Source organism: Musa acuminata, chromosome BXJ2-5, assembly GCF_036884655.1.
Source record: "Musa acuminata AAA Group cultivar baxijiao chromosome BXJ2-5, Cavendish_Baxijiao_AAA, whole genome shotgun sequence".
NCBI lineage: Eukaryota > Viridiplantae > Streptophyta > Magnoliopsida > Zingiberales > Musaceae > Musa > Musa acuminata.
The window spans coordinates 43,489,876-43,612,747 of record NC_088342.1 but is presented as its reverse complement, the minus strand read 5'-3'; the positions used below and the strand labels follow the sequence as shown (position 1 = coordinate 43,612,747).

At 38.7% G+C, this 122,872-nt stretch overlaps 13 protein-coding genes and 2 pseudogenes across 24 annotated transcripts; 7 read left to right on the top strand and 8 right to left on the bottom strand.

Annotated features, from left to right (window-relative positions):
- Nucleotides 1-1,506: 1,506 nt before the first annotated feature.
- On the bottom strand, nt 1,507-14,049 carry LOC103985492 (protein TONSOKU). Of its 2 annotated transcripts, none has more exons than XM_018825880.2 (20): nt 13,738-14,049; nt 12,175-12,975; nt 11,463-11,639; nt 11,136-11,227; nt 10,879-10,977; nt 10,316-10,797; nt 10,133-10,173; nt 9,708-9,974; nt 8,371-8,515; nt 7,372-7,491; nt 5,843-5,943; nt 5,587-5,710; nt 5,309-5,421; nt 4,958-5,069; nt 3,640-3,744; nt 3,481-3,547; nt 3,276-3,396; nt 3,029-3,202; nt 2,239-2,356; nt 1,507-2,170 (listed from the first exon to the last, which is right to left on the bottom strand). In XM_018825880.2, the coding sequence occupies exons 1-20, from the start codon at nt 14,011-14,013 to the stop codon at nt 1,743-1,745; spliced, it is 3,963 nt and encodes a 1,320-aa protein (XP_018681425.2). In that variant the 5' UTR covers nt 14,014-14,049; the 3' UTR covers nt 1,507-1,742. The 2 variants fall into 2 exon arrangements, with proteins under 2 accessions (XP_018681425.2, XP_018681426.2); XM_018825881.2 differs by having other exon boundaries at nt 3,279-3,396.
- A 693-nt stretch (nt 14,050-14,742) lies between these two features.
- Nucleotides 14,743-17,755, top strand: LOC135612887 (small ribosomal subunit protein uS2-like; annotated as a pseudogene).
- Nucleotides 17,756-18,326: 571 nt separating this feature from the next.
- On the bottom strand, nt 18,327-23,505 carry LOC103985494 (3-oxoacyl-[acyl-carrier-protein] synthase I, chloroplastic). Its single transcript, XM_009403208.3, has 7 exons — nt 22,979-23,505; nt 21,784-22,215; nt 20,932-21,105; nt 19,475-19,588; nt 19,299-19,400; nt 18,747-18,813; nt 18,327-18,654 (listed from the first exon to the last, which is right to left on the bottom strand). Exons 1-7 carry the CDS (start codon nt 23,411-23,413, stop codon nt 18,587-18,589), a joined length of 1,392 nt encoding a protein of 463 aa, XP_009401483.2. The 5' UTR covers nt 23,414-23,505; the 3' UTR covers nt 18,327-18,586.
- Nucleotides 23,506-25,111: 1,606 nt separating this feature from the next.
- On the bottom strand, nt 25,112-33,350 carry LOC135584883 (uncharacterized). Its single transcript, XM_065109673.1, has 8 exons — nt 33,002-33,350; nt 32,319-32,647; nt 30,915-31,112; nt 30,500-30,772; nt 29,247-29,349; nt 28,659-28,777; nt 26,787-26,963; nt 25,112-26,237 (listed from the first exon to the last, which is right to left on the bottom strand). Exons 2-8 carry the CDS (start codon nt 32,619-32,621, stop codon nt 25,395-25,397), a joined length of 2,016 nt encoding a protein of 671 aa, XP_064965745.1. The 5' UTR covers nt 32,622-32,647; nt 33,002-33,350; the 3' UTR covers nt 25,112-25,394.
- A 615-nt stretch (nt 33,351-33,965) lies between these two features.
- On the bottom strand, nt 33,966-38,846 carry LOC103985497 (uncharacterized). The gene is made up of 6 exons (XM_009403213.3): nt 38,647-38,846; nt 36,435-36,470; nt 36,136-36,337; nt 34,649-34,727; nt 34,351-34,533; nt 33,966-34,257 (listed from the first exon to the last, which is right to left on the bottom strand). The coding sequence occupies exons 1-5, from the start codon at nt 38,814-38,816 to the stop codon at nt 34,397-34,399; spliced, it is 624 nt and encodes a 207-aa protein (XP_009401488.2). The 5' UTR covers nt 38,817-38,846; the 3' UTR covers nt 33,966-34,257; nt 34,351-34,396.
- Nucleotides 38,847-44,273: 5,427 nt separating this feature from the next.
- Nucleotides 44,274-50,615, top strand: LOC135612886 (small nuclear ribonucleoprotein SmD1a-like; annotated as a pseudogene).
- A 322-nt stretch (nt 50,616-50,937) lies between these two features.
- Nucleotides 50,938-54,385, bottom strand: LOC135612885 (ATP-dependent 6-phosphofructokinase 2-like). The gene is made up of 2 exons (XM_065109672.1): nt 53,723-54,385; nt 50,938-51,962 (listed from the first exon to the last, which is right to left on the bottom strand). Exons 1-2 carry the CDS (start codon nt 54,314-54,316, stop codon nt 51,141-51,143), a joined length of 1,416 nt encoding a protein of 471 aa, XP_064965744.1. The 5' UTR covers nt 54,317-54,385; the 3' UTR covers nt 50,938-51,140.
- An 878-nt stretch (nt 54,386-55,263) lies between these two features.
- COL1 (zinc finger protein CONSTANS-LIKE 9) lies at nt 55,264-61,723 on the top strand. Of its 6 annotated transcripts, none has more exons than XR_010487133.1 (5): nt 55,264-55,422; nt 56,586-57,171; nt 57,879-58,103; nt 58,554-59,091; nt 59,911-60,046. XR_010487133.1 is itself a non-coding variant. In XM_009403217.3 (5 exons), exons 2-5 carry the CDS (start codon nt 56,596-56,598, stop codon nt 61,192-61,194), a joined length of 1,251 nt encoding a protein of 416 aa, XP_009401492.1. In that variant the 5' UTR covers nt 55,264-55,422; nt 56,586-56,595; the 3' UTR covers nt 61,195-61,723. The 6 variants fall into 6 exon arrangements, 5 of the variants coding, with proteins under 5 accessions (XP_009401492.1, XP_064965743.1, XP_009401491.1 ...); XM_009403217.3 differs by lacking the exon at nt 58,554-59,091 and adding an exon at nt 61,068-61,723 and having other exon boundaries at nt 59,911-60,233; XM_009403216.3 differs by lacking the exon at nt 58,554-59,091 and adding an exon at nt 61,068-61,723 and having other exon boundaries at nt 55,308-55,458; nt 59,911-60,233.
- A 2,470-nt stretch (nt 61,724-64,193) lies between these two features.
- On the top strand, nt 64,194-70,435 carry LOC103985500 (serine/threonine-protein kinase D6PKL1). Of its 3 annotated transcripts, XM_018826744.2 has the most exons (5): nt 64,217-64,707; nt 65,017-65,119; nt 65,247-65,432; nt 65,764-66,910; nt 69,340-70,435. In XM_018826744.2, the coding sequence occupies exons 4-5, from the start codon at nt 65,901-65,903 to the stop codon at nt 70,211-70,213; spliced, it is 1,884 nt and encodes a 627-aa protein (XP_018682289.2). In that variant the 5' UTR covers nt 64,217-64,707; nt 65,017-65,119; nt 65,247-65,432; nt 65,764-65,900; the 3' UTR covers nt 70,214-70,435. The 3 variants fall into 3 exon arrangements, with proteins under 3 accessions (XP_009401495.2, XP_009401494.2, XP_018682289.2); XM_009403220.3 differs by lacking the exon at nt 65,017-65,119 and having other exon boundaries at nt 64,194-64,707; XM_009403219.3 differs by lacking the exons at nt 65,017-65,119; nt 65,247-65,432 and having other exon boundaries at nt 64,194-64,707.
- A 1,621-nt stretch (nt 70,436-72,056) lies between these two features.
- LOC135612884 (calcium/calmodulin-regulated receptor-like kinase 2) lies at nt 72,057-81,810 on the bottom strand. Of its 2 annotated transcripts, XM_065109668.1 has the most exons (8): nt 81,661-81,810; nt 80,528-80,881; nt 79,569-79,722; nt 77,042-77,168; nt 75,771-75,856; nt 75,617-75,688; nt 73,193-73,396; nt 72,057-72,646 (listed from the first exon to the last, which is right to left on the bottom strand). In XM_065109668.1, exons 2-8 carry the CDS (start codon nt 80,833-80,835, stop codon nt 72,326-72,328), a joined length of 1,272 nt encoding a protein of 423 aa, XP_064965740.1. In that variant the 5' UTR covers nt 80,836-80,881; nt 81,661-81,810; the 3' UTR covers nt 72,057-72,325. The 2 variants fall into 2 exon arrangements, with proteins under 2 accessions (XP_064965740.1, XP_064965741.1); XM_065109669.1 differs by lacking the exon at nt 75,617-75,688.
- A 7,683-nt stretch (nt 81,811-89,493) lies between these two features.
- Nucleotides 89,494-90,614, bottom strand: LOC103985900 (transcription factor MYB80). Its single transcript, XM_009403755.2, has 3 exons — nt 90,482-90,614; nt 90,280-90,409; nt 89,494-90,202 (listed from the first exon to the last, which is right to left on the bottom strand). Exons 1-3 carry the CDS (start codon nt 90,612-90,614, stop codon nt 89,494-89,496), a joined length of 972 nt encoding a protein of 323 aa, XP_009402030.2.
- A 458-nt stretch (nt 90,615-91,072) lies between these two features.
- On the top strand, nt 91,073-96,042 carry LOC135584853 (ubiquitin-conjugating enzyme E2-17 kDa-like). 3 transcript variants are annotated; one of them, XM_065109667.1, is made up of 5 exons: nt 91,073-91,237; nt 91,529-91,625; nt 92,264-92,391; nt 93,733-93,837; nt 95,599-96,042. In XM_065109667.1, exons 2-5 carry the CDS (start codon nt 91,556-91,558, stop codon nt 95,740-95,742), a joined length of 447 nt encoding a protein of 148 aa, XP_064965739.1. In that variant the 5' UTR covers nt 91,073-91,237; nt 91,529-91,555; the 3' UTR covers nt 95,743-96,042. The 3 variants fall into 3 exon arrangements, with proteins under 3 accessions (XP_064965739.1, XP_064965737.1, XP_064965738.1); XM_065109665.1 differs by having other exon boundaries at nt 91,157-91,306; XM_065109666.1 differs by having other exon boundaries at nt 91,216-91,280.
- An 853-nt stretch (nt 96,043-96,895) lies between these two features.
- LOC135611846 (uncharacterized) lies at nt 96,896-98,282 on the top strand. Its single transcript, XM_065107493.1, has 2 exons — nt 96,896-97,326; nt 97,400-98,282. Exon 2 carries the CDS (start codon nt 97,435-97,437, stop codon nt 98,098-98,100), a length of 666 nt encoding a protein of 221 aa, XP_064963565.1. The 5' UTR covers nt 96,896-97,326; nt 97,400-97,434; the 3' UTR covers nt 98,101-98,282.
- Nucleotides 98,283-109,185: 10,903 nt separating this feature from the next.
- LOC135611597 (zinc finger protein ZAT1-like) lies at nt 109,186-111,048 on the top strand. Its single transcript, XM_065107234.1, has one exon. The coding sequence runs from the start codon at nt 109,825-109,827 to the stop codon at nt 111,046-111,048; it is 1,224 nt and encodes a 407-aa protein (XP_064963306.1). The 5' UTR covers nt 109,186-109,824.
- Nucleotides 111,049-119,265: 8,217 nt separating this feature from the next.
- On the bottom strand, nt 119,266-120,983 carry LOC135612883 (aspartyl protease family protein At5g10770-like). The gene is made up of 2 exons (XM_065109664.1): nt 120,725-120,983; nt 119,266-120,645 (listed from the first exon to the last, which is right to left on the bottom strand). The coding sequence occupies exons 1-2, from the start codon at nt 120,822-120,824 to the stop codon at nt 119,384-119,386; spliced, it is 1,362 nt and encodes a 453-aa protein (XP_064965736.1). The 5' UTR covers nt 120,825-120,983; the 3' UTR covers nt 119,266-119,383.
- Nucleotides 120,984-122,872: the final 1,889 nt, after the last annotated feature.

The following is a 122,872-nucleotide window of genomic DNA, read 5'->3' as shown; positions in this document are numbered from 1 at the left end:
AACATATCACCTCTCTCTCTCTCTCTCTCTCTCTTTCTATATTGGTATTATATTGTGTATCATCTATCTCGATGTTCTACTAGTGGCTTCTATGAAATTGTTGCTTCTAATCTTGACTACAAGACTAATAGAAGTGTTCTTCTATGATGGTGTGACTTTGTATAATATGTTTATGCAGGGGAGATCAAGGATTTTGTAGCAAAGAGTGTCGATCTCGCCAAATTCTTCTTGATGAGAGGAGAGAGGGTGAGAGGACAACGGGAGAGCGATCAAAGATATCTCATCGTCGACGAGCCATTACTAGGATTCATGGATCAGATCGAAATGGGAGGATTCTAGCATTGACCTGAAGACTTGTTTCTGATGTGAACCCTACAGAAGATGAGATGTCATTGGATCAGGAAAGATCACTTTTTTTTTTGTTTTTTGAGAAAGAAAAGGTTATATGTGATATAATCTTTCATCAGCTTATGGTTTAGTTGGACAAATAATTCTAATATGAAAAAGAGTCCATTTGAAATAAAAAATCCTAAAAATCAAGATTTGGTTTCTCTATTAATAATAATATCCTTTATGTTATGTCTAGATTTTGGTGGTATGAGATTGATAAGAAAAGTAAGATATAAAAAATACTTTCTAAGTTTTTCTTTATACTATACTCTGCAGAGAAGTTGATATATATGATTTCTTTCTAAAAGGGAATTTTTTTGAATTTATATGAGAGAATGTATAAGGGATTGTGAGATAAATCTAAGATCTTATAATTATTATTTTTAATATATATAACTAAAAATTATTGAATGATAGTAAATCTTATATCAAATTATATATATATATATATATATATATATATATATATTCTGCTTTTCCACTTATGTATTCTTTTTCTTCTTCTTTTATGCTCTTTTATTTTATTTTCAATATCTTTTTCTTTCAATAAATTTTAAAACTATAATTCTTACTCAAAATCTTTTTACATCTACAACACTATTCTTAACATCCTTATCAACAATAATCTCTTTAGATTTTTCTGCTACCAATCTAATCTCTTGTAAGCAAATAATATTTATTCTTCTTTTTATCTTAGTGTTTATGAATTCTACCATCTTAACATCCTTATCAATAATAATCTCTTTAGATTTTTCTGCTACCCACCTAATCTCTTGTAAGCAAATAATATTTATTCTTTTTTTTATCTTAATGTTTATGAATTCTACCATTGTAATTTAAGATACTTAGGTGGCAAAAATATCACGTTACTTTTGATACAGTTTTATGTTAATTATCAATAACCTAATACAATTTTACATTAATTATCAATAACCTAATATAGTTTTAGGTTAATTATCAATAACCTGACATAACCTTCCATATTTTTTCTTCGAGCTTGGGACTAACATTAGCAATGTTAATAATATCTATACATATGGTAAACTTAAATTTAAAATTAAAAAAATAAAATAACAATGATTCAACTCTTTATTATCATCACTTACCCTTTGCAAATACAAACATAAAATAACTCTTTATTATCATAACCATTTGAAATTACATAGTTATCTATTAGAATTTCCATGAAGGTTAAAATGACTTTGACACTTGAGAGGAATATACAAAGAGGTATAGAGAGAGAGAGAGAGAGAGAGAGAGAGAGAGAGAGGGGGGGGCTAAATATCGTATAGTCATGCCTAAGATGTGTAAGATGAACAAAGTCAAACAGAACATTCAAAGAAGGAAGCCTATCAATCTCTTGTGCAGCAGGGTCTCATACCACAACACTTCTTTCCATTGACGGAGAAATGTACTATATCCGCGTTAACGTGCTTACGGCTCTTTCCATCATTGCATCTTGGTGGTGATGACCAAGCCGCATATAGCGAGTCAATAGCTTCTTGTGAGAACTTGTTTCGACTCAGATTTAGCATCTGTAGATTTCTTGCAGAAGTGATTGCCTCTGACAGCTCCTGAATCGGTTGGCCACACGCGGACGACCTCCTCCGGCATGAGCTTGCGCAGCTTGCATCAGGGCCGCACAAGAGGGGTTGCTCCTCCATGATTGCTTCATCTTCACTGTCAGCAACTTCAAGTCCACCAACATCAGACTTCAGCGGAATTATTTCCTGGGCATCTGCGTTCTCAGCTAGATGGAGCTCTTCCAACGATTCATTCTCTGACAATGTGATGAAGAGAGATGCATCAGAAAGCAGTGAAAAGGACATGAGTGAAGGTTTTATTTACCTGCTAATGCCTGAATTATCTGAACCATTCCCACCAGTCCTAGTTGGCAGTTACTCAGGACAAGAGATCTGAGGCTGCATTTGGGGTCCATAAGCACTGATGCCAAAGCATCACGGACCTGTTACAATGGTGGCACAGTTGACAAATGAAGAGGTCTAACAAATCCAAATTAGCACCTAAGTCCTAGCAAATTTTAAGATCAAGAACTCCCCATTACACAGCACCATAACAGGGATCGGTACCCGACTTGGAAATTGATAACTTGTAACCACACATGCCAAGAATCAAATAACTACAGATAACCAACCAATTATACATTATAACATGTAGGTGAAATTAAAGAAAATATAGGAAGCTCCAATTCCTCGTTTATTCTGCATATGGCAATAGTCATTGATTATAACATTACCACTGATTACGACATTATAATAAAAGAATGCTTCATATTTAGATGTGGGTAAACTAACAATAGCATAATGCAGTTACATATTTTACCTAAACTGACTTGCGATTGTTGATTGTGTTTCTGTTCAAAGTTAAAATGTCATCTGCCCAACTATATATCAGAAGAAGCAGCAAAGACTACAAGGTTCTCCATGACCATTTTAAGTCAAAGGAAAATTTATATAATCTTGTAAACTTATTATGAAGTGTTCACATATTGTATATATTCAGAAATGAAGACAGATCTCAACTTTTTTCCTTTTGATTTACAACTGCCACTGCACTTCCAGAAGGGAAGAATGTAACAATCGGTAATTTAACAGATGCTTTGATTTCAAAGACTAACCTCTTGGTTAATGGAGTTTCCTGTGATGTTCATCTCCAGAATGCCACCGAGTAGAACGAAGCCTTGGCATGCTTCGGCAAAAGCATGAGATGTCAGTCCACAATATGACAGATCCAACCTCACCAACTCTTGAGGTCCAGTGCATACTGCCTCGATTACCCTTATTGCTCCATCCTGTGTCACAACCAAGTATAATAAGAAGCTAACAAATTATTGGGTTCCTAGATTAGACACAAAAACTACACACAACTCTAATATAAGTTCCGCCAAGCTTCAATGCAGTGAGACTTGATGATTGAGCGACTAGGCAGAGATGATCAATCACAGCCTTGTTTAATCTTATACCAGTCAGGCTCAGTTCTGAAAATCTACAAACAAGAAGGTCTATGAAATCTGATAATAGAACTGTTGGAAGAAAATCAATCAGTTAATATCAGTATGAGGAAGCATACCTTTTCAAGGATTGAAGTTTGGTTAACAAATTTACAATTGCATTTCCAGATATTGGGTTATTCCTACCTGTCAGGAATACATATTTTTAATGATGATAACAATGATGAGATAAACAAATTGGTTTAATCTCAAGTATGTAAAAGAGTCACTGAAATCACCTATTGAAAGATGTGATAGCACAGATCCAACGTTTATTGCATCAGCAACTTTCTCAACTGTTCTAGTTGTGATGGAGCATTGTTCTATGTTCAAACTATAAAGTGCTACAAAGAAAAGATAGTTCACAAGTAAAAGAGTTATTTCAAAAGGACAGATAGGTCAGATGAGAAAAACTTTAATTGACATTTATTATGACCAGTACTTAACATAAATAGGTTCAGTGAGGCATTAAAAATACCAAATAATTGTTGGTGAATATGTAAAAGTAACTGGAATTTACCAATTAGAAAACAGATCATTTAGTCACACCATGCTCTATTCCATTCCTTTAATATGTTCCACCATAAATAAGTCTATTATATTCCCTTTAATAAATATATATGGTGAATTCATCTTTAATAAGGAACTTTGTTTGACAATATCTATATTCCCCTAAATTGCAAAATGCAACACTTACACAACCTTGCAAATCCAATTTCGTACTGTACCGGAGTTTCGACGTTCGCTCGGTACGATACGAAACTGTATACCGAGCGATATACCGCTCGGTATATATATATATATATATATATATATATATATATATATATATATATATATATATATATATATATATATATATATATATATATATATATATATATATATATATATATATATATATATATATATATATATTTATAAAAGGCGACGTCGCCTTTTCCTTCTCCCATATATATATATATATATATATATATATATATATATAAGGTGACGTCACGTCGCCTCGATGACGTCGTCGAAAAAGGCGACACGACGCCGTCTTTTATAAAATATTTATATATATATATATATGTATGTATGTATGTATGTATGTATGTATGTATGTATGTATGTATATATGTATATATATATATATATATATATATATATATATATATATATATATATATATATAAGGTGATGTCGCCGAAAAAGGCGACACGACGCCATCTTTTATAAAATATTTATATATAAATATTTATATATATTAATGTATATATATATATATATATATATATATATATATATATATATATATATATATATATATATATATATATATATATATATATATATATATATATATATATATATATATATATATATATATATATATATATATATATATATATATCGTTCCATCCGATAACGGGCGGTCCGTGTACCGGTAAGCTGACGGACCGGTACGTACCGCCCGTACTGGATGGTATTATTCGAAATTGCATACCTTGAAACAAACAATAATAATAAAGCAACCAATAATAGTATAAACAAAAGCATAAGGTAGAAATGCACCTTTGCAATTCTCTAATATAGTAGAGAGATAAGAACTGCATGCATCTGTTAGCCGATTTTCAGACAGATTAAGCACTTCTAAACGAGCAGAGAGGACGGAGCATTCACATATCTGCAAATAGCAGACCATGTTACAGGAAAGGAAATTTTTCACTAGAAAAAAAGGAAGCAAAGAAAGATCATTTAAAAAATCTTTAACTGAGAAGCATCACTTCAGGAAACTTAAATGGTATGTGCAGATATTTTTCTCATAGTACTGGATCGGAGACAACATAGATAATTCTAAAACACAGAAACCTAGGAGCCTTTGCAGCATTAACATGTGAAAGAAAATAATATTTGCACATGAACCTGGAATAATGCAGTTGGACCAAACCGATTACAATGCAAGTCCAGAGTCAAACCACCATACTTTTGGGTTGATGAATTGAATATTTGTTGAATCTTCTCCATAGTCTCATTACCTATTAGCATATCAAACCACGTTTCAAGAAAAGATCAAGTCAAGCAATCTTGGAACACAAAAGTACCAGATTTCTGGAACAGTACATGCATATGAGGTGAGTATAAAAATGGAAAACCAAGTTAAAACCCAACTACAATATTGTTTGATTATAAGATTTCAGTACCTAACAGATTATGGGAAATATCCAGCACAGCAAGTGTTTTATGTGCTTGAAGAGCTTTTAGGAAAGGTGATACAGATACATCTTGCAATTCACAATCAGATACTACAACTTCGTCCTCTGAGACCTATTTGCACAGAAACAACCCAAGCTTATAGACTCATTCTGTCATGTGAGACATTAACATGATGTTATCCAACTACTACTAAAAAAAATAAGAGCCAAATAAAGTCATGGTCATATTTACTGAAATGATTACCTCCAGGTTATACAATTTCTTTAGCAACTTCATATTGGTTGATTCAGATAATTTCTCACAAGAATCAATGTACAGCTTCATAAGGCGTTTTGGGACCCATCCTTCCAGAAGAAGAAAAAAGGAAAGATAAGAAAGGAGGAAAAGAAGAAAAGATCAGAAACATCATAGCAAATGCAACTACAATATATAAATAAGTAGTCCGCGATGAACTTGACCAGAATAAACTTAAAGATGGTAGTCCAAGTGAGCTTCATCAGCAGTAATCGGTGAGACCTTTATCAAGAAATGTGAAGTGCAAAAAAACAAAGATTACTTACACAACAGAAATACTGTTCTATGATATACTAACAGATATTTTCATGTTTTCTTGTAATGTCATTAAAGTCAAGCTATAAAATCATTCCTAAGTCCTAACATAAGTAAATAGTCGAGGTTTCAAAAAGTTGAAGAAAAATGTAAGCATTTAGGTTACCACAAAGTGCATGTGCACTATGCAGGTGCATATGTGGACAATATGGACTCTATTTTTCAAAAAAAAATTTAAAAACACAAGGAATCTTGAGGTAATTCACCATTCATTGGTAGGCTCCAAATTCTAAATTAGCATTTCATTCTTCCTAATTCATAATATTCTTGTCATTTCAAATCATCATGAATTATGATTCATGTATACCTTACCACAACAACAAATAAGAATCAAACACATTGGCCATTGCGACTAAAGTTGTGAATCATGTAAGAAAAATTGTTAATATTTGTAAGTAGATGATGACATATTTAGTATTATCAACTGCTAGTATTGGATGCACCCTGATCTGCTTTTACAGTATACCTTAAAAATGGTCATAGATAATCTATTGATGGGCAGTCCAGTAGATCAAGCTGGCTCGAGAAAATAAGCTATAAGGTGGTTGCATATGTGAAATATGCATCCACATGAAGCACATACCGTCGACATATGTGGGCACATGCCATATTGGCATCACATAAAGAAATGTATAAGATCTATGGGCTGCATCTGCAAATGCAGGTGCATAAGTGGGTATGTAAGCTGCTTTTCAAAACTATTGAAATGCAAGAATGTCAAAGAGAAAATAAAACAAAAAGGTTATCATGTACTAAGCATTTGATCATGTAAATGGGGAGACTTTCTTGTCACAACCATATAACCAAACCTCAAGTTAAGCACAACTACAAAGGCATGAACCAGTGACACATTACACTCTTTTTACATTTATGTCTTGGATTTATGCAAGCGCTTATTATCCAAACTGTTACCAGGAAAATGTATCACTTATTATCTTATACTCTTTAAATTGGTTTAGTTTATCAACATACGCACACATACTGTGCACCATTAGTATAGACAAATGCATAAACAAACACAAAAGGCTAGAAAATTGAAAATAATCCATGGTAGTAATAAATGAAAATGTAGTTGTATACTTCAATGATAACATAAGAACCATAAGAATGGACAGCAAAAACACATCACAAATTCTTCTACAGGAAATCACAAAGATTCTCACCATCAATAACCACATCAATCCACATACTTTCATGGGGTTGGTGCTCAATGTCTTCAATCACTTCTGAGGAACCTAATGCTTTACCAGAGCTCATCAAACATCCAACTACTGGAAGCAAACCTAGAGAAACTAGCCTATTAGCAACATGGCATAGTGATCTGGAGAATGTTTAGCACAAACATAAATGGAACCTCACAGAAACAACATTAACAAAATATTAGAGATGTTTAACTGATCCATGAATACAAGTGACACATAAAAAAACTAGATACTAATTGGGTCAGTGTTGTATATGCTTGACTTTAAGAGAACATTACATGGAAATGCATTAACCTGGATTTAAAAATGCAGAGTTCATTAAACATTCTGACCAAATTCAGAGGACAAAATGGGGGCCATGGTAGGATAAATATTGAAGTTTAGGATAGTAAAAACTACAGGTCATCAGACACATTCTTGGCTAAAATGTTTTGTCCTAAATGCAGAGAAATTCCAACAATTTCTGGAATTTCTCCAGAGCTAGATGAGATTGGGTAATGCTACAAGTATGACTATACTGTTTTGAAGTTACAAACCTCAACATAAATTATTGACTTGTAAAGCTAATTTATTTGTCTGCTAAAGCAACAACAGTTATAGAACATTTTCAATTTTAAGCTTTAACATCTTGTATTTAACTTCTAATTTAAATAGTTTACTGAATAATGAAACAAGGTTTCAAATATCAATAAGGCTGGTATATACCAATCTACATTTACTAGTCCAACCAAGGATCATACTGTACCGGACCATATAGGTCAATATAAATCAGTGTTTAATTTTCTATTATTTTTCCTATGACACCAAGCAATACAAGTCCATACAGCACCTAGTATGCCAGTACCATAACAAACTGATTTTAATCCTTGCAGTGATAAATGGAATGCATTTGCCAGTCAAATTTTAAGCCATTGTTGAGAATGATGTGCCATTAATTAACCTCAGAATCATGATACACACCTTTGGACCTTTTCTGCTCAGGAAGCTGAAGGAAATATGTACAAGCAACTTCAACTTTCAGGCATTCAATGTCCAGATTGCCATCTTCCAGGCAGGAACTTAGATCAACATGGATTAGATCATGACCAACTTTAACTTTGACAAACTGCAGCATGAGAACAATGATGTCACATTTTGACGCAGAGCAAAAATTTGACAGACAAATAAGTTAAAAGTTGACATTGATTTGCAAATTAGATTTTTTCAGTTCATTAATAACGTATTGGCCTTTTAACAAAAAACTGAAGCTGTTTGCTATTCTTTTAATATTTTGGTGGTAAACAACTGTGAGAATATTCCGTAAGTATATTTAGTTTCAATCAGAATCCTTCTTTTGTAAAGATATTTTATAGAGAATTTGCCTGTGGAGACTAGAGACAATTGGGAAGGAGGATAGAGATGCTTGGTATTCAATTTGCTTCTTTGCTATGGGCCACTTGAAAGGAAAAGAACTACAGAAATTTTCAGAACTTGTCTAAAGCAATGACTATTTGGCAGGAAACAGTTAAGTTGACCAATATATTGATGCCGTAATTAAGAAAAAGTAAATGTTGGTGATGCTGTAGTTAATTGTATTTTGAAACTTAATAATTAGAAGTGGCATGTCATGAATCCTCTAATTGCATGGAGTTTTGGATGATAGTTTTTGGCTTTGCTTTTTTATTATTATGTTTTTGTAGGTAGGCATTTTGGAACCTCAGGCTGTACTTAACTAGGACCAACTCCTTTTCCCATCTTTCATTTCCTTTTCTCTTGCTCATTTTGTATAAGCCTTATGCTCCCCTTTTACATCTTATAGATGAAAACAGGCATATAATCAACTCTTTCTTTCAACCGAAGAAAAGACAGAAGATACTAAACCAATATATAAGTAATTGATTGTTTAAAAGAAGATACAAGCTAAGAACACCTGCGACTTAGCATACACTATGAGCCTAAATATGAACTAATAAGAAATAGAGGATTTCTGAAGTCAAATTTAATCATCTGTAACCAGTATTGCTAAGAGATTTGTACATCAGCTTGCCAATGCAAATGTTCAAAAAACCTACTATTTACCAGTCATGCAATCAATATTATCAATTATTTTATAGAATGTTCACCTGCTTCAGTGAATACTAGTACAAGGAAAACTATGCATTAGACTTTATTGCAGTGAGTTAAAATATTCCAACCAAGAAAATTGTTGATTCAACATAATATAAACCTTTACAATACAACCTCTGGTGTGAGACATTTGTTCGCTGTATCTGTCTATCCATTGGATTCAAGATAGTGATGGAAATGATAAAACTTACATGACGGTTATTTACCAATTGGTCAACACCTGCACCATTCTGGCTCTGCTGAAGTCTATCAGCAACTTCAACGTTGCTCAATTTGGACCAACTAGCTGCAGATTTTGACGCAATTGCTATTCCAGCATCATTTGAAGATCCAAAATCTGCTTCATTATCGACAGTGAAATTGGGGCTTTTGCATTTGAAAGAGCAAGTACTTTCTTCAATATAAATAGGCGCAGAGGCACTAAGTTCATCTTTGGAATCAGAGCTATGCGGAGCATCCTGGCAAATGAGAACTACTATTTACAATCAAAAAAATCCTGGCAAACTTATAACTTGGTTCGATGTCAGTATATATAGAACAAGCAACAATGCAAGAATGTTTATAGCAGACAGCTGGAATCTATTACAAGGAAAGAAAAACTCAAATGCTTAGATACCTGGATTTCTTTGTTAGCAGTTGTTCCACAAAATAAGTTTTCTGTAAGACATATTAAAGAAGCACTTTAAACTTCATGAAGAAAATTAACAGTAAAACAGCAAATTTTGAGAGTCAGCATCTTTCTTTCCACTAGGTCCATAAGAAATCTTGTGTCAAAGATATCAAGTTGCTTTATACCAACCTCTGTCAGGAGCAGTTACGTACTCACTGGATCTATGAAGTTTTTGCCTTGACCCATTCATCTCATCAGGATCATCAGCTTCATCATCAGAAAGAACAACACGAACACGCTTACGATCAACGTGCTGTTGATCATCACGAGACTTACTTAAATCTCTGGAGGAAGCTTGAGCATGATTAGATGATGCAGTAGTCCTCACACCAAGAGAATCTAACTGAGACATCTTGATTTTTGCTGAACTCTTACTCAAACGGCCAAGTGATGCCAGAGGAACATCATCATCAAGATCCTCAACACAAGCAAGAAGGCTAGGCCTGCTTTTAGCAGAATCATCTGAATCTTGTGATGCAGACAAACCAAGAATATCAGTAGATAAATTGCCACCTTCTGTTTCAGTTTCAGAGCAATAATCACTTTGCTGGTCCTTTAAGGCATCTTCTTTTAGTAAAGACTTCAACATCTGAATGTCCTGCTGCAATTTCCTAAAGCAGACATGCTTATATAAAATATTTGAGTAACGAAGATTCTCCTACTTATTTAGCTAGCATGGACACTAAAAGTACCTGGCTTCATCAACATTGTCAAATCTAATCATGTGACTGTAGTGCATGTTGTCAAGTGCAGTCATCTGTACGGTTAGCAGATTACCTTGAACTGCAATTCTACAAGGGAATAAAGCATTTAGAAGCTTGCTTAATCCAGAAAGCACCCATAAAATTGTATTTCTTATTATTTAATCTATAGATCACAACAACTTCATGTCTCGGATATTGGACATAATCATACAAATTTAGTGTTGTAAAGTTCAAGACATAAAAACCTGTAACCCTCCTCAAATGCCTCCAATGCACCAGCCCAGTCACCAGAGGCATCCAATATCTGCCCAATATTTATCTTGACCAGTGCTTGTCCCTGAAAATTTAATATTCCACAATGAGTATTTATTGGAAATACTAAGATGCTGAATCACCCTCTCCAATTAATTCAGGTGCCATGCAATATATGATGCCAGGTAGTGGATCTGGCTGGTGATATTATTTATCCATGTTCATTGATTGACCAATGTAGCTAGCATTCCCGAAGAAAAAAATCTCTTTTGTATATGTGAAATTGAAATATTACAACAAAGAACCTAAAACCAACTTGCCTCCAAGTTCCCAATTGACCTGTACACATTCCAACTTTTCATGTACCACTTGCGGGCTTTGCTGAAGTTCCTAAGCTTCAGGTAAGACTCCCCAATAGCCAGAAGAGAATCACTTAGTTTTTCCTTGTCACAAAGTTCACTTGCCACCCTTTTCTTCCTTTTAGCAAACTCTAGATGCTAGACAACACAAACATTTAGGAAGAGAAAAAGGACCATTAGACATCTTGGAATAAAGTGAATCACTGTGAAACAAACTTGCATGCTGCTAATTAAAAAATAACTGAACTACAAACTAAATGTACAGGTTGCCCATGTGAATCCACATTGAGACTAACCACATCAAAGGAAAAAAGCAAATTGCAGTTCTTTTAGTTGGATATAAGTTAGTTGCATTGTCAAATATGATTCAATTTCAAGGTGATCTTAGAATGAAATAAACACCGCAGCTAAGCCACTCGAATTATGCAATTATCAATATAAAGGAATAGCACATTGTCCTTTGCTGTCCCTATCTTAGTATGAATAAAATCCTACAACAAGACAACTGACAAAGTAGTCCTCATTATAAGCCAATAACCTCACAAAATAATATATAACATTATTATCAAGTTCATGAAAGGAAATTGGTTGTTTGGGACCCATATTTCCAAATGATAGAAGCAACAAAGGCATAGAAACATGTATTATAAGTATAACTATGATATCCACTTACTTTTGGCCATGCAAATATGATGCGAGCCTTTTCAATCAGACCATCGAGGCAAGTATTCTGCTCTAAGAGGCATTTTCTCTCATTTGAAGTTCCACGAGCATCAGATGTGGCCCTCATCAACTTTTTAAGTTTCTGTTCATCTTTATTCAACTGCTCCAACACCTTAGCTGCTTCCTTGACAGTTTTGATATTCTGATTGATCTGATTAACTAATGCATCTTCATCTTCCAAGCATTTTGCCAAATCCAGTGCCTTCTGATAACAACGGATTGCATCATCATATTTCTGAACTCGATGATGCAGCTCTGCAAGATTGATAAAGCCCTTAGCTTCACCTTGCAGGTGGCAAATTTTTTTACAAATTAAGATGTCTCTCTCAATGTGCTCCCTGGCAGTACTCCACTTCCGCAGTTCAGTATATAGATATCCAAGATTATGATGAAGCCTGCTGCGGGCATCATCATGTTGACTAACCTCTTCATCATCACATATCTTTAAACCTTGGAGAAGAATCTTTTCAGCTTCCTCATAATTATCAAGGTCCATCTCAAGCATACCGATATTGTTATGTGCATCTATGAATTCCTTGAGAAAGAAGCCAGATTTCATAGATGGAGGAGTCTCTTTCAGAGTAAATGCAATTTTCATGGCTAATTTGAAATATTTTTTTGCATTTCGCAATGCATGATGATCACTTTCAGTTTCTGTAAATATTTGATGATAAGTTCGACCAAGTTGTGTGCTTGCTCTTTGCTGCTCAATAAGGTCATCAGAATCCTTGGCAAGTTGTAAATGCTTCTTCTGCAAGATAACAGAAACAAAAGTAAGCCATGTGTCAGATCACAAGTAATCAGATCATTGGCACAGTTTAAGCATAAACAAGAAGCTGTATTCGGAGGAGATGCTATAATATTAATAAAGCAAACATGGACGATGTGAAAGGAAAGCATCTGAAAAATCAGTTCCAAAAGTACGTGTGGAGAGAACAACATAAACAAGTTAGAATCCGACTGAGATGAAAAAGGAGGGTAGTTGTAGCAGCATTTGAGTGCATGCCATAAATTATTTAATCCTAGTGGCCACAATCACCTGGTCAAGTGAATAAAAATCTTGCATGGTTTCAATAGTTATTGAGATTAGCCATTCTACAACGGCACTTCTGCAAGACAATGCCCGTTCGGAAAAAAATTCACTATCAAAGCTCAACAATTAGAACCTAGGGCATAAGAAATTTATAAGGAAATGACACTGTGAAATTAAATGCAGATAGTGTAAGATGAACTCAAACCGGTACCTTCAGTAAATCACTCAGTTGGCATTATATTCTCACCCGTTTGGAGCATAAAGACTAAATTTTGGAACAACTGATAAGAATTGCACCTACACAGGTCTCGTACCAAACCAAAGAAGCGAAACCCATTCAAGAAACATTAGGGCACTAAATTAAAAGACAAAGTTCAAAAGAAAAGCAAAATAATCTAACACCTAAATATGGGCTAAATGCTACGATAAGAAAGGATATGCGAAAAATGGTTTGGGGGATCGAATGGCACCGGGAGAAACCTGGTAGACGAGGGCTTCTTTCAAGCGGTTGAGGCGGAGGTAGACCTCGCCGATGGATTGACAGGTAGGAAGGAGCTGCTTCTGTGGGAGGTGCTTGGACGAGATATCGTAGTCGACACGGAGCCAGCGGAGGGCCTCGACGTACTCCCCGCGCCGCTTATGGATATCGCCGAGCTCGTTCGCCCACCGCGCCTTCTCCTCGTGGTTCCCCACCCTCGCCGCCTCCTTGTACCCCCGCCTCGCCGCCCGCAACTCCTCCTCCTCCCCTCTCCCCATTCCTCAGACCCGTGCTAGGGTTTCCAGGTCGATCGATCGCCGGTCCAGAGTGACAGACACCCAAAGCGTTCCCGCCAACATTTGGGATATCTTCGCAATTTATCGAACGAAGACGGGTTTGGGCCGTTTTAAATTCTTCTAATGGAGATCTCAATTGGGCCTTCCTTTTAGACATATTAGCCCATCTTCTAAGCCCATATAAGGAGAAAGGGTCAGCCTATCATTCAAGTTTTGGAATAGCATATTTACCCCCCTCTGGATTTTAATATTTATATTATATATATATATATATATATATATGTATGTATATATGTATATATATATATATATGTCATAATACTCTTCATCATATATTAATTAACCCGAACAAATGATACTCAACATGTGAAATTAAATCATTGCATGGTATAAAAAAATATGAATATAAATTATTGATAGCCTTCCACTTTAATACCATTTTGAATTATTGATTATTGCTACTCCATATAAAAAAAGATAAATGATTTGAATTAAATTGTTATATGACACAGTGAGGCATTTCTTGAAATGGGCCTTTTACGGCCCAATAAGCTGTGACCGGATCATATGGGCTCTATACAAGCCTAGATTTGTTGGTGATTTGCTACAAGTTTTATGGGTGTTGTAGTCATTTCATATAATTTGACTTAACCGCTGTGGGTCATTTATATATGAACGTTAGGGTTTCAGGTGTGCAACCAAAATCTAAGCTTTGGCCGGCTCGCGGCTCTCCTCTGCATCAATTGAGATCAATCGCCGACGAGAAACTCTAAGTTTGGCTCTCGTTCTTCGTCCTATGGTGTGCGGTCATGGCGGCGACGAGGGTTCTCTCACCGAATGAGCAGGACATCCAGATGATGCTCGCGGCCAACGTGCACATCGGCGCCAGGAACTGCAACTTCCAGATGGAGCGATACGTCTATAGGAGAAGACCCGACGGTCAGTCGAGGCTCCACCTTTGATTCGTCGTAGTCGCTTCCGTTTTCTGATTGAACGCAATTGCGGGTGTATGCAATGCTGCTGTGTGTTGTGATATAGGTTTATGTGATTTGTGTGGACCTTGTTGGACTGGCTGTGTACTGGCAAACGCTTTTGTGTGGATCAGTGGAATCACCCACCTTGCATAGATTCTGCTTGGCTTATGTTACATGGCAAAAAGTCGTGAAGGGACCTTGGGTGGGATCAAAAACCAAAGAAGGGATCTTTGTGGGAATACATTATGGCAAAAAGTGTGTGAAGGGACCTTGGGTGGGATCAAAAACCAAAGAAGGGATCTTTGTGGGATACATATTGTTATGTTATTAACATATTGTTATATAATTTTCATATTTTTTATTTCTTTAATCAATAGAGCACGAATTGACTGATGACATTATAACAAGGAACGTAGCTATTGAAGTACTCTCTCTATCAAAAAGTTTAATTTTCTTGTGCAGGTGTTTTTTTAATCAATCTTGGTAAAACATGGGAAAACCTTCAGCTTGTGTTGCCATTGAAAACCCACAAGATATCATTGTTCGGCCTGCCAGACGTTATGATCAAAGAGCTGTACTGAAATTTGCACAGTATACTGGAGCTCATCCAATGCTGGGAGGCACACCCCTGGAACCTTCACTAATCAACTTCAAACTTCTTTCAGTGAACCTCGTCTCCTCTTTCTAACTGACCCTAGAACAGATTACCAGGTGAGTCATTATTGATCTTGGAAGGACTTTGTGACTACCAAAGCAAATCGGTAACTGATCTCCGCTTTCAACATTTTCTGCAGCCAATCAAGGAATCTGCTCTTGGTAATATTCCCACCATTGCTTTCTGCAACACAGATTCACTGATGAGATATGTTGACATTGGAATTCCTGCCAATAATAAGGGTAAACCACATATTGGTTGCCTCTTCTGGTTGTTAACCAGGTGGGTTTGCAAATGCGTCGGACTATTGCCCCTGGACGCAAGTGGGAAGTAATGGTAAGATCTGCTGACTTCTCTTATTTTTGCTCCTTCATGTGTTAGTACTTGTATTTAAAAAAAAAGAAAATTCAACTTTCAATTAGGAATCAGGACAGTAGCAGTCCACAAAATTACCCTCCGAGATTGGAGGGGGACAAAAAATCCTTGCCTGATTGGCAAGGTTGTGAGCTACAGAATTGTTCAACTTGTTGACGTCTCAAAAAATAAGACATCCATAGAACCTGCCAGCATAATTATATCTTTACATATATTTCACAAATACAAAGGGCAGATTTATCTCTATTACAAATTAACACAGCCTCTAAAGAATCAGATTTGACAATGATATTCAGATAATTCATTTGAGAAGCTTTGGTGAAAGCGTCCCAAATAGCCCAGCATTCCACTTGGAGTGGGGTGGAGGCCTAATGTGTGCTGCTTCCTTGAGTGACGATAGTGCCATTCCCATCCACAAAGCAGTTAGCATTTGTATTGTGTGGATTGCATTAACTTTGTTTTTGTCGACCATCTTAGCTTCAAGTTTAATTCTCCTTGTAATGTGAAATAGCTTTCTTTGTCAACCTGTCCATTTTATGGTCTTAGGGATGACTCTGTATTTGTAATTCCATGTTAGTCGTTGCCCTTTTCTTTAAACTTGGGTCATGTACTTGTATTAACTAAAGAGTGAATTGTGGCATATGCAGGTTAATCTATTTTTCTAGGGGGACCCTGAAGAGGCCAAAGAGCAGGAAGAGGCTGAAACTCCTGTGGCACCTGAATATGCTGCTGTTGCTGGGTACACTAGGATGGTGCCAACTGATCAGTGACGGCTGAGTAATGGGCACCTGATATGGGAGCTGTGCCTGCTGTTCCTGCAGCACGTGGTGCTGACTGGACCGCTAATCAAGGTCAAAGACATCCCATTTTCTTTATCTTACCAGCATGGACAAGTATCCCTTTCACCATGTCAATGCATGCTAAACACAGTTCAATTGTTTCATCCAGCATACTTAATTTTCAATCCATCTCTGTTGGAATTTGTCGATGCATTTTACCAATCATGTTGAATGTCATGTTATCTTGTTTGAAATTTTGCCATTGCTATCATTCCCATCATGATCCTTAACTCACTAGTCTTCTCTTTCACAGCAGTTCACAATCAACTTCAAGTTACTAGTATTCTTATCTCCCATGCAATGCACTTTCTGAGACACATTTATTTACTATATTGGTTTGCAATAATCAAGGATAGACTACCTGAAGATTGTGTCACTTCGATGTGACATTGTTTCATTATGTCAAGAGTGATCTTAAGAGATTCTCCCCTGGCTGTTGTGCTGATGAAGACACTTTCCCTTTTGTCTTGCATCACAGCAGGCATTGTGGCTGCTGACGGTTGGGATGCAGCAGCTGCTCCGGTTGCGGCTGTACCTTCAGGCATACAGGCAGGATCCAAGCTGGCTTCCTAGGTGGAGCCAGATCATGTTGGACCCTCAGGGAGTGAAGAAAGTAAATGGAGGCCTTCCTTTAATCCTCATGATGGAAATTATTCTTTTTCAAACAAAAAAGAAACTTCTGGACTTGTAGCTCAGTTTTCCTTGGGTCATCATTGAACTGTGAGATTATGGTAGACATCACATTAGGGTTAGTTTTGATCTGATTCGAATTTTGCTCTGTGACTTATTTTTTTGTAGCAACATAAGAAACATGTTCTTGATTAAATATTCGCTCAATTGGAAAGTGGATGTTCTCAATGCTTATCATCCATGCCTTAATACATTTGGATTCAGGCTGATTGAAAGTTATGTGCATGATCAACTTTCTGAACCATTTTCTCGAGAATTTTACTCTCTGTTGTAGATCTAATGTTATAAAATCCAGGTTAGTGACATTTTAGTTTGGTATACATAATTTCGATATTTATGTATGATGGAGGAGGAAGCATATCATAGAGGAAGAGGGCTCGCGAGGACTTTTATTCATTTTCTAATGAGTCAAACCGAAACATTTGAAATGGGGCAGTCTGGCACATATCTGCAAGCACAAATATAATGTTTGTCATTTCAACTCTCCAAATATTAACATTTCTGGACATACCTTTTTTTAGTTAATATCAATCTAGAAATTCCAGTTTAATCATAATTGATCAAACAAATTGCATGCTCATAGTTAATAGATATCAACTATATGTTCGTAAAATTATTACACACGCAGCACGCGAACATATATACATAAACAATATTTTAAAAAAATCAAATATGAAAACTAATATATATATATATATAACATATTTTATAGGGCAGGAGTTTTTTTTTTTCTCTCCTTGAGACCATAACACTATTAAGACACAGTCATAAGAAACTATTTGGTAATACCACAATACAGTGTCATCCAAAAGTGTCAATAAAATGACTTATTAGGAAAAAAAATAGGTGCAAAGGCTTTATTGAAAGAATAGAAATGTTTTTCTCATATGAAGAAAGACTGTTCTCATAGCAAAATTTGCCTCCTTTAGCAGAAAATTTGGCAGCTTGAAACAACTCTACTTTTCCTGGCCTCACTAGAGAAAGGTAACCATCAGATACCCCAAAAATTATGTTTGAACTGATCATGGCTTGAAAGGTGCAAACACCACAACCGAGTTGTGTCCTCCAAAACCAAATGAGTTTGAAATAGCTACATGAGGAAAACAAATTTATGAGAGAGAGAGAGCGAGAGAGAGAGAGAGAGAGGAAGATGAGGAGGAAATGAGAATATTTCCAACTTACCAACATTAACTTCATGCTGCTGCTTTTCGTTTGCCACGGTGTCAAACTCAACTGCTGGCTCTAAATTCTACAGTTATTGCACATGCAGAAAGATTTTTATCATCAAAATATGTGGGTTACCTAACAGCTAGTTACAGCCTTCAAATGGAGAAAGCATATGCAATAATAATATTTGAACATCAATTCAAATTTATTAAACAGAATGATGATGGTAAGACCGAAGCTACTAAACAATTTTCAGAAAATTACACAACAAAAGGTCCATTAAAGTAATAATTTGGTTATAGTTTATTAGTCTGGAATACTCATATAATGTATATTCATATACCATAGGAATATCCAGCATATTTTAGACATAATGTACGCTCTTAGACGCTGTTATTTGTTTATGTGATCAATTTGATCATTGAGCTCTCATGGGAAGCAACATGAATCTTGCTACAAATAAGAGTCGAATTCATATGCAAACAAAAATCTAAAATGATAATTTAATGGTTTAATACAATATGGTATCCTTTTGTTTATTACCATAAGAGACAGATTTTCACTTACGAATTGGTTTATAGTTGGATGCAGCCATCCTGTAGTTATGGCTTTCACAGTTGCAATAGCCTCTAAACCCCCTGCTGCACCAAGGCAGTGCCCTATCATAGACTGAATATATAGGACCATGTCAGAAATGCATAAAGCAGCAATAGAACATTGCAAAATCAGGATAAGTTCTTTGCCTTTGTTGCATTCATCTTAACCGCAGATGGATCCTTGAAAACCTGTTTAATGGCGTTCACCTCTGCCAGATCGCCCGCAAGTGTGGAAGTTGCATGAGCATTTATGTAATTGACCTGGAAACAAAAATCAGACTGAGGTTTAGCTGACATTTCAGTATTTACAAGTCCAGTACTTATTGGAACTCCATGATGCAAAAAAACGGTGATTGCCTCATCACTTTTGAAACAGTATTTTATAGGCAAGAATTACTTCATAATGCCATAGGATTTCTTCTCAAAAAAAGAAAAAAATATATAAACATTAAATTTAAAAAGACAAATTCAGTATCGACTGATCAAAACTGATATGTATCAGCCATAAAGACCATAGTTCATGGTGTAAGATATACCAAGTCTAAACTGATTTATTGACCTCATAACTAGAAATTGTTGAAATAAGTCAGAATTAATTAAAATTTAAGGGAAGCTGCCAATTTTTGACAATTCAAGCCAATCCAATAGCCTCAAAAGAATAAGTGAGGAGGAAGGAAAAGAAGAGTGAAGCCAAGAATGAGGAAAGATAAAAAAAGAAACTTGTAATTATGATTCTAAAGCAGAGATGTTACCACTGATGCATTTGTTACTCATGGCACATTCACATTAATCATATGTCATCCTCAATCGTCCACCATTGCATAAAGACAGTAAAAGATGTAATGAAAGGAAAGTGGAGATAGACCTTATTATTGAAATAGGGATGCATAACAAGAAGATAGTTGCTGTGGAATTCAAGATTTATCATCTCTGCAAATGAAGTTCCCTTTATTTACATTTGCATGAACCAATAATTCATTCTTCATGGTGACTAGAGAGAATCATCAGACCTTCCAAATGAAGTTTCAAGTGGACTAGTTTTAAGTCTTCCCATATAAAAAGGACAACCTAATGAACAAGGCTTCAGCTGATATTGTCTAAAAAGGATGGCTCACCCCATACAAGCAAATAGACTATTTTCGTTATTAAAACCTTGGTAATCAAAATCACAAAGGAACAACTTTCACCCTCAAACTTCTTCACATGACATATATAATAATCATATACTGAAATATTATATACTTAATATAAATTGTTATTTTTAACAAATTATTTCTTTTTTGTTTTTTGCTATCATCTTAAATATAATTTCTTAGGTTGACATAAATATAAAATGCCTAGAGAAGCTTTTCAATGAGTAGAAAATAGAAATATATACATAAAATAATATCCAACACCAATGCAATGATATGTGCATATGTATACTACATTCGAGTATCTTTTAACCAGTAGTAGTAGAATAGGATGTTCATTTGACTATTTTATGAAGAATTTAAGCCTTTTAACTTCAACGCATCACAGAAGAAAATACCAAGATGATAAAAGAACTGAAGAAAAGAAACAATATATATGCTTGACACTGGTAGAAAGCAACTCTGGATTACCTCTTCTGGTGCCACTCCAGCATCTTCAAGACTTTTCTGGACACAAGATGAAACCCCAAGTCCATCAGCTCTAGGATCTGTCATATGATAGGCATCACAGTTGACAGCACCTCCAAGGTACTCAGCAATTATTGGTGCATCACGTTTCATTGCATGTTCAAGGCTCTCCATGACCTTCACCGATTGATGTTAAACAAAAAGAAGCAGCAAAAGTTAGTAACTATAAAAATCTCCGCTGAAAGTGTGATTTGCATGATTAACCAATTTATCTATTTCTATCGCATGCACAATCATGTCATTGGGATTAACACAAGCTAAAATTTCCATACCAATTTCCAAGTAATTTAGCAAATGTTTGAGGTATTCATACTCATGTATGGCAACAAAGCTTAATCATTGTTCATATTTTGTCACCATAACCACTGACTATTGATTTTACCAAACAATGTATGACTACGGCCAAAGAATCATTTCAGACATGTCAAACACCCATAAATGCACCCATTAATCAAAAGTCCTCATTCCCAAACTCACTTCTTTCACTTCTCAAACTGAAATGCAAATTAATCTTCCTGCCACTGATAAAATATTAGAGAAGTGTAATTAATTCATACAGCTGGTAATACTAATGCACCAGACAGTATGCTGATCAATACATTACTCATACTGGTCTGAGGGAGCATCATTACATTGTCCTGTGTCGACATATGGAATTTTGATGGATAATGCTTTTAGATATCAACTTTAGCCAAGTTCGATGAAAATCATCATGAATTGATAGAACCTACAACCTCTCTCTACACTGTATAACAAAAGATGTGGAGGAAAAAATAAAGATATGTTAGCGCATACCAGTACTCCAGCACCTTCCCCCATGACAAAGCCATCTCGATCCTTGTCCCATGGTCTTGATGCAGTTTTAGGATCATCATTTCTTTGAGATAATGCTCTACATGCAACAAAACCCCCAACACCAATTGGAATGATGGCAGCTTCAGTACCACCAGCAATCATTATATCAGCCTCACCACGACGAATATGATTAGCAGCAGCATAAAAACAATAGTTTGATGTTGCACATGCAGTAGAAATTGAATAGTTAGGACCCATGAAACCAATATCCATTGCAAGTAGCGCAGAACCCATGTTTGTTATGGCATAAGGAATGAAAAATGGAGTTATTTTCCTGTGGCCTTTCTCTATTAAAGCCTGAACCCCATCAGAAAAGATTGAAAGACCACCCATGCCTGTACCAACAAGAACACCAGCTCGAACCTTGTCAATCTGATGACAACAAATAGTTAGTCAAAAAGTACATAGGCAGGAAAGTAATGAGAGCTTCTCTAGCCATCAAATAACAACAACTATGAAACAAGTGTGACGTATAAATAAGCAGTCGTATTAATGCTTCACATCAATGAAATGGGAAAAAGAACTAAAACAATTTAATAAGTTGAAGCAAGGGAAACCAGAAAAAAAAAAAAAAATCTATTTTGATGAGGCACAAACTTAATTTCATGTTCTAGATAATATCTCAGTAACTAAATTTTCTGTTGGTGATGCAATAATGATGGTTGGCATAAGCTGCAGCATGCATCGCATACATTAAGGTAGCCATGAAAAAGAATTAATAGACAGCAACAAAGGGGCAGACACATGATCAAGTGAGATCCAGCTGAAGAACGTTACCAAACAGCCGATCAAGCAATAGATCTTTAAATTAACATAGTTAATGAACGTTAATAAACCCAAAACTTTAGAGGAAGGTTCCAAGTATCAGTTTTGATTCAAATACAATAAAGTCCTATCCGAGATTGCAACAATTCTTGATTGGATTCAGGTAAAGGCATGGTCCAACTCGATCCTCCATAACCAAATAACCAGAAACAAGCTACATTTCAGCTACAAGTTAAATTTTCATCAAGAAAAAAGCAACAAAATTTCATCTGGTCTTTAATTAAAACGAAAAGTCATCTTTTTAATCACACGACGCATTTCAGTTCCAAGAAGATGAGAATTCATTTAGTCAGATGAGAGCACATCGAACCTTGTTAAGGGTTTGGCTCCCAACACCAAGGCCGGCGCTCTCGAGGGCCTTCTTGCCACTAACCAGGCAATACCTCAAACAGCCGTCGAGCCGCCGGTCGTTCTTCCCATCGATGTACCCCTCCGACGAAAACCCCCTGATCTGGCCGGCGAACCTTGTGGGGAACTTGGACGCGTCGAACCGGTCAATCAGCCCGATCCCGCTCTCCCCTTGCAGGAGCTTGTCGTAGTACGCATCGACGTCGTTTCCGAACACGGAGACCAGCCCCATGCCGGTGATCACGACCCGCTTCTTCGGATCCGTCTCCCTGCGGGGCGGCGCGGCAGAGGCGCGGACGGCGGTGAGCGGGCGGGGGGAGCGTCGACGGAGCGTGGGGGGAGGTTCGGGGGAGGAGAGGCGGAGACCGTCCACGGCGGGGAGGAGGAGGGTCTGCATGGTGGCGGGCGGCGGAGCCTCGGAGTTCTCGAGAGATCAGAGGAAGCGTGTGCGAATTGTCCTTTTTAGTTGATGGCTCGTTCTTGGGCCGGAAGAAGGTGGATCCGGTGTTTGTCTCGGCGCAGCATACGTTGTCTTTTGTGGTTACCGATTGCCACGTGGAGATAAAGCGTATTCGACGTGACCTATAAATCTCCTTAATCTTTAGATTTAAAAATTTTATATTAAAATTTTTTATAATTATAAAAATAAAATATTTTAGTTTTATTTTCACGAAAATTCAAAGAGAAAGATAATAATGTCTCAAACCTAATTATTTAGATCACGAAAAATCAACAATAATAATAACAGACTTTCAATAATCAAGAAAATAATTATTTTTTGAGATACAATAATATCTAACTCATAAATATTTATATATTAAAAATAATATTATAATAATAACAATAATAAAATCTTAAATCTTAAATATTTAAAATAAAAAATAACAATAATAATCTAAATTTAAAATAAAAAAAGAAAAAAACCTCTAAACTTATGGTGTTTAAATTCCAATGAATAGATTAGTCAATGGCTAATGATGATACTACCTTCACTTGAAGGAATGGCAGATCAACAACTCCCAAATCTAATCTTTTGTTACACGTCCTACCTAAATCTTCTATTCTGAGACCTTCAGTGACCTCTCCATCGTCCTCTCCAAATCTCAGCTGGTGTGAGCCACTTCTGACCCTCTCGAGATCTTTGGATTGCGTGCTAAGTGATCGTCTCTTACATGCTCATGGCCATGGCTTGGAGACACAGTGCATGTTCTTGCTGATTATAAACACAGTGCAAGATTTTTCTTCTTCTTGTCAACTCAACTGGCAGTGTTAACGATGGGCAATAAATCAGGAGGCGTTAATATGGCTACTATCTACATTTTTAGCTTTTAATCTGTTGTCCTCTGAATATGTGTTCTTGAAGCCTATCACCCAAGCAGATCTTTTCACAGAAACATTCAGAACTTTTGCATGTTGCTGTTGATGATATGTTGTTGTTCTCCTGCTTTCCTTCGTTCCAGCATTGTGTTGTTATCTTGCTCCCCTTGCAGAACCATTTCTCATGTACCTTGTCCTCCCCAGCAAAGTGATCTCTTATCCTGGTGGATTGGATTGACTACTTCTGTTGCTATCAAAATCCAATTGATGGTTTTAGCTGAGTGAACCATGGTCATAAGAGATCACTTTGGTTTTTAGTGATACACAGCTGAAAAATTACAGTCGAGAGAGGAATAGAGACATGGGATGGAATTTGGCTTATTGTTTCTTATCTTCTTGGATTGTACATCAGGTTTCTATCTGTCATCAAGCAATCTTTATGTGAGCAGTCCTCTGTTATCTTGTATACACCAAACCAAGAAAATCTTGCAACTGTTCATTCTTCTTACAAGTGGTGGGTTCAAGAACCCCTTAATCTTTTGGCATATGAGAAATGGTGAAGAGGAGATTTGATCCAGGATTTTGATATTAATAATTGAAGCCTTTAACAACAAAGTTAAGTGATCTTTGTTCTATCTATTCTTTAGCTTCAGCCTCGAGGGGTGCGGGTTGCTTCACATCTCTATTTTTGCGCCTTCACAGTGAATTGTTCCTTGCGATCAAGAAATGATGCAACTCGATGTGACATGACAGACAATATCTCATAGAGAACAATAACTTGCGGGCATACAATGGTTACACTTTGTTTGTGATAAATGTGTATTCAGGTTTTTACTTGATTCTCTGATGAGTATTATCCTTGGATGATGAACACTCACCAAATGATACAGATTATAAAAGATGGCTAAACAAAAAACTTATATATAACAGGGAAAAACGCAAATTTTTCTCTACTAATTTACAGAATTTTCAGAACCTTCAGCCTCTACTTCGATCCTATTCAGCCTAGCAAGGGATGGCACCTTGCCTGGGGCCACTTGAGGACACAGAGAAATCATATACTATAAAATGGTTTCATCTCCAGAGATGTCTGAGGAAATATCTTTCTCGAGCTCACTGATTACTTGCTCAATGTTTCTTCTGTAAATCGGCATGTAATGATCATTTATCATCGTCTGTGAGAGCCTCAATTTACCATAGAGTGACCTTGGTGTCAAGAAAATCCCAAATTTAGGCTCAACCGGCAGGCTTCCATCGTCATGGCCGTCGTTCGGAGCTTCTTGGTTGGTTGTCCCATCCGGAAGAATGGGCACAACGTGCATGATTTTTCCAGGGGGGTAAAATCTATGAACTTCCTTTGTTTCGGTCAGCATGCCTTCGGTTGTCCCCCTGCTCTCCTCAGCAGCAGTGGTGTTCTGCTCCTCCCTTATTTCATTTTCCAAATCGGCATCTTCATTCTCATTTGCCAAGTCACCATCTTTATTCTGCCTAGTTCGGTATAACTCATTCTCCAGTTGCTGCCACAACTCAACCTCGGTCATACTGTCCTCGATCCTACCATGGCCCATGAGATCCTCACTATCACTGTCGTCCTCATTGTCATCCACCTCAGTAGCATGAGATATTTCACTGATTTGTGAACACTCATATTCTGTGGTCCACCCTACACCCTGAGAAGTAATGATTTCTATGTTCTCCAAAGTGGTTGTTTCAGTTGAACTGGCAAGAGCCTCGGAATTTTCTTTTGCTGAGGTCGAGGATCCTGAAATGCTTTCTTCTAGTCTTGAGTTTGGAACAGTTGACTTGCTTCGATGACGAGGCCCAATACAGGACCACGAAGATAGCCTCAGTGGAGGTTGAGCCCATGCAGCCTGAGCCACACTGCGGGCTGTCTTCACCACAACCTAAGGTAAAAGCGATCATCATGTAAGAAGACAACGAAATAAAACATAGACATAACTTTCTTCTCTTTCTTTTTCTAGGGAAGAAAGACCTTCATTCACTAATTAAACTGTAGGTGATGGAGATCATGGATCACGAATTACAAAAAATCAGCATCCCAATCTTGAGATAAGCCATTTCTGATGACTGGATTTGCCAAACTATGTGACAATTTGTCAGTATCCCTATGAACATGGCTAAACTTTTAAAACAAATATTTCACTAGCTAAAGCATGTTTGTTAGCGATAAATGGAACATAGATCCAAGAAATGGCACTGGACACTCAGCTACTTGGTTACAACCAAATTGCTGGGAAAAAAAAGTGTTCCAGTTTTGGTAAAAGTATTTTTCTTTTAGATGACCATGATGGGTAAATTATAATTGGCATAAAAACCCAGAATATAACAATTACTTCAGTTCATTTTCAAGGATAAGTGCATGCATCTCCTTACAGGTAAATTTGCAAGGTACAGGACAGTCTAAACCACGAAGGATGAGAGATGAAACAAACCTGTGTTTTATTAGATATTGGACGTAGGATCGCACCAGCACCGGCTACTCTAGCTCTAGCCGTGGCAATTGATGGAAGACGAGACCCTAGTGCAGATGCTGAACGATAAACAGTGCTCAATATTCTAGTGTGCTCAATTTGATTTCGCAAGTCATTCAGCCATGCTGATGCTGTCACCTGTCCACAATAAAAAAGAACGGACAAGTTATCATACAAGTATCGAAAGATATGCTTACAAACCAAAAAATTAAAATGGTTCACAAAAATAAGTTGATCTGAGAAATTGAGAGAAGACCAGGATTGACAGTTCTTCACGTAGTGTTACTTTATTACATTTCCGCATTCTGATGTTTTAGAAGCCATTATATCAATGAAGCAGTTTATTCGTAACATATTTAAAACTGCAAATACTTTTTGACACTCTGAATCCTTCTTTTTCTATTTTCTGACAAGATAAACTAATATATACCTCTGTCAGATAAAGATTCATTCTAGTATGACCATGATACCAGCTTGTATCAACTATCACTATGATAATTCTGATTAAGTTTTATGTACATACTCAAAACACCCTTGACTCTACACTTCCCCTATCCCTCTTCATTCTTCTACCGCACATCCAACATTTCTACTGCGTATATCCCCTACCATTGTTCATCTACATTGTGACCAAGAAAAAAATGAGAGAGGAGACAAGGTGAGAAGAAAAAAGAAACAGAAAGGGAAAGAGAAAGAAGGTAATGGGAAAAGGTGTCCTCAGTTACTAAAGTGCTACAGTAAAATTATAGAATGACGTTAAGAGAATTTATGAAAGTGAATGAAGTTTATATAAGTACAAATGATATATGCAGCTTTGCAGGAATATAAATATAATTGGAATCATTCAGGAGATGGACGTGCAAGTTTCCTTGATTATTGTTTACTCCCACTCGGTTAAGTTACTAGCAAAGAACTGATATCCGTTGATGTCAATATGAAAGAGCTGCTAATCACTGGGGTTTCAATAGAATGAACCAAAAGTGTGTGCAAGTGAAACGATCTTGGAGAAGTAATAGGCCTCAAGGAATATAAAATCTCTTTGCTGAAAAGAGATAATTAAGAAGTCAAAATTCCTCGTACAGACATATTTCGCATCGTTCATGCAGTTCAATTGACCATGCTATTTCAATTTTCAATGAATGTCAAGTCCAAATATTCACCTAAATGCAATTTGATTTCATTTCTTGGTGGTCCATTATCTGAATGCATGTCAGATATCTTTACATCACAGGATAATATAATTTAGATCCTGTTAGTATAAAGTCATTTCTGATTAATGAAATTACTCTCATAACTACCTCAAAAACTTAGTGTAGTTACCGACTCGAACATAATCTCAAAGTATAATAATATCTTAAACACGTACACCTAAATAACACAAAGCCCTGACAGTGAGCATTATTTTCAAGTTTGAATTCTTCAACAGTTTATATCTGTGATGTATAAAATGAACATTGTCCTTTTCTTTGGAATAAAAAAAAAGAGGAAGGAGGGAGATTCTACAGCCAAATCTCAAAAAATTTTCTACATTAGACTCTCAGATTGAGTTCAAGTTCATAACAAGTGATATAAGAAGAGCATTTATCAAACACATAACCACTGCTGAACAGGAAGACTATCCTTTGGAAAAGGTCATTTTTTATATTTGTAGTGCTTGACCATGCTCCTAATCTGAACACTGCAGACAAACCCCAGAAACAGATTATATGCCCTATACTACAATGACAAAAAGTATTCTACTCAAACAAACCAAATAGATAGTACTTAAAAGTTCATATGGGAACACAAGTCCCATCACAGATTAAACATATAACAATTAAATTCAATTATAACCTCAGAGCGCAAGTCATCTACAGAGGCAGCTGAGAATGTAGGCACCAAATCAGCTCCATTGACAACTGAAGTAATGAAATGTCTGCCTGATTCTGCCAGTTCCCATGTCATACATGCAGCTGCAAGTACAATATATACCACGATAGAATGTGAAAGGATGTGCAACATATAATGAAACAAAGCACAAACTCATAAAATGTCCTTTAGATATCATACAGAAATAAAAGTAATCTCTTATAGTCTAAAAGGCATATTATGAGCTCCAAAAAAAATGATGGATCAGCTAAGTCAGATTTTTGAAGTGCACAAGAAGAAGACTTATTGAGAGTCACACAACAAGATAACATCAATAGCAGGAGGTCTAAATTTGACACACAAACGGTTTGTTTATATCTTGACAGTCAACACTCTTCTTTAAAGAATGATCCTTCCTTGATATCTTGCTGGTCTAGTTATAATTGTAGCCAACTACTTTTAATGTAAATTATTTGTAAAATCAAAAGAAAAATAGGTAATCGAGACTTCAATCTAAGATAGCTAGGATAAGGCTTGCACATCAACCAAACATTGTGATCAAGGGAGACAAACCTGGAGCAAATGTCACACAGGTGGTAGTTGCAAAATCCTGCTGCTCCCGCAAAATATATGTTAATAGTGCCGCTGTACCACCACCAAGCGAGTGCCCAACTATCTAAAATGATTTGAAACATAAAATGTCAACAAAATTGTGAAAAGAAATCTTTAATGAAGGTTGTCGAAAATGTTTAGTAGCAGTTACCAATTTAAGATCTTTAGTAAATCAGTTGTATGTAAAACAAAATTTATTGTTTAAAGTCATGATAACCCAACGTCAGTTGGATATAAAAATGCCCATAATCACTTGTGTTATTTACATGTTCTTTAATATTTTATTGTTTGATATTAAAATGCCCAAAAATTGAAATTTTATTCCTGCTAGTTTATTCAAATTATAGGTTTGAATAAAAGATTCACAAAACTTAAACAAAAAGGCAATTTTGCATTATTAATATTCTCCTCTCACTCTTCTTCCTCCATTGTCATGACAGGTAGAATTTCTGCTTCCACTAAGGAGCAGCTATTGGTGATGATGTCACAACCAAAAAAGAGAAAAAGAATCATAATAATGGTTGACGAGCAGTGGAAAAGGATGTGGCAGAGGTGGAACTTGGTGATCAAGTGGAGAAAAGGAAGTCAATAGAGTGTGATGGAAACAATGGTGTGGATGTAGGAGATAAAAGAAAACTAAAATGCATAAGTGGTACAGGTAGTAATGATGGAATCTTATCAGGAGAAAGAGTATAAAGATAAGGGTTGCTTCCCAATTATCAAATACAAAAAATTGATAATCTTTTAAATGGTACGATATAACAAAGTATCCACTACATGTTGAATGGATATACTGAAGAAATTTTATCTTGATTTAAGAAAGTATTTTCTGGGACAATTTTTATGCAATGAATGTTTCCATTTTTCATCAGAATGGAACACTTCAGGAAATTTATAAAAAATAGTTAAGTATATTTTCTCCATACTCATTCAAGGATTTTTTTTTATTTAAATGTTTAATCCGAAAGAAGGAAGAATAATTTCTTAAGCTACAAAAGAAATGAGACTGGCTTAATGGGTACCAAAATCCTACATAAAATGCGCCTAACAGATTACAACGAGTAAAAAAGAAAAAAACATGTGATTCAATACATATACTAAATAAAAATGGTAGTCTGCTTATGAAATTTGTGTTATAGACCAACTTAAATGCTTCAAAACAAATTCAGAAGGATACTTGTAGACCGAATAGAGAGATTTGCAACAGTAATCACCTTCAGTTGGTACTCTGGATACTCATGCAACACCTTCATAAGACATGGACCAGCAAGTTTAGCGATCCATCGAGCAGCCGCAACCATCCCACAGTGTGCATACCCTAAAATTAAATCACTGACACCACCTTCATTCATAACTGTATGATGGAATGGTACAACTGCACCAGTTGCAGCTGTTAATGTATCTCGAATGCTGTGAGTGCCCCTGATCAACAGTAGAATACACTTTGTGCTTTTGTCAATTAAAATCGCAAAAGCTGGTTTTAATATCTGGAAAAAAAGAAACAAAGTAATGAATTGAGAGAAGCCTCTTCTGCCAAATAGATCTTTTCAGTTTTCCCAAAGAAATATAATAACATGAAGTATAAAGATATAAATAAAATTTAAAGCTCCAACAGTGAAGAACACTTACTCCTGCTTTAGGTTCCTGAAGTATCACATCATCTTGGGAATAACCAGTTGCCTCCAAAAATAACGGAAAAGGCTTTTTTGAAAAATGCCAGCAAAGAGTTAACAAATTCAGAAGGTACTTCAGTTCATCGATAACTTGAACTCCTCTAAGCTGTATGCTTCCGTTTCCAGCATAGGTTTTTGCCACATGCAAGTTTCCCTGCAAGGAGAAGAAAAAGTAAGTAATACCAGTAACTAGTAAGTAGTAACTACCAAAGAGTAAGGACTAAGATTTTGGTAATCATACTGGAGACTAGACTAAGAGTGTGCAGCAACATATAAGGAACATCTGCAATTTTATAGAAAAGTTCTCGATATGATAGAGAACTTAGAAAGATCCCAAACCCCTGTACTATGCACATCTACAACTGTACTGATTTTATCACACATCGCTGTGATGACTTCAGATCAATAACAGGAGGCTTTATTATAGAAAAATCAACATTTATCAGAGTGTTCGAGACCATAGAGGAAAGTGCAAAATTATAACTTCCAACAAAATGAAACCACTTGTCATTTTCATTGGAAGCAACAAGTATTCTCTTCTTCAATGGAATGACTAAAATGATTAAATTAAATACTTCTGGACTCAAAAAGAAACAAGCTTTATGCAAGTAAGTTATACATAACTCTGAAGGAACTGTTATCAAACGTATGTTAAATAAGTGTTGCAGTCCAAGATTGTGAAATATAAGTTATAAAGAGTTTTGGATAAGCCAAGGATTGTTGATGCTGATTCATAGTGAAGAATGCTTGACCATGTCAAAAGGTCCCAAGAAAGATATAAGTGTCTGCCAAGGTTTAAGAGTTGGCAGATATCTGGGCACTTTAGCTCTATGACCCAGTATGGCACATTAGAAAACACCATGTCAATCCATCCCTTTGCTGGCATGTGCTGAACATACAGGTGAAGTTCTTTATTTTTTAATAATTCTAAGGAATGTTAAGATGTTCCTCATTTCTCCGAAGGGAATCAATGTGGTTAACTGAACCAGATAAAAGAGTGAAATCTTCTTTAATGCATGCAATATGTACATGATAACCTATTTCTCTTACTTCAGTAAATGCATGCAAAGGAAGATACAAAAAATGCAACTTAACATTATCAAACAACAAATAGTCCCATGTGCTATGTTATAACGTTCATTTCATTTTGAGTCATATTTATTCAAGGCCTTCATCTTAATAAATGGACCAAAGAATGGGCCTCAGACCTTCAGGTAAGTAGCATGACATTCTTTTGAGAATCTAATATACAGTGTCCCAGTAGCTATAAATCAAACAAAAGCAGCCGAATTGGAAGCCTAGGCAGGTTTCTGCTAAGCAAAAAAGTCAGACACACTGAAAGAATCCAAAAGTGTTCTACCTGCCTCTTTAAGAGAAAGTTAATGCCAAAGGCCAGATCACCAATAGGCCATTTCCCCAAAGTCTCAGAATAAGTAAATCGCAACGTCTCCGACAGGGTTGATATCGTCTCCAACCATGTGGCAGGGGCTCGCACAGGCCTTCGCGACACCCGATTCCTCCCAGAAAGAAGAGGCTTGGCTCCATCGTCGCCATGCTCACATTCACCATGATCTTGAGATCGCGTGGCCTGTAGTCTACGATTCAGCGTGTAGTAAAGAAGAGCAGCAGCACCCGCTGCAGTTGCCATGGTTGCCGTCGCCATCGCAACCCAGCTTCAAAATTGGCCCGCTTCAACAATAACTCGCAGTCAGTTCATCCAATCTAATCAATAATAATCACAATAATAAGACAAAACAATACTTCTATCAGATACCAGCAAGAACAAGAGTTCCTACAAAGGCAAGGCTTTCACGAAAGGTTGAATTTTTGGGGGGGAAAGGAACAACTTAGGCTCGAAACAAGAACAGTTGTGATCAAAATTTTGCGACTAAAGTCTACATCCAACCAACATGAAAAGCCCACTGCTAAATATCTCACTAAAAGCCTTTTATTCGACTGCGGCGACAATCGAATCACTTAGCAGAATCTACAGGCAACCCAACCACAGCAAAAGCCCTAACATAAGAGGAGCAAAGGATCCACCTCAAGGAGCGGTCGGCAGGTTCCAAATTCGTCCGGCCACTCTGATCTCAGCAGACGGCACCGGGAGATCCAATCAAAACGGAGAAGGAGAAACAAGATTCGATCGACGCGGATGGGTGACCAAACTCGTTCTCGCTTGAGGCGGCGAGCAAGGCAAAAATTGGACCGCGCTATTTAGGTGGACTGAACCACCCACCCCGAAAAAGATGTCTCTTTTTATCTCCTTTGAGGAGGATAAAGCAGAATTCCACGCCGACTCGAGTTGACGCTAACAGCCGGAACGTCATCGACCGCGTCCTCTACCACCGCTCTGCCCTTCCCTTCCTCCGCCCAGCTCGATTCCGGTGAGATCAATTAGCAATCTTTTCTTCTCTTTCTTATATATATATATATATATATATATATATATATATATATATATATTTTTTTTTTTTTTTTTCTCGTCATCCAAAGAAAAAAAATTAAGAGAAAGAAATGGATTTTGTTGGGAAACGAAACGAAGTAATGTTATTCAATTTTGTAATCTATTCTCGATCAATCTTATCCATACAACAAAATCAAATTAATCATTATTAATCATGATCATTGGTCATGATTTGATGTCTTACATAGACAAATTGTACATGAATATTCTTTTGTTATCAAGCAATTATAGTTAAGGATAAAACATAATTAAGGTTAAGCAATTATATAGTGCAGAGGAGGATGTAAAAGTTTTATTAATTAAATACAACTATTATGTTCTAATGCCCTGTGTCACATTATTATCTGTCACTTCATCTTCACTGTTACATGGATGATAACAGCTTGAGACATATGGCAATCTATCTTGTGATGCACACTGCTCAACAGATCAAGTAGCACCAAATGATTGAGTTGGTTATGCCAAAAATTTGGTGATACATCATTTGGTGATAGGTTAAGTCTAACAAGATCTATATATATTCTTGATGTGTTACACAAATTTAGAAACCAGATTGGTCATCCCATAGAACATCAAATGAAAAGATCTTGCAAACAAGCTTTATACAACTTTGGGGAATCTGTAGCTCACCCAAATTTGACACTGAACAGGCAGAACCAAAATAGTCATACCATTGACAAGATTTGATGAATGTGTGGCCAGCCAATAAACACAAGGAGACACATGATACAGAGCACAAATATGGACATCAGCACATTATTTCCTTGGGAACCCAGATTTCACCTCATCTCATGTAGTTCTTGATGAATCTAGTATTATGAGAAGCCGGTTCCTGCTTTAAAATATAAATATCAGTTTGGAAAAGTAAAATCGTTAAGATAGTAAAGATTTGAAAGTAAAAAAGAAGACAATCCAAGGCAATCACCTTCTTCTATTATTTTACTTTGTTCATTCTTCATCAGTGTTATATATTATATTACAGACAGTTCTTTTCCATGGTTGAGGTACTGAGCTGGAGATAGCGGTTTGGGTCCACCAAACCAGTCAATCAGAAATATGTCCTCAATCTCTAATTTAAAGATTTGGAAGTTGTGATTCTTGGGCCAGTCTGCAACCACCAATATAAATATCAATAGCTAGATAGTCTGAGACTGAAGTTGTGTGAGAATCAAAATACAATAATGAGCGTTTTGATACGAATGTTATGAAGTTCACATGCCTACCCTTCATCTCCCGATGTTTAGCGAACAATGCATCTCGAGCAAACTCAGCTTCACTGGACTGACTATCTACCAATTTCAGCTACAAAATTAATGATTACAAAGAGTTTAGACTAAAGCGGGAGACAACAATATATACGCTCATCATTTCTTTGTCCATGCAAAAAAAATTGAAGTCCAGGATACTCCAATAACAGAGAGAATTTATTTGATCAGCTATCTGAAGGTTATGCATCTTATTCACACAAATAAAAAGTTCAAATTTGGCTTAAAATATCTTAAAGTTTGTCGCTTCTAACGAGATTGAATCAGAACTATTGTTTTGGTTTGACAACAATTATGGTTTAATTGGGACAAGATTTGAGACCAAGCATGCAGCTTAATTATATTATATTGAGATTAAGCAAGCAGCTTAGTGATCTAATATTGAGATGAAATATTACTTCCTAAAATTTTTGCCATAGTGAAAGCAAAACTTTGTTAAGAAAAATGAAAAACATGCAAAAAGTACCATAAGATTCTATACATACATTCCACTGATACCTCAATCACATTCCTTTAACCAAAAGAGAGTAGTTCATCACTAGCTACCCTTTTAATATCGTCAAATTTGAAATTGAGACTACATGTGACTTAAATTTTAGAACTACAAATATCCAAGGAAAACTAATATTCGGAGCTTTATGCATAACTCCTTGTGTAGTCAACAAATACACTCTTAAAAATACAACAAAGTTGACAAACTAAAATTAGCAGAGATTATGAAGGCCTCATATTGAGTTGATACACAGTATAATTAGTAGAGTTGGAAGTGTAACTGCAAAGACCTTCATACAATGCAGGTATGAAGTGTGACTGCATACAATGCACCACCTACATTGTATGCAGTCGCAATACTCCATTAGCCATAATTTTGTGTAATATTACATCTTTCATTTTAAGAAGTCTACAATTCATAGATGGAAAGTACCCCTTTCGACCTAGGTGGTGCCTAGACATTCAGGTAGGCCAGACACCTAGACACCTTGGGAAGTGCAATTGACGCATTGATGAAACAGAACTATGTGCTGGATGTTCCCTTCTTCAGAAGCCCCAAGGTCATCAATAAGAACTTTCCATGAGGCATCAAGTCATAACTTTGAAGTGGCTAGTGGTTACTACAATCTTACACGTATAACCTGTTGTCTAGAAAATAAATATATTATTAGATGTATAGCAATATGAGAAATAATTTAAAACATCCAAGAGTTTGACTATGGTGATTCGGATCATAATTTCTTGTTACACATGAAATTACAGGAAACCTATTTAAAAACTTCAAGAAACTAGTGACAAACCCAACATAGTTCCAGATTAGACTAGTTTATTAGCATTAAAATTAAAAACCCTTATAAAAAATCATTAGAAAGAACAAAAAGGCAAAAAAGATATCGACAGATTTAACTAAAACAATAAGGAAACCTCTTATTAATTACAGTTGTGTATTATACCTTTCCTGTGAGTGTAAGTTTTGCACAAGTAGGATTTTCAGGATCTATCTTGCCACAAGATCCAAGGGGAAATTCACTAAGGGTAAAGGATGACCTTCCATCTGTCAATGCATCCCTTGCAGTTGGATCAAGTGTCGTCAAATAGAAGTAGGGAATTCCACAGCCTTCACCCGGTTCTCCATCACTAAATGACACAACATTTCTGCAGTAATACACACCAATCAGTCATTGTCACTAAAACCGGATCCAACTCTCACATAATATGTTAATGCTTTCTAATATTGGATTAGTTAGATTACCCAAACGGAGATCCACCCAAGTCACTTGAGATTGTACTGCATTAAAGGTAGAAAACATATTAGTTCATAACTTAAAACAAATTAACAGATCTGACACATTTAGTAATCTGTAAAGTGAATTGTTTTGATAATTTCCAAGTCATGTCAATATGAAAGTTACAAACAACTGTTTGTTTCTGATGCAAAATTGGCAAATATACAAAACCATGGAATATCATAACTTCTACAAAAAGAAGAAATCCTCGAGTATGTTATCCCTTTTCATTACAATGTAACATAAACATCACTCCCACACCTATGGAGATAAAAGAATGTTAATTTTTTCTTATTTCTTTTGAAAAAATATGAGCAGTATCAATTATAAATTGTATATAAGCTCATAAATGATATGATCTCATAACGAAATTAATAAATCTGCATCTAACAGCACTATATCTCAGGTGTTACACCAGCAAGAAAGCATATTTTAAAAAATAAGTACCAAGTATCTGGAACGACATGGTAGAATGAATGATAGAAATGACAGTTCGATGCAAATTCTCACCCATCAGTTCGTTTTAACATGAACTATTTCAGATTTGGCCCGTACCAAAGTCTTTGCAAGATGTACAAAGAAACATGGTGCAAACTACACACTGATGGTTCTTTTTGTGCACAGGAGGACTATGGTGGGGCTGGTTTTGTGATCAGATCTAGCAACTTTAGCACTTGGAATTCTAGAGGTATAAAGTGAGTGAACAGACAAGTGATGACATCCATAAGGTAGTTTGGACTCGACATAAACACACACATCTATTAGGGGCATGTTAAATTCTCCATATTTATAGCATTAACAGAATCAGCATCTTTAGTGTTGATGCAAGAGGAGAACAGCCCAACCACTAGGAAAGTATTAACAAGGTTTGTGATGTTGGAACATTAAAATGCTGTGCCTGGCTTGTTTGTATTTCTGTTTGGTTCCTTCCATTCTTGTTTGAAATTCATTTACTATGACATTAGTGGAATAGATAACTGATTTACAAAAATGATTTCCATCTTGATGATGTTATTGCCTACATGACCTAGTCAGAGAGTGAGTGTGATAGTAGAGACTTATCTCATTATGTATCGGAATTTGCAAGCAATGCTTGATCTAGTGGTTGTCAGAATCAGCAATTACAGAACAAAACCCTGCTTTATATTGTTGCTGATTCCTTTCAAACCATGGTATATAAATGTAACAAATATTTAAAATGTTTAATATATATTTTTCGAAATATATCCCTTATTTTGTTTCCATTAAATTTTCAATTGATGAGCTTCTTGAACACTAGTTTTTCATGCTCTCAGATGCTCTCTACCAAACAGCAGAAAACAAGAGTCAGCCATTGCTAGTATCTGTTGTCATGAAATTTTCACATAAGCTTTTTGTTTTTTTCTTTTTTGTAGTAGGACTTGTGTTCAAGCTTGCTTAAGCTTTTCTTGGCACCTGTTGTGGACTGTAGGTGGCTTTTATCTTAGAAAATGAACACAGACATAAAAACTGATGGTAGAACTAGTATAAATTCATGAAAATAAAGAAAAAGACAAGAAGTAAAATCATTGATGTAATATAATATAACAGTATAAATGAAACGAAATAAAAAAAGATATCTCAATGATGTTTCATTATAAGGAGACACCCCATTGGAGTTTCAAGTGAACTAATAAAACAATCAAATGACCAACTATGTAATGATTAGCAATTAACAATTCAAAATACAATCTACCATCATCAGTATTTACAGTTTCTCCCTAATTTAAGCACGACAGATATAAAATTAGAGTACACACGTAATAAACAGAACATGTAGACTCTAGGCTAATCATAAGGACAGAAGAACCAAGAACCGATGCAGAACTCGCATCAATGAGCATAACTGGTCCTGCATCCGAGGTAAATGGCTGCGTTCCGTATAATCGGTACACTAATAATCCTTGTAAAAAAACATACTTTTTTTTTTCATTCTGTTCATCTATTCGAATATTAAATTACAAATCTTTTATATTTAATTAGATCAATTCTCTGCGTCTAATGCTATCGATCTCGAACCGCACAAGTTACATAATTTTGCTCAAATCGAGAAGTACAACAAGAACCATACAACCCAATTCAGGTATTCGCGATTCAATTCTCTTGTTAGTGGGGGAAAAAGGAAGTAAAAGCTGAGATGAGGATGGAGGAAGTGAAGACCTGAGGACGCCCCATGAGTTCTGGGCGACGAGCCACCGAGCGGTGGCGGCGGCGTCGTCGGGGTCCGGCTTGCCCGCGGCGAGGGGGCGGCCGCTCGTGGCGGCTGGGGCTAGGAGGAGGAGGAGGAGGAGGAGGACCGAGGAGGAGACCGCGACGCTCTTGCTTTCCATTCTTCGTACGGGCTCACTTCTCCCGGGTGGGCTTGTAATTATTGGAAAGCTATAACGGCAACGGGTCCTCTCCGATTGCAACGATGATTTGCCAATTATCACATCGTGGCCGTTCATTTTAGGAGATGTCACCTGTCATATATTTGATCGGGAATCCGCTACAACCTTGCTTGTAGGAGATCACCTGGCTTACCCAAATGCGATAAGATATGTTTGCGTTCACGTTACGTGTCAAGTCACGACAGAATCGAAGGATATCGTGGCGTGCATCAACGGGCGAGAGTGCGATTGAGATTAGACGCGAACGCCTCTTGATCGTTCGTGAGTTGAGTCTGGGGTTAACCTGGGGGTGTGACATTTTTGCGACGAGTCCAAACACACATACCAAAGATACAGACACATCCCAAACCCTTTCTCATCCTACGTGGATCTCGTCGAGCCTTATCCATGTGGGGCACAGTTGTGGGCCCACGGAGAGGTCTGTGGCGTGTCAACAGTTTAGACTCGGATCGATCTTTGCCGACACAGCAAACAGTCATTGGATATTATCGTGGGCCAGAGACGACCATATACGTACACGCGCTCTCCACGAGTGCGGCTCACGCATGTCCATGCTAGTTGTCCAGTGGCGGGCGCACAGCGTACTTGGGTGTGCGCCCTGCGTAGGTTCTGCGCGTGGCTGTCTTCCACTGTAAGAGAGTTGTCATGGCTCACATCGGGGATAGGTACACCCACCAAAGATGGGTGGCACGAATCATGAGAGTGAGAGAGAGAGAGAGAGAGAGAGAGAGAGAAAAATCAATATCTTCGGAAAAAATCAATACCATTGTTTTCTCTCAGGATCAATAATACTCTCCTTATTAGCACAATAGTAATGACATAGACATTACTTTCTATCACAAAATTAAGAAACCATAGAAACCATATTAACGAAGATCTCATTCATAATAACCTGGATACCGTCTTCAACTTCTCTAGTTGGTACTTGAACCTATGGTTTATTTCGAGCCTGTGCCCCCATAATGATAGAGATTTCATCCCTCTTCTCCCTAAGCTCTTGATTTAGATAAAGACTACTAGTATGCTCCTTCACAAGAAAGAAAAAAAATACTTCTTGACAAAAACCTATGATTATAATGTTGAGTTTTTTCTCAACTTTTGGGATACTTTGAGATATAACATTTATAAAGCTTTTTAACTCTTATCACACTAGTTTCCTTCCTCAAGAGTTGAGGAAGAATCCACTTTGTTCTCATCCTTATGAAAGATAATCCTAAGAAAATCAAAGACTTTAGACCGATAACCCTCTATAATATAATTTATGAAATTTTCTCTCGGGTACTTATCAATCACATTCTGTTTTGTCTCCATAACCTTGTTGAACATGAACAATGTGTTTCCATTTCTGATTGTTTGATTCACTATAATATTTTGATTGTTATAAACTCATTCATTCTATGGCTTCCTTTAGTGAAAATTCTCCTCTAGTCATCCTTCGACTCGGCTTGAAGAAAGCTTTCGATAGCATCTCCTATGATGTTATCATATGTTCTCAAGCTTATAAATTTTCCCCCATCCTTCATCTCTAGAATCTCTTCTTGCTTGTGCCCTCCATCATTTGCTTGCTTGATCAATGGCTACCCCTTTGCATGGTTTAGCAGTCATAGAGGCATCCATCAAAGGGGATCTGATCTCTTCCTACCTCTATATTTTAGTCCAATAGCTCATCTCTTCTATTCTCACTCCTTTTAACATTAAGGGTGTCAAAATTTCACACCTTATGCTCGTTGATGATATGATTTATTCTTATTAAACTAATCTCAAATCTTATTCCAATTTTATTATTAAAATCAAAACATGGTAGGGTTTTGGCATTCACAATTTAAATATTATTAAAATAACTATCAATGCTAATAGAATCCTACCACAAAAACCTTTAGTCTAGGATCCAATGAGATGATCATAAGGTTTCCAGAACCTCTCACACTAAAAGAGGATTAGCCCACCTCGTCAGATAGTTAAGAGGAGGGCTTCAAAGATTTATCATGGACGGCTGCCATACTGCTAGCTCGTGGGTCAGCAATATTGCTTTTAGTAATTGGCCCAATCTCTTCAATATCAATGGTGATGTTAAATGCTTAGATATTGTTTCTGATCTTATTGCTGAAGGATGTTGGGGCTTAGTTCGGCTTCATAAGGCCTTTCATCCGTTACTGGTTTCTTGCATTCTTTGCATGCATATGATGATGCTTGGGTTTGGACTCCCAAACCAAAGGGATCTCTCATTGCAACCAATGCTTTTGGTTATACGAAGAGCAACAAAGAGGATGATAGCCAGAGTGGTTGGAAGATGATGTGTGGCAGCTGATGGATGCAAATCCTTCACTCCTAGCTTGAGCCTTGTCCTGCCTATCACCTCTACATTGACTCCTCATTTCTGATCATATGGATATGATTTGCTTTATATCCAGTTTCTTGGTTTCATTACCAACTAAGTTTAATCTCATGGAGCCTTTCCAGAAGCCAGTAAATAATGGTTGTTTGTTTCTATAGCCCCACTTTATGGATAACAACAAGTGGTCATCTGCACATACAATCATTATTGTTGCCAATCATAAATGTAAATGCATAGCATTTTAGTGAATAATTAATAATTTTGATATTATAAATATTTCATGTCAGTCATACTGTGAGGATTATTAGCATATGAAATGATATTCTTTGAAATATTTTTAATTATAATATATTTTTTCACCACTCTATAAATAGGAGTATTTGAAACGTGATGCACCGTCCGAAAAAAATAGTTCCGAACGAAGAATTATAGGATCTATTTATCGATCTAATCCTTCAAGATGTGATAATCTTTATAATGTAATTTTAGTCAAATCGACTATATGTGAATATTTAATTTTTGCATGCTGTGTAGCTTTTTATGTACCTTGGTTTATGTACATGAGACAGAGATGAAATGAAGATAGGGGACAGCGCAAAGGTAGCTGACAATGAGAAGGAAGACTACAAAGTCAGTACAGCAGTTTCTTTCAGAGAAGAACATAATGCAGTTCATGATGGAACCAAGCATAGGCATCATTCAGATAACAACAATCCAATGGAACAAAATAGATTGATAGCATATTTGAGTTTATTTGTCTTCTTGCTGTTGCATGGCCTCCCTCTGGTCATCATCAGCTTCCAACTTCTACACTGCATCACCTGCAGTGAATGAAACTAAAGCTGGGTTGCTGTTTTCCTTTTGTTGTTTTCTTTTGGGGCTTGAAAAAAGAAGTATAATCTGCATCAGTTTAGCTGATTGAATATCCTGAGTTCTTAGATTTTTCTCTCTGAAAGAAATTTGATTATGTATGATTAATTTCAAGGAAAACTGAATAAGATGCATAAATGATCAATAATTAGTGTATGCAGCTCACATGTTGAGCTACATTTTCATATTGTTCTTGTTGGTATATTTGTATGTGTGGTTCTCAGACTTACCTGCATGTTCACTATTAATCATTGTCTATGTTCTTGTTGGTTATTTTGCCTTCCCAAACAAGAAATAGATCTCAGACAAACCCTCTTCATCAAATAGCTAGGGAGTGCAACAGGTAGGTCATGAGAGCAACTTCTTGTGTTACTTCTACTGAGTTCTGATTACCTTTTGTTGGCATGTGGAGAAAAAGGTGGAGATGAAGGGGCTGTGATTGTCAAAAAGGTTGATATTAGATACTGTTGCACAAGATCTTTGCAGGATACTGATTTCATAGTGTCACCAATGTGGGGCTGTCTCACTTTTTTTTTGGAGAGAAGATCTAGCGGTAGACCTTTTGATGTCTGAAATCTGAATGCTTGGAGAGGAAGTCTGGTCATGTTTTGAAAGCTAAAGAGGATATGTATGTGCATGCTTTTGTTTGTTTACCTGTTTGTAAGTCAACTCTACTAAAGAAGCATTCAATTGCATCCCAAAATTGGCTTGAACGACTCATTAAGCAGTTAATCCAACTGCAACCCAACATTGAACTGCTTTCCATTAGAAACAAAGTTGAAATGTTCACAGGAGAATTCATAGGAGAGAAAAAGTGCTGAGGGGTTTATACACACACATATATATGCACGCTTTACTCCTTTTCTGCCTTCAGATGAGATACTGCACTGTCGCCGCTTCTGCCTTTCTTCAAAGTCCGAAATAAAGAGCTGCTTTCTGTATCTAGAGTTCCTGCCACATGAATCTTTCCCATGTTCATCCCATCTCTCCTGACACAGTAGCCCAAGTGTTGCTTTGCTTTTGTGTAGTTTCTTTTGCTTAGCCCATCATTACACCAATCCTTGTTTGTAGTTCCCTCCCACCCCCTTTCTCTCTCTCTCTCTGTGTGTATGTTTGCACCCTTTAGCATAGGGATATTGGTCAGAACCAACATGGCAGTTACTCTGTAAGGATAACATCAGCTTCCCACTTGAAGAGTTAGGAGAGGGTTTTAATGGGTTTCAGGATAGTTGTCCCATGTGATAATGGAAAGAAAGAGTACTACCAACATTACCAGCTGCTTGGGAAATCATCGTCTTCTTCACCTTTCCTCTCAACACCAATCATGGCCTCCCCACCACCACCACCACCCATCTCTTCTCTTCATTTGGCCAGTCATCATTGCACCCCTACAAGCATGGTAGAACTGGGGGGGAGGAGGTAGAGTCTTTATCGAGTAAAAGGAGGAGAAGAGAGGATGATGGCTTTATAATGAATGCTGATGGACAAAACCTCCTTTGCTAAATCAAGGAAAGCATCAATTGCTTCTCTTCTCTACTTCCTTGGGGAATCAAGCGTCTTGGTCCGATCTCTTCATTTTCAGCTATATGTATTATTTATCTGTAGTTATATGCTGTCTTTCTTTCATTGAACTGTTGTTCATTTGGACTCTGTGGTTTGTCAATTTCGATTCAGTGAATCTTACTTCTTTTCTAACTTATAGTCATGATCATTGTACGTTCTAGAGAGAGGAGGTGATCTGTGATATATATTAGTCTTTTTTACTGGATTTTCAAGATACATATCAGTTGCACGATTTCTTGTTTTCATCTACAACAATCAAGCTGGGCTGCTATCAGTTGATATATGTACATATATGAAGAAGTAAGCTGTTTGATCATCTGCAAGCTCACAGGTATCAGATAATTGGTTCTTGTATGCAAATAAACTTTGTGTGCATGAATGGTGGAAGATTTGATGAAGTCATGTTCATGTGTGGATGGTAAGGATCACTCAGCTAGTGTGTCGTATGCCCATATTTGATTTGTACAAGCTGCTATTTCCATGCAAGAAAATTTTAAGACAGTTTCTTTTCCTTTCAAATTATTTTCATTTTACTTGTCCAGCTTAAAGATTAACCTATCATTGCAAATTTAAGTAGCTCAGTATAGTTTTGGACATTTGTTTTGAGAGTATGTTGTACATAACCCTACTTTGATGTACAGCTAATGGTTCAGATGATGGCTGGTTTCAAGCAGCTTGTTGCTTTTTACTACTGTCCATAGGATGAGGGTTTCAGAACTTGATTATGTTTTGTACAACAATGACCCAATAGTCTTCTTTAACAGAAGTTGGTTTTTACTTTTTGCTTTCAGAAATGGGATTTTGCAGACTACTAATCTTTCAAATATACTATACTTTTTGTTTCTACATCTGAAGATTAAGAGATATCTAAGATGAGTCTTCAGCATCAAGTACATGCTGAAACAGTGGTTCATTATTTTAAGAGATGGATTGATTTGTCAATTCAGTGGAAATATTGTCACTATTGCAGCATTTATAGCATACTTATGACTTTTTTGGCAGCATATATACTCAGCATATCTGTGTCCATTAATTGCCAAAGGAACCTGTTTGATATGTACCTGGCTGAGTCAGGTTTCTGTGTGCTTGCAAAGCTAAATGTGATTAATGGATTAAACAATGCATTTACAGGCTAAAATGACCTGTGGCATCAGAGTTCAGCATTTTCTCAGAAATAGAGATGTCAGCACTGATCTTGAATATCTTCACAATTTATGTTGACTAGTTTGTGGTTTCTGATTTCTTTTCTTGGTGCATTTTTTGCTGCTTTTGGGCTGAGATGTGAGGAGAATGCTACAGTATCAGCTAAATGTTTTGGTCATTGATCTTGTCAAGAAGTACATTAAAGTCCTACCAATTACAGGAAAATGTTATTGCTTAAAGACTGAAATGGTTGCAATGTAGGAGGACCAGTAAAATATCTTTAAGCAAGCCTAGGAAGAGTGTGATGCCAGGTTTTCAGCCTCAGAACTGTGGTTATCTATCCTAGTCTTCCTTCATACATGTATGACAGAGGTTTGGAATATTAACTCAATTGGAGTTGATCTACAAAGTAAACAAATTTAGGCAACATGATCCATAGAAAACATTGTGATATATTTCAAGGGCTGAAGAAGCTTTTAGAAGTGTAACCAGTGGCTCTGCATATGTATATTTACCACACACAGCATGGCCATGGAAACCCTCAGACTTCCAATTCAGAATGAGTTTGATATTTGAAGTTGAACCTTCACCTGCTGTCTCTAGAAATATGACTGCATTACCTGTGGTAGTTTTATGACACTATGGGATTACAAAAGGAGTTCTTCATGCTTTTGCTAATGATATAAATGTATATTTATGCTGACACAAATTAGCCAAAGATTACATCCTTGGTTGAAAATATTTGGAGCACCTTGTTTATTTCTTGAAATGAACCATGCTATGGCAGTCCTATCTCTTTCTTTTAAGCTTTCAACTTGGCTTTGGGACCAGTTTAAGCTGAAGGAGATTTTACAGGAAGTTCATGTAAACATACTTGTCTGGAAATTGGCTTCAAATCACACCACCAGGATATGCAAGTTTGCATCATCATGATTGTCCACTCCAAGATAATAAACAGGGGGCACAGAGCAATTGATTCTCCTCTGGCTAGCAAAAGATGAAATCTAACACTCAACAGGATTCAAGAGCCTAAGATGAGATCCACACTGTGAAGACCAGATAAAACTCAACTAGGATTCAAGAGCCTAAGAAGAAGAAGAAGAGAGAAGCCAATCTTATTAGGGATAGGAGAAGCTGAAGCAGGAGCTACCACAGGAGCTCTTGCATACATAGACTGCGTCTATAAATGGTTCCTCAGCGTCAGGTGAAACTTACAACAGAGATGTTTTGTCCATCGACCTATCTGATCAGTAGAAGTCGAAGCCTAGGGAGAGAGCTTTCATGGATTACTGTGGTACTGGCCATGACAGTGCCAGCTTAACAGCCATGGTTGTTGACGCCTAGTTTTGTGATGGTGTCATGAGATAGCCTACTGCTGCTTATAGTAGAGGGAATGGAAGCAACCAGAGAAAGAAAGTGCAGGGGGAGCTGCTCCTCATCTCCGTACTCTCGCTGCTTCCAGTCACCTGTCCTCTTCTTCCTCTTCTTCCTCTCCAAACAAGGGGGGCTTTGGATGAGGTCAAGAACGGGTTTGTGACTTGAGTGATGCTGTAGCTGCATTTTTAGATTTATCTAACTAAAAGAAATTGATAGATTTGATAAAATCCATCATTTAAATAGGTTATTCTATTGCCATTCTCACGTCAGCATATTTAGAAGTAGCTTAGAGACACGTCATATGACAGCTAAGTACCCCAGATAACGAGGCATCCTAGTAGATGGCCTTGTCAGCACCATGTGCCTTTCAAGTTGAAGCAATTAGCGGTCGAGATTCATCCATCATAATTTGGTCCGTCTAAATCGGACGGCTGGCCCGCTCCGAAGAAGGGTGCTTAAGCTCGCTCGCTCGCGCGCTTGCCGGAACGCAGAGCTCAGCTTCCGTTGCCTCGGGCGCTGCTCTCCTCGTCTCCGCTCCAAGATGAAGCTCGTCAGGTGATCGCTATCCCTCTCGTCTCCTCTTCCACTTCCTGTTCGTCGTTGTTGTTGCTTCTCTCATCTTTCTTGGAACTCCTTCTGCGGAAAGTCTTGTAGGTTTTTGATGAAGCTCAACAATGAGACCGTCTCGATCGAGCTCAAGAACGGAACCGTCGTCCATGGCACCATTGCAGGTACCCCCATCTCGTTCTTCTCTTCTCGGTTTGCTTCGGTTAGGGGTTTTAGTGAATTCCTTGCTCATGGATTTCTAATTTGAGTTTAGGGTTTTCGACTCGTGTGGTTCTTTTCTGGCGTTCTATTCGCCAAGGGAGAAAAAAATGGTTTTTTTTTGTTCTTTTGGGTTGGTGCTTCATAGGCTTCTCATTGTGCGTTCAATATGATTGTATCATCCCATGTTGAAAATGGTTATATCTGAAGTGGAAATAGTTTTTGTTTACATTAGAAACTGATCGTGATCTTGCTCATAGGACAATGATTCCAGCTCGTTATCAGAATAACAATAATAATTTCTTCCATAGGAAAGAATTTTGATTCAAATGCAACAGTTTTGGAATATCCTGCTTTGGGTCTAGACATCCATCAAGGGTAAATTGTTAGCTTTAAGGATTCAGGTCATTATCATCAGTATTTATATTATGTTTCTCTAAATCCAATGCATCACAATCTGATAAGCTATAACTGCCACTAGTTTATTCAAACTTTTAATTTTTAATTTATACTATTGAAAAGACTGAATACTCTTTTGCAACCTGCCAACAAAAGGTTGTTTACATGATTCAAGGCTTTAACACCTGAGTGACACTGGAACAGGTTTTCTATGGCCTCAAGGCCTTTGCTCAATCATGCAACTGTATATAAGAAGATCATCAACTAGCTTATGGTGGGAAGGATGAATCTGTTGAGTTAAGTAACAGTGTTTAACTTCATCAATGCAGTCCAAAGACTGCAATTTCCATGTGTACACTAGGATCTTAATGGGCTTTGCTTCCATACTTTCAATGGACTGTGGTTTTATGGAAGTGAGAAGTCCAACTTAAGATCACAATCATAGACAAGATAAAATAATTAAGGAAAGGCCTTTAGATGTTTCCTCAGTTTGAGCTTCTGATGAATTCCTGCTATTGTTGATTTTGGGACAATGAAGTAGCACTTCACTCTAGAGGTGTGGATTTTAGATGTCAAAGAAGAGTTCAATAACCAATGTTGATAGGTTACAAAAATCTGCTTTGCTGCTTTCTTGTTATCTAGAGATCAATGCTTGCCTAGATTCCACGAAGTGTCAGGCATATGGACTTGTTAATAGTACTTATGCATAGGTCAATAGTTTTCAAGCTATTTAAATATTGATTTAAAAATGTCAACTAAGATGATGACATCAGAAGTTGTTTCTTTTTTTCATTTCTTGTTAGGAACTTTTCTTGATATTTGTTATTTTTGCAATTATAAAGTTTTAAAATCTCTAATTGTTTTTATACTTGTCCTAGTGTTTTAAAATGGTTTTCAGGTGTGGCTCGAGTGCGTCACACAACCTCTGGGTGAGGCATTTCGATGAAGCGCCACTCGGGTGCTCGCTTGAGCCCAAGCACTTAAATGAAGAATGAATGGGGTTCATGCCTAGTTTGATTGAATGGGCAAGTTGGTTCAGTCAAACCAACTAAAGTGCCCTAACACAAAACCTACTCCCGCCCCCCCCTCTCGCGCCTGACCCAACCTTGTGCCTTGTGTTTGAAGTGGAACCCTACGTCTATTGTTGTCGCCTTCGTTCGTAGCTCCTTCCATCATCATCACCCAGAGCTTCCTCCACAGTCAATGCCTTCATTTGCCATCGCTTGAAGCTTCCTCCACAACTGATGCCTTCGTCGCCGCCTTCATCCACAGGTTCCTCTAATGTCGCCGCCTTCGTCCACAGGTTCCTCTGATGCCACCACCTTCATCTGCAGCTTCCTTCGTTGTCGCTGTCTTTGTTCGCAGCTTCCTCCGCTACTATTGCCTTCATCCACAACTTCCTCACCCGCCGTCGCCTTCGTCCGCAACTTCCTCCATTGCCCTCTCCTTCCCCACCTTTCTCCATACCCATTGGTTATTCCTCTTCTCCTTCTCTCACCTTTTTCCTTATATATCTTTTATATTTTAATATTCTGGAATGCCTTGCTTTGCTCGAGCGAGCACATAGGCGAGTACCAAGTGCCTTGGGTGTTTTGGGACCTTAGCATTATTTTGGCGCCGTGTGCTTTTGAAAACAGCGACTTGTCTTCAAATCTTCTTTTTTTCTCATTTTATGGGACACTTGGATTTGCATTCAAATTTGGTTAGTGTGTCTGTATCTGTGCAGTATTAAGAATTTGAGATTGTGCATTTGTATCTAGAATAACTGATTTAGGTGCATTTTGATTAAAGCATAGAATGTGGTGAACGGAAAGAATTTAGGATTGGACCATAGAGGAACTCTTAGCTGGATAAGTGATGAGCATCTTTGAAGTCACAAGAAGATTTTTTAGATGGCTGTGATTTTGGAGGTACTGGTGAAAGCACGAGTACACGTGTTGGTTGATCTGCAGTGATCAGTTATTGTCAGTGTTACTTTGACTGGAAAATTTCTAGCATTTATCTCCTCTGCCGAGTTAGGAAGGATTTTTTTTTTGTCCATTTGATGGACCAGGAACTAGAGAGGGCTTTACTAATAGTAATGCTTAAATAGCCTATTGGTGGTATATTTGATGTATGATTTATGAAAAGTAGCATTTTATATGTTGTTGGTCATGCTTCTTATTCATTTTCTACTTATGGACCCAAAATTCAAGAATAAATTTGAAAACAAGTAAATATCTGGAGTAATTTAAGTATATTAGGATATTTGATTTTGAACATTCATTTCTGACTATCTTCCCTAAGAGAACGGCACTGAAATGTAAAAAAAAAAAAAAAAAGGAATGAACATGGGTGAAAAATTACACTTAATCACTTAATTATTTATAAGTAGACTTAGAAAATGAAATCTACTTTCTAGTAACATGGCATGGATGCAACACCCATCATGCTAATTTCGTTTCTCAAGTAATGCTCCTATACCTAATATGTTTTATCCTTTCTGGTATCATTTCCATGAGGATAGGTTTCCTGTGGATATTGCAAGATGATACTCTTATGTTAGCACTAAGTTGTTCTGCAAGTTGATTACATTTTTGACTAAGATAAAGCCACACGTTACGTGGTCGATATCTGTTACATATTATATGAACATGTGTTTTGACTGTCAGTTCAAATATTTGAGGTATAGCGGATATGTTGTCATGCCAACCTGGTAGATACAGCGTCCTGATTGATTAGTCAAACTGCCCTCACTGTCGTTTTGGGCAGTTGAGCATTATCTAATACCTTTTTGATTCTTACAGGCATTGATATCAGCATGAATGACACACTTGAAGACTGTGAAACTTACAGCGAAGGGAAAAAACCCAGTTACTCTTGATCACCTCAGCATGAGAGGTAACAACATTCGATACTACATCTTACCCGACAGCTTGAACCTCGAGACACTACTGGTTGAGGAAACACCTTGGGTCAAGCCTAAGAAGCCTACCGCTGGTATGTTTTTCTTTGGACCCTTTTCCTACACATGATTGCTTTCGATCAGCTCAGCTTTTGTCTTACTGTCTTTTGTCGATCGCAAAACAGGGAGGCCTCTGGGACGTGGTCGAGGGCGTGGCCGTGGTCGTGGACGAGGCCGTGGCCGTTAGAAACGTCAAGCAATTTTTATTTCTTGCAGCAGCTGTTTGTGTACAAATAGCCTACGCTTATTTGGACATATCGTTTAGAAGCTGTTCCTTGTGTAAGATCGAGCAGAACATATCATTTTGTTAACTAAGATCATGTCTCTTAGATGCTTCTTTTCATGTTTCCATTACTAAGAACAAGCCTCATTTATTTTGTGAATTCTTTTCTGTCATTCTCTGATGCAGTAAACTTGTAATTTTCTTATTATGTTATTATTTAATCAAATAACTTCTAAGTTGCCGAACTATCAAAAAGAGTAATGTATAGACGAACATATAATGTTGTTTCTTTGTGATATGAAAGATCAGAGTTCAAAATGTGTCACATGAGCACTAAATTTTGTATTAACAGGCTCGTCTAAAAATCCTGCTGTGGGAGTCTCATGCACTATGTTCATCCATAACTTACCACAATTTGCACATCCAATCAAAAAGGGCGGGCTGAACACCAATAATAGATGCAACTTGCACCATATAATCTTTGTTCCAAACCCACAAGTGCTTTGACCAAATAAAGATCTGACTAAAATCTGATAATCTTCTTGAAACGTAAGAGCTAGAAGGTAGCATTCAGAAACAAAAAGTAACAGACCATCTCATCCTTAGAGCACTAAGAGCATAACAAGCTGTGTAACATCTTTAGCTTTAGATCTTAAGAAAATCCGGTTGGGTTGTCACTGATCTCACCCAAGCCCATTTATGATCCTTTGTATCCACCAAGTTCTTCGAAACTGCAATCTCTTGGATTGGAATGTACCCGTAGTTACCATTTATAGGACCTGATACAAACCCTGTGTACCCTGCCATCACTCCATGTATAGCAGAATGTGCCAACAGAGTACAATACAAGTTGTCGGTTGCATTCGCTGGAACTGCTCTAATCATATACGTGGGATCGATATACTTTACTGTGAACAATTCTCCAGGATGCTCATGTTCCCACCAGTTCTTCAGCTCGGATTTCAGCCATGCTCCCACATCCAGGAACACTGGATTGCCCGACTCGTCCTTTTCTTCCTTCTGAGCATCTGTTCGTGGTATTATATCCTGTCCAGCACCTTCAGCTACCACGATGACAGCATGTCCGTTCTGCTTCAGCCTCTGATCAAGGAATTCAAACAGTCCCCCCTTCCCTTCCAAGTAGAAGTCGTTCTCAGGAATCAAACAGCAGTCCACGTCACGACTGCTTAGTGTAGCATGAAGAGCAATGTGGCCTGTGCTTCTGCCCATAAGTTTGACAAGTCCTATGCCATTCACAGCACTCTCAGCCTCGACATGAGCTGCATTGATGGCCTGTTGTGCCATCTCCACAGCAGTTTGGAACCCAAACGACCTATCGATGATGCCAATGTCATTGTCAACTGTTTTAGGTATCCCTGTAAGGGATACATACAATTTGCGGCGTTGAATCTCTTCGAATATTTTTACAGCACCTCTCATGGTTCCATCACCACCAATGCAATAGACCTGAATCATTCGGATATCCATTAGATTGCTGAAAAGTTGAATTTGCCCATGTGATGTACTCTTTTTAGTGACACCCTACTCAGCTATCCATGTAATAAGCAATAGGTCAAGTACTTAGGCATCACAAAATCCAAATAAAGTAATAAACCTATTGTTTAAACTCATTTCTTCATCATCCTAACAATATCTTCTACAAATATGTGATGAAAAGAAGTGTTGGCTAGACTGAGCCAAACCAAAACTTAATCTGAACTAGTTCAAGTATCGCCATCAAGCCTGGATTAAATATCTACTACTGTAAAAAATGAAAATTTTCAGCAAACATTATTCGGTGTTGGCTAGACTGAGCCAAACCAAAACTTAATCTGAACTAGTCCAAGTTTCACCATCAAGTCTGGATTAAATATGCACTACAGTAAAAAATAAAAAATTTCAGCATACATTATTGGGTAATAGATTGATGCTTTCTTAGTCCCCCAACAAATGGGCCCAAATTTTAGTCAACCGACAAACTTTTCATATCATGTTCCAAGTCGAGAGCTCTTGCAATATATTGATGGTTGTTACAAAATTCGAAAATATGGAAGAAGTGCCTCACTAAAAAGAACTTAACATGAAGTGCTTATACCATATTGGAACACTTGTTTGCATTTTCAATAGATAATGATGCCAGGACCACCACATGCAAAATCTGATACTTCGATGTGGAATAATTAAGCAATAAATGGGTGCTTACAAGTTCATAGTACATACATGTGTCTTTGTTCAATCATTGACTGTTTTTGCTGGAGTCAATACTCAAGTCAATTATCACCACCATCCTTATCTAAGTGATGCATCTCTTTACCCTAGTGGGAGGTTTGATGTTTGATTCCAATCTTCTGCAAGTCACATTTTCTCCCACTGTTATGATTAATGACCTCCCTGTTGGTTGTGGACTTGAATAGGTTTAACTAGCTTACTACCATGCGATCTAAAATAATCTTATGACCTTGTCGCTTATGTCGCAGGGTCTGATGCCTCAACTAGTAGTAATAACATAAATGTTTTAGCTATTATGTACAAGCTAAATGTAATTTTTTACATTATTATTTGTAAATACTGTTCAAATATATAAATCTTCGGATCATTTGTATATGAGGTGGCTAATATTAAAATATTAATATATAAATATATTTATTAAATATTAATTTTTTTGTTTAAATTTACCAAAGGTTGAGGGTTTGAAACCTCATCCAATATATTTATTTACACCTTAAACGTTGGGACTAAATCCACTTACTAAGGGTTGAGGATTTGAAACCTTATCCGATATATTTTTTATACCTAAAATATTGGCTTGGTAGTGGTACATCGGATCCACTTATCAAAGATTGAGGGTTTGAAATCTCATCCGATATATTTCTGCCTTCGTCACTTACCCTTTGTAAAAAAAAAGTATGGGCACAAGTATATGGGTCTATGCATGCATGTTCTAATGCTTTTAATTTTCTATTACTTATTAATCTAGAATAATTGTCTTACCATGAACTCATTGTAATCCTTAATGCTATAAACCCCCTTGTTATTCACTGACCTGGCAATGCTTGGATTTTAAGCTGAAAAAGGAACACCATGCATTAAGAATCTTGGCATTAATCAATTATCAAGTAAAGAGCTGCTAATTTTACCAAGAATTAAATCGCCAAAAGTAAAGAAATTGAACCAAATTCATACAGCTAATCACCACCATCAACTAACAATTGGGGATGTCTCCTGACCTGATTAAACCCGTACTTCTCGATCCCGTCCACGATCTTCTCCAGATTGAAGCCGCCCCTGGAGGTGGTCAGAACGGTGCCGCCCCTCTTGTGCCAGCCATCCACCATCTTGGGGTCCAGCGGCACGGGCTCGGCGGAGTAGAACCCGCGGTACCCCGAGGGCACGCCAAAGATCCGGCGCACGCCATAGATCTCCCACAGACCCACGACGAGCTCCCTGATCACGGTGTTGAGCCCCGGGCAGAGGCCGCCGCAGGTGACGATGGCGGCCCGGACGGCGGCGGGGTCGAAGCGGATGGTCTGGCGGGGCCCGGCGCGGTGGTAGGCGAGGAGGCCGGAACTGGGGGTTGAGTCGGAGGAGGAGAGGTCGAAGAGGATGTGGCGGAGGATGATGTCGGAGGGGGCGATGTAGAAGCCGGGGGAGGGGTGGTAGAAGGGGCTACGGTCGATGGGGGTGGGGAGAGCCGGGACGTCGGTGAGGTGGTCGGCTAGGTGCGGGAGGGGCGTTAGGGTGAAGGGAGACAGGGTGAAGTTGGCGGTGGCGACGGAAGCCGAGGAGGAGAAGGAGGCGGTGGTGTTGAAGTCGAAGTCCATTTCCCCGAGCGACGAGCCGAGCGGTGGAGTGGAATCGATTCCCGGACGCGACTTGACGTCGTTCCGCTAAGTTTTGTGCGTCATCAGCAAAAGGCCCACTTTTTATATGTGATGTTAAAATTCGAAAGGGGCCCTCAAAAATTCGAAAAAAAAAAGAGAATATCCAAAAGATTAATATAACCAATAATAATTAATTAAATGTTCAGAGTAAGAATTCTTTATTATTTGATCAAGATAAAAAATTTCTTATTGTACTTAAAAATTGCTTAGTCATAGTTGAGATATATATATATATATATAATCAGTTGATATTATTATTTTTTATTTTTATGACATCTGATGTCAACCCTGAATTTTACGAGGGTGACTGTGGTCGCCTACGTGTCTTGACCATGCTGATCTCCTTTGGCCCCCACCAAAATGGGCGTGGCTGGGATCGAAACGTGGACAGCTAGGACGCCTTCTCCGTGCACTTTACAGATAACCATGCCGCTCGGGACCCACCGCGGTCTCCGTCACGTGGCAGCATCGGCATCACGCGAAATTACCACATTGCCCCTTCCGTCTCCCTCACGCTAACCTTCGGTCATCCTCGCCGTCTGATTCCCATCGAACCGCCATCATTGGCCCCTTGCACATCAAACTCGGACGTCTCCCATCGGAAGCGATCGGCCGTCGTTCATCGTTGATCTTGAGGATCTCAAATTTGGACGGCCAGTGATGAGCGGGTCCCCCTCGTTCGTTATCAACGCTGCTGCCGTAACAAGGTTGGGGTATATTAGTAATTAGATCGCCATTGTGGTGTCGAGTCCCTTGTACGTCGGGGGAAGGTTACTTTTAGACCCCAGCAGCGAGCGTTTATTACGGAAACGCGACAGAAAAAGCGCACGAGGCGTCGTTCTTTTGGCGGGGCCCGGTGGGGCCCGATGGGCGCTCGGTTTCCTGTGGTCCGTTTGTCTTGCGTGATCTCTTGTGCTCATCTCACGTCTATCCTGCCAATTGTACTCGCCAAAACGGAATCGGATATCCTCTACAATCGACAAAGGAGCAATCTTTCCGTCAGGAGCGACCGAGTAATTTGTGCGTCGGTTGGGTAGTTGTGTGGGGTGAGAGATTTTCTCGGATCTTCGTGTTCCTTTCAGGTTTTGTATTGGTCTTTTGTTCTTGAAGTGCCAAAGATTCACTTTTTCTGGTCTTTTCTTCGTTTGCCGAGAGTAGATGTTGTAGCTACTTGATTAAAAGTTTAATCTTTTTCTTTTCTTGTTTCGGTGGTTTGACATTAGTTTGTTCTAGAATTAGTAAATATTCTGGTCTTTTCTTGGTTTTTGACGTTGGTTCCGACGCCAGGAGTAGAACTTGCGTTAAAATGAGGAGCTTATCTAGTAGTTGTAGTTTAGCAGATGCTCTTTTCTTTTTTCGCTTATTCAGAGTTTGTTGTTTGTGGATACTTATTAGACCTTCTCTTCTTTTTTAAATTCTTAAAAATTGCAACTTGTTTTCGCCCATATAGTGCTCGGATCTAAGAGAAACCTTGGTGAGTTTATGACAAAGAATTCAGCTGCGGACTGAGGATTTGGGAAAGAGAAAACTGTGTGTTCTTCATATCAATTTGTTTGTCACGTGGATTAAGCTTTTTTTTTAAAGAAACATAGGGGCAGAGATCATTTGAAGGTTGCTATTTGAGGTCTGAAAAGTTACATAAGTTCCATTAGTGCTTTGTAGTTCTAATAATTCTTTTTTCTTTTTTTGCAATTTGCTTGTTCAAGTTGGCTTGGCTGTTTCTGATTTCTTTGTCACAAATTTGCCTTTGGTTGTAAGTTTCTCATAAGGGAAAATTTATACCACTGATAACCTCCAAGTTCTGAAGTAGCCATCATGCTACTAGATTCTGTACATCTAGAGCTAATAAGTGGCCAAATAAGAGAATTGGAAAATTTCAGGGCTCTTCTCGTGTCTGTTGTTGCCATCAGATATTCACTGCGGGTGTTATCCATCCTTGAATGTAATTATTCCATTTTCTTCAAAAGAAAACAAGAACTGACATATTCTTGGTTGATCATGAGTCAACATACTTTAACTTAATAGGCAGGTTATTTTGGGTGATTAACAGTAAAAAGAAATTTATTTTTGTACTCTTGCATATGGATGCTGGTGACCATGATGCTTATGAAGTGTTTTTAACTTGAAATTTGTGTTGTAAATTACTGAACTGCTCTGGAGACCTAATCCCAATGTGTTGATATGGTCAGCTGTCTTTTTTCTTTTCCAGTGAACCAAGCATGGACCATCTTTGTGATTTCTGCACAGAGCAAAGATCTGTAGTCTATTGCCAGTCTGACGCAGCTTCCTTGTGCTTATCGTGTGACCGAAATGTTCATTCCGCAAATGCACTTTCTTTGCGACACTTGCGTACGCTTCTATGCGACCAGTGCATTGTCCAACCTGCTGTTGTAAGGTGCATAGAAGAAAATAAATCGCTTTGTGGAAATTGTGATCGAAAAGTTCATGGTGGATTAGCCGTGGCTTCAGAACACAACAGACATCTGATCAACTGCTACTCAGGTTGTCCATCAGCAGCAGAGTTTTCAAGAATTTGGTCCTTCCTTGAGTTCCTTCATATGACAGACTCTGATTACGAGCAAGGATTCATGATTACCAATGAGGACAGTGTTACCAATTGTGGGGAACCTCGAGTTGATAGTAGTGATGCAAATATTGGCAACACCTGGAAAATGAATGATAAGATGACCATTGATAAATGCAACCTCTGGAAGGGCTCATCTTCAGCATCTGAAATTCCTATGTGTTATAGTGCTGATCAACCACCTAATCCTGTGAATTCAACTACACCCAAGGTGAATCAGGATTTTAAAATGCATATTGGCAGCTTCGAATCATCGAATCTGCTGAGATGCCAATTTATCATATCTCATATTGTGAAATGCAATGATTCTATTTTTGCCCTTAAATGACACCTCCACAAATTCGATAGCCAGTATTATTCTTTTATTGCAAATTGATATTCACAATTCAGTGCCAAGCATATAGATGTGGTGTACCCTTTCTCTGACTGAACACAAAGCAATTATATTGGAATGTAAGATCCCCTATGTACTTTTTTCTTAATGATATCCCAAGAGCTTTCACTTTATTACTTCTGTTATTATCTGCTGAATATTGTTCAATTAGGGGTCCCCATATATTATTCATTACATCAAAAAGAATTTCTTTAAAATGTATGCATTGCTGATCAGTGCCAATAGTCTTTGTACTGGTTAGTATTGATTTCAAGGATGATGATTTGAAGTCCAATCCAGATGGTTGTTGCAAAAAAAATTATTTGATTACACACCATTGATCTTCTTATTTGCAGTGTATCTATTAACACCTTTTTGCAAAGAAAGTTATTCAGCTTTGGAACCATAAAAAGACCAGTGTAGTTATCCAATTGACAGTGAAAACTTCAAGAAAATGATCGCTCTTAGGATTATTCTTGAGCATAGCTTAAATGATCTTTTAATAACGTAGCTCTAATTTCTCTTAATCGCTTAACTGTGTGCAGTCATATTGTCCTGAGACAAATGATACTGGATTTAGTAAAGATGACTTCGATGAAGGTTTCACTATTGGTGACGTGGACATGATATTTGAGAATTATGAAGAACTCTTTGGTGCAGCTAATAAGCAAACAAAGGATCTGTTTGATGATGCTGGAATTGATAGTTTCTATGACAGAAAGAAAAACTCTCCTGCCTGTTCCCTTTGCCATGGTGAACTTGCTGCAGAGGTATAACCTGGTACTTCTTCCTGGTGTATAACATCTGCAAATGATATAAAAAATGACTTCCATGTATTCTTAGTTATTAGATGCAGTAGTCACTTATCCGCTCAGCACTTTCATCAATTTCATGTTTTTTTCTTTAAGAATAGATTTTCATTACATTAACTATATGAGTATAATGCTAACACGTGGACTCGAACCTGAAGCCTGTCACTTGAATGCACTGGATGTCTCAACAGAGATCATTGATTGCATGTTAAGTGTCTAATATGTGTTTAAATTTAGCACTGTTCTCATGCATAGTAGAAGAATATTCATAGAGCTTTTTTCTAGCAGGAAAGAAGTATTGGTTTTAGGCTATTGCAAAATGTACAATCTTCAGTAATTGCAAACTTTTCAATGCTTAGTTCATGAAATAGGTACTGTTATTTCTGATGGAACTGGAATCAATTGCAGGGAAGAGATGAATATCTTGATGGAATAATTACAAATCAGACAAATATTTCCTCAGAGAAATATCTGTTATGTTTGAGTTTCACTTTGTATCAACATATTCTTCCTACCTGGTACTCTTACAATAGTAAGTACATCTTGTTTCATCTCAATTTATTAATTTATCCTCTTGATCATATTGACGGACTTCTTTATTGCCTAATATTTGAAGCATGGTTTGCCTCATTGTCTGATCTTGACCTGGATCATCTATAGCCGATTAGCTTCCAGTCAAGAAAATTCAATCAGAGCTCGGCCAAGAAAGTTTGATTTTTGGCTGGATTATGAGATAGAAGGAACAGGCTGGAACGTGATCAGAATCACCTGCAATTGGCTGATCCCAAACCATCTTTGCTAACCAATTGTTACCGGTTGACTAAGAAAGAGAATAATAAGAAGTAGAGAAAGAAGAAGAGACAAAAGAGAAAGACATAGGAGGATGAGGAAGTAGGGGGTACAAACTTGGATGTCACTGCCGGTACCACTGTCGCATTCATAGGAGGTGAGCTGTTCACCGTTCACCAAGGGCACATCTAAGTGACTCTCATGAGTCATCATTCACAAATTAGGTATTCCATAGCATAATATATAAAAAATGAAAAACTGTGCTATACAGATTTAATGTATCTGATCCTGCTGGTTTTGATCTTATGCCATAGACCAATCCTGATCCTGCAGTTGTTGTTATGAAGTTTTTTCTTAAGAACTGGCACATCTCATAGAAACTATACCCAATCTAACACATCCATAACTTTACAGTGATGCCAATTTCCAGGAAGACATGTGCATTATATGATAGTGGAAAGTTTCTCCTTAGTCAAGAGGACTGCACTATTTCTTTCTGATTCGGCTGATCTGAACAGCATTTTGTTATGCATGGACCCATTCTAGTACAGGTTCCGAGTTAATCAGTCATGTTTTGGTACTGAGATTACATTTTTTTTTGCTTTGTAGCATTCATTGCTAGACTCTCAATACATTAACAGCATCCAAGAACAGTGAGAGCCAAATTGAAGCTTCCTCTGCTGATTTGTGTATTCTAGTTTACTTAATACCAACTGATATATGTAACTATCTCAGATATCTTGTTAATCTTTTGTGTTATTAATCGTGAGTTGTTATTAGATTTTTTTTTTATTATCCTGTGAGACTTTTAAATGCAAATGTACTGCTTAAGTAGCTTATCATGTGTCCCACATGCTTTTGTCTGTTATTGCAGTATGAAACTAATAAAAAATAGCACTCATTTTTTGCAAGTTTTATTTTTATTTGATTCATTTGAACCAAGAAGCATTGATGAAATCCTGATCACCAATCTCAGGCATCATCAGCTGGGCAGGTTAAACAAATGCAAATACCATGCAGTGATGCAGTATCTGCTGATTCTGTGATGTCAAATCCAGAAGAAGATCCAGATTGTAGCCCTGCTTTCCCAGAATGCAAGGTTCAGTCATCTCTCTCTTTTTCATTCTCTGGTGTAACTGGGGAAAGCAATGCTGGAGACTATCAAAATTGTAGAAAGTCAGATATGCTTCTAATGGGTAAGCCTCCTTGGTACTTCGCTGGTTCAGGAAGCTTCTCATTGCCTACGTCTAGCAGGGAATGTGCTCTTATGCGTTACAAGGAAAAGAAAAAATCACGCAAGTAAGTCCAGATATCTCTGATAATTAAACACTTCCTATTACATTGCATGTACTTATGATTTCTGGAGTATGCTATTTTTAGAGCTTGGAAAAATGGGCAGTTCTATCTGCTACATGTCTGTAATGTATGATGATTGAGTACAAAGTGCCATAACGGGCACAGCCATCTCTATGGCTTTGGATTTCCTGGTCACTGAACCTTAAAGAGAGACTTCTTTGAACAACTAAAACAGACATCAGCACTTTTCAAGATATGCATTTATATAGAGTGGAAGCATACCAAATAAATTATCGCGAGTTTGTGTTGTTCTTAGACATGTAAAAGTGTGAGTATAATGATAAGAAAAGTTGAAAATTTTCATATATGATATTTTATAATATTTCTGACAACCTTAGGTCAGTTTAGAAGACTTGAGGATACGGGGGAGAATGAGCATGTAAAGTAACTGAAAACTATAGTGCTTTTGGTATAACATATCTGAATTTTGAATATGTTGGTATTGTATAAACCAAATCAGGTGCCAAATTTTGAAGTTTCTGCATGTCATGCCTGATTTTACAAACCTTTTATGTAGTGGTTGACCCTGAGATATATTGGAAACATTTAAAAAAGAATCTACCACAGACCCTGAAAATGATAATATCTTCAGTTAACCATGTATTACTAGTTTGTTAGCTAACTGTGCTATAATTTTCTAAAGCCTATGGTTCAATCCAATCAAATTTGTTAGCACAAGGATTAGATATGTAGCCAGTTGTAAACTTGTAATTACTCAATGAACATATTTCAGTTGTCACTATATTCTCAGTATCTCATGTCTTGCATGTTGAACAGATTTGAGAAAAGGGTCAGGTATGCTTTGCGCAAGGCCAGGGCAGATATTAGAAGGCGGGTGAAGGGGCGCTTTGTTAAGGCTGGTGATGCATATGATTACGATCCACTCTCCCATATAAGCTGTTGAGCACAGCAATATTTCGCTTACTATATGAAGAATGATAAGCAAAGGAATAAAGGCAATGTGATTGGTAAATGAATATTCTTAAGTTGGAATTACTAATTCCAATTGACGAATTTTCTGTTGTAAGGTTGGCACAATAACCTAGCCAATCTTCTCCATATTTTCCTATAATTTTGAAGAACAGGTGCACTTGATCAGCCCATTCAGGTGTTCAGGAGCTGGTTTTTATGTCCACTAAAATATCTTTATCATCACTCCTCCCCTTCGCCAACCCAATCGAGGATCAGTTTGTATGTGATGACTTCCCTATGCCTTTGTTCTGGGGTTTGGCTTTTACGTCAGATGTTTAAACACATACCTCCTTTTTAAGGTGTTTTTTCATGTAAGATTTGTACAGCATAATGTCAGCCTCCTTGTATCTATTCACCTGTGCAAGAAAAATATATATGTAAGAAGAGGTTTGGAGGAAATCTGATACCTTTTCCTTGTAAATAACTTATATAAGCTATGAGTTGAGGTTGTTAATCTTGTCTTTACTGTCTCACAACGAAGCTCCAAAAATGTGGTGTGCTGAACAATGCTTCTTCCATGAGGCAAAGCTTCTTTTTTTTGTCAAAAGAATTTATCAGCAAGACATTTCTTTATAATTTAACTGCATAACCTGCTCACACTGCAGTAGTCTTCTCCAAGAACTTGTCCCTCTGACAATGCAACTCTCAGAGGTGATCAGAGAAGATAAAGGTGATGTTGTAATGCAGAAAGTTGCAAATGTGTCGTGGAAACACAACTCTCTATTTCTGTTCGAAATTTGGGATATAGGTTTCTAAGAATCTGCAAGTAGCATAATCTGGCTATATTTTTCTTCAAAATCTGAGAAAATTTGCTACATTGTTAAGGAATCCCATGCTTCTTGTAGGTCAAATTATGTGTTTGTGGAGTTGTTCCATGGTTTCAGCTGGTCACAACTTGACACCTTTCCCTTCATCAAATTCTAATGCCAGCAGTAGTTTCTTGACCTATGAAGAAGGGGAAGGGAAGGACATTGGTCACTGGACACATCTTGGTAACCAAACAGTTGATGTCTGAGGGCTTCTCCTTGGTAGCTTTAGGTGATGAACCTTGTTGATTGACTTGCTTGTTTCAAAGTTGTTCTTTGGGACATGCTTTATTAAAACTTTACAGTCTGCCTGGGAAGACATGAAGTCAGGCAACTCATGTATTTCTGACATTTTAAGTTTGAACTGTAATCTAAGCTCAGGAAGTATCTGCTATCTTTGAAGCCATGTACATCTTTTGCTACAATGTCTAGATGATTGGCCAAATCATGTCATTCATGTACCCATTCTGAGAACATTTGTAGAATGTTCAATCGCCAAAGAAAGAAAAAGATAGAAGAAACAGATGCAGACTGAGAAGAAAATTACACTTTTCATGCTATTTTAGTTTGCTCTTCTCTTGATTTCTCTTATGTAATACCTCAGTTGAGTTCCATACCTGAAGTGAGAGGATGGTTCTGAGGTTATATCATAAGCATTTTGGATATGTCAGCTTTCTCATCCCCTTTTATCAATTGAGAAAAGTGGTACATGATAAATTTCCCCTAGAAAATGCACTTCAAATTTGCCAAAGAGACTGCTTCATTGGATCCTCTGATCTTGTCTCAAGGATTATTAGTGAGGGATATTGGCAGTATGCTGCTTGTTACTCCATGTATTTGTTGTCTAACTCACATGTTTATCTTGCATGATGGTCTCTCTCTCCTCTCTGTAAAATATTTATTGGTCATGTGTGTCTGTGAGAATCTACCAATTTAATTTCCTGGAACTCCTCTGTCAAAGGCTGGCAACTTCATCTGAGCATCTTCCACTAAAACAATTACTGTAGGCTTACCTGCTATCCATTAATCAAACCTTCTTCCACCACATCCTTGGTTGGTGTGCATCCCTGTCCTAACTTAACAGTTAATTATGATGAGCATTTCGTATATGCAAGCAAGTATACTCATCTTATCAGACAGCCATTGCTGCTGCTGTTGCTGTATCAAGGCACCAATGGCAATGACCCAATTGAATTCCTCAAGACTACAGTAATGGGTCCACTACATCTTGCAAGATCTGTGCAATCTGTTCTCTGGACCTTTGTAGAGCTCACAATCTGATGTTTAACTTGGAAGAGCCATTTCCAGAGTGCTCCACATCTGCAGCATGTGCAGTGCACATGCCTCCTGCAGGTAGAAAAAATAGAGAAGGAACTCATCTTTTATGGCACAAACTTTGGAGCTTTTACAATGCTGCAGAGGTCTAAGAGATGCCCAACAAGAAGAGATCCATGTGCTATTTTATAGCTCATGTCCCCATGCATAGCCTTCACAAGGCTTTAGTTCTGTTTATCTTGAACAATGCATGGCAAAAATGGTTGGGTTATACTTAATCATGTCATGGAATTACCCTCTCTCTCTCTCTCTCTCTCTCTCTCTCTCTCTCTCTCTCTCTTGATTGTAGTCAAAAGGAGGAGGAGAAAACCCAGAAGAGAGTGACTGAACTCTGACCTTACTGTAGCAGAGGCAATCATCACTGCTGGAGAGTAAACTTAGCACTGGCTTTAGATATCTGGAAGCATATTGTAGCCACATCATGCTCTCTCCCCTATCTTCTTTGTTTTCCTACCTCCATCTACTTCTGCAAATTCACTGTTACATTGATGAATGGGCACCATCATTGAACACTATTTTGTCAGCTGGGGGACCCACCGCGAATCTTGCTGCTAGCCAACAACAGGAAAGTCCACATGCCCCAAAGAAGGAAACTCCTACAGATGTTGAGATCCCCCCAGCCAAACCACAGCACAGCAGGTGAGCCTTTCCCCCGAGCTGCCAAATGAAAGACATGCCAAGCTCTTGAAGCCATTTCTAGTCCAACATGATATCAGCATGTTTAGGGTGAAGCACTAATCTGAGTTAGCACTGGATTAGCATTAGCAAAATCTGTGAACTGTAGCCTGAGATGGTCAGGGTTGACGACTAGGGACAGAGTGGGCTTGGAGAGAGGGAAGGATGTTTCAGTCATTTCAGGGAGGATAAATATGGACTTGGGAGCCAAGGCTGTCAATGAGGGTGCTCCTGCCGTTTAGAGAGAGAACCTCAAGACAAGAGAGAGCTCTCTCCATTATATTGGGAAGTGCACCACCTATCGACTGGTTGATTGGGTGGCAAATTTGAAACGGCATTGAGACGTGTGTGTATGAGAGAGAGAGGAATGATCAAAGGCTTGTAGCTGTGTGGCTTTGACCACTCTCTCCTCTCAATGCACTAATGCACACCCGCAAACCAATAACCAAATCCAGCACGTAGAAGCAGCCCCAAACACTCCACAAAATAGTACTTCGCTTTCCCATATCTCCCATTTCCTTCAGCAAAATGCCCCGGTGCCTGCTGCCTCCCCCCGTTTGCGGACACCAGGCAGAACCATCCAACATCTGCACACTGAAAGCTCTACAGTTGTGATACTTGAGATCAAGGTATAAGTTTGGCCTCTTTCCCCCTCATTGTTTCTTCTGTTTGCTGCTCCTTTCTTTCTCACTCTAGTTTTCTTTGATTTTGGAGTGTCGGATCTATTTTGGCGTTCGGATTTAGATTTTAGATCTTTCGTTATGCTTCAAAAATGGGAAATTTCAATTTGATGTCACTGAAAAATCTTTCTTTGGTGCCATTTAGGAGTTCTGATGTTTTTTGATGCGTAAAGATTGAATTTTTTTGGACTGGCATGACCATGGTTCTTGATTAATGAGTCCGCCATTTTGCTGATCTTTTGTATATTGAAATTTTAGCTTCATACGGGAAAGAATCATATTCGAAAAGTGTTAATTCCGCAATCCAGGCTCCATCAAGTACTTCTTTTCTTCTCAGGGAAAAAAAGTTCCTTGTTTTAAGGTGGGTTATGGTCCACCATCCTTGTTGTTGCGGAAAAGTTGTTTCTTGATGTGCTTTATGGAAAAGTTATATCTTGATGTGTATCTTTGTGATCTTTTTATTCAGTCTTTTCTCCAATTCTGTATAGGTTGGTGACTTGTGGACGAATGTTGTCAAGATGCTTTGGAAAGTCACTAAGTTCTATTATGTGAAGCTTTTTTCTGTTACTTCCAGTGGAGATGATAAGTAGATGGATCTTTCTGAATTTTCTCTTGGTTTTTGACTCACGGGCTTTCACTAGGATGTATTAATTGATCCACTAAGATGCTATGAGGTGGGTCAGTCTTTGGTACATGAATTATTATTATTATTATTATTTATCTTGGTTTTTTCTTCTTTTTTTTGTGTGTGTTTGGATTGATGTTTCTCTCAATATTTAGGCTACATGTAATTTCCACCTTTTTTCTGGAAATAAAATGTCAAGTCTCTTCTTGATTGTCATGGCCACCTAATTCATGCATGTCTCCTCGTCATTCCATTTGTAATATAGATCATGATTGTTTAAACACCATATTCCCTTTTCGGAGATCTGCATTACTGTCGAACAATGTGCAAGATACTTCTTTCTTGGAAGTTGTTGGTAATTTTCTTTACTTTGATGGCAGATTCTGGCCTGAGAAAATCCATAGGCGATTGCAAATAATATGTTGGTTCTTTAGCAAAGTGCTGTAATTATTCGTTCTAGATAATGGAGTAAATTGTTGGGCGATTTGACCTCTTAGATACACAAGTTTACTGATAAATGGCTTCAAAAACCATCTCGCATGTCAGCTCTGAGAAACAAGTCAAACCGCTTGTCAGCCACAGAGTAGAGCCAACCACTTGTAGTCCTAAACATGTTACAAAGCTAATCAAATCAGAGCCTACTCCATCAAAAGAATTGGCAGATGCTGATGAGAGCATGTCAAAGCATCCTGTGACCAAATTTTCTGAGGGTATGAAACCTAATCAATGTTTTGAGGGATCTATCAATGTCGAAACAGATACACTTCCTATCGAGGGACCTATCAATTCTGAAGCAGATAAGCTTCCTTCCAAGGCCATCCTACCTTTTGAAAATAATAACACACACCCATGTTCCGATAGCCAGAGAGAACCAACACAATATGTTGACACCAAGGGGCCGAATGGGGCCATGATCTTGAAAGGCAGTGTGGATCAAGAAAATAATATTGAACACGATGTAAGCAATGGCATTATTTCTGCCAAAGTTAGTGAAGGGAACAGCAGTATAACAAAGTCTAGTGGAAGTGCTAAGGTTATTGACAAAGTTGATGTTGTCGAAAATAGAATGAGTAGTATGTGCAGGCCCAGTACAAGCAGTGATATCAGTGATGATAGCTTGAGTAGTAGCATTAACAAGCCCCATAAAGCAAATGATTCAAGATGGGAAGCAATTCAAATGGTTCGTGCTCGAGATGGAATTCTGGGTTTAAGCCATTTTAGACTACTAAAGAGGTTGGGATGTGGTGACATTGGTAGTGTTTATCTGTCAGAATTAAGTGGCACAAGAAGTTATTTCGCTATGAAGGTTATGGACAAGGGATCATTGGCTAGTCGTAAGAAGCTTCTAAGAGCTCAGACAGAGAGAGAGATATTACAATGTCTGGATCATCCTTTTCTTCCAACCCTATATAGCCACTTTGAAACAGATAAATTCTCATGTTTGGTAATGGAGTTCTGCTCAGGGGGAGATTTGCACACCCTTCGGCAGAGGCAGCCAGGGAAACGTTTTTCTGAACAAGCAGTGAAGTAAGTTCCTTTAAAATTATTTCTTTGTCTGTACATATGTATATGTTTTACTTTTGTCCATTTTTCCATGTGCATATTACAGTTACTTCTTCATTATTCATGATTTCTAGTTTAGATTTATGTGACTCATTTGCGTTTGTGTCTAACATGAAACAATTTTGCTGCTAGGGAGGAAGTCGGCATTTGGTTACTTGGAATTAACCTTTTGATGGTTTGAACAGAGAGAAATAGGCTGATGAGTGAAACCTAGGAAAAAATAGGAAGGAGAGAATGAATTCCAAAAAATGGGATGGCCGTTTGTAACTGTCCAAATTCTTCAAAATTATCTAATTGTCCTTACTTTTCAGGCACTTAGTCATGGTTTTGACTTTAGTACTAGGGATTATGATTTTGAGCCATATGCCATATCTTGTGATTAGGAGCAAGAATTTTTGTTATTAAATCCACTGCTTCCACATGGATTTGAATCTAGAAATTCTTTGAGATGAAGGGAGATCCAACTGCTAGGCCAAACTCAGTTGGCATGTGGACAATATTGTTAGAAGTGGAGATGTTTCTTAGTAATCTATTATCATTACAATAATGACAATCTTTATATATATATATATATGCTTTAGATGTAGTACATGGACACAGAAAGAATGAGAATTTAAAAGCAGAAGATTGCATGTGAAAACTGCAAATTCCTAGGTTACTGAAAAATAAGATAATTATGAACTACATGGTGGTGAGCAAGAAGAAACTTTCACTTGTAGTCATACTAAAATCAGTTTAAGCAATGAATCTCAGATCTGCTTTTCCAGGACAAATCTGGATGCAACAAAGATTGAGAAACCTCAGAATGACGACTAATAAATTGGAACATCAAAATCTAAACTGTGATAAGATTGATGAATAATACTATTTCCCATTTATTTGGGAACTTGGCCATGAATACTGGAAACAGCCACTTCCACTTCTTTCCATGGATGGATTCCTGGAAGCAAAAATATATGATAAGTGTTTATTGGAACTTCAGTGAGAAAATTTCAACTCCTAAGTTTGTGAAAGATCCAATAATCATAGAGTGAAACATCCAATATATTTTCACTATTAATATATTTATACAATTTTCATCATGCAAATGCATTCTTCTGTGGAAAGTTCTATTTTTTTACCCAGGGAAAGAGGTGCAATGTTAGCCCATGGTGGACTTCGAATAGTTTTATTGATAGGTTTTTAGTTCTATCAATTATATACAAATTTAGGTGACCTCCACTATGTAGTTTCAATTCATGAATTGATCTGTGATGTGTTCATCTTGTACTTTCATTGGCAGCTTTTTGTTATAAATGGGCCCTGTCAGTACCTCATGCCACATTACTTTAGTGTGCTGAGAAATTGTTTTGTTTCTTCCATGATAAAGTACATGTTAAATAGTTTTTTGGGTTATCTAGTGGTTCTATATGCATGTTTATCCTATTAATTCTGTAACTCATATGTACATATAAATCTTGATTGTATCTAAAATATATTTTAATATTCATATTACGGTTGCAGAACCCTGAAATATGCAAATCAGAGGTTGAATCTGATCCTTAGCTTCCCATTTAAATTCCACTGAATTATATATTTAAGGATATGTAGATATTTTGATTTATGCCTATCCACATCAAATGTTAAAACTTCTCACATTACTTGTAAGAGATTTAATTTAGAAAACTGAGTATTCATCTATTTACTTATTTTAATTTCTGCTGTTGCGTTTAGTCAAGTTTAATATTACTGCTAGTCAACTCCTAATATTTAGTTAAGTTCACATATTTTTCTCTAGCACTTTTATCGAATTGAGGTGGATAACATAAAAGGCAAATCATTTAGTTCAACTTCAGGATTTCATGATCAGCTGTTCACTTATTGTATAAAAGTTCTTCATAAAAGGATTATATAAAAGGCAAATTATTATATAAAAGCTCTTTGGTTTATCAGGTCACCTTCATGACTGGCTTAGATATCATTGTAGTTATGACTGTAATCATAATCATATGGGATAAGGACATAAAGATCAAGGAAATGGTAATCAGAACACTGTGTAGAAAAAACAATTCTTTAGCTTGGTCAACTGCCTCAATCCACTGATGCCTCAACAATCCATAGCTGGAAAATGTATATGCGGCAGTCTTCTGACAGAATTTGTTGTTGCCACTTCTATATTACAGAAATGACTGTACAGCTGGTAAGCTTCATTTATCTCTCTGAATTGGCTTGGCTCAGAACAGTATTATGCACTTAAAGATTTTTTATTATAAAATTCTTAAAATTAATATAGCACTGGGGAAAGTGGTTAAATTGTAACATTTTTTCTATTGTACTGAAATACTGGTACTTTGAAGAGCTTGACACTTATCTGATGTTGACTAACATGTTTCTACTCGATCCTAAAATTGCAGATTCTATGTAGCAGAGGTCCTCTTAGCACTGGAATACCTGCACATGCTTGGCATTATATACCGTGACCTTAAGCCAGAAAACGTCCTTGTGCGTGAGGATGGCCACATCATGCTTTCTGATTTTGACCTTTCCCTTCGATGTGCAGTTAGCCCCACGCTGATCAAGTCTTCTAACCCAGAATCAGAAACATTGCGGCGGAACAACACAGTCTACTGTGTCCAACCTGCTTGTGTTGAGCCACCCTCCTGCATCCAGCCTGCTTGCGTCGCTCCCACGACATGTTTTGGCCCTCGTTTCTTCTCCTCCAAGTCCAAGAAGGACCGTAGACCAAAACACGAGATTGGGAACCAGGTTAGCCCATTGCCTGAGCTCATAGCAGAGCCCACGGATGCTCATTCGATGTCTTTTGTTGGCACACATGAATACTTGGCCCCAGAGATCATCAAGGGTGAGGGCCATGGGAGTGCCGTAGACTGGTGGACCTTTGGTATATTTTTGTATGAGCTTCTGTTTGGGAAAACTCCATTCAAGGGTTCGGGTAACCGGGCCACATTGTTCAATGTCGTAGGGCAGCCATTGCGCTTCCCAGATTCACCAGTTGTGAGCTTTGCTGCAAGAGACCTTATAAGGGGACTGCTTGTGAAGGAGCCACATCACAGGCTTGCATACAAGCGCGGGGCTACAGAGATAAAGCAGCACCCATTCTATGAGGGTGTCAATTGGGCATTGATACGGTGTGCGAGTCCCCCAGAAATTCCAAGGCATGTTGAGATTGAAAGGCCTATACGGCCTGTGGCATCAACAAGCGAAAAGGCTACACCTGTCATCAATCAAAAGGGTCCTGATAATTATCTTGAATTCGATTTCTTCTAGCGATTCTTCATCTGTTCATCTCATGAATGATCTGTTATGTTGGGGGAAGGGTGTAGAGTTTTTTCTTTTTTCCTTTTAATCTCAAAATTGCAGCTGATTCCTGGTATCAACTGTCAAATTTCTGTCAAGTCATTAGCTGCATACTTTGTGTTTCCATATCTTGTACTCTTAATTGAATGCCAAAACATTTGCACTTGTTAATTACTGAGAGTTTTTTTTTTCTTTTCTCTTTTGCTCATCTTGGGAAAATTAATTTTTGATCTTTTTTCATTGTTAGATATACTCTCAATTAGAGGCTGTTTTGCCTTGTTTGAGGAAATTCGGAAGCTTTCTTTTCCTTATGGCTTGATATGGTTTCAATTAGAGGATGTTTTAATTTCGTCGATCTAAACTATTTCAGATTGTCTAGTTAGAAGAGTCACTTTCTCCTTGAAAAACATTTAACTATGATTTCTAAAACATATTTCAGTATATTTGTAGCATACAAGGTGAACATAAATGATTACCATACTTTGTATGTTTCATGTTGCTAGAGTTTCTGGGTAGGAGATGTAAGATTATTCAAGTGGAGAAAGTGAAACAAGAAAACCTCCAATGACTACAAGGATGTGTGATGTCTTATAGGTGGTTGATAAGGTGCAATATATCATACAACTTGCAAAAACATGGAACCCTTATTTTGAGTAGTAATGTCATTAGAAAGCAATGAAGGTTCACAACTTTGATGCATCCAAACTTTTTAGTTATCAGAAAACTTAGTCAGAAAACCCAAGACCTAAATCATGACAGGACTATATATAACCTATTGGTTGGTGATTGTTCTTGCAAACATGACTGACATGAAGAAGGCATCCAATAAATTGTTTACATCCTTGCTTTTCCATGGCAAGGAACCTGTCAAGAACAACCTTGGCATATATGAACTTTACAAGCACCCATGATTGCCAAAATTGAACTTTACAAGATGACATATATCTTGGCATGAAGTCTTCCCACATCCCCCCACCCACAACTGGTAAATGAAGACTTGGTGTGGCCTACAAAATTCACCAAGCCTTTCCATGTCCTAATGGAGTACTTGTAATGCTATGCATCTTTATATGAATATTTTTATACAAAACCCAGAGGGCCACTTAGATCTCTTATCATATGTTCTTGATGAAAGAAAAGTTGTCAGACATCAACTCTTGCAGTCTGTTCACCTCTTCTAAGCTGTCATATCTGCACATGTTTGTTGCCATGGCAACAGTCATAACTTCAGACCCAAGTAGGAACTATTAATCCACAAACACATATTGCCTTCTGCTGCATTCTTTTTAGCAAAAAGCACCTCATTCTTACCTTGTACAAAGCTGCCTTTAGTAACCTGCAAGGTTTACAGATGAAATCACAGAACATAGCTTTTGCATACTTGGCATGCATGATATGCTCAGAAAAGGACTTTTAGCTTTTTGGCATGGAAGCTGCAACTGAGATTTGCAGGTTTATGGTATCACAATTGATGCATTGTGTTTGGCTTGATTTGGGTCACAGGTTTGTCAAACAAGAAGACTTGTATCTTGAAGCATAGAAGGTATTTGTTCAAATGATGTGTAAAAGATTTAAAATCATGACTACAAATGCAGGTTTCAGAGAGAGTTTCAAAGGATGAAGTTACTTGCTCTAGACCTACAAATTTGAAAGTGTTGTATTGGGTTGGAGGTTTTTTTCCTTCTCCATAGTTTCTATATCCATGTTGTTTGGGGTGTATACTTCCTCCTGGTTTCTTGGTAGTCAATCCATATGCAGCACCAGAAGATTTTCTACAAGACATTTGAAACTAACCTGACAAGAGTATCCAGGATTATATGAACTCTACTGATATATGAGTATTATCAATAGGATTGTTTAACAGTACACCAGCAAGAAAGAATATGTATGAACTGATAAATGCAAGAGGCCATTATGTACAAGTTGAAACTCTTAATCTAGGATTCTGTCAATCCATATGCATCCCTGTCAAATACCACCATCAAGATTCAACTTCGATTAACATAGTAATGGAAAGCCAAGCAGTAGCCTCACAGGGAGCAAATGACTAATGTGTATATCCCTGAGATCTAACTTGATATTTCATACTTTCAGGGACATGTGGCTTCTCAAACTGGTCACGTTACTCAGCTCCACCTGTTGGCTCTCAATCCTCCTCATGATTCCAGATGCATCATCACTTCCTGAAGAAGGCAAGGTGTCGCTGTTAATTAAACGCCGCTGTCTTATACTTGAAATAGCCAGAGTAAGATCGACAATCGAGGGGCGCTTTCTTGGCGTCTTGTGTAAGCACTTGTAAGCAATGTCAGCTAGAAGCCTCACTTCCTCCGGGTTGCTCCTACCAACAAGTTTCTTATCAACTATCTCTTGCCAGTCAGCTTTGCCATCCTCACCTATCACTGCCTGGAAGCAACAACATTTGGCAGTCGGTGAAAAATATAGTGTTGGGTCAGTGTATTTGTCACTTAGCAGCATTTATGTAGTACTTAAAAACAAATGTTCTAACAAACTTGATGCAGTATCAAACCTGGATACAAGTGGCACTTCCTTAGATTGGCAAACTAGATTAAAGCAAGTATTCTAACTCTGCTAAAATTCATTGTTGGGCATAACTGGAGTTCTAATAGGTGAGTAAAATCTCACATTTTAGTTACTCCAATTTTTGAAAGTACAGAAACTATGCAACATAATAGTGTTGGAATCCCTGTAATTATTTTATAGTTTAGTTATCAGATGAATGTGGCTTCTTCTACCATGTACATACTACTTAATAACCTTTAACCAATGATCAGTAAATGTAAAAAAGAATGCAAATTTTCTTCTACCATGTATAGATTACCAATTAATTTTCTTTCAGTCTATGGAATGTTTCCCACTGAAGTTAGAGATAAGGTTATGTTTCTTTTCATTAAAACAATTAAATCTATGGTTAGCAGAGAAAGAACTTACAAGATTTATATAATCCATTAGACCTTGCTGTGGGTTTATTGCTGTTATTAGTTCAAATAATATAATCCCAAAACTGTATATATCACTCTTCTTTGTGAATTTGCTTGTTGACATATAGTCTGGATCCATATAACCATATGTACCCTTGAGGCCTGACTTTCTGTCGTCAAATGTCTCCTCCTTGGACAACCCAAAGTCAGCAACCTGCATGGATAATTGGCATGAAAATTAATTATGAAAGAATTACATGATGTAGGCAGCAAATAAAATTACAAGACCAACTAAATTCTGAAACATCCAAGTCAGTTCTTGCAAATCACTATCTGCATATGCATCTCCAAAGGTAAAAAGATTTCTGGCACGTGTAGACAGATTGACAACTAGCAGTTCCGTAATAAGCATGGGTTCTAGTTTCAACAAGAAATTTATCAATATATGCAAGGTTCGCCATACCGTACCATACCGGCATTTTGACCCAGGCTCGGTATGGTACGGTACCGGTGTATCGAGCGGTACATCAGGACATATCGAGCGGTACACCCTGGTGTACTGAACAATTTTAAATTTTCATACTGTAGTAGTGCTACAGTATAGTACTGTAGCACTGTAGTGGTACCGGGTGATCCACGTACCGGTAACTTGTCGGACCGGTATATACCGCCCATACCGGACGGTATGCTTCGGTATGGCAGACCTGATATGAGCTTGTGCTTCAGAAACAGGAAAGCACTCTCTCTTTAACAAAATATCAGCTAATATATTCTCATTTAATTAAAGACAACTGACTAAAATTCCTGTTAGTAAAATCCACTCAATCTATATGCAGGACCGCATGTGCATGGCCACATGTACTGTTCCCTGTGCATGTTCGATCATACAATTTGTTGTGTTCATTGGCAAAGCCCATCAGAACCCAGAATCTTTTCATTCTCTCTGCTTCAAACAGATAGAACACGGACAAATCCTTATTTCCTCCACTCAGACATTCATCCACTCTAAAGGCCTTTTCCATTTCCTCTCATTACCAGGTTCTTGGCCTCCATTTGTAAACAAATACTATATGCTACGGTTGCTAACTAGATGTTTTATTTGGAAAGATGGACCTGTCAAGTATTACTAAAGAGATCTGGGAATATGGTGACTTACTCAGCAAATGGAGAAAGTATAATCAGAACAGACAATTCTAACTTGCAACTTGTATGTGCAGAATCATAGACTTAGCATTCATTAAATCATGCTTATTTATCAATTTTATTTATTAACATGTTATTCCAGCACTGTACAGAATATCTTTTTTACTTCATTCTGTACTTCTCAAATGTATTGTAACTTCAAATTAGAAGTGTGACCCTGGATAATTATGTTGACTATGACTTATCCAGAATACATACCTAAGATCTAGTAGATCATTTTTTTGCAAAGCAGAAAAAGAATCAATTAAGATTTCAAAATCTACAAAATGACCTGTGAATAAATTTAAAAGAGGTTAAGTGCAACTACATTGACATGATTTTGCTACGAAGCTCTGCAAGATTGATGATCATAATGTAGCAAAGGGACCACTTTAGAAGAAGTTAACCTCACAAGTCTTTGTGTTTGGATCAAATGTTGCATGCAGGAAGATGGTTGCTTTCCATAATTACCATTAGCGTCTTTACCAATAGGCCTCTGATGAGGTAGAGAAAACACAAAAATGTCTTGTGAACTTCTATTAACAGAGTGAAGCAAACCATTCCTATAAGGTCATGGACTCATGGTTAGAATTCGTTTATGAATGCATATGAAGTGGTTGTTTGGAATAGTATCAGAAGACTAAAATTTCCGCAGATCTCCTCTGACTCAGTAGTGCTGATCAACAATCAAGACACGAAAAGAAATAAGTTCAAAAGTTAGAACAAGTTCGGCTAAAGCATTGATGATTTGCCAACACAAATACAAAATATAAAAGGAAAATGAGGTGCAAGATTCTTCAATGTGAAAAACATGAGAGGAGATAACAATGATAAATGATAGAAAAAGAAACCAAGGAAGGCATCAGCAAACATTGAACAATTCAATGAATTAAGTTGTCAAATGACTATAAAATTTACCATTGTTAAAGAAAATTAAGTCTGTAAGTTCTCATAATTTGATTCTTTATAAGATTATACCATGATGATAAGAAAATCTTAAGTTTCTTCCAAGGGTGTCTCTTGAGCTCAGAAACATGGGTAATATAATTCTTGACAGGACAAAAATTATGGAAATAATTATATCCATATTTATAATATGGAAATAAGTCTTCAAAAGCAAATATTATATTGAATTGATACCATAAAGGATTAACAAATGGCCAAACACTTGTTACTGGTACTTCATTGTCATCATAACAAGAAAATTATATAAAAAAACTGGAAATTGCAATGCACATGCAAGTTGACTCACCTTGGCCCTCATTGATTTATCTAAGAGTATGTTAGCAGATTTTAGATCTCGATGTATGACAGGAGGGATTGCCTGTTCAAAAATTATTGTATGATTAACTGGCCCTAGAGGGTGGTTAACAATTTACAATATGAAAATAAGATATATAACATACCCCTTCATGAAGATATTCTATTCCATGTGAAACATCAGAGGCAATTTGCAGTCTCTCTTCCCAGCTCAAAATTCTTGGATTATCACCTAAGAACATTCATGATGGTAAGTGTTCAGTTGCAGTTGAACAAAGAAAAAGAAAAAGAAAAAGAAAAGAAACAAAGTGACATCCAAATTATTCACAAATTTTGAAATGCAAGGAAATTGCTGATCATTTGGGAGAAAAACACCACGGTTCGAACATCTAAAACTAAACAATTGATCAAATATTTGGATTAAACAAGCCTAAGTTGCTATAACTAGACACTAATGCATGAAAATTTATGCAAGATTTGAGATTTTCAGTTCAAGGTCCAGCATCATCATGGACTGAAACAGGATAAAACTGACAGAAGACGTTTCATGATATTCATAACTTCTTGTACTAGTTTATACTTTTCGGTTTTGATGAACTTCTAGTGAGTTTGTGAAGAACACACATGCTACAACTAACATAAAGGCCAAGAGAAACATACACAGAGTCAAACTCCATCATGGACAATTAATTTTGTAAAAAATTTAGCATGCCAATATGCCTTTATGTGTTTTTTTTTGTTTGGTAGCAATTGCAGAATTTTACACTCTACATTGATAACAGAACATAAGGTTCATGATTTTTATGCAATTTCTGACTTTTAGTGTTTATCGAGTTTGTGTGCTAGAAAAAATTCTAGACTTTCCATATAATCAGATAATCATCTGCAATGTCCAGAATATCAGAGCTTGTCCTGTAAAGTTATTGTTGGCATAATTAGATATGTTTGAACAGAGTGCTTGTTTTGTAGATTACTTTAATCATTAATGAGATCAATTACTTGTGTGACTCATTAGCATGAGATGTTTGAGAAGCACTTAGGTATTCTATGACATAGAAACTTACTCATATATGGAACTGCATGTGTATGTGATGCATAAAACAATTAGGCTTTGTTGTTAGAAACCAATAAACTACAAAAAGCTCTATTGTAGACATTTGGTTAATATTTCAATTATTGTGATAGAATCATCATAATTGATTGATAAACAAAGAAAGGATGTTTTACGGTTGTAAGATAATTCTAAAATTTGTTTAGTCACATGTTAACTAATCAATTATCATATTTCAGAAATTCAATGATGATTGTAGTTAGATATCGTAGAAACATCCAGAGTATACTTCTTATGTATACTAGTATGGCATGCAACTCGGGTGATGCTGGCTTTGCATAGCCGAATAGAAAATTTTGAACTTACTATATAAGAAGCTTGCTAAGTTCCCATTAGTCATGAACTCATAAATGAGCATGCGTTGGCTTTTATCTACACAATACCCAACCAAATTCACAAGATTCCTGTGGTGCAACCTGCTAAGCAAAAGTACCTAGACAAGTGAAAGATAACAAAAGAATATTAAAATTTCACATTTGCTCATACACAGTTTTTCAGTAGAGAAAATGGTACATAAACAATACTGATGCATCTTTGGAACCAAACTAAGGATTATATTCCCTCCACAACCCCATTTTGGTCAGTGGCCTGGGACATGGCGGCAGCACGGTATGAAACATTAACTTGCCAGTTCTCTATCTTTTTTGTCTTGCTGAAAGAGATTCAACATTCATTTTGTTTTTTGGGACTTTATTTCTCCAATGACATACAGTAAGGTAGCACCCCCTTGCCATTATAATTCAGATATTTGAATGAAGCATTCACTTCTCAGCAATGATTCAATCAGAACTTTTCTTGTTTTTATTAAGATATGTTTTAGAAAATAACAATTGCAGGCATATTTTCCATCTATCTCATGGTAAATGGGTTTATTTTTCGTATAGCCTCTAATAAAAAAAAGTATCATAGCCAGAAATTTGAGGACTTTAGATCACAGCAGCCACTGATTCTTGATTCTTGATTCTGTGCTTGAGAAATGGAATGACTAGGATTTGACTGGTTCTACAAAAATAAGCAGTTGAAAAATTACATTGATTGAATAAAAGATATACTTCAGTATTCATATGTAACTGGCCAAAGGCAAAATACTACTTAGAAGGTTGGATGAATGAAATGTTATGAATCAATCAAACAATGGACTTTTCAGGCAGATAGATACGTGACTATGAATATGACACTATTATCTCAAATTTCACACAACGCATGAGAGACATGATGAACAGAGAAGTCTAGTTCTCTAGCACAAGCTTTTTCATTAATATCTAATGGTTCAAGTTAGTTTCCAAGACTATATAGTTCATCTTCCTTGAAAACAAAAACCCTGTTCATCAATAAGAAAAAGCCAGGTTAGTATTAATCTTAATATGTCAAACAACATTTCAAAACTTCTTTATTTTATAAATTTGGTCCATGGATAATTTAAATTTAGGCTGAGCCTTGTGGGTTTAGTTTGGACACTAGTCATTAGACTGAATCAGATAAAAGTATTGGGATTTTCGGTCAATTTGCATCATATAGACAATCTTATCATCTAGTATGAAGTTTTGGATAAATTTCAGGCTCATCTAAGGTATGTTTTAGTTAAAACCAGGGTTTTTAATTTCGAATGATACTGCCCGTACCGGGCAATACGTACCGATCCACAAGCAGACTGGTACACGGACCACCCGCCACCGGGTGGTACCGTCGATTAGGACTGTTTTCGCCCCGTTACCACCCGAAATCAATCGATGACGATCGATTTCGACCGTCGTTGCCCGCTACCGGACGGTATTAGCCGAGGGGGAAGGAAGAAGAGGGAAAAGAAAAGGGAGAACCTGAAGATCCGGCACCGTCCCTCGACGATCCCGATCCATCATCGCTCTCCCTCGCCGGACGTTGCAGATGAGATGTCACCTCCTCCTCGTTTGAGGTGACGAGGCCTCGACGTCATCAGCGACTTCTCCTAATCCGCGTAGGGAGAAGAAGCCTCGGCGTGGGGAGAAGAAACCTCGATGACGTCGTTGAGGCTTCACGAGGAGACCTCGGCATCATCGGCGACTTCTCCTAATCCGCGCAAGGATTAGAAGCCTCGGCGTAGGGAGAAGAAACCTCGGCGACGTCGCTGAGGCTTCAAGGTTTTCTTCTCCCCACGCGGGGAGAAGAAACGACGTAACATCGCCCCTTTTTTATTTTTTAACTTATATATATATATATATATATATACACACTGAGCGGTACGCTAGAGCATACTGCTCGATATACTTGTATCGTACCGTACCGAGCTGAACTACATACCTTGATTAAAACCACTAGAATTCACACATAGAATACATGTCCATCAAGTGCATGTTCTTCAAAATAGCTTTCTTCTTGAAATCTTGAATTTCAAAGCAAACTTCATGTTCTTATTCAGCAAGTGGGATTTTATCTAACTAAGTCAAGCTTAAACCAAGTTTATGGAAGTTTCAACTTTTAATAGCCAGCTAATTAACAATATGAACAAAAGGTAGAAGCATGCATTTCTAAAGACTGAAGGTATACTTGTATCGTACCGTACCATACCGAGCTGAATTCGAAACTCTAGTACGGTACGAAACTACAAACCTAGATTAAAACCACTAGAACTCACACGTAGAATACATGTCCATCAAGTGCATGTTCTTCAAAATAGCTTTCTTCCTGAAATCTTGAATTTCAAAGAAAACTTCATGTACTGATTCAGCAAGTGGGATTTTATCAGACCAAGTCAAGCTTAAACCAAGTTTATGGAAGTTTCAACTTTTAATAGCCAGCTAATTAACAATCTGAATGAAAGGTAGAAGCATGCATGTCTAAAGACTGAACAGAATACCTCTGTTTGGAACTCCTTTTCTCCTTGGCTTGAATTACTTGAAAGCACCTTAACAGCTACCAATTCACCTGTAGGCATTGCAGCTTTATATACTGGGCCAAAAGATCCCTGCCCTAACACTGTCGTAAAGTTCTTTGTGGCTTTCTGGATGTCCCTGGATAACACATTTTAAGATATCATTAAGTCAAATTACTAAATACCATTGCTTAAACATGAATATATTTTATATACTAGGTAATCCTATCTTATCGAAAGAAAATGACATGTAAAGAGTGGAACATTTAGTATGCAAATAATGTCACATTTAATATATTTAAGAAAAACTTTTTGTTAGAATTATGATCTTTCAAACATGAGCACTAAATTAAGCTAAGGTTCTCCAATATCCAAAATCTATTCACAAGCTGAGATGTATTAAAATATCATCCACAATCTGAATCATGACAGAACTATGTGCTTGATCAGGAAGATGAGTGTATTCTTGGTTCACTCAACAAAGTATTTATCTAACATATTTTGTCCACTATCTTAATATCTCATATAATTTCATATGCAGTATTTTTTGGTTAACATAGAAAAGAACACTCTTAACTATGTAGAGATATTTTGTCCACTACCTTAATATCTCATATGCAGTATTCTTTTGTTAACATAGAAAAGAATAATCTAACCTCTTGTTAACATGACCATCTAGAGATATTCTTAATTATGTAGTACAACTATATCTCATGTGCATGATATATAATAGAGTTCATCAAATATTAGTCAATCCAACGTTGTCAAAGAATTCACAGGTAGCAAAATGTTAGTAGATTCTATGTTGAGATTATACTCTTGAACAAAAGATGCACACAGAAAATAAAAGGAATGTCTGTGAGTAATTAATAGCTTAGGCTCTAGCATAAGTAATCATAGCTAAAGATAATAATTAAATTTCAGAAGACCAATAGAAGACATACTTGTATGAATATCTTGGAATTCCTGAGAGAGATGCAAAAAGGTCTTTAGTGTTAGCATTCCTCTTTGCCATGTATTGGAAGCCAGAATTAGTCCCAGAACCAGAGAGTGTTGCACTTGAATCAATGCTGGTGTTAACTCCATTTACACGTATGGGAACAGATGCTATGCTGAGGTCTCTTGATTGGTGCTGGCCATAAGAACGTTTTTTATAGAGCCTTATAGCAATCAATGCACCACATCCGATCAAAATCCCAACTGCAATCCCAACTGAGACCCCTATAATGATTTTATAAGTCTGATTCCCCATTGTTCACGACCTTCTGAATCTTAGAGGAAGATAACATTTTGAATTCCTACACAGCATAGAATATCAAGTGTTGTATCAAAACAAATAAGCTTATGCCAACTACGTTTGTATATTCAATGCTTATGAATTACATAACAAATATATAACGAAGTAAATTGTCCACAATGGTGTCAAGGAAAAGTTTTTTGGCATGTTGTTTCACTGCAAACTTGTAAAGAGATTATAAGCTTGCAGCACTGTGAAGTAAGGCATCGTTGCGATGGTGAGCATATAGCCGATGCGATTGCACGAATTATCATATTTTAACTTTGCCACATCCAAACAGGATTACTTTGGCTAATCTTCATTCACTAACTTTTCAGTGCTTAAAAAAAGGTAACTTCAAGCCAAAGCCAAGAGATTGTTCTTGATTTATGAAGAAGAGAAGGAGAAGAATCTCAACCGGGGTCGATCACATGATCACAAAGCTCAAAGCCAAAGAACGGTCAACCAAAACGAGAGGAAAAGAAAAGCCATGAACCAATTCAACAAAATCCAACCGAATCAAATGAAAACCCATTCCACTTTGATTTTCCCGCAAGATAATTGCAAGTATTCCGAACTCGGCATCACCAAAGAAAAGAATTTTCCGTTGGGGTTTTTATCTTCCATCTCCAAAACCAGAAGTAAACCAATAAAATCAAGAATCCAACACATGAGCACAATAAGAGAAAGAAAAAAAATCGAACTTTTTCTTCCTGGAGGAAGAAAACGTCAAGAGAACTCGACCACTGGAATCAAAGATGGCAGGGCAAAACCTCAATCAGCTCAGCTGCGTACACATACCTCTCGACGCAAAGGGAAAGCAATCGGTTGCCACTTTGAAGTCTTCGGTAGACTACACTCGTTCTTATTCGCATCAATTTGGCGAAGAACGAGCGAAATGGACTCGCACAGAGGGAGACCGCGAGGTCAAAAAGAGGAGGCTCGAGCGTGGGAAGACAACCTCAAGATGCGATCGCAGTTGTACAGCTTCTGTCTAGGTAGAGACAGCAACCAGATTGAAGGAGTCTTCCTATTGGTGTCAACGGAGAAACATCCGCATGGGCCCGGATAGGAGGGCCAATCATAACACGAGCTTTTAGACGGGCTGTAACAGTTGAGCCAAAGTCGGATCGAAGGCCCTCTACACGCCGATAGCTGCTCTTTTGGGATTATAGACGGGTACAGGATACTAAAATGTGGATCGAGGAATATTAGAAACGACCCCTGGAGTCCACCATTTAACCGGGTTGACTGCGTCAACTCCTCTGTACGAAGAGCTCATTAATCCTTCTTCTTGTTTGATTCTTGTGTTTATGTATTCTTCATACTTCTACAAATCTCCAATCTTGATGCTGAAACATTCTTGAATAAGATGCTTAGATTTGTCCTGCTACAACACTGTTGAACTCAGCGGAAGAAGTCTTACCTTGTCATATTCCTCACCCTTCATGATCATCAAGAGGAAGCAAATTACTTCAGCAACACATACAATGAACAATGAGTGGTTAGAAGCAAAGAAGACTTGGTCTTATAGGACTGACAAGTTTTCTTTCTCCTCCATCACAACTGTGGGGAGTATAGTTTAGTTCTAAAAGATATATTCCTCCCATCATTCTACATAAACTGAAAGGTTCTCATTATAATCAATAGTAGGAGGAGATGTTTGCCCATCAAGTTCATCTTAATGTTATATTGATTTTGATCAATAGTTCAACAGAGAAATGAAGTGAATTAGGTAGTTTCATGCATGATTGAGTTAATTCCATACCTAAACAAAAAGTATAAACAATCTAATATAATACAATGAAAACCCAATCCATTACTTTGTGGTGACCAACCATGCAGAATACCTGCAAGCTGCTGAATAAAGAAACAGAGGTTGTTAATATTACACCCTCTTAATCATCTTTCAGTTCAATGATGATAGGATTAAATGGATTTTCCTGAGTGCCTCAAATTGAATCAGTTCTAGTTGTTTTACTAGAACAGCTAGATTGCTAGCATTAGGTATTCTCACTATCAAGATTAGCTGGAGATTTGGGATCATTGGTACTCAGAAGGCCTTCAGTAAGTTGATGCATGATGGAAGACACTTCAGCTGTGAACAGCATTCTATTATGTTTGTTTTTTTGTCTCCTTTATTTTAGTCGTATTTCGATGAGTTATTGATCTTGTATTATCGTCGAAAAAGAAAATTTGTATATATGAATATTGCTTTTGATTAGCCAGTTTTGTCACTACAAATTAAGAGAGGAAACCTTCTTTCTGCATCAAAAGAGAGATGTAGCATTTTAAAAGCATCTTCAACTTCAAGATCATAGTAGAAGATTTTGTACAGGCTTCAAGTTAGAAGAGACTAATTATGATTGCTATATCCATTATAGGTTGATAAGGTCTCTTTGGAGACATCCGATGAAATTGAAACAATATAGAGAATATTAGCATGAACAAATTAAGAAATGATCCAAATTATAGGTTGATAAGAATAAACTATTACAAAGTCATATACATAACCAAGCAAAAAGAATCAACTATTACTACAAGATTCTTGTTTGGTAATCTTTTTTTGCAGCATGTTGAACATTTCAGTGACTGCATTTAGTTTTCTGGTTTTAGATTTCTGGAGTAGCCCATCTGAAGTCCTTTTCCCATGATTTTAACAGTGATTATTGGTCTTGAATCCTGTCTCAGGAAACAGAGGCATCACCTGCAGTTAGAGGAACAAGAAACCAGCATGATTGTATAAATTATAATACAAAGTTTTTCTAATGTTCTCATGATTTTCTACACTGCAGTAAACAAAAATACATTGTGTTAAAAATACTGTATGTCAGTTGCTTAGTAGCCAAACATATTCAACATTTTTCAAGTTGCAAAGTATTCATTTATCTCTCAATTTAGTTTGTGTAATAATTTGCATTTGTGTTTGCACACACACTTGTCATGCATTTTTGGTGTTGAGTCTATCAGCATCTTAACTTGTCTATCCTGTATCAAGAAATCCAAGAACTTTAAATGGAACAAGGATGCCCTACATCCTAATCTATGATCAGTGTAGCTAAAGCCATATAATCCAATTATATTTCAGCTACAAGATAGAGCATTCATCCAATTAGAGTATTCTAATTTTATCTATTGAGGCAAAGAAAGATATATATTGCCTTCACCTTGTAAATCTGAGAAATAATACTAAAATAATTTCTGATTAAATAAAGATATATTTATATATAAATTAAAATAAAAAGTTTAGATGTGGAAGCTCAAAGAGTTGCTTAAATTTATATAAATACATGTAAATAATTTTGGATAGACATTACTTTTTAATTTTTTATAAAATTTTAAAGATGAGAGTAAAAAAGTTGAGAGAAAAGTGTCTGACTAAAGTCAAAGGAGAATTTGAGTTTTTTTCCTTTAAGTTTCAACAATCCATCACAAAAACTCAAATTTAATTTAAATAAATAACTAAATAAATAAAATTATTTTAAAAAATAATTATTGTTAGTGTATCTACTGTATAAACAATAATATATCTTTTCAAATATTTAACCTCATTTAATGAAGTAAGCATTCATATAAAGTGAGACTAAAGTCTCTAATCAATAAAGAAGAATTTGAGTTTTTTCTCATCAAATTTTAATAATTCATTAAAAAAACTCAAATTTACTGTATAGTCAATAATGTATCTTTTGAAAGACTTAACCTCATTTAATAAAATAAACATTCATCTAAAGGAAATGAAATGAACATGTTTTGAATTATATTCCTTTGACCTAGATTTTAGTCAACTCAAACATAGTATAGAGTATGTCTTCACGGTTGCACTAATAACCATACATAAGTATCTTGTTTATTCATAAAAGATTCTAATGATTGCCCATATCTCTAACCATGATCATCTATGGATTCTCTCATGTGGGAGAGCCTCTACTACAAATGTGTGTAGAGTTACATCTAGTAAAATATACCTCATATCTCTTTCACAGTTAGACTTTTCCTATACCTTTACATACAGGCACTAATCACCATAAAGACAAAGTTAGAGATAAACTCCATATCTATATGCACTAAGGTGCTAATCATTTTACTCCTTAGTCAATCGATTAACTTATTATTATCCTATTGAACCTCCTTCAAGAGATCTTCTATTACAAGGATTGGATTTTCATCGTTAGAAAACTCATTTTAGATAAAGACTCATCCCCCTTAATGATATCAATACCTTAATCCTATTTAAGTTTTTTGTATGATAGTCGACTAGATTACTATCAGTTTTAACATAAAATATAAAAATAATAAGATGAGAATCTAACTATCTAACAGTTTTTTTATTTAATCTTTATGTGTCAACTTATTTTAGTATTAATTATTTTTTCATAAAAAATATTATAGTTTTATAATCACAATGAATAGATATAGGAGGTATAGGGTTTGAGATCATTGAAAGATTAAACATTAGATTCTTATATCATTCTACTTCAATATAAGTTGTGTTAAGTACTACAAGCTCAACTTAGCTCAACTTCCATAGTACTTCTGACAATAATAATTTATTTAATTGATTATTAAGATTTAGTACTTCCACTAAAAAGGAATACATATCTAGATGTAGATTAATATTTAAAGAATAAAAAATTTAGTTGGCATCATAGTAATATTCAAAAACTGATAGATATCCTACAAAGTTAAGTCCATAATCAAAAGTATCACTAAGATATTTAAAAACATATTCAATAGTATTTTAGTAAGTCAAACTTAGGTTACCAGTATATCTAATAGATTTGGATATAACATAAAAAAATCAGGTCTAGTCCTATTTGATAGATAGAGAAGAGATTCAATGATTTGAGAGTATCTTTCTTGAATATTTTTAACAAGATGATCATTTGGATCATAAGGAGCGAAGATAGTCAGAATATCTAATTTTTAAAATTAATTTTTAAGTATAATAAGATTGAGACAATGATATAGAATTAGAAAATTTTTAGATTTTCATTCTTAAAATGATAAGACCTTTCATATCAAAGTGGTGAGATAAAAATGATTCAATCTCCAAGATCAAATCTGAAGCAAAAAAATTAAGATATCATCAATATAAAGATAGAGAAGATAAATTTATTTCTTATCCTTTTATAATAAAGACACTTGTCATATTCATTGATTTAAAATTCAAAAGATTGAATTATAGAATCAAATTTTTGATGCCAGTACTTAGGTGTTTGGTTGAGTTGAGTTAGTAAAGGGATTAGATCAACTTGTACATTTTTTCTTCTTGTCAAAATATGACAAATCCTTCGATTCATATATATATCCCTTCTTCTAACTCTTCACGTAGAAAGATAGTCTTTGCATCCATTTGATGAACAAAAAGTTTGGAAGCAAAAATAAGCATGACTCAGGTGATAGTAATTCATGATACAAGTACATAAGTGTTAAAATAATCAATGTCAGATTTCTACCAAAAACCCAGAGCAATAAATCTAGTCTTATATTTTATTTAATTATACTATCAATCTTAATCTTCTTCTTGAAAATCTACTTGCAATATAGGGATTTAGATCTATGAGATAAATTAGCGAGAATTCAAGTATAATTACTAATTATGGATTTTTATTTTACTATTAATAGTCTCTTTCTCGAAAGAAGCATTAAAAAAAGCACATAGCTTTTATAAATAAACTTATTATATCTTTTAGCATATAATAGATAAAATCATCACCAAGTTCTTTTCAATCTAACCTCTCTTGTTTCTTTTAGGTTCAATGTTAGATTTTATATGAGTTGAAAAAGATGAAAAAAAATATTTTTAAAGAACGATATATTTTTAGATTCAATTAGACATTTGAGATTTCAAGTATTTCAGAATTTTCTATAAGAAATATATAAGTATTGCTATGGAGAATCATACAAAGACAACCTCAATTGTTTTGAGACCTATCTTCTTTCTCTTAAGTATTGCTAACTAATATTAGCTAAACACCCTCACGTTTAAAAGTAACTTAGCCTTGATTTGTAACTCTTTCAAAGTTCATAAGCAGGTTACCTCTTTATCATGTTAAGTATATAATAAGTAGATAAGAGTATTCTTCCATAAGCTTTGGAGAACTTATGAACTAAGGATCAAGGCATTAGCTATATCTAAAATAATCTTATTATTTCTTTCAACTACATATTAAGATGAATAGAGAGCAGTGACTTCCTGAATTATATAATGGTATTTACAAAATTTGCTAAGTTTATTAGAATATTATTCATCTTTATTGATTGAAAGAGCGATTACAAAAGTTTTTCAGATACAAAACCTTTCCCTATATACATATCTCCCTAGGAGATTTGCTTCCAAAGCTATTATATATCCTAACTAGACTAGGAGAAATCCACTAGTTAGGTTCCATGCTCTCGTAGTTACTCTTCTTTCACTTAAGATCTAATAAGAGAAATATCATTCTTGATTAGCACAAACATAAATGTTTGCACCAAAATCTAGCCACTAGTCAAAATCATGATAGATTAGATTCATAATTGGGAGAAAAAAATAAATCTAAAAATAAAATTTGATAGTTCAACCTTCATCACATTAACTTGAGATTTAGGCTTAAATGAGTCATTCTTTATGAAAATCACATTTTCCTTCTTTTGATAGAAGAATAAGATGATTGTCTTGGGCATAAACTTACTAGAAGCCATCTTTTTCTTCAGGTTTGAAGGAGTGCTTGAGGTTTGAAATTAGTTAGATTTAGGATCAATTTGGATTAAGATATGAGAATCTTGGTTTAAACCCTTTAGCCTTTAGTTTAAAATTTTTACCCTTAGGAATAAAATTATGACCTTAGTTCTATTAGAATTTTTATTATTTTGAAAATAGCTTTGGATTTTAGTCATTTTGATTTTACCTTGTATTTGATTTTCTTGAACTTTCCTTTGTCAATATTGATCTTTTATTCTAATAGTTTAAATAATAAACTCAAGAGTTTGAATGATTTAAGATTGTATAATCTTTTAATCAAATTTGCACCGAAGTTTATTTGAATAGATAGGAGATATGATATAATTAAGAAAAGATAGTTTTAGTTCTATGAATTTCATAAATAGATATGAATTTGATCATTGATGGGTTAATGATCGATCATTTTAAAATTGTTAAAATAAGAAATAGTGAAGCTATGGATATCTTTAGAATATCTAAGAAATGCATCTTCTAAATCTTGTCATATTTCCTTAATAATTTTATATTTTCTATAAATTTCATAAAGGTCATCTAAAGGATAGTTAAGGATTCTAAATCTATAGAGATGTTCAATTTCTTTAGAAAATTAAATTTAGAAAATTATATATATATATATATATATATATATATATATATATATATATATATATATATATATATATATATATATAGAGAGAGAGAGAGAGAGAGAGAGAGAGAGAGAGGAGTGAATACTGTGCAAAGTAGCATAATTTTTTTTATAAAATAAAATTGATGTGTCCATAATAAAGGAATACTGTTAAAGTTATTTTTTATTTAATATAAATCCAAAAATATAAACTAAAAGTATAACACAAATTATCAATTTTTTACAGCTACATAAATGATGAAATAACATGCAACCACTATAACAATAATGATATTATTTTTTACATATTAATAAAATGATAAAATAATCATTAAACAACTATAACAATAATGGAATAACACTTATGAAATATTTGTTTCACAATGCTAATCCAGTAGTTAAATTAGATCATATTATATAACAAATAATCAAACACTTACACAAGGATTAACATGAATAAATATTTTTTTTAATTTTCAGGTTAACAACCTATTTAGTTCAAAGGAAGAATATGCTTTGAATGTTGGAGCAATAATACTAATAACTTTTTATTTAAATCAAAAATAGGTTAAAATATGTAAAAAAAATTAAAATAGAAAGCACAGAAGAGGAACCCAAAGGCGTATAAGTATTATCGTAAGCATATTCCCAAATCTCGAGCAAGTGTTGTCGAGAATTTACCTAAGATACAATCGTGATGATTATTCTACTGAGTGTGATCACGAAGAATATAAAGATATTCTAAACCAATAATGAAAGAAAAATAAAATGGTACTCTCAGAAAGAGTTGACGCGTTAATCCCAAAAAATGCATATAAATTAATTTAAATCAACTCTAAATCTTAAATTTTTTGATAAAACTTATATTTCCCTAAGAAAGTTGAGAAATTTAGGTTTTTTTCCCTGAGAAGAAGGAAGAAGACAGAAAGGACCAAAAGATAAGCATTATATTTCCTTTTATTCTTTTATCTTTGGAAAGAGAATGATTGATAGACTGACAAAGGCAAGTTTCTCCATTCTTTAAGTATGTTTATCTCTGAGCTACGGATTCCTCTCTGCCTAATATTAGTTTCTTAATCACAGATAGTATAATGTGCAATCTCATCCATTGTCATCAGAAGCCAAAATATAGTCATGTCAGCCTCAGTTTCGTTTAAGAAGTTGATGAAGCACATGAAATGTATCAGCAGTGCTACAACTTAGATGCTCAACATTATCAACAAGAATGTAGGTAACTTGTTCTCTCTTGGCATTATTACTTCTCCTATGGTGTCTTCTGTGTAGTTAGCATCTTCTTTCTTCTTCACACGATAGGATGAATCATCAGATCATCAGGTAAATCCCACAGGACGCACTCCGAGGTGAACATACCGGCAGCACTGACTTTGTGTTCGGCCTTTCCACCCTCGGCCTCCTCTCCGTTGTCATCCTCAACCTTGTCATGCAATCCGCCACCACGTCGCGCGGCCGCGCCGCCCGTGCATGTGCTCTGGCTCCACGCTGATCCTTCCCCTTCGTTGCCATATGAAGGACCGTCGTATCGGAACCCTTCGTTCAACGTCGGGTACGTCTCTTCCAACCCGGCAAGGCCATCGGACGGCTCACCCGCAGAAGCCATCATGGTCCAGACCTTGTCCGCGTCGGGGTCGTGCATGATGGCCTTGGACAGCCCCAGCTTGATCTTCTCTATGGTCTCTTCCTTGCCACCGCCGGTGCTCTCTGGAGTGTAAGCGTTGCCTGTGACTGCGGGCGGCGCCGAGGCGAAGTCGGTGCGCTTCTTGGTGAGCAGGTGGAGCATCTCGTCCTTGAAGCAGCCAAGGGCGGCCTCCGCAAGGTGCGCCACCTGGGGCGGCGCCAGGGTGGTGGCGATCTCCGCCATGAGATGGGAGAACGGCTTATGTGTCACGGGATCGATTCCCATCCCCGACAGCTTCTTCTTCAGCTTGGTGTTCCAGTGGTTCTTCACATCGTTGTCGGTGCGCCCGGGCAGCTGGCCTGCTATCAGCGACCACCTGATCACATTAGCCACAAACCTCTCCGTCATCGGCTCAAAACATGCAATCATCCGCGAGTGGTATCGCAATCTTGCCTGTTTCCCACGACGGCATGGAGCTTGACGATGGTCTGCTCCTCGGCCTCAGAGAACTCTCCGTGCTTGAGGTCCGGGCGAAGGTAGTTCGTCCATCGCAGCCGGCAGCTCTTCCCACATCGCTGCAACCCTGCAAGTTCAGTTCAGCAAACATCACATCCAGAGATCAGCAACACTTCCACCACAGCACATACAACACTACCAGCGTTCTTGGGGATGAGTCGCCAATTTCGTGTGCCATGCTGGGCGATGTAAGAGGCGAGCTTGTTGTCTTCTTCCAGCGTCCACTGGCCCCTCTTCACGTTCTCCCTCTCACAACATGGAATCCTACCCATCTTCTCTCCTATCGTCTAGGATGCACTTCAAGCAATTGCAGGTTGATCCAAGGCTATTTATGCTGGTTTACGTGAGCAAAGGGTTCACGTGTGGGTGCATGAAGGCCTGAGACGCATGACCTGTATAAAGAATTCAACGCCCGCTGTGCGCGTGAGCACCGGAGCAGGTTGCTCACCCACAAGACGCCTGGTCAAACCCCTCCCTCGCGTTGACTTCTTAAGCTGCATGACCAACAATAGTTGGCTGGCTTTTGATGTGTTTGATCGATCACGACAATCACAGTGAATGTGCATCAGATTGATTCGATGACCCTTCTCAAGAACTTCTAACGATTTATTGTTAGCTCATAATCTTATCCTCTGTGATCTGAAAGTGCATCGCAAAAGATATGTCGGTAGGGTTTTATATTTAAGTGTATCTTACTAATTTACCCTCTCGTATGGCACAGACGTCGGACGGTCAGGATGGAACGATCAAACCTCATCGACGTCAAATCCGACGTTTCCTCTTCCTTTTTTTGATTGGCGGATTAAAAGAGCGGAGAAAAATATTAAACGGAAACTATTAAATTAGACTCCATGGCATTATATAGGGCAGGGCGTCTCCATTGATCTGCGGTTGGGTGAGAGAAACCCTAGGTTTTGGATCCCCTTTTCCGTTCTGTGGTCCGAAGCCCTATCCATTTTCTTTGGTTTGGCTCCTATGTTCTCCTTGATTTTGTTGATCGTATTCTAGGGTTTATTTATCGGGATTTTTCTTGGACTTGTTTATCGAGATTTTGTTGATGCGGTTTCCAGATGTTTTTTGTCTCATAGAGAATCGATTTTTTTTGGTTTTCGTCACTCGATTACATATGTTTCGCGGTTGCGGCGGCGGATTCGTTGTTGATTGTAGTTCTTGTTCGTTGCTACAGGAATCGTCTTAGTTTGATCGAACACTGATGGGTTCGAAGAGGATCATGAAGGAGTTGAAGGACTTGGAGAAGGATCCTCCTGCATCTTGCAGTGCAGGTTAGTTTCTTGTTGTGCCGCTCGGGATGCAATTGACTCCCAAGAGTTTTCTTATTAGTAATTTTTAGCAAAATCTACTCTTTGTTGTTAGTTGCTCTTCTGTGGCAATTCTACTTATTTGAGATCATTATGATTAATAAAATTAAAATATTATTCATGCTTCGTTTTTAAAAGTTCTCTTTATTTTTTGAAGAACTGTGTTCAAGAAATATGAGTTTTTCTTGATGAATAGATCAGGGATGAAAGTTTATTAGTTAATGGTATCTACCATCAGGCATCAGTCCGCATATTTATCACTTTAAATATACATATTTGTCTCCTAATTTCCTGAGCTGTTATGCAAACTTTTGAACTCAGTTTTTGTGAATTGTAATGTGATAATATATTTCATGTTAAGCTATTGCCCAAGGCAAATCAAAGCCAGTAACTTCAGCACTTGGGGTTCCAAAATTTGTATGTAGAACTAATAAGGCCATATTCCATTCTATTCCATCTCCGGCTTGTGTTTTCTTGATGTTCAAACACAATTGCTGCTTAGGAGCATTGGACATGATGTCTATCTTTTAGCTAAGTATTTGTTTATGTTGCTTGTCATAAACTATCCTTGTTTCTTGTTTTTTATTTCTTCAATTCTACAGGACCTGTGGCTGAAGATATATTCCACTGGCAGGCAACCATTATGGGACCAACTGATAGCCCATTTGCAGGTGGTATATTTCTTGTGAATATTCATTTTCCACCTGACTACCCATTCAAGCCACCCAAGGTACTTGCTTTGCTTGCCAACATTGTTTGTGCATTTGCATGATTTTTCTCTGCAATTATGTTATGCTTGAAGCCATGTTTTATTTTCATAATGGTTGTTACTTTTGGACTTTATTAAAGAGTAAAAGTAGTGTGATTCATTTGGAAGGTCACTGATATTTTTATGTGATCATCATGTGGCTTTTCAACTAAAAGGCAAATTCTACAAGATAATGTAAAAGGATAATATGCTTTATTGATAGATTATAAAATTTATGGTTAAATTTTAGAGAGTGAGTTTTTGTGATCTTCAAATCCCCCTTGCTCTAAAAGATTTCACAGATTAAAGTGTTGAACAATTAGCAACATACAAAAAAGTTTCATTGAGAATTGAGATAAGAATGTTGGGATGAACATTTGGGTTCACTTGAAGGTATAGTGTAAGAGATATCTTTATTAGCACACAGCTAAGTATACCTTCAATAGGGGATAAAATGAGAAAAACATTTAGCATTATATGGACAAGTATAAAGGAGACTAGTAGTTTCCCTTGTTAGATGAGGCCTATTGATTAGGATTTGTGGCGTGAGGCAAGCTAAATAAAGAGACTAAGAAAATTTTGTTAGTTACAACAAAAATACGCTTAATTGCTCTTAGTTTAACTACTGGTATTGTTTTACATTTTGTTAGTACAACGGGGATTCTTTGATTCCGAGCACCCATAAAGGTTGTCCTCCGTTAATCGCTGTATTTTAGGTGAGTTACTAGACCCAGGTCGTATTGGGCTATTTATGACCTACTAAGTAATAGGCCTGCTGAAAGCCCAGAAGCGAAATGGGCCTAAGCTCACTAAAGATTAAACCAATATGCTTCGATATTGTTGATTGGCTGTCATAACAATTATTCTCACCCTTTGGCTGATATTGGCTAATTCAGAATGAGTCTTTGTTTTGTATTTGGCTCAGGACATAAGTTTCATTTCTCAACCCAATGAAAGAGGTGGTTTTGGTATATCCTCAGAATTTGAACAATCCTGGTTGGTGTTGGCTGTTTTCTGACCTTTCTTGGAATGGCTCCTATATGAATGATTTTGCAAAGGGTGAAGTAAATATGGAAAGCTATAATGCACCATTATGTGTGTTGCACAAATTCTAATTAAGAAATGATTTACCATTCTCCATGACTGCCCAAGTAGTAGTTCTATATGTTAATCATATCATGTCATGATAACGAGGCTGGTCACCATGGCACCATGGGAAATGTGATTGTGAGGCATCTATATTGAATGAAGTCTAGTGTCTTTGTGGTAGTAATGCACATGTCATGCCTTGATATAGTTACTTGGTTGTACAATAATTTTCAGGTCTCATTTCGCACCAAAGTTTATCATCCAAATATCAACAGTAATGGAAGCATCTGCCTTGACATCTTAAAGGAGCAGTGGAGTCCTGCTCTGACAATATCCAAGGTGAATGTACTTGATCATGCTTTGAATTTCCTAGTTCATTCATTTCTTTTAGTGCCTTTTTTAGTGCACTAAAGGACCAGTGGAGTCCTGCTCTGACAATATCCAAGGTGAATGTACTTGACAATATACTTTAACGCACCAAATATTTAGTACAAGGTGACTGTACCAATGATTTCGATAGGCTCTCGGGCGCTCGCCTAGGCACTCAAGCGAGGCGAGACGAGGCTCGAGCGCCTCACTTCATTTCTAGGCAGCGTGTTTCAAACAGGCGTCGCCTGGGCTCTCACTCGAGCCCAAGCGTCGGGCTCTTCAAGCGAGCGCCCGGGTTAAACCAGGTGATCGAACCAGCATTTTAGGTTTGGTTCGGTCTCCAATGTTTTAGTTGGTTCAATCGAACCAACTAAAGCATCAATATCAGTCTTCCTCTCGTGACTTCCCAACCCTAACCTTGCTTGCCGCTCTCGCTCTCGTTGTCGCTGCTACTGCTGCCACTGCTGCCCCTCATCGCTCTCACTGTCGTCGCTCGTTGCTGCCGTTGCCACTGTCGTCGCTTGCCACTCCCGCTACTACTGCTATCGCTATCACTATCATCGCTTGCCGCTCTCACTCCTATTGCTCACTGCTACCATTGCTATTTTTGTCGCTCACCGTTGTCGCTACCATTGCTCTCAGTCAGTAGCCTCAATCTTTCTTACACTCATCTTACTTCGTATACTATTCAGTATATTAACAGTATACTACTAACTATATACTAGTAACAGTATTTTTATTTATTAGATTAATAATATATTATTTTGATTTTAATACTATTAATTTTTATTTATTTGAAATTATTATTGTTTTGAATTTTGAGACTTTTTTAATGTGATATTGTAATTTTACAATATTTTTTTTATTTAATATCATTTTTTATTTAAATAATTATATTTATTAATTATATTATATATTTTTATATTTTAGCATCTCGTTTTGCTCGGGTGAGCGCATAACGCCTCGGACGTTTTTGGGCCTTGGCGCCTAACGTTTTTTAAATCATTGGAATGTACTTTAACACATCAAATATTTAGCACCAAATATCAACAGTAACAGAAGCATCTGCCTTGACATCTTAAAGGACCAGTGGAGTCCTGCTTTGACAATATCCAAGGTGAATGTACTTGACAATATACAATATTCATTAATTTCTTTTAGTGCCTTTTTTCAGATATTGTGGCCTCTTAAAGAATTATATACTTATTCTACTTGATCATGCTTCGAATTTCCCAGTTCATTAATGAATGGAGACTGTACTTGGCCTTGAACTAATTCAATGGTGAAGACATGGTAGCTATGGACTTCTACATGCATTATAAAATGTTTTTGTTTATTCATAATATGACCTATGCATAACATATAGGTGTGCATTTGTAGATATGACATGAAATATATTGACTAATTAGAACAGATTGCAACTAAGCTTGATTTCAACCATGAACATGTGTTGTTAAGCCACGGACAGTTCTATCCTACTTGCGTAGTAGGATGAGGTTGACTGCGGTATCAATTAAAGACCAACTGAGGTAATAATGCTTTCATACTGTTTAGAATGGAGAAGGCAGCCAGCCGTAAGGATGCATTATGTCACATTCGGAAGTTATTATCTTTGAGTAATATGATTTACTAGATCTGGTTCTGCATTGTTTATGTAGGGTGGCTATAACTTAGTAAAATAAGTATGATTCATGTTGATCTTATAGATACATGTTGCACAATGTTCTGCAGGTGCTGCTATCCATTAGTTCACTTCTGACGGACCCAAACCCTGATGATCCATTGGTGCCGGAAATTGCTCACATGTACAAGACCGATCGTGTCAAGTATGAGGCGACCGCCCGATCTTGGACCCAGAAATATGCCATGGGATAAAATCATTCAGCTGAAAACAAGGGTTGCTAGTTAGTAGTATTATGATTAAGCTGGCCTTGTTTCTCTTGTTGACATATATATATGGGAAACTTTGCTTAGCGACTATCTGGGAATGAAGTCGGACTCCATTCCACGTATATTTCCGCACTGTGTTTGACTTAATATTAGGGTTGATCTCAGTTCAAAACTCAAGCTGAGTTCATTTATTATTTTGTACATTTATTATTAGTTTGAGCTTTGTTCGAGTTTGACTCATCATAAATCAAACCTTTTGGGTTCCTTGTGGAGCCAGGTTTTTTAGTCTTATTTTTCAGTAGGGTATTCAACATCTGAGTAATAATTTTCAAAGTTGTTCATGCATGAATGGGCTACTTTACTTTCAAGATCTACCAACAAGCTCACTAATGAATCAGCTCATATTGACCTTTTAGGTCGGGATTTTAAACATTGTTTTTAATGCTGAATCTAAATTTTTGGATTTGATGAGATGAAGAAAAAAAAAACAATGATCTCATCCAATACCTTCTCTAAATACATGTAAAATTTTGTAAATATCAATACGTTTCAGATAATAAAAAAAAATTCCAAATGATACTCTGAAAAATTCTAAGAGATCGGCAATTCCTTGTTTAGAATCTCTACCAATGGCAGCATCATCCTTTTCTTAGAGAAGCCAAGAATCTCCCTTTTAGCTCTTGAAGCTCCACCATAAACGTACTACTACAACAGAGTTGCTTGTACCATTTCACTCATTTGAGACCACAGTAGAGGTCAAAGTCAACATAGCGTTAACCTGAGCCTGATGGCATGCATGAGTTATATTATCTTTATTTATGGACATGCTTTGCAGAGAGCTAAACATATGTAGAGACGAGATGGAGTAGGTTAGTCCCAAGGATTATGATTTATTATTATATACATTGTACGTCTCTCTCATCATCATCATCATCATCATCATCATCATCATGCATTGGTTAACGGAGGGAGAACGAACAATATATGGATACACATCTCATTGGCGAATTGAGATCCTCTCATAAATGGAAGCTCAAATCTCTCCCGTTGCTTCTTTCCATCCGACGGACCACGTTTCCCTTTGCCCGCCGACTCGGTTTCTTTCTCTCTCCGCATCCTCGATAACAACTACACCAAACGCGAAACCAACGCACGGAGAAGAGCGTTGCGGATTCCACCCCTTCTCTTCCCTCTTCCGTCTTCTCCTTCCAGTCTCGCCACTGTCTCCAGCTCTGGTTTGGGATATCCGGCGCCTGTTAGGAGCGCAGGGAGTTGCCGGCTGCGTGGGGTTCCTCCTCCAGAGTCCAGCTCTGTCGATCGGGTTTGGCCACCTGTTTCACTTGATCTCTGCTTCTATCCTCATCTATCAGATCTCTTTCTCTTTCCCCAACGAAAGGAATAAAAAATCTCGTCTTTGGACTGAATCTACTATCAAGTTGGCTCCTTGGAGCTCTGCTGAGCTCGCCATCTGGTCTTCTGTTTGCGTGATGTTAGGGTAGATGATCTCGTGCCAAAGGCGGCTCCTTTTTCTTTAGTTTGATCAGCTACAGATCAAGACTTCCTCAGCTGGTGGGTTGCTCCTCTTTTCTCTGATCGTCTTTGTGAATCTTTTTAGATCTTTCATGACGAAGCTTGGTTTCAGATTTCTGGGAACTGATAGGCAGAGAGGAGGCAGAGATGGGAGCTGATCATCTTAGTGAGGTTGGAAGCTGCTACGGGATTGAGGATGTTGCATTGGATGAAGAAACGCCATCCGGTAGCAACGGCTTGCGTACTCGACACAAGTGCCCTGAGACGGGCAAGGCCAAGCAAGCAACGGTTCAGGAGGCGGTGCCTCCTGGTCCGGGGGCTGAGCTTGTCGCAGACCGACACGCCAATATCAAATCCGAGATTTGCCCTCTCGACGACGATCACAGATCTGTATCGAAGGCCAGCGAGGGGTTCGGCAGCTCCAAACGAAAGCATGCAAGCAAAGGCGGATCGGGGATCCCTACATGCCCGGAGTGCGGGAAGACGTTTGCTTCAGATAAGGCACTTTTTGGCCACTTGCGGTGCCACCCGGAGAGAGATTACAGGGGAGCTAATCCGCCACCGGGCTCACGGAAGCAGCCGAAGCCGGACGCCGGTCCTTCTGCCGCGAGAGATCTGCCTGCGAAAAAGTGGCAGACGACCGCGAGAAGAGGTCGACAAGGGACGGCCAGCGGCGGCGGCGACGCCGAAGATCTTTTAGAGTCTGCTGCCATGACCATATTGCGTATGGCACATGCAGAGCACCGGGGTCGGGCCGCAATCACTGCTGAGGAGGAAGGAAGTCAGACGAAACAACTTCAGCTCACTCAGTAACGGAAGCATCTGCCTTGACATCCTATAGGAGCGGTGGAGTCCTGCTCTGACAATATCCAAGGTGAATGTACTTGACAATATACTTTAACGCACCAAATATCAACAGTAACAGTAACGGAAGCATTTGATATCTTAAAGGTCAATGTACTTTAACGAACCAAATATTTAGTAGAAGGTGAATGTATCCGTGATTTCTCGGGCGATCTTCTAGGTGAGACGAGGTCCAAGTGCCTCATTTCGTTTTCAAGCGGTGTGCTTCAAAGAGGCATCGCTTGGGCGCTTGCCCGAGCCTAGGTGCCGGGTGCTTCGGGTGAGCGCTCGGGTTAAATCAAGCGATCAAACTAGTGTTTTAGGTTTGGTTCGGTCTCTGGTGCTTTAGTTGGTTCAATCGAACCAACTAAACCATCGATATCAGCCTTCCTCTCGTAACTTCCCAACCCAAACCCTGCTAGCTGCTACCGCTGGTACTATCACCGCTCCTGCTCGCGCTCCCACTATCGCTGCTCACTACTACCATTGCCACTATTGCCGCTGCTCGCTTCTACCGCTATCACTGTAGTCGGTCCTGCTCCCGCTGTCGCTGCTCGCTGCTACCATTGTCGTTGCTCTTGCTGCCGCTGCTCGTTTCTTCCGCTACCACTGTTGTCGGTCCTGCTCCCGCTGTCGCTGCTCACTGCTACTGTTGTCATTGCTACTGTCGTTGCTCGTCGCTCCCTCTGCTACTCACTGCTACTGCTACCGTTGCCACTGTCATCACTCGTCGCTCTTGCTCCCATTTCTCGTTGCTACCGCTGTCACTATCGTTGCTCGCTGCTCTCATTGCCGCTGCTCGTTGCTATCGTTGTCGCTACTCCCGGTCAGCAACCTCAATCTTCCTCTTACTCACACTCTTCTCACTTCTTTAGTATATTAATAGTATACTACTAACTATATATTAATAATCATATTTTTATTTATTAGATTAATAATATATTATTTTTAATTTTAATATTATTAATTTTTATTTATTTGAAATTATTATTATTGTTTTGAATTTTAAGACTTTTTGTTAATTTGATATTATAATTTTACAAGATTTTTTTAATTTAATATTATATTTTTATTTTAAATAATTATATTTATTAATTATATTTTACATTTTTTATATTTTAACGTATTGTTTCGTCATAGTAACGGAAGCATTGACATCCTAAAGGACTAGCGGAGTCTTGCTCTAACAATATCCATGGTGAATGTAATTGACAATATACAATATTCATTAATTTCTCTTGGTGCTTTTTTTTTTTGCGATATTGTGGCCTCTTGAAGAATTATATACTTGTTCTACTTCTCATGCTTCGAATTTCCCAGTTCATTAATGAATGGAGAATGTACTTGGCCTTGAACTAACTAACTCAATGGTGAAGACATGGTAGCTATGGACTTCTACATGCATTATAAAATGTTTTTGTTTATTCATAATATGACCTATGCATAGCATATCGGTGTGCATTTGTAGATATGACATAGAAATATATTGACTAATTAGAACAGATTGCATCTAAGCTTGATTTCAACCATGAACATGTGTTGTTAAGCCACGGACAGTTCTATCCTACTTGCGTAGTAGGATGAGGTTGACTGCGGTATCAATTAAAGACCAACTGAGGTAATAATGCTTTCATACTGTTTAGAATGGAGAAGGCAGCCAGCCGTAAGGATGCATTCTATCACATTCGGAAGGAGATCTTTGAGTAATATAATTTACTAGATCTGGTTCAGCATTGTTTATGTAGGGTGGCTATAACTTAGTAAAATAAGTATGATTCCACAATTTATTCTACTTGGTGCTTTGATGTGGTAAACTTTTCTGTTGATCTTATAGATACATGTTGCACAATGTTCTGCAGGTGCAGCTATCCATTAGTTCACTTCTGACGGACCCGACCCAAACCCTGATGATCCATTAGTGCCGGAAATTGCTCGCATGTACAAGACCGATCGTGTCAAGTACGAGGCGACCGCCCGATCTTGGGCCCATAAATATGCCATGGGATAAAATCATTCAGCTGAAAACAAGGGTTGCTAGTATTAGTGAGTCAGCATGGTTAGGTCCACGTGCCGACGTTAGGAACTTCCGGTGGAATAAGTGGGATGATGAGGTGGCTGCGCCCCTCGAGCGTTTCGAGCGAGGGTTGAGGCGGTCGGATCGATCGAGTGCTCGCGAACAGCTGAGGGTTAGCACCCCAAAGCTAGCTGACCCGAGCGTCATTCATGGCGAGATACGTCCTCTTGTTCTCCGGGTAGTTGGCAATCTTCCTCGCCATGTGGGCACCTCCTTGAGATGGGAGATGCGGGCTGGCGCTGGTCGGGATTCGAGCTGCTGGACCACCCTCCTCTGCGTATTGGGTGACGACCTCGGGGTGAAGACACTCGCAGCTTGATGACGATCACCTTCCTGCAAAACGATCTTCGTCGGGTGTGTCCCGACTTTGGCCCCTCCGACGAGCAAGTCATATTGGTTTGGATTCCCTTATTTTTTTCTCCTCCCCCCCCCCCCCCCCCCCCATCCTTGGGAACGGCCGAGGGTATTTATACCTGCGTGTGAGAGTCGGTTGCGCCTCGGTTTGGCGTGGCTGCTGATTCTCGCGGGGGCAGGACAACCCCTCTAACGAGATGGCATCTTCGGGGGTGCTTAAGCAGCATCAGACGGTACTATCCCAAAAGCAGACGGCACCGCCCCAAGCTCTTGGGCTCGGTGAGTAAGAAGGGGAAGGGGTCGGCCGGGTCATCCGACAACGACCCTTCCAGGAGGGGGCCAGCGTGCCCCCTGTCGCTGCGGGAACTGTGCCACATATTTTCCTGGCTCAAGAGCGGGCAGTTCCAAGCCCAGCTAATGGCTGATCTTTCGGTTGGGGAGCTGGGAGCTCCTTACGTTGCCCGGTGGTCGACCTTGAAGGCTGACAGCACCCTAGAGCGATGGGGAAACCACCCAGGAGTTCGTCCGAGGGGAGTTGCACCCCTCGTTGGCCAAGGACCTATACAGCTCCGGCTCGGAGGTGCTGGTAGAGCGGGTGGCCAAGTCGCTCTTCTGGGTAAGTGATGGCCTCCCCTTTTCTCCACTTCCTTCCTTCGTGGATGCTGATAATGATTTCCATGCAGAGCCTGCACTATGGGATGGTGCTAATCGATCGAGTCCTCGACACCGGGCGGGCGATCGGGCGTCAGATGGATCTCGATGACGCCCTCCGGAAGGTGAACCTAGAATTGTGAGCCAAGAGGGGTGCGAAGGCGGTTGCCGCGGCTGAAGAGCACGCCACGGTGTTGGAGGGGGAGGTAGCTCGTTTGAAGACCGAGCTTGAAGAAAGCCGGTCACACATCCGTTCGTTGGATTATGAGTTGCTGTCCCTCTCCCAAGACGTCGAGGCCACTAAGGCGATGGCCCGGGCCACCGAGGAGTCACTCGAGGAGGAGGGCTAGGGTTGCCTAGAAGGGTTGAGGAAGCGGTCTCCAGGTACAAACCGTCCGCCAGGTTCAAGCGTGGCCGTTTGAGGTCGGGCCGGGTCACATATGAATATGGGTATCGGGTGGCTTGTGCTCATTTCTGAGCAAAGTACCCAGACCTGGACCTGGAGTCAGACTCGTTTATCGACAATCTTGTGGACCAGGATGTCGACATGCCGGCGAACATCCCCTTTGATGACGGGCCGTTGACTCCTCCCTCGAGCTAGGGGCTGCATCCCCTCACCTTTTGAGTTTTGTTTTCCCTCCTTTTTTTTGTCCGAGCTTGAGGCTGGGTCGCCCGACTGCTATATGTACCTCCTTTTTAATCAAGAAGCAATTTCATTTTGGGAACCCTAGCTTATTCTTCTCCCCAACCGCGGTTGCACGGGCTCCCACATCTTTTCTGCGTCCCGACCAACCCCTCCCCCCTTAAGGGTAGAATTTCTTTAGGTTCATGACATTCCATGTTCTCGGGAGGGGACTTCCCTCCATAGTTTCGAGTCGGTAGGTCCCTTCTCATACCATGTCGTAGACTCGGTAGGGGCCTTCCCAGTGGGATGCAAGTTTTCCCCTTGCTCGGGTCGGGTTGCTTACTTCTGCTCTTCGGAGGACGAGGTCTCTGACCTGGATCGGCCGCAGACGGACCCTTCGGTTGTATATCCGAGTGGTCACCTTCTTGTATGTCAGGGCGCGTAGGTGTGCCTTGGCTCTTCTCTCCTCAAGGAGGTCCAAGTTAGCCCGCAGTCCCTCCTTTGAGTGCCCTCGCTCATAGTTAGAGGTGCGTAAGGTCGGGAATACCATCTCGGGTGGAAGAACTGCCTTAGTCCCGAATGCTAGGTTAAACGGGGATTCCCCCGAGGCAGTTTTGGGAGTTGTTCGCATTGCCCATAGGACACTGGGGATCTCATCCACCCAGGCCCCATGCGTGCCTGAGATTCTCCTCCTGAGGGCTTCAAGTATTGTTCGATTTATCACCTTGGTCTAACCGTTGGTTTGGGGGTGCGACCGAGCCGAACTTCAACTGGATTTTGCATGAATGGTAGTAAGCCTTGAATTTAGTGTTGTTCAACTGAGTCCCGTTGTCGGCGATGATAGCCTTCGGGATCCTGAACCGGGTGATGATGTTCTTCCATGTGCAATTCTGGATGTGCTTCTCAGTGATGGAGGCCAAGGGTTCGGCCTCGACCCACTTCATGAAGTAGTCGACCCTGACTATGAGGAAGCATCGCTGACCCGACGCTGGAGGGAAAGGCCCGAGGAGATCAAGCTCCCATTGGGCAAAGGGCCGGGCCACATCTATCGGAGTTAGGGGAATTGCCAGTTGGTGTGGCAATCGAGCGTGCCGCTGGCACTAACGTGCATACGTCATGGCGTCTTGGCACGTGGTCGGCCAATAGTACCCTTGCCGGAGGGTCTTAAAGACTAAGGTCCGCCCCCCGACATGCTCCCCACAAATCCCCTCATGGAGCTCGGCGAGGATGGTTTCGACCTCCGACAATGCGAGGCAGTGCAGGAGGGGTTGAGAGAAAGCCCTTCGGTACAATCTTTCGTCGATGACACAGTACTAGGCTTGAGCTTGCCTCAATTGTCTCGTAGTCGCCAGATCCTTAGGCTCTTCCCCACCTGCCTTGTAGCGGAGGATCTCCTCTACCCAATTTGGGGGTAGATTTGTTTCGGCAACCTCGTGAGTCGCTATGGTCGGGGCCGCCATGGACTTAGTGGCCGGGACTGACTCAGGGGTGTAGGCAGAGGCTGATTTGGCCAGCGCGTTGGCCCGCTCATTTTGTGCCCGAGGTATTCTGGTGACTGAAAGGTGGCCAAAACGATGGGTGAGCCGCTTTACCTCCATTAGGTATGATACCATCGTGGGGTCTCGGGCTTCGCAGCTCCCATTGATGTGTCCCATCACCAGTTGGGAGTCACTGAAGACTTCAAGATCGTCTACGTGCAACTCCAGAGTGAGGCGTAGACCATGGAGTAGCGCCTCGTACTCAGCTTCTTGTTAGTGGCTTGGAACTTCAATTGGAGAGATCTTTCATATGTCTCTCCCGATGGGTCTTTGAGGATAAACCCGACCCCAGCCCCTTTGGAAGTGGAAGAGCCATCTATGTGCAACATCCATGTGCCCTGGCTGCTTTGCCGCCCTGCAGCCTGGTCCTCGGGTGCTAGCTCAGAGATAAAATCAGCCAGTACCTGAGCTTTAATGGCGATCCTGGGGAAGTACTGAATATCGAATTCGCTGAGCTCGACCGACCATCGCAGCATACGACCCGATATGTCGAAGTTGGAAAGGGTCTGCCGCAGCGGTTGGTCGGTGATTACTTTGATCTTATGGGCTTGGAAGTAGGGCCGCAACTTTCGGGCTGTCATGATAAGGGCGAGAGCTAGCTTCTCGATTGGGGAGTATCGCATTTTGGGCCCTCCAAGGACATAGCTGACGTAATGCACTAGCTGTTGCACCGATGGTACCTCCCGAACTAACAATGAACTGACGGCCTATGCCGAGGCCACTAGGTAGATGCCGAGGGTCTTGCATATCTCCGGCAAGGTGAGTTGGGGCAAGCGGGTGAGGCACTCTTTCAGCTTTTCGAAGGCCTCCTCGCATTCTGGGGTCCAAGTGAAGTCGTTGGCCCATCGTAAAACCCAGAATAAGGGGAGGCACTTGTCGCCTGAACACGACACAAACGTACTGATTGCTGCCAACCTCCCGACAAGTCACTATACTTCTTTGGCCAAGCGGGGGGAGTGCATCTCGGTAATGGCGCGAACCTTCTCTAGGTTGGCATCTATTCCCCATTGGTGAATGATGAAGCCGAGGAACTTCCCCGACCTGACCCCGAAGATGCACTTTGTTGGGTTTAGACGCATGTTGAACTATCTGAGCGTTTGGAATCTTTCCGCCAGGTCGACCAAATGTGTCCCTGTAACCTTGCTTTTTACAATCATATCATCTATGTACACCTCAATGTTCCTCCCGAGCTGGTGTTTGAAAAGTTTATTGACCATTCTTTGGTAGGTCGCGCTAGCGTTCTTCAAGCCAAAGGGCATCACCTTGTAACAATTCGCCCCCTGGTTGGTGATGAAGGCAATATCTTCTCGGTCTTGGGTCGCCATTGGGATTTTGTTGTAGCCAGAGAACGCATCCAGGAACGTAAGGCATTCATGGTTAATGGTGGCGTCAACCAGTTGGTCTATCCTGGGGAGCGAATAGCAGTCCTTGGGACATACCCGATTGAGATCGGTGTAATCAATACGCATTCTCCAACTTATATTAGGCTTCTTGACGAGGACTACATTAGACAACCACCGGGGGTACTTAACCTCGGTGACGAACCCGGCCTTTATAAGGTGATCGACCTCGTCTCGGATCACCCTCTGTCGGTCGGGGGCGAACCTTCTTAGTTTTTGCTTTACCGGCTGCTCCCCAGGGTCGACGTAGAGCCAGTGTTGCGCCACCTCTGAGTCGATCCCATGCATCTCTTTGGGGGATCACGCAAATAGGTCGGCTTTCTTCCTCAGGAAATCGATAAGGTGGAGCTAGTCCGCTTCGGGGAGTGTAGTCCCGACCCTAACGGTCTGGCCGGGTCAGCTCCGCTTTAGGGGTACCTTGATAAGAGGCTCTAGGGGCTCCAGCGTCACTTGTGGTACAGGTGCTTCACGGGGGTCGGGAACCAGGGTTGAGTGCGGCTTTGCTAGGAGAGCAACCACAGTGAGGTAGCATTGCCTTGACTCCCTTGGGTCGCTTTGGGCCTCCCCAACCCTAGCCGAGGTTGGGAACTCGATGGTTTTGCGATAGGTGGAGACTACCACCTGGATCTTGTTGAGGGTTGGGCGGCCGAGGATGACATTGTAGGCCGAGGGTAGGTCGACCACCATGAAGGTGGTCATTACTGTTTTCGCCCTCGGTTCCTCCCCGATGGTGATGGGGAGCATTGTGGTCCCGAGTAGGGAGATGGAATCCCCAATGAACCCTGTAAGGGCTGACGTCACAGGGGTAAGATCTCCCTAGGTCAAGCTGAGCCTCTCGAAGGCATCGAAGTAGAGGACGTCGGCAGAACTCCTAGTGTCAACCATCACCCTCTTAACTCGGGCATTGGCGATTTGAATGGAGATCACCAGACCGCCGTCATGGTGGGAGCGCTCGACCTCTCCTGCCCCAAAGGTAATTTTAGGCTCGTGCTCTAGCCGGGGATGCTTCTCCACCGTGCTACGTGCGTAGGCCTTTCTTGTTGTCGCACTACTGCTGTCGGCTGCCGGTCCGCCAGAGATGACATCGACTTGTCTCTCGGGGGGTCCTCTGGGGTGTGGAGTCGCCTCCTAGGATTTGAGGTAGCGTCCGAGGTGGCCTCTCCGGATTAGTGCTTCTATTTGATTCTGAAGGTCATGGCAGTCCTTCGTGTCATGACCGTAGTCCCGGTGGAACCTGCAGTATTTAGATTGATCTCTACGGGCAGCCTTCATAGGGTGAGGTTGCTGCAAGAGGCCCGTCTCCTTAATTTGGAGGAAGATCTCGGTGCGAAACACATTTAGGGGGAGAGGTGGGGGTCTTGGGAGCGGTAGCTCTTGTCGGTTGCGCCCCCGACGGGGAGGTGTCAGGACCGCCGAGGTCGTTCCTCAAGATAGCTCCATCCTTGGCTTCTTTCCTTCCACGTGCCACTCCGCCATTAGAGCCTCAGTGGAAATGCACTGGTTGGCACGTTGGAGCATTTCAGAGATGATCACTGGTGGCTTCTCGATCAATGACTAAAAGAACCTTGAAGGCTTCAAACCCATCAGAAAGGCCTGTAAGATTAGAGAAGGGTGAGCATTCAGAAAACCCCGATCTCGGTGGCGAACCGTGCCACGAACTGAGAGAGTGACTCGTCCTCATGAGAGAGCCTGGGCTGCGTATTGGCGAGGAAGTTTTGTTCAAAATCCTCGGCCAGTTGGTCGAAGGACGAGACTAAAGCTTGGTGTAGCTAGCTGAACCACGTCCGCACCGGCCCCCTCAGAGTGGTAAAAAATGCTCGACACATCAGCGCATTGGAGGCACCATAGAGGGCCATCTGGGCTCGGAATATAGAGACATGCTCCATGGGATCGGAGCCTCCATCATGTCTCAAATATCGGGAACCTGAAGTTAAGGGGTACCGGTTTGTCCTGTACTTCCTAGGTAAAGGGGGACCCGCCCGAGGCGCCCTCGCTGGACTCGCTATGCGACCTCCGAAGCTTATGTTGGAATGCATCCAAGCGCTGACTGACTCGAGACAACTGGGCCCTAAGCGAGTCGTCCGTCGAGTCGGACGATATAGTGTCGGGCTCTAGATGAGATAGCGTGGCTCGGTAGGGTGCGGGTGCGTTTTGCTCGGGATGACCCCTCGGGTCCATTGCTCGCCCACAGGTCTCTCTGATCTCAAATTGTTCCCCATTCGGGGGTTGCCGGGCCGGATCAGTCGGGGGCGTCGCCAGCTGCACGATTTGGGGAATCATCGGGGCGAGCGTCTGCATCATGCCCGCCATAGTCTGCACTTACTTGGTTAGGCCAAGGAACGCCTCGGGTGTCACTGCCGAGGGCCCCGGGGTGAGCCCCGGGGGTGACAATCTCGGGTCGTTGAACAAACGCCAATAACGATTAGGCGTCAAAGCCGGTATCCTTCCGTCCGCATGGGCGGAGAGGGCTTGACCTTCTGGCTCAACAGAAGGGAGGTCAGTCGGGGTTTCCCTCCCGGGGCAAGTTCCTACCGGCTGTTCCTGTGACATAAGCCCTTCTTGTAGTGTCAAAATGTTAGTAAACAAAAATATCGTGGCTGATGAGTCAGCACGGTTAGGTCCACATGTCGACGTCGGGAACTTCCGGTGGAATAAGTGGGATGATGAGGTGGCTGCGCCCCTCGAGCATTTCGGGCGAGGGTTGAGGTGGCAAGATCGACCGAGTCCTCGCAAGTGGTTGGGGGTTAGAACCCCAAAGCTAGCCGACCCGAGCGTCGTTTATGGCAAGATGCGTCCTCTCGTTCTCGGGGTAGTTGGCAATCTTCCTTGCCATGTGGGCACCTCCTTGAGATGGGAGATGCGGGCTAGTGCTGGTCGAGATCCGAGCCACTGGACCACCCTCCTTTGCGTATTGAGTGACGACTTCGGGGTGAAGACACTCGTAGCTTGATGGCGATCACCTTCCTACAAAACGGCCTTCGTCGGGTGTGTCCCGACTTTGGCCCCTCCGACGAGAAAGTCAGATTGGTTCGGATTCCCTTGTTTTTTCTCCCCCCTATCCTTGGGATCGGTCGGGAGTATTTATACCTGCGTGCGAGAGTCGGTTGCACCTCGATTCGACGTGGCCACTGATTCTCGCGGGGGTGGAACAACCCCTCTAACGAGATAGCATCTTCGGGGGTGCATGAGCAGCGTCAGACGGCACTGTCCCAAAAGCAGACGGCATCACCCCAAGCTCTTGGGGTGGTCAGGTCACACAGTTACACAGTCGCATAGTATCAAACTTGACGTGGCGTGCACCCCGTGGTCCTGGTGGTGTACGGCGTTATGTTCGTGACTTGTTGGTTTGCGACATTTGTTGGTGACTCATCTAGGGCCAAAATATGCTCAATCAGCTAGTTAGTAGTATTATGATTAAGCTGGCCTTGTTTCTCTTGTTGGCATATATATGGGAAACTTTGCTTAGCGACTATCTGGGAATGAAGTCGGACTCCATTCCACATATATTTCCGCACTGTGTTTGACTTAATATTAGGGTTGATCTCAGTTCAAAACTCAAGCTGAGTTCATTTATTATTTTGTACATGTTTGAGCTTTGTTCGAGTTTGCCTCATCATAAATCAAACCTTTTGGGTTCCTCGTGGAGTCAGGTTTTTTAGTCTTATTTTTCAATGGGGTATTCAACATCTGAGTAATAATTTTCAAAGTTCTTCATGCATGAATGAGCTACTTTACTTTCAAGATCTACCAACAAGCTCACTAATGAATCAGCTCATATTGACCTTTTAGGTCGGGATTTTAGACATTGTTTTAAATTCTGAATCTAAATTTTTGGATTTGATGAGATGAAAAAAAAAAAAAAACAATGATCTCATCCAATACCTTCTCTAAATACATGTAAAATTTTGTAAATATCAATACGTTTCAGATAATAAAAAAAAATTCCAAATGATACTCTGAAAAATTCTAAGAGATTGGCAATTCCTTGTTTAGAATCTCTCCCAATGGCAGCAGCATCCTTTTCTCAGAGAAGCCAAGAATCTCCCTTTTAGCTCTTGAAGCTCCACCATAAACGTACTACTACAACAGAGTTGCTTGTACCATTTCACTCATTTGAGACCACAGTAGAGGTCAAAGTCAACATAGCGTTAACCTGAGCCTGATGGCATGCATGAGTTATATTATCTTTATTTATGGACATGCTTTGCAGAGAGCTAAACATATGTAGAGACGAGATGGAGTAGGTTAGTCCCAAGGATTATGATTTATTATTATATACATTGTACGTCTCTCTCATCATCATCATCATCATCATCATCATCATCATGCATTGGTTAACGGAGGGAGAACGAACAATATATGGATACACATCTCATTGGCGAATTGAGATCCTCTCATAAATGGAAGCTCAAATCTCTCCCGTTGCTTCTTTCCATCCGACGGACCACGTTTCCCTTTGCCCGCCGACTCGGTTTCTTTCTCTCTCCGCATCCTCGATAACAACTACACCAAACGCGAAACCAACGCACGGAGAAGAGCGTTGCGGATTCCACCCCTTCTCTTCCCTCTTCCGTCTTCTCCTTCCAGTCTCGCCACTGTCTCCAGCTCTGGTTTGGGATATCCGCCGCCTGTTAGGAGCGCAGGGAGTTGCCGGCTGCGTGGGGTTCCTCCTCCAGAGTCCAGCTCTGTCGATCGGGTTTGGCCACCTGTTTCACTTGATCTCTGCTTCTATCCTCATCTATCAGATCTATTTCTCTTTCCCCAACGAAAGGAATAAAAAATCTCGTCTTTGGACTGAATCTACTATAAAGTTGGCTCCTTGGAGCTCTGCTGAGCTCGCCATCTGGTCTTCTGTTTGCGTGATGTTAGGGTAGATGATCTCGTGCCAAAGGCGGCTCCTTTTTCTTTAGTTTGATCAGCTACAGATCAAGACTTCCTCAGCTGGTGGGTTGCTCCTCTTTTCTCTGATCGTCTTTGTGAATCTTTTTAGATCTTTCATGATGAAGCTTGGTTTCAGATTTCTGGGAACTGATAGGCAGAGAGGAGGCAGAGATGGGAGCTGATCATCTCAGTGAGGTTGGAAGCTGCTACGGGATTGAGGATGTTGCATTGGAAGAAGAAACGCCATCCGGTAGCAAAGGCTTGCGTACTCGACACAAGTGCCCGGAGACGGGCAAGGCCAAGCAAGCACCGGTTCCGGAGGCGGTGCCTCCTGGTCCGGGCTCTGAGCTTGTCGCAGACCAACACGCCAATATCAAATCCGAGATTTGCCCTCTCGACGACGTTCACAGATCTGTATCGAAGGCCAGCGAGGGGTTCGGTAGCTCCAAACGAAAGCATGCAAGCATAGGCGGATCGGGGATCCCTACATGCCCGGAGTGCGGGAAGACGTTTGCTTCAGATAAGGCACTTTTTGGCCACTTGCGGTGCCACCCGGAGAGAGATTACAGGGGAGCTAATCCGCCGCCGGGTGCACGGAAGCAGCCGAAGCCGGACGCCGGTCCTTCTGCCGCGAGAGATCTGCCGGCGCAACAGTGGCAGACGACCGCGAGAAGAGGTCGACAAGGGACGGCCAGCGGCGGCGACGACGCCGAAGATCTTTTAGAGGCTGCTGCCATGACCATATTTCGTATGGCACATGCAGAGCACCGGGGTCGGACCGCAATCACTGCTGAGGAGGAAGGAAATCAGACGAAACAACTTCAGCTCACTCAGTCTTGCCACAATGATGATGAGCTTCCTCCTAGGGTTCAGAATATCAACTCTGGGGACGATCTGACATCGAGCTACAGGAGAACTAAGAAGACGAAGGTCGAGTCCGCCACATCTGATCATGGTCGAAGGTACGCGTGCATTGTGTGCTCCAAGACCTTCTCTTCGCACCAGGCACTTGGAGGGCACATTGCCAGTCACAATAAGAACAAGACCAACCCCAAAGAAGCAGCGGCGACCGCAGCGACGGTGGAGAACCAGGGCAGAAGCACTGCAGTCGCGAAACCGGCCACTGCAGAACACCGGTGCAAGATTTGCAACGACGTGTTCACCAGCGGGCAGGCACTTGGAGGTCACCAGAGACGGCACTTCCATCAACTACACCATCGATCTCCAGCTCCATCCTCTTCCTCACACCCATCTGACGACCATGTGGCGCCGGTGCAGCACCATCACCCCGGTGAGCAGCAGCTACATGATCCAGCTCCATCATCTTCATCACATTCAGCTCAACATGATCAGTTCTGCTGGGATCTCAATAAGGCACCACCGAATCTTGACTGAGAACACATCTATGCTACAAATCTAGTTCTAACAAGTTTGCAGTAGTGGTTATCAGGTAGCAGATGCAGCTATCAAAAAGACTAGGTTTTGCCAGTGAAACCTTCTCATCTTTTGCCAGTGAAACCTTCTTTTTCTCTTTCTGAATGCTATGTGATGTGTTATCTTAAATTGTTTTCTTCTTGTTTTAGACTTGTATTTTGTGAGTTGATAGTCCAGCTTTGATTCTTATTTTGTCACAGCACATTCACATGATATACAAGGTAAGTGGTTTAATCCAAATATTAGGTTAGACCTCCATTATTCTATCAGAAACCTATAGCCTTTTAAGCATCATCATCATCATCATCATCATATATATATATATGTATGATGATATATGATTCCTCTTGTAGTGTACCACTATTATATGTTACTGTAGCGTAAGGTTAATTCCAACCTGAGCTGAGTTCTGTTTATGGAAAATTTATTCATGAGCTTTGGCTTAGTATGATTCTTAGCATTCTTTGGCTAAATTTATTTTATTTTATTTATTTTGTGCCTTCTATTGAGAAGAGATTCCATAAAAGGATGTATAAAAATGAAATGTTATACTGAATAGGAACAACTTGAAGAGATGCATGAACTTTTATAGATACATGACCCTTAGAATATTATCTTTAAAATCTGTCCCCCCTAGTCTATATTAATCGATAGGGTTCATGGTATCGAGAGCACCGTGAAAACTTATCTTTTATCCAAATGGTTTCAGAGTCAGGTTGAAATAATCGTAAGTGGTTTTCGGGTTCGAGCTACTCGATTTACTAAAAAAAAATTAATGAAAATTGAATGTCTTATCAATTTGGTCTCAAGCTATGAGATGCATGGAATCTTGAGGGAGAGTGATGCACCTCATCAACTTGTTCATGCATGGCATGCATAGTTTTATAACCTTAGTATACATAATGAGCCAATTGCTAATTTAAACAGTCTTTAAGTCTTTTTTGGTCATATACATAATGTCTACAAGAAATTAAATGACTTAAGAAGGATCAAACCTAAATTTAAACCATCCAAAAAAGCTACAAAATATTCTCTTTCTTTTGGTAAAAAAAAAAAAAAGCATGAACATGTTTAACTTCTAAACGAAGAAATCTCAAAGTACTCAAACAAACAACAATGTTTATCTGTAATTTCATGGTAAATATTCATAGAATTTGGAAAAATAATATATTCAAATTCAATGTATTCTCTTAAAATTGTAGGATCTTAAAGGTGATAGCTGTGACATTGTAATCTTGTCTTATGGGTCACATTCTTCCACTTGACACACACTGCTTCAGCTCAAAACTAAGTATGTTTGTGAAGCTTCTCTTCCACAGTACCTCCACCTCATTTCATTTAGATTGCATGTCATGCCCACAACACCACTTCAACACCTCATATTCCTCCATAATGAAGAGAGAAATCAATAATGGCTGCAACTCAAGCTGTTCCTTCTTCTAAGTGAGGTGGAAGACAAGATAAATTCGAGGAAGCAAGTGTTAGGGTAGGCAAGTATTGTTGGAGTTATGATAGAAACTTAGAGAATAAGATTGCTTGGAGGATAAGGAATTTAAATACGGAAAAAGATCATTCGGAATTAGTGTTTGATTGTTCCATAAGTATCTCATATATCTTAAAGTTGTGACAAAGGAGAGACAAGGAATAATACCTCTTGGGCTTTTCCATAATAGATTTAGAGAGGTTGAACGAAAGATTCTTGGTTTATGTAAGAGAATATACAAGATATTTCAGATCTGAGTTTGAATTATCTCGAATCGATTATGCTCATCTAGTGAAGCATCAATTTTTTTCTTCGTGAAGAATCATCAAACCATGTAAATCATGTATACACTATGATATAGGTGTGATTGCAGAAGCACATTAAGAGTTCACTCAACATTTTTTGGTCTGTGTTAGCTTCTCTTCTCCACATTTTTCTACTTTCCATCTGTCTTTGATCTGAATTCGATCTGATATCAGACTTCAAAGCAATTAGGTATACTTCTGTTTCTCACACCGACATGCTACCAAATAAAGTGAAATGGCATTAGAATTTGAGTACTACTCTTCACTGACACTACTCGTCTTGTGTCTCTACGGAAAGGAGAAGATAGATAACTGTGGTATGCATCTAAACATCAATTCCATGTTTCACAGGCAAAACCTCGGTAGTTCTACTGTTGCTTCAGTAGTCAGCTTTAGCAGGCCATTGATGTCTTGTGTCCATCCATCCATCTCTCTTAACCTTATTGTCGACCACAGCTTTGATCCACTAGGAAAGCTTGACTTGATGGCAGCTGAGATTGCTCTTCCATGGTTGAAGACTCGTGTGATCCGCCCTGCAGAACCTTGCATTGTTTTTGTACTGGAGATGAACTATGGCAAGTCACTGAGAGATTTGGAGCTGATGGAGGTGAAGGATGGTCATGTTGACCACCACACTGAACCTTTTTTTTTTTTCCTTTTTTTGCAGAGAAAAAAAAGGAAAATTAACTCAATAAACCGAGTCCGAATACATTTGTTCGCATCATCATCATCATCATCATCATCATCAGTCATGATTCGAAGCTCCATCACCATATTGAGGGTACCTTGATCATGATGTGGTGAATGGTGTTGGTGCAATAAGTAAGCAACTGCTACATTTCATGTGCATGGCGTGTCTTTTGTATTGGAGTCTTTTGGAACTCATGGTGGATACCTCCATGCTCTTAGTCATAACCAGCACGAGCTATTTGTAGCTCCAAAATGCTTGATTTGTATTATTCATACATGTAGTTACTTGCTTAGAATTAAAAGATAGACGAACTTGACATGCATTGGTGATTGAGGTTCGACTGGGCAACAGAGATGATACTATAATTTGGTGGATGTGAGCGATCACCAAACAATCATGTCTCTTACACTATTCAATTTATATTTGTTGAGGTTATTGTAATATTATAGTCTAAAAGAGAAGATGAGTAGTACACTATTCAATTTATGTTTGTTGAGATTGGATTTAGTCTTATATCAGAAACGAAAGATGACGTGAATGAATTATAAGGGTTAAATATCTCTATTAATATTAATTTTGTCTTAAATTTTTTTAGATTAATAGGAAATAGTTATTGATGAAGAATTTGTTATGAAAAGATGATTTAATTCATTAAGGTCATACATATTGATACAAATTTGAATTTTTTTTCCATCATATATATATATATCATGGTGATTGATTATCAAATCATAGATTTATTGAGGATTAGAACATGTAAGTAATATAAAGATGTCGTTCCATTTTTGTTTCTATCATCATCTTTTATCAAGCCCTCGAGAATGTCAATCTTGAAACGATGTTATTGAAATACCTTGTGAGCTAAAGGATTTACGAAGGAGTCTGCTAGTTGGTCAAAAGTGTGGACACGAGGAACACATAATTAGCGTCTAATAACTTAATCTCCGACAAAGTAAAAGTCAATGATAATATGTTTCATATGAGTGGAATGTCGGATTAGAGCATAAGTAAGTGACACTGATATTATCACAGTATATTGTTAGAGTAGATTAAGAGGTGATGCCAAGTTTGTATGGTAGATTGGTAATATATTCAGCTTTAATGATGAATCTTACGATTGTGTTCTATTTATTGAAACTTTAACTGATCAGATTTGCTCCAAATATTGCAGATGTTCTATCATTGGTATTGTCTACCCAATCAACATTGGTAGTATGGAGATGAAGAGATAAGTGTTTATAAAGAAGAAGTCAGAGTTCCTTTAAGATATTGCATGATACATTTTAGTGTTGATTAATGCGTAGTAGAGGGCTAGTACATGAATTGTGATAATTTATTAACTATAAATGAAATATTTAAACATGTAAGAGATGAATACTATAATGATCCAAGTACTTGTTGTGTGAGATCTATAGCAAGGTTATCATGATCTAATTTGAGTGACTCAGTACAAAAGAGTAGGCTAACAACTTCTTTGGCATTCTAGATCATCTTTGATAATAAATCTCGAATATAATTTTTTTAAAATAAAAAATTTCAAAAGATATGAACCTTGATTTGTTAGTTGCTTAATAAATTACTTAATCTTCATAGAATTATTATCTGTAATAATAATGCCATTCATATAAACTAATAAATATATAATATATCTATTTTATTATCATATGAATAAAGAGTCTTTAGATTTAGAGTCGATGAAGCGACTACCATAGAAAATGAGTCAAGTTCAATATACTAAGTTCTTGGAGCTTGACGAAATTTATAAATAGATTTTCATGATTTACAAATATAGTTTAAATATTGAGGTTGGATGAAGCTATTGGGTTGCTACGTAAAGATATTTTCAATTAAAGTCCCTTGTAAAAAAGTATTGTTAACATCTAGTTGATATATATAATAGTCTTGAGTGATAGCCAAACTTAGGATGAGCCGAATTATTATTGATTTAATAAATAGATTAAAAATGTTTGTGAAATCAATACCTAATCGTTGATGAAACCATTTAGCCATTAGACATATTTTATATTTTATATTTGGTAAGACTGATTTTACTTAATTTGAAAAATTCACTTACACCCAATGACGTTTTATAATGTGAGATAGTATAAGAATCCATCTGACATTATGAAGTATGATATTATATTTCTCACAAATGCCTTTGCACCAATGTGAAGATGCTTATAGGCGTAGTAGAGTTGGGTAGAGAGCTTATGGTCGTGTTGAAATCAAGAATTTAACATGGCTTGAAGATGTTATTTTTAGAGCAGGTTATCATGTGATGTTCAAGCTTAGTAGTATCATTGAGTTGTATTAATAATATGAGAATTGGAAAAGAGTTAGTGACACGTATCTGATCGGGCTGATGCACTTTGGTATCACTTGATCAAGGAGAGAACGACATCATTTGTAGTGCCAAAAGCATTACTTTATTAGATGTTATAGAGTAAGTTGGTAGAGTGATAGAAGTTACAAGAGGTGTGAGGTGTCGCTGAATTAGAGTAATAAGTGAGCATAAATCTAAAGGGGATTTGTTGATTGATGAGGTAAGAGGTATGCTTGAGAGGGTTCGAGGCATACTCATATGAAACCAATAATGGATAGTTGTTGTAGTGGCTTACATTGCTGAAAGACCAAGATTTTAGAAAGAAAAAGTGAACTCAATAAAAATAATATCACGTGATACAAAAATCTCGTGAGTTTGAGGACTAAAGTATTGAAAAACATTATGTTCGGAGTAAGTGCCTAACAAAGTGCATGACCTGGATCTTGAAGTTAACTTATATGAAGCATAGGGGCATAGCTACGGGATAACATCAGCAATCAAATATTTTAAATTTTTAAAAGTTTGAGATTTTATGAAATAGTCATTCAAATGATTACTAGTATTATAGAACTAGAGTGAGCATATGATTAATGAGGTAAATGAGCATATTATAGAACTAGCTAAGGCTACTGATAAAAAAATTAGTTATGTTAAGGCTTAGTATAGGAGAGTGAAACTGGTTTCAACTATATGTCAATACTTCCGTTCGGTAGAGACAACAAGTTGAAATGTGTATAATGGTGACTCGAGATATTGCATATCATATGATGAGAGATAAGTGTTACAGCTTCACATTCACCTTTTCCATCAAAGTAAACTATATTAATGGTAGATTGAAAGAAGTTTTCAATCACCTTTCTAAAATGAGTAATGGCTATGATAACTTTAGATTTATATTTGAAAGGATAAAATCATATATATTTCGTGAAGTAATCTACAAAAATAACATAAAATTTGAAATTATCAAAGAAATCGAATTGAACAACGCTCTAGACATTAATGTAAATAATTTCATATGGTTTGAAATAGGATATGAAAGACATTCCAAAAGGTAGTCTATGATTTTTATTACTAAGGCAAACATCATAATGAGTAATAGTTTTACCTGATTTGAAAGTTACAAGGGAATAATAAAAAAATAGCTATTGTTGAATGAAGGATGATAGATGAGCAAGGTGGTGATGTCACACTATCACGGACTTAGCTGGTTTTGCCTAAGTCGTGCAACACCCTTGCGTGTCTGTCCGCAAAGGTCAGTCTCCCCGAAACCTCCCATGGTCCCTTAGGACCTACAAAAGAGAAAGCGGGATAGAGAAAACGCCTCACTCGGGATCCACAAGTAAATATTTCAGAAAATACTTCTTAGCCAATGCAAATTACAAACAAACTTTACAAGCTCTGAACGGTTGCACAATGAAGGGTCAAAATGGTCCACTATAGATCAAAAACTTTCACAAGTGTCCACATGACATAACTTTTATTTACAAACCTAAAACGGCTACCAAACCCAACTAAAATGGGGCTATTAAGCTTTCGATCGTCCCTCTACATACTATGCAAAGTATGAACAAACCAAAAGACACGGACATACATAAGCATTACATCAAACATCTTGTTTCAAAGTTTGTCCGTAACAACACGTCGATAGAAGTAGTAATTAAGAAAGAGCAATTGGCTAGTTGATTTGTAAAGCTGACGACCATTCATAGATGTTGCCTTTATTCTAACCTCGGACCAAGGATGCTCTTATGCCCAGATCCTTTACAAGAAATGAGTTAGGAAAAAACTAACAGTGGTATTTTATTTATACAATTAAGAGACAGATAGTTTTCTTTTTGATACGAGGTGCACACAAAAACATCATCGAGTATAAAAGTTCTCATGTGTGAATTAAGTATTATGGAACTAGTGTAAGTGATAGGTATTCTGTTATCATTACTAATAATAATATCTTCATTACCTCCATAGTTAGTGTGGATGGATAAATTTTACATATTAGAAAGTGATATGATGGGAAGTACTAGAGTCAATAATCTAATTGCTTGAATAATAATCAGAGTAGTCACCATGTTTGCTTGAGGAAAATTGGGCCTAACAATAGACTTGGGCCAAGATCGATAAAACTTTCACTATGTATTCAATTTTATCATGTAATTATGTTTTTGCTTATTGTTATTGTTGGGACATCAAAACTATTAATAATTGTAGTTATTATTATGGTTGAAGTTATTTCTTGAGTTGTTTGGGTTAAAGTTGTCACTATAGTTGAAGGGTTGATAGTGTAATAGAAGATGATGGCTTTGTGTTTTACGCATGTATCCAAGAAGTATCTTGTTTGATCCTTTATTTATTGAAGTTCTTATTGCTTTGGATTTTTGATTGAATTGAGCTATGATAGTCGGTTCTGTCTTCCTCTCTTCTCATTTCAGATATATTTCATTATCAATCAACTTATCATATAATTTTTCAAATGATACTGGTAAGTCTCATACCCGAATTATTAGTGCTAGTTTCTTATATTCGTCTCCTAAGCTATTGAGAGTATGAACAATGATTTTTTCATCACTCAAGGGATGCCTATTAAACGAAGTCATCAATAATAATTTTTAGGATTTGTGTATAATCAACAACAGTACTTCCTCTTGGAGTTTTCATTAGAATAAATAAAAGACTTAGCATGCTAAGTATGTGAGCAATTGGTTTATAACTTGGACCATGCTTCTACTATGGTGCTATCTGAATAGATTAATGATGCCATGGAGCTTGAATGACTTACAAAATAAGATGGTCCTTACGTAATTACAATTTATGATTAGAATTTTCTATTAAAGTTCATTCTTCTAATTTTTAAATATTTTCATATGGACAATTAAAGGAGTCATTTACATAGCCTAGTAAGTTATATCGGAAGAGAAGGTTGATGAATTATGCTTGCTAGGATACATAATTATCACCTTTTAGATAACTTAAAAGGAATTAGAATGACTGCATTGATGGATATTGAATAAAATAACAAACTAAGTCTTGAAACTTAGGGAAGAAAATATATTGATGACGAGTGATGTTGCTGGTCAAATACTATTGATATTTGGAGGAAAAGATCTATAGTGGATCAAGTAGATCAAACGTGATGAAGTGTTGCCTTCTAATTAAATTCAATCAGATTCGGAACGGATTAAATCTAATGGATGAAGTGGAGCAGATCTGATACAGTTAAGATCTAGAAGAGATTGAACATATTAGATCTGATGAAGTGATCTGATCATATTTGATGAGGTAGAACAAATCTGATCGAAGGGATGCAGCCACTATGGAGCGGCCTGGAATAGATCGGTCGCAGTAAGAGATCGCAAGGGGGAATCGCGAGGGGGAAGAATAGCGCAAGGAGGGATGTACTACCTTATAACACCACGTACTACCTTTCTTACTGCCTATGACCGTCTCATCACCAGCATTGAAGCCAATGCAGCCATGCACGACAACCCACCACAATCTTAGCCACAACCGCCGGCGGCGAACCCGATCCTGGACCTGCCCACATCGTAAACTACACTGAACGTCTCCTGCTGCTTGTTGCCGATGATGGCCACCCTCCTAGCCTGGGCGAACGCCAGGCAAGTTGTGGAGCCGTCCACGTCGATCATTACATTCCTCGGCGCGAGTCGCAACGTCGCGCCGCCCTGGAACACCATCTCTACCGTCGGCACCGCCAGCCTGCTCAGGCTTCCCCTAAAGCACGTGTCGAGTATCGAGTACGCCGGCTGCCGCGGGTACTCCTTCAGCGCCGCCGCGATCGCGCTGCTCAACGCGGCGTACACGTTCGACGGGAGCCGCGTGATGACCGTCCCCGAGTCGATGATTGTCGGCGTGCCGGTGTAGGCGGACGACGACACCGGCAGGCCTCGCCCGCCAACGGTGATACTGGTGAGTCTCACAAAGTACAGGGAGTTGTCCAGCGAGCTCGACTGCATCGGAGTGTACGAGAACTGCCTCGCGTTGTAGGAGCCGATCGAGAGGTATCCGGTGGATGCGGCAGTGGAGAGGCAGTAAGAGAAGGAATAGCCTAAGCTTGGCGCCAGTTGAGACAGCAGGGAAAGCCTGTTACGCGCCAGGCCGATGAGGCCGGCCGACCGGCCGAAGAGGCCCTCGTTGTCCTGGCCGCAGCCGTACACGAAGCCGGCCAGCCTTTGACCTGAACCCAAGGACAGCACGTCCTTGCTCAGGTAGCCGACGGAGAAGGAGCGGTCACCGTAACTGGCCTGGTATATGCAGACATCGTCCAGGGAGCATGCAGAAGGGTTGAGGGTGGCGGACTCGAGGCTGTCGCACTCCGACTCCGAGCACGACACGGGGCGGTAGGAGGCGGAGGCGGCGGGGTCGTAGACGGAGCCAACCTGGTCGTGGCAGTAGATCCTGCACGGGGAGCACTGGAGCCAGGAGAGGGAGGAGCCGGTATCCACGACCATGACGTAGGACTTGGCGGGCGTGCCGAGGCCGATTTGGGTGACGTAGTTGCCGACTCCAGTAGAGGCGCCGGGGGAGAGGGGGATGGAGACGGCGGCCGGCCGGAGGAGGGGGGCCACGGGGAGGGACACGGTTTTGGTTAGCCGGGCGGTGAGGGACCGGACGCGCGCCTCATCGTGGGAGAGGATGGTGGAGAAGGTGACGTTGGGGAAGGGCGCCGGGGAGCAGCGACTCCGGGGGTGGTGGAGAGTGAGGTGGAGGCCGGAGCTGTCGTTGAGGCGGTGGAGTTCATCTGCTAAGAAGCAAATCACCATTTAGTAAATGTTTGCACTAACCTTTTAAGACAGTGGAGCATAGAAAGAAGAGAGTACCCATGAACTTGGAAGAGCACGAGCTGTGAGGAACATCTTCTTCCAGGGAAGATGCTGCTGTGAGAATAAGGAAGAAAGATAGAGAGAGAAGCCAACCCATCTCCACTAGAGCTGGTCTCTGGGAGGCACTCTGAGCTCAGACATTGTGGGCTCTCTCTAAATAGGAATTCCAAGGTAGCACGAGGTACTCCTTCCATGGTGGGAGCCTGAGGAGTAGCTTTCATTTCTTGAAGAGGTGGTGGGTGGAACTTCTCACAGAGTATGAGGGATGGAGGTAGAAAAGAAACGAGAGAGAGAGAGAGAGAGAGAGAGAGAGAGAGACCCACGAAGAAGGAAAAGGAAGAATCTTTTGAGAGCCCACAAGACACTTGGCTTCTTCACCAGAAAATTACACACGGAAGGAAGAGTGATCAATGAATTCACCTACTTCGACACTCAAACTTATCAAACAATTAAATGCATCCATCTAAATACTACCACATTGAAGTGGCCACTGTCCACACTCCATTAAGGAAGAAAAAACCACTCATCTCAAGTTTCTCTACTTGCAGTGTTCCAAGATAGATCCAATTTTGCAACCATGATTGGACTCTGGAATGAGAAGTTTTCTGGAGATGCTCAGGTGACTTGAGCATTCTCCAAACTGGAAATAAAATTTCTATGCCATGTATCAAGACATGCATTGCTGATTGCATGACATAGTAATACAAGTAACAAAAGGCAGGTGAAGGAGCAGATGTGTGTTGCATGAGACAGGTAGGTCTGTGATACATGAAGTGAAGCAGCACCCCACGTGACATGTTTGGGATTAGCTGGGGCACAACTATCTGAATCTGGAGTGACAAAACAAATCCTCTTTGTGTAGATTTTGCATTCAGCAAATCTCAAATGACTTTTGTCTGTGACTGAATTATTGGCAAGAACAGTACTCTTTGACTGTGTAAAATGTGAATCTTCAAGTACTACTTAGCTATCGATCACTATAATTTGTAACTTAACCATTGTGCTAAGAGACTAATGGCGAGGTAGACGTCGTGATCCATGCATGCAGCAGCTTACCAATGCAAAGTAATTGTTCCTGAGATAGGGGAGGAAGATGCATGGGGATCACAAACTGGAAAGGAGCATTGGTTTAGATGATTTTGTTGCCATCAGTTGGTGAGACATCACTATCGAATTCATACAACCGACGATTTAACTAAGATTTGGGTTATTCAGCCAAAGGACTCAACTCAATTGTAAAAAAAATACTTCTGCACTACCATTGACTCTCACAAGAATTAGTTGTCATGTACACTTGATTCCAAAAGATTCCAGTCCAATAATGTCGGTGAAGACAACCCTCATGGATGTCTCTTTCTTTGAAGAAATGGTGCTTCTGGCAATTTTCTTGTGCTGATTTGTCATTTGAAATGAACAAACAAAAGCAGGTCTTCATTGGAACCTTAGAGAAGAATCCAAGCAGTTTATGCTGAGAAGATTTTGTTAGCCTTGTGGGATGTAGAAGCATTCATGGATCAAGATATTTTGATCTAGTTTTTATCCAAGTGTTTAGATTCAAGACATGCCCAAGACAAACAGGACACCACATATCTATGCTGTGCTAACATTAGAGTCAAGAAAAAGAAAGTGAAAGAAACTAGATTTGGTGTGCTGCTACTTAGGTTTCAGATGAAAGTCCAGTCCAGGTGAATCAGCTAAGTAAAGCTAACATAATGTCATTGGTAACATAAAGTTGGTTCTCTTTCCCTCATGACAAGATCCATCAATGTATTAACTAAAGACCGAAGGAAAGCAAAAGAAGATGTGAAGGAAGATCCCTCATGACAAGGTCCATCAATGTATTAACTAAAGACCGAAGGAAAGCAAAAGAAGATGTGAAGGAAGATGCACTGAATGTAAAGAGATCATATTGATGTTTGCTAGTAAATAATATTCAGGACAAACCAGTATAAATAGAGCCAAGTAGGATGACAAGAGGAATATATTACCTTTGATGTTAGATTTATTTGAGTCCCAATGTCTCTTCTCTGAGCAGTGGTCACCTTCAATCTCCTTTATGAAGAGCAAGAGAATCCGAGTAACCTAACAAAAAAGACAAGCTTTTAGAGCTGCTTCAGCATCACTACTGTTGAGGCCACAATATGA

Coding starts and splice junctions, on each gene's coding strand:
- LOC103985900 (XM_009403755.2), bottom strand. CDS start 90,614: ATGGGTAGGATTCCATGTTGTGAGAGGGAGAACGTGAAGAGGGGCCAG. Junction 90,410..90,481: donor ACTCATCCCCAAGAACGCTG/GTAGTGTTGTAT, acceptor CTGAACTTGCAG/GGTTGCAGCGATGTGGGAAG. Junction 90,203..90,279: donor CATGCCGTCGTGGGAAACAG/GCAAGATTGCGA, acceptor TAATGTGATCAG/GTGGTCGCTGATAGCAGGCC.
- LOC103985497 (XM_009403213.3), bottom strand. CDS start 38,816: ATGGAAAGCAAGAGCGTCGCGGTCTCCTCCTCGGTCCTCCTCCTCCTC. Junction 36,471..38,646: donor AACTCATGGGGCGTCCTCAG/GTCTTCACTTCC, acceptor CCTTTAATGCAG/TACAATCTCAAGTGACTTGG. Junction 36,338..36,434: donor TTGGGTGGATCTCCGTTTGG/GTAATCTAACTA, acceptor GTATTACTGCAG/AAATGTTGTGTCATTTAGTG.
- LOC103985494 (XM_009403208.3), bottom strand. CDS start 23,413: ATGCAGACCCTCCTCCTCCCCGCCGTGGACGGTCTCCGCCTCTCCTCC. Junction 21,106..21,783: donor GGGAAGGTGCTGGAGTACTG/GTATGCGCTAAC, acceptor CAATCGGTGAAG/GTCATGGAGAGCCTTGAACA. Junction 18,655..18,746: donor GCAGCATGAAGTTAATGTTG/GTAAGTTGGAAA, acceptor TTCCTCATGTAG/CTATTTCAAACTCATTTGGT.
- LOC103985492 (XM_018825880.2), bottom strand. CDS start 14,013: ATGGGGAGAGGGGAGGAGGAGGAGTTGCGGGCGGCGAGGCGGGGGTAC. Junction 8,516..9,707: donor AATTGGTAAATAACCGTCAT/GTAAGTTTTATC, acceptor CTCATGCTGCAG/TTTGTCAAAGTTAAAGTTGG. Junction 3,745..4,957: donor TATATTAGAGAATTGCAAAG/GTGCATTTCTAC, acceptor TTTTCTTTGTAG/CACTTTATAGTTTGAACATA.
- LOC135611846 (XM_065107493.1), top strand. CDS start 97,435: ATGGGAGCTGATCATCTTAGTGAGGTTGGAAGCTGCTACGGGATTGAG.
- LOC103985500 (XM_009403219.3), top strand. CDS start 65,901: ATGGCTTCAAAAACCATCTCGCATGTCAGCTCTGAGAAACAAGTCAAA. Junction 66,911..69,339: donor TTTTCTGAACAAGCAGTGAA/GTAAGTTCCTTT, acceptor CTAAAATTGCAG/ATTCTATGTAGCAGAGGTCC.
- LOC135612883 (XM_065109664.1), bottom strand. CDS start 120,824: ATGGGTTGGCTTCTCTCTCTATCTTTCTTCCTTATTCTCACAGCAGCA. Junction 120,646..120,724: donor GTGCTCTTCCAAGTTCATGG/GTACTCTCTTCT, acceptor GCTTCTTAGCAG/ATGAACTCCACCGCCTCAAC.
- LOC135612885 (XM_065109672.1), bottom strand. CDS start 54,316: ATGGACTTCGACTTCAACACCACCGCCTCCTTCTCCTCCTCGGCTTCC. Junction 51,963..53,722: donor AGAAGTACGGGTTTAATCAG/GTCAGGAGACAT, acceptor CGAATGATTCAG/GTCTATTGCATTGGTGGTGA.
- LOC135612884 (XM_065109668.1), bottom strand. CDS start 80,835: ATGGGGAATCAGACTTATAAAATCATTATAGGGGTCTCAGTTGGGATT. Junction 77,169..79,568: donor AAAAGGAGTTCCAAACAGAG/GTATTCTGTTCA, acceptor TCACTTGTCTAG/GTACTTTTGCTTAGCAGGTT. Junction 72,647..73,192: donor TAATGGATTATATAAATCTT/GTAAGTTCTTTC, acceptor TGTTGCTTCCAG/GCAGTGATAGGTGAGGATGG.
- LOC135584853 (XM_065109667.1), top strand. CDS start 91,556: ATGGGTTCGAAGAGGATCATGAAGGAGTTGAAGGACTTGGAGAAGGAT. Junction 91,626..92,263: donor TCCTGCATCTTGCAGTGCAG/GTTAGTTTCTTG, acceptor TCAATTCTACAG/GACCTGTGGCTGAAGATATA. Junction 92,392..93,732: donor ACCCATTCAAGCCACCCAAG/GTACTTGCTTTG, acceptor AATAATTTTCAG/GTCTCATTTCGCACCAAAGT.
- COL1 (XM_009403217.3), top strand. CDS start 56,596: ATGGACCATCTTTGTGATTTCTGCACAGAGCAAAGATCTGTAGTCTAT. Junction 57,172..57,878: donor TGAATTCAACTACACCCAAG/GTGAATCAGGAT, acceptor AACTGTGTGCAG/TCATATTGTCCTGAGACAAA. Junction 60,234..61,067: donor GAAAAGAAAAAATCACGCAA/GTAAGTCCAGAT, acceptor CATGTTGAACAG/ATTTGAGAAAAGGGTCAGGT.
- LOC135611597 (XM_065107234.1), top strand. CDS start 109,825: ATGGGAGCTGATCATCTCAGTGAGGTTGGAAGCTGCTACGGGATTGAG.
- LOC135584883 (XM_065109673.1), bottom strand. CDS start 32,621: ATGGCGACGGCAACCATGGCAACTGCAGCGGGTGCTGCTGCTCTTCTT. Junction 26,964..28,658: donor TAGATGACTTGCGCTCTGAG/GTTATAATTGAA, acceptor TATTGTGGACAG/GTGACAGCATCAGCATGGCT. Junction 26,238..26,786: donor CAATATCTAATAAAACACAG/GTTTGTTTCATC, acceptor CTTTTACCTTAG/GTTGTGGTGAAGACAGCCCG.